General features: G+C 35.6%; 2 protein-coding genes across 6 annotated transcripts; one reads left to right on the forward strand and one right to left on the reverse strand.

Annotated features, from left to right (window-relative positions):
* The first annotated feature begins 35,480 nt into the window (after positions 1–35,480).
* Positions 35,481–62,856, forward strand: LOC146741307 (tolloid-like protein 2). The gene is made up of 9 exons (XM_085499895.1): positions 35,481–35,493; positions 39,956–40,097; positions 40,644–40,915; positions 44,118–44,498; positions 45,743–45,856; positions 46,366–46,527; positions 50,834–50,989; positions 59,014–59,109; positions 62,735–62,856. The coding sequence occupies exons 1-9, from the start codon at positions 35,481–35,483 to the stop codon at positions 62,854–62,856; spliced, it is 1,458 nt and encodes a 485-aa protein (XP_085356021.1).
* Positions 62,857–63,267: 411 nt separating this feature from the next.
* Positions 63,268–114,748, reverse strand: LOC100377114 (WD repeat-containing protein 97-like). Of its 5 annotated transcripts, XM_085499932.1 has the most exons (31): positions 114,565–114,748; positions 111,750–112,074; positions 110,534–110,806; positions 110,134–110,354; positions 109,299–109,517; positions 102,869–102,997; positions 101,894–101,939; positions 100,764–100,899; positions 99,281–99,382; positions 98,579–98,802; positions 98,271–98,343; positions 94,987–95,169; positions 94,050–94,188; positions 93,043–93,149; positions 81,233–81,383; positions 80,775–80,850; positions 80,324–80,476; positions 80,077–80,134; positions 78,547–78,815; positions 76,626–76,679; positions 74,854–74,883; positions 73,352–73,420; positions 71,163–71,597; positions 70,720–71,039; positions 69,794–69,965; positions 69,144–69,266; positions 68,401–68,500; positions 67,780–67,972; positions 66,557–66,586; positions 65,402–65,425; positions 64,213–65,097 (listed from the first exon to the last, which is right to left on the reverse strand). In XM_085499932.1, exons 2-31 carry the CDS (start codon positions 111,987–111,989, stop codon positions 64,983–64,985), a joined length of 4,464 nt encoding a protein of 1,487 aa, XP_085356058.1. In that variant the 5' UTR covers positions 111,990–112,074; positions 114,565–114,748; the 3' UTR covers positions 64,213–64,982. The 5 variants fall into 5 exon arrangements, with proteins under 5 accessions (XP_085356055.1, XP_085356056.1, XP_085356057.1 ...); XM_085499929.1 differs by lacking the exons at positions 64,213–65,097; positions 65,402–65,425; positions 66,557–66,586 and adding exons at positions 63,268–63,818; positions 64,103–64,182; XM_085499930.1 differs by lacking the exons at positions 64,213–65,097; positions 65,402–65,425; positions 66,557–66,586; positions 73,352–73,420 and adding exons at positions 63,268–63,818; positions 64,103–64,182.
* Between the last annotated feature and the right edge of the window lie 29,431 nt (positions 114,749–144,179).

Raw genomic sequence — 144,179 nt, forward strand, 5'->3', positions numbered from 1 at the left:
CAATTTAACTTCACACCAACTTGTGACTACTTCAATTTAACTTCACACCAACTTGTGACTACTTCAATTTAACTTCACACCAACTTGTGACTACTTCAATTTAACTTCACACCAACGTTGTGACTACTTCAATTTAACTTCACACAACGTTGTGACTACTTCAATTTAACTTCACACCAAGTTGTGACTACTTCAATTTAACTTCACACCAAGTTGTGACTACTTCAATTTAACTTCACACCAACGTTGTGACTACTTCAATTTAACTTTACACCAACGTTGTGACTACTTCAATTTAACTTCACACCAACGTTGTGACTACTTCAATTTAACTTCACACCAACTTGTGACTACTTCAATTTAACTTCACACCAACTTGTGACTACTTCAATTTAACTTCACACCAACTTGTGACTACTTCAATTTAACTTCACACCAACTTGTGACTACTTCAATTTAACTTCACACCAACGTTGTGACTACTTCAATTTAACTTCACACAACGTTGTGACTACTTCAATTTAACTTCACACCAAGTTGTGACTACTTCAATTTAACTTCACACCAAGTTGTGACTACTTCAATTTAACTTCACACCAACGTTGTGACTACTTCAATTTAACTTTACACCAACGTTGTGACTACTTCAATTTAACTTCACACAACGTTGTGACTACTTCAATTTAACTTCACACCAACGTTGTGACTACTTCAATTTAACTTCACACAACGTTGTGACTACTTCAATTTAACTTCACACAACGTTGTGACTACTTCAATTTAACTTCACACCAACTTGTGACTACTTCAATTTAACTTCACACCAACGTTGTGACTACTTCAATTTAACTTCACACAACGTTGTGACTACTTCAATTTAACTTCACACCAAGTTGTGACTACTTCAATTTAACTTCACACCAAGTTGTGACTACTTCAATTTAACTTCACACAACGTTGTGACTACTTCAAATTAACTTCACTCCAACGTTGTGACTACTTCAATTTAACTTCACACAACGTTGTGACTACTTCAATTTAACTTCACACAACGTTGTGACTACTTCAATTTAACTTCACACCAACGTTGTGACTACTTCAATTTAACTTCACACCAACTTGTGACTACTTCAATTTAACTTCACACCAACTTGTGACTACTTCAATTTAACTTCACACCAATGTTGTGACTACTTCAATTTAACTTCACACCAATGTTGTGACTACTTCAATTTAACTTCACACCAATGTTGTGACTACTTCAATTTAACTTCACACCAACTTGTGACTACTTCAATTTAACTTCACACCAACGTTGTGACTACTTCAATTTAACTTCACACCAACTTGTGACTACTTCAATTTAACTTCACACCAACGTTGTGACTACTTCAATTTAACTTCACACCAACTTGTGACTACTTCAATTTAACTTCACACCAACTTGTGACTACTTCAATTTAACTTCACACCAACTTGTGACTACTTCAATTTAACTTCACACCAACTTGTGACTACTTCAATTTAACTTCACACCAACGTTGTGACTACTTCAATTTAACTTCACACAACGTTGTGACTACTTCAATTTAACTTCACACCAAGTTGTGACTACTTCAATTTAACTTCACACCAAGTTGTGACTACTTCAATTTAACTTCACACAACGTTGTGACTACTTCAAATTAACTTCACTCCAACGTTGTGACTACTTCATTTTAACTTCACACAACGTTGTGACTACTTCAATTTAACTTCACACAACGTTGTGACTACTTCAATTTAACTTCACACCAACGTTGTGACTACTTCAATTTAACTTCACACCAACTTGTGACTACTTCAATTTAACTTCACACAACGTTGTGACTACTTCAATTTAACTTCACACCAACTTGTGACTACTTCAATTTAACTTCACACCAACGTTGTGACTACTTCAATTTAACTTCACACAACGTTGTGACTACTTCAATTTAACTTCACACCAAGTTGTGACTACTTCAATTTAACTTCACACCAAGTTGTGACTACTTCAATTTAACTTCACACCAAGTTGTGACTACTTCAATTTAACTTCACACAACGTTGTGACTACTTCAAATTAACTTCACTCCAACGTTGTGACTACTTCAAATTAACTTCACTCCAACGTTGTGACTACTTCAATTTAACTTCACACAACGTTGTGACTACTTCAATTTAACTTCACACAACGTTGTGACTACTTCAATTTAACTTCACACCAACGTTGTGACTACTTCAATTTAACTTCACACCAACTTGTGACTACTTCAATTTAACTTCACACCAATGTTGTGACTACTTCAATTTAACTTCACACCAATGTTGTGACTACTTCAATTTAACTTCACACCAATGTTGTGACTACTTCAATTTAACTTCACACCAACTTGTGACTACTTCAATTTAACTTCACACCAACGTTGTGACTACTTCAATTTAACTTCACACCAACTTGTGACTACTTCAATTTAACTTCACACCAATGTTGTGACTACTTCAATTTAACTTCACACCAACGTTGTGACTACTTCAATTTAACTTCACACCAACTTGTGACTACTTCAATTTAACTTCACACCAACTTGTGACTACTTCAATTTAACTTCACACCAACTTGTGACTACTTCAATTTAACTTCACACCAACTTGTGACTACTTCAATTTAACTTCACACCAACGTTGTGACTACTTCAATTTAACTTCACACAACGTTGTGACTACTTCAATTTAACTTCACACCAAGTTGTGACTACTTCAATTTAACTTCACACCAAGTTGTGACTACTTCAATTTAACTTCACACAACGTTGTGACTACTTCAAATTAACTTCACTCCAACGTTGTGACTACTTCATTTTAACTTCACACAACGTTGTGACTACTTCAATTTAACTTCACACAACGTTGTGACTACTTCAATTTAACTTCACACCAACGTTGTGACTACTTCAATTTAACTTCACACCAACTTGTGACTACTTCAATTTAACTTCACACCAACTTGTGACTACTTCAATTTAACTTCACACCAATGTTGTGACTACTTCAATTTAACTTCACACCAATGTTGTGACTACTTCAATTTAACTTCACACCAATGTTGTAACTACTTCAATTTGACTTCACACCAACTTGTGACTACTTCAATTTAACTTCACACCAACGTTGTGACTACTTCAATTTAACTTCACACAACGTTGTGACTACTTCAATTTAACTTCACACCAAGTTGTGACTACTTCAATTTAACTTCACACCAAGTTGTGACTACTTCAATTTAACTTCACACAACGTTGTGACTACTTCAATTTAACTTCACACCAACGTTGTGACTACTTCAATTTAACTTCACACCAACTTGTGACTACTTCAATTTAACTTCACACCAACTTGTGACTAATTCAATTTAACTTCACACCAATGTTGTGACTACTTCAATTTAACTTCACACCAATGTTGTGACTACTTCAATTTAACTTCACACCAATGTTGTGACTACTTCAATTTAACTTCACACCAACTTGTGACTACTTCAATTTAATTTCACACCAACGTTGTGACTACTTCAATTTAACTTCACACCAACTTGTGACTACTTCAATTTAACTTCACACCAACTTGTGACTACTTCAATTTAACTTCACACCAACGTTGTGACTACTTCAATTTAACTTCACACCAACTTGTGACTACTTCAATTTAACTTCACACCAACTTGTGACTACTTCAATTTAACTTCACACCAGCTTGTGACTACTTCAATTTAACTTCACACCAACTTGTGACTACTTCAATTTAACTTCACACCAACGTTGTGACTACTTCAATTTAACTTCACACAACGTTGTGACTACTTCAATTTAACTTCACACCAAGTTGTGACTACTTCAATTTAACTTCACACCAAGTTGTGACTACTTCAATTTAACTTCACACAACGTTGTGACTACTTCAAATTAACTTCACTCCAACGTTGTGACTACTTCATTTTAACTTCACACAACGTTGTGACTACTTCAATTTAACTTCACACAACGTTGTGACTACTTCAATTTAACTTCACACCAACGTTGTGACTACTTCAATTTAACTTCACACCAACTTGTGACTACTTCAATTTAACTTCACACCAACTTGTGACTACTTCAATTTAACTTCACACCAATGTTGTGACTACTTAAATTTAACTTCACACCAATGTTGTGACTACTTCAATTTAACTTCACACCAATGTTGTGACTACTTCAATTTGACTTCACACCAACTTGTGACTACTTCAATTTAACTTCACACCAACGTTGTGACTACTTCAATTTAACTTCACACAACGTTGTGACTACTTCAATTTAACTTCACACCAAGTTGTGACTACTTCAATTTAACTTCACACCAAGTTGTGACTACTTCAATTTAACTTCACACAACGTTGTGACTACTTCAATTTAACTTCACACCAACGATGTGACTACTTCAATTTAACTTCACACAACGTTGTGACTACTTCAATTTAACTTCACACAACGTTGTGACTACTTCAATTTAACTTCACACCAACTTGTGACTACTTCAATTTAACTTCACACCAACGTTGTGACTACTTCAATTTAACTTCACACCAACTTGTGACTACTTCAATTTAACTTCACACCAACTTGTAACTACTTCAATTTAACTTCACACAACGTTTTGACTACTTCAATTTAACTTCACACCAACTTGTGACTACTTCAATTTAACTTCACACCAACTTGTGACTACTTCAATTTAACTTCACACCAAGTTGTGACTACTTCAATTTAACTTCACACAACGTTGTGACTACTTCAATTTAACTTCACACCAACGTTGTGACTACTTCAATTTAACTTCACACAACGTTGTGACTACTTCAATTTAACTTCACACAACGTTGTGACTACTTCAATTTAACTTCACACCAACGTTGTGACTACTTCAATTTAACTTCACACCAACTTGTGACTACTTCAATTTAACTTCACACCAACTTGTGACTACTTCAATTTAACTTCACACCAACTTGTGACTACTTCAATTTAACTTCACACCAACTTGTGACTACTTCAATTTAACTTCACACCAACGTTGTGACTACTTCATTTTAACTTCACACCAACTTGTGACTACTTCAATTTAACTTCACACCAACTTGTGACTACTTCAATTTAACTTCACACCAACTTGTGACTACTTCAATTTAACGTCAAACAACGTTGTGACTACTTCAATTTAACTTCACACCAACGATGTGACTACTTCAATTTAACTTCACACAACGTTGTGACTACTTCAATTTAACTTCACACAACTTTGTGACTACTTCAATTTAACTTCACACCAACGTTGTGACTACTTCAATTTAACTTCACACCAACTTGTGACTACTTCAATTTAACTTCACACCAACGTTGTGACTACTTCAATTTAACTTCACACCAACTTGTGACTACTTCAATTTAACTTCACACCAACGTTGTGACTACTTCAATTTAACTTCACACCAACGTTGTGACTACTTCAATTTAACTTCACAGCAACGTTGTGACTACTTCAATTTAACTTCACAACAACGTTGTGACTACTTCAATTTAACTTCACACAACGTTGTGACTACTTCAATTTAACTTCACACAATGTTGTGACTACTTCAATTTAACTTCACACCAACGTTGTGACTACTTCAATTTAACTTCACACAACGTTATGACTACTTCAATTTAACTTCACACCAACGTTGTGACTACTTCAATTTAACTTCACACAACGTTATGACTACTTCAATTTAACTTCACACCAACTTGTGACTACTTCAATTTAACTTCACACCAACGTTGTGACTACTTCAATTTAACTTCACACCAACTTGTGACTACTTCAATTTAACTTCACACCAACGTTGTGACTACTTCAATTTAACTTCACACCAACGTTGTGACTACTTCAATTTAACTTCACACCAACGTTGTGACTACTTCAATTTAACTTCACACCAACGTTGTGACTACTTCAATTTAACTTCACACTTTAACTTCACACCAACGTTGTGACTACTTCCATTTAACTTCACACCAACTTGTGACTACTTCAATTTAACTTCACACCAACGTGGTGACTACTTCAATTTAACTTCACACCAACGTTGTGACTACTTCAATTTAACTTCACACCAACGTTGTGACTACTTCAAGTTAACTTCACACAACGTTGTGACTACTTCAATTTAACTTCACACCAACGTTGTGACTACTTCAATTTAACTTCACACCAACGTTGTGACTACTTCAATTTAACTTCACACAACGTTGTGACTACTTCAATTTAACTTGTGACTACTTCAATTTAACTTCACACCAACGTTGTGACTACTTCAATTTAACTTCACACAACGTTGTGACTACTTCAATTTAACTTCACACCAACGTTGTGACTACTTCAATTTAACTTCACACCAACGTTGTGACTACTTCAATTTAACTTCACACCAATGTTGTGACTACTTCAATTTAACTTCACACAAAGTTGTGACTACTTCAATTTAACTTCACACCAACGTTGTGACTACTTCAATTTAACTTCACACAACGTTGTGACTACTTCAATTTAACTTCACACCAATGTTGTGACTACTTCAATTTAACTTCACACAACGTTGTGACTACTTCAATTTAACTTCACACCAACGTTGTGACTACGTCCATTTAACTTCACACAACGTTGTTACTACTTCAATTTAACTTTACACCAACTTGTGACTACTTCAATTTAACTTCACACCAACGTTGTGACTACTTCAATTTAACTTCACACAACGTTGTGACTATTTCAATTTAACTTCACACCAATGTTGTGACTACTTCAATTTAACTTCACACAACGTTGTGACTACTTCAATTTAACTTCACACTAACTTGTGACTACTTCAATTTAACTTCACACCAACGTTGTGACTACTTCAATTTAACTTCACACCAACTTGTGACTACTTCAATTTAACTTCACACCAACTTGTGACAACAAAACCTACGTTGTGATGACCCTCACTATTAAAACGAATTTAAGTCAAGTTTGTGAAGCTTAGGTTTAGTAAAGGGGGAAGGTATGGTTCAATTTATATTATTTGTGTGTGTTCATATTGTACTGATTACATACATTATAGCATATGTTCCAAGTAATAATCCCACAAGGGAATCAATCAGGCATATTCCATTATTTTGAGGAAAAAGACAATATTGATTACCATCTTTATGATTCTAATGACATTGTTATCTGAAAACGTCATCATACTTTGGGGCTAATGACATCCTTGCTGAATCTATTCTCATTCCATACATAGATATATGTATAGTCAAAAACTTTATGTGAATTCCCATCTGATAAGAACCGCAAAGTTGTGAGTGTTTTCTAATAGCCCATTTGTCTCCAACTTAAATACTTTATATTTGTGTGTTTAATGTTTACATTAAACAAGGACTTGTTAGCTTTCTTGCCCGCAAATAAAATAAGCAGGATAAAGGAGAAGATATCAAAGAAATCAATCACTAAACGGCAGTTGCTTTCCTTGCTTGGTCATCTAAATTTTGCGGCAAGAGTTGTGTTACCAGGCAAGTCCTTCATTGCCCACTTACTTAGACTGGCTTCATCAGTGTCCAAATTAACTCATCATGTCTCCTTGAACCAGGCTTGCTGTTTAGAATTATCGATGTGGAAGTTATTTATGGATTCATGGAATGGGATTCATCTGTTTATGAATTCGGGAGTGATCAGTGCATCTGACTTGCACATTTATACAGATGCATCATCTACCAAAGATTTCGGAGGCTTCTTTCAAGGTAGTTGGTTTTGTGACAAATGGCCTGAGGAATTAATTTTTGACCAACGTGATGAACTATCTATGGCTCTGCTGGAGTTGTATCCAATTGTGATAGCGGCAATGCTATGGGGACAGCATTGGTCAAAGCAGAGGATTTGTTTCAACTGTGACAATCAGGCAACAGTAAACATAATTAGGAAAGGCAGGGCAGCTTCACACTGCCATGCAATTAACACTCTTATGTGACGATTAACATTGACTGCCATGCAACATAACTTCATTATACTGGCTCAATTCCTCCCAGGGAAACAAAATTCAATTGCTGATGCCTTATCCCGTTTCCAATTACAGAAATTCCGAGAGCTGGCACCAGATGCACACGAGAACAAATCACCTTGTCCACCGTACTGCGAAGTAACTCAGATTTAGCGCGAGATACAAATCACCTGTGGACTGCTACTATATCACAAAAAACAAGGCAGTTATATGACTCTGGTTTAGCTGTTTTTCTTCGCTTTGCTAATATGCACAATGTTCAGTGTTCAAAATTTGAACTTGCCGTCAATTTCTGACGACTTAATTTTGCTTTTTATAACTCACTGTCATAAACATTTACATCTCAGCGAATCAACCATTAGACTTTACCTTGCTGGAGTACGTTTTAGATATATAGAGGCTGGGGTTTCCAATCCCTGGCAGTGTCATGCAGGAGAACCAATGGTACGTGTTAATTTATTGTTAAGAGCTATTAAACGAAGTCAAAGCCACGGCTCTAGGTTACGGCTCCAATTTACATCAGAGGTTATATTTCGTATGTTTTCCACTTTGAAAGCTGGAGTGTTTACCCATTTTACAGACATCCTTATGCAATCATTGATTCTAATTGCTTTTTTCGGTTTCCTTCGTTGTGGTGAATTTACCATTAATTCTACCTTTAACCCGGAAATTCATTTAAGCATCAAGGATGTCACTTTTGATGGTAACACGAAAGCTTTCCTTCGCTTTAATAAAATCTTCCAAGATAGATCCCTTTCGGAAGGGAGTTATCGTTAAATATTTCAAGAACAGTCGCATGTGCCCAGTTGACACTTTGCATTACTATCTGTCTTTGTGGGTAGCCATGAAACCTACACCTTCACTTTCTGACCCCCTTTTTGTCTTCGAAACAAATTTACCTCTTACTCGTGTAGTTTTGCTACAATACCTGCATAGACTATTGTGTTCCCTCAGCTTGGACTCGTCTAAGTATTCAGGTCATTCGTTTCGGATTGGGGCAGCTACTTCGGCGGCAAGAGCCGGCATACATGACCACATGATAAAAACTTTTGGCCGGTGGTCCTCTGATACTTATAACCGTTATATTCATTCATCTGATGGCACTCTTAGCGCAGCACATGCAATATTGGGTGGTAGCTACTAACTCTTTTCGTATCTGGATCAATTATTTCAGTTTGATTCATAAGGCTTAGGCTTGGTATAGTTAGGGTTTTTTAAAATTATTATCTTGGGGGCCATTTCTGCAATCGCATTGCATCATTTTGGGGGTTTTCGCACATTTCCATGTCCTCATTCGCCCCCAAGATGTAATTTCAGTTGTAATTTTATTTTCAGTAACAAGCATATTTGTAGATCACAGCTTCTGCTGTTTCTACCATATCAGGCCAGCCCCAGCTGCCTCAATGCTAACCTGTCATGTAGTTGCAGCTTCCGCTGCCTCTACCGGTAATTGAAGCTTTCGCTGCCTTTACCAGTAACACATAACATTACGCAGTTTCAGCTTCTGCTGTCTCTGCAAATAACACAACCAGTAGGTACAACTTCCGCGGTATCCTACCCCTCAATTCGTACTAATGACTAACCTATTAACCTGCAGCTACTGCTGCACTAACCAGTTTATCTTTTATTATTGTTTGTATTTTTATAGTCTTTATTACAGAGTTTTACTTTACAGTGTTTCGTTACATTTGTATTTTCATTTACTCAGCCAGCAACAATTTGGTGTTGCCCAGTTTTATCATTTACAAGGTCTGTTACTTTTCCTACCAGTAGCTAGTGAAAGCTACTACTTTCACGTTTGGGAGCCCGCTGGGAAATTTGATCTCAGCTGTGTATTCTGACTGATCCCAGCAGCGGGCTCCCCTGTTGTTTGCCAAATAAAGTACCTTTACCAATTTTATATGTTGTGTCATAAATCTTTCAAAGTCATTTGTTTGAACTTTGATATTAGAGTAATAACTTTTACCATAATACCTTAAGTGGCCTGGCAGTTCTTAATGATTCTGTCAAGAGCTTATATTCTTAGATTAGTAATTTCCTGTTGTTGGGATAGAATTTATTTTAATTGACAATCACCCTCCCCCTCTCCTTAAATGGATACTTCCAACGTTTCACTTTACAGCGAGCACAAGATGTACGATACACATAACTCCCGCACCCGGTAGGTAATTACCGAGGGACTTTGCAAGTGTCTGGGGATGTTGCAAAGTCCCTCGGTAATTGACTACTGCATGCAGGAGTTAAGTGTATGTAAATATCTTGCGCTCGCTGTAAGTTTAACAAGACCCAATGTAACTAGTTTTGTAAATTATTAATAATTAAAAATCATCTAAACTACTATACTAAACAACAAAGCAACTAACTGGTTTGCAGTTCATTCTGGTGTAAGACAAGGCTGCATAATCTCACCTGTCTTATTTTTGATAGTCATTGACTGGGTGATGAATAAGACCACCAGCAATTGTAGGAGAGGGTTCACCTGGTCTATGTTCTCAGTCTTAGAAGATCTGGACTTCGCAGATGACATGGCGCTCTTGTCATCTAAGCAAGATCAAATGCAGGAGAAGACCAGACGACTCAGCTACTATGTCAAACAAATTGGGCTCCAAATTAACACAAGGAAGACCCAGGAAATGAGGCTCAACACCACATGCAACAGTAGATTGATGGAGCAGAAATTGAGCAGGTGGACCAATTTATCTACTTAGGTGCAGTCGTGAGCAATGAGGATCCCACACAAAAAGACATTAAAAGCAGACTAGCCAAAGCAAGATCTGCATTTCAAAGGTTGTGGCCCATATGGAAATCTAGCCAGTATAACATCAGCACTAAAGTCAAAATTTATAACAGCAAATTATGTAAAATCCATTTTACTGTAGGGGAGCGAAAGCTGGAGGGTCACCAAGGTTGACATGAAAAAGCTATCAAGTTTCCACCATAACTGCCTCAGGCGCATCTGCAAAGTTTTCTGGCCCTGCCGAATATCCACCTCGGTTCTACTCAAAAGAACTGGAGCCACCTGCATCATTGCACAAATAAGGCTTAGAAGACTCAGATGGCTTGGGCATGTTCTCAGAATGCCCGGTTCATACAACACCAAGATAGCTCTCCGCTGGACACCACAAGGAAAACAACCAAGGGGCAGGCCGAAGAACACCTGGCGGATTACCAATGAGCAAGAACTCGGGGGGGAAATGGGTTTAACATGGGGAGAGGCAGAAACCAAGGCTAAAAACCGTGTTGAGTTGAGGGATCTTGTGCTAACCTTATGTTCCGATGGGAGCAACAAGAATTAAGAAGAAACTACTATATTTGATACAGATAATTTTTTTAGTCCCCGTTCGGACAAAGACAATACATAATGTCTTACATATGCGCGTCAAGTTACTTTATCATCGGAGGAAAATGGCTGACTGGCGACCATTTTGGATGTAAAATTTGCTATTTCTGATACCTAAACGTGTTCGCAGCAGTTTCGCGGAGATGACTGGGCCGATTTAGATCAAAGTTGGTATGATGATCATACATATTGGGTTTGTAGGTGCATGTAATTTTTTTTTGTGATTCGAACAAATATGGCCGACTGGCGGCCATTTTGTTTTTCATGGTATCCATGCTACTTTCTCTTGAATGCAATGACCGTTTCTCTTTAAATTTTGTACAAAGATAGTATACGAAGGGATATATTTGTACCAACATTATTTTTGTGATTTGATTCAATATGGATGACCGACGCCCAAATTTCCTGTAAAAAAAGTTGGTATGATGATCATACATATTGGGTTATAGTTGCATGTCATATTTTTTCTGTGATTCAAAATAATATAGCTGACTGGTGGCCATTTTGTTTTTTATGATACCCATGTCTACTTTCCCATGAATGCAATGAACATTTCTGTTTAAATTTTGTACAAAGACAGTATACCAATAGATACATTAACATTATTTTTGTAATATGATTCAATATGACTGTCTAATGTCCAATCTATTACCGTACTTCCCAGGGTGGGCTTATACTCGAGGACCACCTCAGAAAAAATTATTTTTTGGTGCGTTTAAAACTGTAACCATCTTCCCAGCCTCGAAACATTATCAAAATTACATTTTTCATTCACAGTGCCGGTCTCTGAGGAATATTGCGTCATTTTGAGAAAACAAAAATTTGAAACGAGTCTTCATTGAGTCAACGACGCTTTTTACAACGAAGAAACAAATATGAACAAAAAACAAAAATTTTATTACAATACGGTTCACATACCGTCTGAATTTACGGTGCAAAAATGGGTAGGGTCTGTGGGAAAACGGTCGAAGGCAAGATAGTACGCAAACTCTTGATACAAAGCTATTTCCGCCATGGTTTCATCATAATTTGACCTGAACAACTTCCTTTGACCTAACAGGTCACGTCTTTTGTTGACCAATGAAAATGCTCTGTCATACAGTCGAAGTTTTCCGATTATTGACGAAGTATTTTTATCAACGCAATGTAGAAGTGTATTACTGCGATGTTAAAATGCTATCAGTTAACACTGATTTCGACAAAAAACAGTGACCTTTTTTCCTAAAAGCTGTTGATTCGCAATTTTCGAAAGGTAAACTAAGGGAAGCATTTAAACCATTCGTGGCTGTCAACAAGTCATGTCGAAGAATAGTTTGCTCGTTCACACCCCATTCACGATAGTCTCAATGGACAAGATTATTCGAAAAAGTAAAACGAAGATAGTGACCAGGTTTCATGACTTGACGATCACATTTTTGCCATTTGTAAAACTACTACTCAAAAGAAATATAGATTATTTCAGTATTGCAACATCGGGGTTCATCCCGAGTAAATAACAGAATAGAAAACGTGCGAACTATGTACGTTCGCCCGCCGTGCACTCTGAAATTAATACGAGTTTTCTCATAAAAGCTGGAACCAAACTACCGTACCAATCATGATTTTTATGCAATGAAATACACTTTTTACATGCATATTTAGCTCCGCTGTCGACTTTGTCAAGCGGAGCTTATCATATGAGTGATTGTCCGTCGTCGTCGTCCGTCGTCGTCCGTGTCAATGTTTTACTTTTTCGACTTCTTCTTGAAAACTACAAGCCTGAATGCTTTGATACTTGGTGTATATGTACCTTGGGTAGACCTCTCTCAGATTTGTTCATTTCATGATGATAACTTCAATTCTCTAATTTTGGTGAATATTTTTGTCATTTTTAGTAAAAAGTGATATTTTCGACTTCTTGTTGAAAACCGCAAGTGCAATTGCTTTGATATTACATATATAGGTACTACATGTGGACCTCTCTTAGATTTGTTCATTTTGTAATGATATCTTTAATTCTCTAATTTTGGTGAATATTTTTGTCATTTTTGGTAAAAAGTGATATTTTCGACTTCTTGTTGAAAACCGCAAGTGCAATTGCTTTGATATTACATATATAGGTACTACATGTCGACCTCTCTCAGATTTGTTCATTTTGTAATGATATCTTCAATTCTCTAATTTTGGTGAATATTTTTGTAATTTTTGGTAAAAAGTGATATTTTCGACTTCTTGTTGAAAACCGCAAGTCCAATTGCTTTGATATTACATATATAGGTACTACATGTGGACCTCTCTCAGATTTGTTCATTTTGTAATGATATCTTTAATTCTCTAATTTTGATGAATATTTTTGTAATTTTTGGTAAAAAGTGATATTTTCGACTTCTTGTTGAAAACAGCAAGTCCAATTGCTTTGATATTACATATATAGGTACTACATGTGGACCTCTCTCAGATTTGTTCATTTTGTAATGATATCTTTAATTCTCTAATTTCGGTGAATATTTATGTAATTTTTGGTAAAAAGTGATATTTTCGACTTCTTGTTGAAAACCGCAAGTCCAATTGCTTTGATATTACATATATAGGTACTACATGTGGACCTCTCTCAGATTTTTTCATTTCATAATGATATCTTTAATTCTCTAATTTTGATGAATATTTTTGTAATTTTTGGTAAAAAGTGATATTTTCGACTTCTTGTTGAAAACCGCAAGTCCAATTGCTTTGATATATTATACATATAGGTACTACATGTGGACCTCTCTCAGGTTTGTTCATTTTCTAATGATATCTTCTGTTCTTTAATTGCCATGTGCATTGCTAACAGCGGAGCTATCTCAGCCGACAGACTTCTTGTTTAATAAATGTCGTCGATGCCCGGTAAAACACCCTGGGTCTATACTCGAGGATGCTCTCAAATCGTTTAATGTCCAAATACAGAGGGGTGGGCTTATACTCGGGGAGGGGCTTATACTCGGGAAAGTACGGTAATGGTTCCAATCTAATCTCAATGATTCCATCAGCATCAAATTGATATGTCAGATCACAAAATTTTGGACGGGGAATGTGTCATTAACAATGACGTGTTTAATCACGATTTGTACAATTCATTTATGAGCAATTATGTTGTGTTCTGTTGTTTTGATAAAAAATTGTACAAATGATGATAAAACTGTACATTGCAGTCAAGAACACTTGATGCTTTGGACTACGTGTCTAGTAATTACTCTGCTTCTAGTAAAACTCTCATTCATCTTTCCGAATGTGACAATTGTTTTATTTCAGGTTGAATGCCTTGTAACTATCCGGCACGTATAATATTTGTACTTTTTCCTCAAATTTTGCTAATTTTGAATTGTTTCATTCAGTACTTGAATAACTACATTTCAGTTTAAGCTCTTGTCTTCTATTTATTGGCCCTAAACATGAATAATGGCCTTAGGGCTATTGCGTACCTATAAGAAGTCACGACTGCATTTGATTCTTGTGCAATTAGGATAAACTCTTGCGGCAATAGTTTTCTTGACGCGATTTTTCTTGAATATTCATGCATTAATGCACAAATGTACGTTTTATCTCCATGGGATACATTTCATGCCTGAATGCACCTGCAAAGCTGTTTATATAATCCCTTACACACCTACTCTTGTTATTCCAGGCTATCAGATTCACTAAATATCTATGCATTATTATTGTGCAATATACATTCATTTTTTTCCCGCTGCGGAAATGCGTAATTGTAGACAAACTCACTGAACAACAAACCTATAGTCATGTATATATCCTAGAAATCCCAAAATGCTTTTGGCATATTTCTTTACATTTGACAACTACTTCCTTCCTGACATTATATAATATTTGACAGTCTTTGACACCTGATGTTGGTAAAGTCGCATACTCCGTCAAAAGAAAAATCTTAGTAGTGTTGAATATTATTTAAAGATATATTAGTAGTGTTGAATATTATTTAAAAGATATATTAGTAGTGTTGAATATTATTTAAAGATATATTAGTAGTGTTGAATATTATTTAAAAGATATATTAGTAGTGTTGAATATTATTTAAAGATATATTAGTAGTGTTGAATATTATTTAAAGATATATTAGTAGTGTTGAATATTATTTAAAGATATATTAGTAGTGTTGAATATTATTTAAAAGATATATTAGTAGTGTTGAATATTATTTAAAGATATATTAGTAGTGTTGAATATTATTTAAAAGATATATTAGTAGTGTTGAATATTATTTAAAGATATATTAGTAGTGTTGAATATTATTTAAAGATATATTAGTAGTGTTGAAGATTATTTAAAAGATATATTAGTAGTGTTGAATATTATTTAAAGATATATTAGTAGTGTTGAATATTATTTAAAGATATATTAGTAGTGTTGAATATTATTTAAAGATATATTAGTAGTGTTGAATATTATTTAAAGATATATTAGTAGTGTTGAATATTATTTAAAGATATATTAGTAGTGTTGAATATTATTTAAAGATATATTAGTAGTGTTGAATATTATTTAAAAGATATATTAGTAGTGTTGAATATTATTTAAAAGATATATTAGTAGTGTTGAATATTATTTAAAGATATATTAGTAGTGTTGAATATTATTTAAAGATATATTAGTAGTGTTGAATATTTAAAAGATATATTAGTAGTGTTGAATATTATTTAAAGATATATTAGTAGTGTTGAATATTATTTAAAGATATATTAGTAGTGTTGAATATTATTTAAAGATATATTAGTAGTGTTGAATATTATTTAAAGATATATTAGTAGTGTTGAATATTATTTAAAAGATATATTAGTAGTGTTGAATATTATTTAAAAGATATATTAGTAGTGTTGAATATTATTTAAAGATATATTAGTAGTGTTGAATATTATTTAAAGATATATTAGTAGTGTTGAATATTATTTAAAGATATATTAGTAGTGTTGAATATTATTTAAAAGATATATTAGTAGTGTTGAATATTATTTTAAAGATATATTAGTAGTGTTGAATATTATTTAAAGATATATTAGTAGTGTTGAATATTATTTAAAGATATATTAGTAGTGTTGAATATTATTTAAAAGATATATTAGTAGTGTTGAATATTATTTAAAAGATATATTAGTAGTGTTGAATATTATTTAAAGATATATTAGTAGTGTTGAATATTATTTAAAGATATATTAGTAGTGTTGAATATTATTTAAAAGATATATTAGTAGTGTTGAATATTATTTAAAGATATATTAGTAGTGTTGAATATTATTTAAAGATATATTAGTAGTGTTGAATATTATTTAAAGATATATTAGTAGTGTTGAATATTATTTAAAGATATATTAGTAGCGTTGAATATTATTTAAAAGATATATTAGTAGTGTTGAATATTATTTAAAAGATATATTAGTAGTGTTGAATATTATTTAAAGATATATTAGTAGTGTTGAATATTATTTAAAGATATATTAGTAGTGTTGAATATTATTTAAAGATATATTAGTAGTGTTGAATATTATTTAAAGATATATTAGTAGTGTTGAATAATATTTAAAGATATATTAGTAGTGTTGAATATTATTTAAAAGATATATTAGTAGTGTTGAATAATATTTAAAGATATATTAGTAGTGCTGAATATTATTTAAAGATATATTAGTAGTGTTGAATATTATATAAAAGATATATTAGTAGTGTTGAATATTATTTAAAGATATATTAGTAGTGTTGAATATTATTTAAAGATATATTAGTAGTGTTGAATATTATTTAAAGATATATTAGTAGTGTTGAATATTATTTAAAGATATATTAGTAGTGTTGAATATTATTTAAAAGATATATTAGTAGTGTTGAATATTATTTAAAGATATATTAGTAGTGTTGAATATTATTTAAAGATATATTAGTAGTGTTGAATATTATTTAAAGATATATTAGTAGTGTTGAATAATATTTAAAGATATATTAGTAGTGTTGAATATTATTTAAAGATATATTAGTAGTGTTGAATATTATTTAAAGATATATTAGTAGTGTTGAATATTATTTAAAGATATATTAGTAGTGTTGAATATTATTTAAAGATATATTAGTAGTGTTGAATATTATTTAAAGATATATTAGTAGTGTTGAATATTATTTAAAGATATATTAGTAGTGTTGAATATTATTTAAAGATATATTAGTAGTGTTGAATATTATTTAAAGATCAATATTTTTTTGATTTTTTTTGCCCACTCACAATTTTTGCCAAAATTGGTCATAAATCGCATGACAATGTTCATTAGTTTATTATGTACAATCATGAAGCTAATGTCCCATGGTACAATGAAATAGCATTATTTTGTGTGTTACAGTTAAGTTTTTTGAGAAACTTGTCCTAATATTTTTTGAAAAACGCTATTTTTAGAACACAATGTTGAAGAAAAATTGCATTTTTTGACACTTTTTAAAACCCAGATTTTTAAAATAATTCAGAACAACAAAAAGTACTCCATTAACAATATATGATTTTTTTCAGCCTATGACACCAGGCTAGATTTTGAGATATTGCATAATATCTCTGCCATAGGAACCTATGGTAAAAGCATTATGATTGTGCCAAAATTGCGACTTTCCACTAAAATAAAACCATCAATATCTCGAAAATGAATAAATTCTTGGTTTTTTAATTTATGAGTAGGCTTCTACCTTAATAGCTAGGAGATTAAAGAGAACAACTGTGAATATCCATTTCTGATTTTGATTGAGACGTAATCATAAAATAATATTAGATTTTGTCTTTTAATATTTGATCATGTTATGTAGATGTTTTTATGTTAAGAATGCTGTATATGTTTTTTGTTTTTTTTTGTTGATTTCACATCCAGTGTAAAATAAGCTTTCCATCAATATATAGCTTTGTATGTTTCAGTAAATATTTTATATGAAAACACCAGTTTAGAAAATCAATACCAAAAACCTATACAACATCCTCAATTCTGTTTCCGTTTTACTGATGTTTTCTCATTTTCTTTTTCTCGTTTTAAAAACCTAATCAAAAAACAATCTATGGTGTCGTTATTGTTGTGAAATTTATTAAAAATATGTTTTAATAGGAACAATACACAAAAAGTAAATTTTGCTGTGGAATGATAAGTAAAAATTCCAAGACCTTGTCAAGCCAACTTTTTTTCCTGTTATTATTAATCTTTTTATCAGACATGGTACATTTCACTGATTTTAGTATAATGTAGGTCAAATAAAGATGATGGTATATGGCATTTCCCATATTACTCAAAAAAGTGAAATATTGGATGTCACTTTGATGAATCTAATGAATATTCCATTTATTATAATGCAATATACCGGAATGTGTACCTCAATTAATTTCTTTTTTTTAAATGTTTTTGTGCTTGGTGACAGTTCTGGACATTGAATGTCACTCTTGTTTCTAATGATTTTTTTTTTTTTTTTTTTTATGTGCAAGTTGAAATTTTTTATATCACAAATTTGATCGTTCAGCAAAATTAAACATTATTAAGTGTGAAAATACCACAAAAAAAAAATAATCCCACATGATGTTTTGGTACCACTACAAGGCTATGACCTTTGTTTGTCCTGTTTTTACGTTCGATTTCACACATAACTCTGGATCTCACAGTGAACAGAAAATGGTCTATTAATTGGGGTTTGCTTATTCTTTAGACATTAATTGCACTGTATACAACAAAACAAACTATAATTCTAAAAAACTGCCTTTGTAATGCAAATACATCAGCAGTAGTAACTCTGCAGCAGTTGTTGCTCAAGTTAAATTCTGAAATCAATAACGCATATGGAGTGTATGTAGTAATGGATTTCAAGAAGATATACCTAAAGCAGCAACTAAGCTCTAGTGGCAATAGAACAATTAAAATGAAATGTATCTCCATTGAATTGAAGACAGGGATAGAATCACTAATGAAGATGAAATGTCTGGTGAAACAAATGGTGAGTTCTACTTTTTACTGTTTTCACTTAATGAAATTTTACTTATGAATTTTTAAACAAGAAATTAGAAAAAAAGTTACAGAAACTTTTTAAATCTGGAAAAAAATCATCTCCATATGTTTACAGAACCAGACATTGCATTCTGGGAACATTCTTAAGTCACCCAATCAGAAAGCTTGTTATTGCTAGAAACAATTAAAAGTTTGTCACTTTGCACATACAGTTTTAAAACAAGAGTCTTGATTTGTTGTTGATGTATTGTGAATTAGATTTGATTGGGATCTGAATCTAGGAATTCATCTGATATAGTTAGGTTGTTGAGTCAGTATCCAGCATCAATTATGCAAATCACCTTCTTATTATGTTGGCTGTAAGTCCCATGCAATGTATACTGTACAATTTGTAAAATACATTGTTTGTCCGGTAAATGTAGTTTGAAATAGGACTTTTTAGCTGCATGTGTCTGGACTGATTTGAAATAGGACTTTTTAGCTGCACGTGTCTTGACTGATTTGAAATAGGACTTTTTTAGCTGCATGTGTCTGGACTGATTTGAAATAGGACATTTTTAGCTGCACGTGTCTGGACTGATTTGAAATAGGACTTTTTAGCTGCATGTGTCCGGACTGATTTGAAATAAGACTTTTAGCTGCCAGTGTCTGGACTGATTTGAAATAGGACTTTTTTAGCTGCATGTGTCTGGACTGATTTGAAATAGGACTTTTTAGCTGCACGTGTCTGGACTGATTTGAAATAGGACTTTTTAGCTGCACGTGTCTGGACTGATTTGAAATAGAAATTTTTAGCTGCATGTGTCTGGACTGATTTGAAATAGGACTTTTTAGCTGCCAGTGTCTGGACTGATTTGAAATAGGACTTTTTAGCTGCCAGTGTCTGGACTGATTTGAAATAGGACTTTTTAGCTGCACGTGTCTGGACTGATTTGAAATAGGACTTTTTAGCTCAATGTGTCTGGACTGATTTGAAATAGGACTTTTAGCTGCCAGTGTCTGGACTGATTTGAAATAGGACTTTTTAGCTGCCAGTGTCTGGACTGATTTGAAATAGGACTTTTTAGCTGCATGTGTCTGGACTGATTTGAAATAGGACTTTTTACCTGCATGTGTCTGGACTGATTTGAAATAGGACTTTTTTAGCTGCATGTGTCTGGACTGATTTGAAATACCGGGGTAGGACTTTTTAGCTGTATGTGTCTAGACTGATTTTGTTCAAAGTTGATGCAAGACATACCAGTATACATATACGTATATTTTTTCCTTGTTTCATTGACCTATGACCGGGTATGTCCACACACAAAAAAAAACCCACCACAGATGTATATAAAATTAGACGTAATGACGTAAATTTTGTAATGAATTTTAATTTCTGTGTTCCAATTACTTGTAATATTTAAAATATTTATAGAAAAGGGGGGCAGTTTTGTGATCAAATCTGTGTTTCACAGGTTAAAAAAATAGAAAAACGAAAGGTTGTGCCTGTATAGCTATGACGTCATAAACCTACAATTGTCGGCAGATTTGTCTTCATCATTACAACAAGTCTTGAGTAGTACATAGCCTGTGGTGATCAGTCAATCATGTTTTCTTGATTTGATGTATGGTTAATCATTACATATTAACCTTCATGTCGTCATTGTGAACTCAAAACCTGCTGCATTCATTGCAGTCATAACGCTGGTTTATAGGAGGAAACTCTCGCTAGTTTCATCATTGAGTTGGTAGTTGTTTTAAATTTGCATTGATCATCAAATCAAATCATACATAGCAGTTTATAATTTGCATATAAAACCACCATTATATACAATTATATATTTAACCTATTAGTTCAAGTTCACCTGAATTTGTTAGCAGATATACTGATTGTCTTAAAAAATGAATCTACCTTGAGGTTCAAGATAAAAGAAGAATATTCAACGGAAATTGATCATCATAGAGGCAATGGACACAATTTGTAAATTATAATATATATGTTGGATAAGTATTAACGTCACAGACACATAGGTTTACAATAGTGATTGCAATATGTGAATATGTGAAAAAATTGGTTAAAAAAACAAAACAAAAAACTTAGAATAAATGTTGGTTTACAGGAATGAGCAAACGTGGTATAAAGATAATAAAATTGGATGATATTTTATCAAGTATTAGTAACTGCAGTTTATTTTTCATTTCTCTGTTCAGTACTTGCCCTTTCCAGTGAACAATATAACATCTGGTAATATTTCACTATTATATTTGACATCGCTGAGTTGTTCAACTAATTATACCTACAACAAATGAATATGAAGTGTATACAGAAAAACAGCTGTCGCTACCCACCCTAAGGAGATCATGTTTTCAGCATCAACTGTATTTTACTTCAAGCTAAATTCTAGAAAATCTATTGTACTAGAGACATATTTTATGATGTATTTTGGTGTATTTTAAGTTTTGCCTTAGTTCCCCCTTTCTTTTGATGTATTATCTGACAATTTGTTTTGACATCTTACATGGAATAAATGTTTTTGTATATGGTAATTAAGAAATATGTGTTCCTATAATTATTTATTTATTAACTATCCAATCAGTCAATAAGTTAATAACATTATTCCCAATTGATCAATTAATCAATCGAAGTTAATTCCTATTTAACATAGCTGTTCTCTTCCTAGACATTCTTTATATTAAGGCCAAGTGCTGTAACATAAAACTTCATTCCAGCTTTCATCTGATTTTAATAAACATGCAGTCTGGAATTTGCATGATTATATACAAATTTTATATCCATTTTCACTGTTTTCTATACATTGTATCCTGACACCACAGTATACATTTGAATAAACTGAAGAAGTCTGCTTAAGTCATTATGTCATTATTAAGACATAAATTTGGTGTATGGTTCTCAAGTTGACAGAAAAATTCTCTTCTTTCTTATACCACGTTTGCGCATCTCCAAAAACATCCCAAAATTGTGTCAGGAATGAGAATTTACAGAAATTCAAAACTTTGCAAAAATGAGTAACGTAAGCAACTTTAAACATGATTTATGACACTCAGATCTGCAAAAACAGTTCTTATATGCAGGAAAAAAAAGATACACATTTAAACCAAGAAAAAATATATAGAAAAATGAAAAACTTCCTACCTACTCTATTTTTGAAAACCATTTTTTTCGCATAAACTATAAATATTGTATACTGGATCATTATGTTTTGACCATAGACACATCTGTCATTTACATATAGATATTGGCTTCTAATATAGCAAATATTGGCATTTTTTTTAATCATCGATAAGTGCATTTTGTATTGTCAAACACACGGACAAATGTGTTGAACCTGGAAATTCACATGATTGTCAATCGTAAATGAAATCAGGGTACTTTAGGAACTGCATCTGACAGTATTAATGACGACTTTTAAAGATAATTTTAGGTCAAGGAAACTTTAGTCTTTGCTTTGTATATCAAGAAATTAATGTAAACTCGTACTTTGAAACTGTGGGAGAATTGAAAAAAATATTGGGTGGTATAATCAAGTTGAAATACTGTGATTTGATTCAGCCAGTCACATTCTACCTGTATATCTTTCCTTGATGACAATTTGAAGCTGAATGCACTGTTTATTACGACAGCAATTATATCAATGTTACATGGAGCTCCTTGATGTTATCCAGCTGTAGTTCAGACCTTCTGGTTATACAGGTAATTATAGTGATTCCCAGGGCTAACATAAGTTGGGCCACTCAGGACTTTACTTGATGCTGTTGACCCTAGTAAGGCAGGTCATTGATAACAATATACAATGTACTAGATAAAACCCCTAGCATGGGTTCTATGCGGGAACTAAATTTATATATAATTTTCAGCTATCATATCATTTTTCTTAAAATAACAGACCCTGCATCAATCACATGTGCACCACAGCAGTATATATTCAAGCACTCTGCAGTATTCAGTGGTTTTAATTCGTTTTGTTATGTTCAAACAGGTGAGGTTTTTATCACAATGCTGGCTGGTACTTACTATCTCTGTTGATCACACTCTAGGGAAATTCTAACTTTTGTAAGTTTAATAAGAAACCCCTCCCTCTGATAGACACACTGTAATCACTTTCATCATCTCTGAAGGTATGTGGTAAATAAAATCTCTAGTCTTTCAACGTATTTCCTAATTCTCTGTAGAATTTGCACATTTCCAAGTGCTATATACTGGTAGTAGTACTATTTATGGCTTATACCCTTGAATGCAATGTAGCTGTACTATTTCACCTATCAATTCACCTATCAATTGATCAATGTTTGTTTTCATCAGTAATGGCAGTTTCTGGAATTTAGATTATACAATTCCTTTTTCATTTAATTCCCGACATAATGTCTGCTCGACATTTTAATTAAGATCTGTTATTAATCACATACACAACATGTGTAATAAAATTTTAAATTATTTAAATATTAACAATCATATTAAGAGTTAACGCTGCATAAATAATATTCGGTCTATGCACATATTTTTGTTCATTCCATAGCTATGTTATTTAAGCCATTCAACACTATGTTTCTTTCTGCCATCGTTATGATGCAACATTTTGTATTGTAATTTGATTTTGTTAATTTTGGAATAAATGGGAAATAATATCCTGTTAGCTTCTTGTCTTGATACCAATTATATATGGTTATATTTTGTCACAATAATGATCTAAATTGTTCTGCTACTAAATGTCCATTAGACAGAATTTAGGGAAAATCCATGTCTGTTGCATTTAATAAGTATGTTTGCAATATTTCAACCCACCACCCCTATCAGAGATAATGGTTTGACCTTCCATTTACTACTATTCATTGATCCTACAAGGTAGCCCATAAGATGCGTGAAGTGCGTTAAAGTTTCTTGCTGATTGTAATGATGGTAAACGCTGCATGGATTGTTTATCTATACATTGGATGCATTTACCGATTCCTTGATTTAAACTTTTCTCACCTGTGGACGTGCCCAATTTGTCACTGTGCAAGTGCAGTCAATGACTGAATCACTTATTCAGCAGTTACCATGACAACCAAGTTTCCCAACGACCTTTTACCATATTGACGAGACAGACCCATGCTACAACAGCCTCAGCGTAGACGAATGCTTTAACGCACTCTTCTCAACCATGCCGAGAACGCTCGTTACTCCCTTTATTTTTGGTGAGTATATTTTTTTTTTATTTCATAGTTTTGAATCTCAGTTACTGAATTTCACTTGAAGCATATTTATGACATTCAGTCACTGAGGAGAGAGCATTTATAGAAGTATCATGTATAGTTATTAGAGTCATATATGATACCCGACTGTTTCCTAGACTATTCGATACTTTTTTTAGATTTTTTTCTCATGTTAATATGAAAGAATAATACATAATGAAAATTTGAAATACTTGTCATAATCTATCGAGTTCATGTTAGTCTTGTCTGGTAAGAACAAGAGCATTTTCCAACTGTCTCTCGTGAAAACAAATGCCTTTATTGAGGTAAAAAGTACCAAAATAATCAGTTACTATAATCTCTATGACATGTATTTAGAATTCTGAAATAAACACACACAAATAAAAACAGACAGAAGTGTGAATACAATTGCAATTAATCTACAACAAAACATTACCTGTGCTGTGTACAAACATACTGTTTACGTTGAAATCAACAAAACGTATAATACTTTATTAAATGATGTATTGTAGACATCGGACATGATATTTTTACTGCTTTAATAATATTATGGAATTAACGAAATATTGTTTTTATATTGGTTTATGCATATTTCAATTTTAACACAGTCACAAAGTTGCATGGATTGCCAACGAGCAACAGTTTTTTTGTTTTTCCCTTGTGGCTTAAACATAGAAGCTACTGTAAAATACATTATTTTCGCTTGGAATTTATTTTTGATATTTTCGCTGAAGGAATGATTCAGGGAAATTAAAATCCAGCGAATATATCTTTTTACCTATATTTTACATTCAATTTGTCAAAAATCAGTGAAAATAAATTCCATACAAAACACCCAAAAAGTCATTCCAGCTAAAATAAAGTATTTTACAGTACCACGAATATTATTTGTTGCTTGAGTTTTTTGACATGCTACTATAATATACCTGCATGGGACTGAACATTGGCATGGAGATTTATATGTCATATCCATTTTATCTATAAAATTGCTGTTGCATGAATTCTTAATACATAAACAAATCTGATGGGCTTCCCTCGTCAATAATGCAGCCACTTTAAAGATTTGTCTCCCGTTACTTCACGTTTTATAATCCTTGTATGAATATTTATTGCCACATTCTATAATTTTTAAAAATGAAATAAAAAAATGTAAATTTAACGTAAATGGTTAAAGATTATAGATGGTATATCATTTGTATGATTGAAACACCTCTTAAAGTTTTCTCATATGATTGCTATAAATATTTTTTTATGAGAAAGCTATTACTTGATTGCATACTGGTAGTTCATTGTTTTGTTGTTGAAAATTAGAATGCAGCTGTCTTGAACAATGTGGGTCCCATGCCACATACACAACGCTTGTAAATTACATTTTTTAACATAAAATTTGCATTCATGTGCACTACTTGATGATCGACTGGTGTATTTTAAAATGCACCAGTCCTTTTGCTGTGGCTTAACAAATGTGGGTCCCATGCTACTAATAAATTGACTGTTTACATGAAATTCAAACACAGCTGAAGAAGTCTGCTTAAGTCATTATGTCATTATTAAGACATAAATTTGGTGTAACTGCAGTGTTTTAATATAATCTATTTCCTGAGTTTTAAGATTTAGCGCATTGTAGTTCCATCCCATTGTGTAGAGAACTGAAATTCTACAATACGTGGCTTTGATGATTAAATCTAATGCATTCTATGTCGTAATGTGTCTATAAATACTCTTTTACGTGGGATTCACCCCAGGTATTGTTGTAACAATGATAATACTGCCTTGGGTTTCTTATTAAATGGTAGTTCATGCGAGGACAGATTATTTTTATGATTACGAGTTACACAAACTCTTATTGAACTCCGACTATGTCCATCTCATACTTTTAGAAATCCACCCTTCATTCCTTCCTTCATTCATTCATTCATTCATTCATTCATTCATAAATCATTTAGTTATTTATGCTTTTGTTTTTCATTCATTCATTCATTCATTCATTCATTCATTCATTCATTCATTCAATTCATTCATTCATTCATTCATTCATTCATTCATTCATTCATCCAGTATATGGCTGTAACATATCCACTGCCAGCCTTCACATATATCACAGTATATAATACCCAAGTCACGTACGACACTCTGATCTGTTGGGATTATCTCGCTTGCAATGTGCCTGTCAATACAATTACTGATAAATGAAATCTCTGTCTACACAATACAGGCAAACTGCTCGATATACAATTTTTTTTTTCCCAAGTAAAACATTGTGTAGGCCGACAAAGGTAATGATTCCAGCATTATGTGTGTAGCCTGAGACATTGAATCAATAAAAATAAAAATAAATCATCTAGTGTTTTGTATATATGGTTTAATAATGTTGATACTATATGTAATGTATTTTGTTGAAAAGAAATATGAATAAATATCGCTGTTACCGAATAACTTTAATATATCATTTGATGGTTACAATGTTAGCACTTTGGCATATCCTTGTTGATCTTCTACAAATTATGAGTACCTAAGTGCATTGATTTTCAGTCGGCCTTTGAACAGTCATTCCATTTGGGACTGAATAAAACAATTCATAGGTGGGCATTCAACCTATTAAATGGGTCAAACAATTGATCCAGATTTTTTTTCCAAAAGTGTTATATAATTATTAATCAAGTTTTCTTGGAGAAAAAATATCTGAAAAATGTTAAATTTGTTGGTGGAACAATTTCCATGTTTAAGTATTGTTTCAGAAAAAAATAAATACTACCGGTAATCACCCTAAGGCCAAGAAAACATTTTAAAACATTTTTTTTACATTTTGGAGAATTTTTGTTGATTCAAATCAACTTTTAATGCATGTATTCAAAATCATTATTTAATAACTATTAGGTAACAATTGAACTTATATCTTGTTGTCGTGGCAATTGAACTTATATCTTGTTGTCATGGTATTAAATAATCTTAATGCAAAAACAAAATTAAAACCGAGTCACCCTAGCATTTTAAAATTACCCATCTTATAGCTACCACTGCATATGATTTTGAATAAAATTTTGAGACATGATGAGATCTTTTAAAGGATGTGTTTGATCCTTTTTTGTTTGTGAAAAATATTTCGGAGAATATTTATTTTTATCTGGGCTTAAAATAAAATAAATTAAAATTAAAATAAATCTGATGAGATTGTTTTTGAGTCCCGTGTGCGAAGCACAAAAGGGAGTCTTTGCAGTTACCCTGTCTGTATGTCTGTATGTAATAATAATAATAATAATAATAACTTTATTGCATCCTTAGAATTACAAATGTTCTATTGGTTTACAGCAATAAATATATATATGTATGTATGTATGTATGTCACTTTTTTTGTTCCACCGTTATCTCAAGAACCACTAATCAAATTTTAGTGAAACTTGGTACATAGATGCTCTGGGATAATGCGCAGAGTTGATTAGGTTTTGGTAAAAATCTATGAATATTAATTAACTAATTTGCATGATAATTAGCTGATTTTTAGCTGTTCCAAGACTGTTCCACTAATATCTGAAGAACCACTCATTGGATTTTGATGAAACTTGGCACATGGATGCTCTGAACTAGTGTGCAGATTTGATTAGTTTTGTGTAAAAATCTATGAATATTAATTACCTAATTTGAATGATAATTAACTGATTTAAAGCTGTTCCCAGACTGTTCCACTCATATTTGAAGAACCACTCATTGGATTTTGATGAAACTTGGCACATGGATGCTCTGAACTAATGCGCAGATTTAATTAGTTTGGGTAAAAATCTGTTAATATTATTAATTACCTAATTTACATAATGATTAATAAATTTTCGGCTTTTCCACTGATATCTCAAGTACTAATCATAACATTTCAATAAAACTTGGTACATAGATGTCATATGACACTGCACAGACCTGATAGTTTTTAGGGTAATATCAGTACATATTAATTACCTAATTTGCATAATTAATTAATTTTCAGCTTTTGATATTTCGAGTACCGGTAGTAATGATCACGTTTCAATGAAACTTGGTACATAGTTACTTGAGGACTGTGCAGAGACCTAATTAGTTTTGGGGTAAATATTTGTGCATATTAATCACCTAATTTGCATTGTTAGTTAATTTGTTGCTGTTCTATGGCTGTTGCACTGATGTCTAAAAACTACTCATTGGATTTCAATGAAACTTTTAAAGAGTACCCATCACATTTCAATGAACCTAGGACTATACACCATATTAGTTTTTGGTAAATATTTATGCTTATTAATCACTTAATTAACATAATTAATTAATACTATATCTCAAGTATTGATCATCACATTTGAATAAAACTAGGTACATAAATGCTCTAGGACAATAAACAGCCTGATTAATTTGGGGTTAAAATCTGTTCATATTAATTCTCTAATTAGCATAATAATTAATATTTTTTTGGTTCTAATCACATTTCAATGAAACTTGGTACATTATGCAGACCTTATTAGTTTTACACTTAAATCTGTTAATAATAGTTACCTTATTTGCATAATTAGTTTTCTGCGTTTCCATTTTGAATTAATTTTTAATGTGTCTCCAATACTCTCAGCACACGGGAGTTCTTTCTAAGCTTTCTTTGATTGTATTTGCAATGACTTTTCAAATTTTCCATTTCGTGTGGCTTTTATACACCATTGCTATGCTCTGTACATTTTTAGTCCCCGTTCGGACGAAGTCCGAAAACGGGGACTTATAATTCGGTCTCCGTCCGTTCGTGTGTCCGTGCGTCCGTCCGGAGTCATATCTCAGAGTCCCTTGGACCGATTCCGTTCATTCTTTGCATGTGCCTAGTACTTTATGTGGGACATATGCACATGCAGTGGTTTAGCGATTCGATTCAAAATGGCCGACTGGCAGCCATCTTGTTTTTTGAAAATGTTGTATTTTGGACATGCTTTGTCAGTATTCATTCAAACTTGGTACATAGATTATACATGTTAGGATACATGTCCATGATGATTTATTTCACAATTGGATCAAAGATGGCCGACTGGCAGCCATCTTGTTTTTTGAAAATGTCGTATTTTGGACATGCTTTGTCAGTTTTCATTCAAATTTAGTACATAGATCATACATGTTAGGATACATGTCCCCGACCATCCGTGAGTTCCTGAGTCTGTCCGTCCAACCGTCCGTGTGTCCGTCTGTCCGTGCGTCAGTCTATCCAACGTCATATTTCAGAATCCTGTGGACCGATTCCGTTCATTCTTTGCATGTGCCAAGTACCTTATGTGGGACATATGCACATGCAGTGGTTTAGCGATTCGATTCAAAATGGCCGACTGGCAGCCATCTTGTTTTTTGAAAATGTTGTATTTTGGACATGCTTTGTCAGTTGTCATTCAAACTTGGTACATAGATTATACATGTTAGGATACATGTCCATGATGGATCAAAGATGGTCGACTGGCAGGCATCTTGTTTTTGTATTTTTATGCGGTATCTTGGACGTGCTCTGTCAGTTTTCATTCATTCATTCAAATTTGGCACATACATGTACTTTATACATGTTAGGATGCATATCCATGACAATTTGTTTCAAAATCTGGTCAAGGATGGCCGATTGACAGCCATCTGACTTTTTGGCCTTACTACTATATTTCCACAATTTATGTACCATTTTCATTCATATTTGGCACATACATCATACATATCAGTGTGTTTCATAATCAGATCAAAGATGGCTGAATAACGGCTGTTTTTATTTTGGCCATATTACTATGACACGAAACACGTGTTTTGATGTAAATAAACAATCTGTTGTATACGCCACTTGGAACTCAAGTTTCAAGGACACGCTCGCGACAACCCCTCCGCTTTAATATGACGAGCACAAAGAGAACTTAACGGGGACTGTGTCATTTTCAATGACTTGTTGTTAATGTGAAATAAGGATCGTTATGTTGAAACTTTTTTTTGTTTAACACATATAATTTACATGATATATACCGGTAGATATAGGCAGAATATCAAGTTTATTCACATCAAGATAGTTGTCTTCCACTAAAATGCAGTGTAACAGAAGTAGACCTAACTCATGTCTTAAACTCATTGATCGTAACAGGTGGTTTATTGGTACAAATTACTGTCTGGTTAAATCATCTCATGAATGGTTTTCTTTGATTGGAGTATCAGTTCGGGGTTTGCTTATATTAGCCAATCATAGAAAGTCTTGTATGCCTTTAAAATCACTGATTCCCAAAATATTGTATATCTGGCAAAATGAGCACCCATTTTGAAAGGTAACTTTTTTTCATGCATACAAAAACATAATTTGTAATAAACATTTGAATTTGAATTCCTGAGAAACATTTGAAACAATTTAATTTCTGTAAATTTTTATTGTAACCAGCAAAATTAACATGTTGAATGATTCAATTCTACAATGTATAATGTACCATATGTGAGTTATATCTTCTGTACACAGCTGTGTGATCAGAGCCAAGTGAAAACAAAAAGACAGCTGGGAATATTTTCTTCAATTCATATGTCCTGACTTTATGAAGAATTATGACAGTATTTGAATACGTGATATCACACACAGACTATGTCAAAGGTCAAATATTAGTCAGTATCCTAAAAAATATAATGTTCATTGGAATCAAATGTCACTGTTTTGGTTCATTCAGCGGTTTAGCACATTCAACACCAGTCAACCATTCACAAATTAAAACTCTTATAATTTTGTTTTCATATTTTTCAATATTTTAATCAAGACCTATAGTTGATAGGAACTTGTGTCTATTTGGCCTAAAATTAATTTAGAAAAATCACAAATAATACATAAAAATAGACAAAATGTTGCACCAAATATTTGGCAGTAAAAATGATGGTGTTCAAATGGTTAATTTCATGAATATGTTTGTAAATATAATCCAGTTGAATATATCGGCACATAAATGATGTATTGGTAAAATAAACTGAACTTCAACTGCTTGTATTTAACTGTCACTGTCACATTGTTTCCCACCAAAATGGAAACCCATTTTTTTACAATTTCTGTATTCAATTTCAATTTTGAACAAAAATTTATTTATCACACATTTCGTTTGAAAAAGTTAAATTTTTACACAACATTTACAGTACAGAACAATTTTGTTGAAGGTGAGTGGTGGGTGACTATCGAGAATATCAGTGGAAGGGTTTACAAATCTGAAGACCAAGGATCATGTTGATGGTAGTAGAAAAGGAAGAAAATATTTAATTTCTGGCTATAATTTTGTTCATTTCTCTCTCCCACATATTCAATAATTTTACAATTCTATCATTATTGCCAGAATATGGTGAAATAAACTCCAGTTTTGATTGATTTTGATTGATTGATTTATTTCACCAGAAAATTATGTATACAATAATTGAGATATATAAAGGGGGAAATTAATATACAGGTAATATGTACACAATTTGAATAATTCTGGTGTGGACCATGAAAATAGTTCAGCAGAACTAGTCTAGTTCATGGCCCTGTCACTTAAAATAAATAACTAGTATGTAAAGAAAGTGGTATGGTAACATAAATGAATAAGTACTTAATCAGAAAAATACATGAGTAAATTAAATATCTAAGTTAAAACAAAATAGCAGTAAGCGGTATGCATCATTTGGACGACAGTGATTTGTCAATTCTTGCATTATAACTGATTTCATTAGGAAAACTGTGGATACTGAACATACGAATTATAAAAACACTGTGGCATCAAATAAAAGTGCAATATCTAATATGTGCTTGATATCTTGAACTACGCTTGGATTATCAAATTACTACTTGACGGCTGCACTTCTACTAGCAAGCTACTTTTGCAGTCTCAGATACTTCATGGAGTTTGAATGTTGAAAACTTGATGATCTACTCTTAGAATGCTAGAATGAGTTGCCATGACAACTAATTGGTTACAAGTACTATTTCGTTGTCAGGTATTATGTTGTCATTTTATAATTTTCTCATTGCCTTGACCGCAGTTGAAGAACAGATGAAGTTCCCAAACTGTGTGCATGCATGTGTGCTTTTGTTCAAGGCTATTTCTTTGACAAATATTGACCACTACATTTCAAACTTTAAGACAAAATAAATAATGTTATACATGTAGATGATAATAAAATTCAATAAAATATAGACGATTATCATTTAGGGTGTAATTGAACTATAATCTTGAATGTTTTTTTTGGGATGACTTGGCAGATTTTAATGAAACTTTGCGATTTATTAAACTTGACATAATCTAACAATGTGTCAGGAACTGCATTTTGAAAAAAAATGAAACATTGGGGGGCTATGGACCTATTCGTAAAAATAAGGCAAACAGCATATGCAACATATTATAGAACGATAGAATGTGTTCTCACATGAAAACTCTTGCAGGTCCATTTAAAACCCACCTGTATTCAGAGTAATTGAGTTTCATTTTTTAACACTCCACTGCAAAAAATTCAAATGTGTTCTGGACCACTTGATAGTTCTCTATCAATCGATCGCCACTTATATAATTTATGATGTTATTTTCAGTACAAGTGTGGTTACTGATAGCAAAGTATGTGATAAAATCAACATTGTTTTCACTACAATCTGGCAGTTTCATGCATTTCAACATCTGTTTCAAATGATGACATTCGGATCCCATTCTATATAAGATTATTGCATTAATTGCAAACAAACCGGCCATGTTAGCAGTCACATGGGACTCATGACATGCACGATGCTGCATGATAATGTTTTAACCTTTTCATCACCAGTTCCCTTTTTTCATCACAAACTAGTCTGTACATTGGTTCAGAAGATTGGGACAAAAATAGCCAAATTCTTTGAGTAAAAACTGAAAATTGATTCAAATTTTGTCTGTTTGTCTGTTGGCTCCAAAATTATGGTTCATTTCCAGAAATACATGTACCAGTATTATGGAAGATAAGAAAACAGTGCAAACAAATTTTAGCGAGAAAGTCTGGTGATGAAAATGTTAATAATATTGTTGTTTTTTTATACAAATTGTTTCATATTATAAATATAACTTGTAGTTCAGCTGTCATGTTTTATTTGGTTTCCTTTTTATCAAGATACAATATTGTTCGCTGTACAAATTTATACTTGCCAACACCTTGCATCATTTCTGGACTTTTTCAGTATATTATCAAAACGAGTGAGGTGACACCATAGTTCATAACATATAAAACACATGCAGTGTTAACCAAAGTAGACCCATGTGATATATCACTTGGTCTGGGACAGTAGGAAGACATTAAACACATAACAAATGAACCTGTTGTCAAAATAATAAGTTTTATCCCCTTGAGTGTTGACTCGGTTTCTGTACGCTTACTGAAAAGCGTAAACGTGAGTTTTTAGCTCTGCTGTCGACTTTGTTGAGCGGAGCTTATCATATGAGTGATTGTCCGTCGTCCATGTCAATGTTTTACTTTTTCGACTTCTTCTTGAAAACTATAAGCCTGAATGCTTTGATACTTGGTGTATATGTACCTTGGGTAGACGTCTCTTAGATTTGTTCATTTCATGATGATATCTTCAATTCTCTAATTTTGGTGAGTATTTTTGTCATTTTTGGTAAAAAGTGATGTTTTCGACTTCTTGTTAAAAACCGCAAGTCCAATTGCTCTGATATTACATATATAGGTACTAAATGTGGACCTCTTTTAGATTTGTTCATTTTGTAACGATATCTTTAATTCTCTAATTTTGGTGAAAATTTTTGTCATTTTTGGTAAAAAGTGATATTTTCAACTTCTTGTTAAAAACCGCAAGTCAGATTGCTTTTATATTACATATATAGGTACTACATGTGGACCTCTTTCAGATTTGTTAATTTCGTGGTGATATCTTCAATTATTTAATTTTGATGATTATTTTTGGTGAAAAGTGATATTTTCGAATTCTTGTTGAAAACAGCAAGTCTACATATTGTTCATTTTCTAATGATATCTTCTGTTCTTTAATTGAAATGTGCATTGCTAACAGCGGAGCTATCTCAGCCGAGAGGAGGCTGCTTGTTTAGTGATAAAATAGAACTGAATACTGACACTGGGTATTCACAATATACACTGCCACATGGAGACAATAAATCAGTTCTCAGTATTTGTTCTCATCATGAATTACGACATAGTAGAGTTGCATTATTGTGTTATATCTCTATCCTGGTCTCTTTTGATAACCTTTCGACCTCATTTTTGTTAGCTTTCATTATTTTTTTTTGAATTTTTTTTACAAAATTTGATCACATTCTGTAGACAATGGGGATTATGTCCATTTGGTCAAAAATTAACAAAGAAATTCTAGGAAAATACATAAAAATTTGCAAAAAATAAATAAATAAAAAAAATGGGGACCAAGTGATTTAATTTGATGTGAAGTCTCATACTAAAATTAGTTGAGAATTACTCCTGATCAGGAAGGGCTGTAGCTTGTCTGATCTAAGACAATATTTTCTAGTGTCTTTAGTCTGATACATGTTTATTGGTGTTTTACACATCTCCCTATAAGGTGACACGCACGTAGCAGGTCTTTTTGACATCATCAATTTTTATACTAGACAGTTTCCAATTTCAATTTAAATATACCTTTAGGTGGTATACATGTAATACCAATTTTCTCTATAAGAAGTGCATTTATTGTACCATGAGTGATTAAAATAAAACTTAATATTTTGACCTTAAAATCACCTTGGTAGTTTAGTGCATCCACTAGAGGCATGCAACATTTTGAAATATTGATATTGTTTACGGTGTACAAATTTCTTTATTTCTCTGCTTTTTTTTAGTAATTTCCACTGTTGCAGTGTTCAGTTTGAGTACAGATCCAATGACGCTATATGGTAAGCATCTTTTATTTTTTTTTTTTTCAAATCCTGTTATCTCAAAAATTGTGTAAATATTTCCACAATATATCAGTTATTTATGTTATTTCATGAGTACTTCATTGTCCATCATTGTGGATCCATTTGTATGGTAACTTGGTAGGTCGTTCTAATCAAAGATTCAACTTACGCATGCCCTTCAAGTCCTTGTAAGTCTGCGTTTATTACAGGCTGCAACAAAATCACAAAATATAATTACGCAACACACTAAGAAAATAATCAAAACTTTCAAACAAAAATATATTAATTCATACACGATGCCTTCTTAGTTAGAAATGAAAAACATGATAGAATAGAATAGAATAGAATAATGCTTCATTAATACCATAAAGAAAGAGTTAACATTTCTTTTTAGGTTTTCAGATTAATAAAGTAAATAATAAAAGTACATGAAATGTAAAAATTGATTTAAAAAAAGAACTCAAATATGATGAATGACAAAAATACTACAGACTAATATTAATAATAATATAAGAAATATTAAAAACTGTGATATGTAAGTATCACTGTATGTAGCACAGAATATGTATAAAATATAAAAGAACATATCAAAATAAAAGAATTAGTCTTGTTTATATTTAACTAAATATTTGCAAAGAGTGATAAGATGGTTTGTATTTGGTGACTGTAGTACAAGTTTAAATTGTTCTTTTTTGTTTAAGTTTTGGTAATCACTGTTAATTTCTTTAAGAATATTATACCGGTATATGTGTTCTGTGTACAGTTTACATTCTAGTAAATGATGTAATTTATTCTCTATTTCTTTACAGTGGGTGCATAATCTGTCTTTTACCAGTGTTTTTGGTTTTGTGTACCTTCCTGTTTCTATAGCTAGTTTGTGACTACTTGTTCTAAATTGTGCTAGTATTGTGATGTAATGTCTGTTATATATGTGTTTTATGTAATGTTCCATGTCTAGTGTAGTTTTGTAGGATAGGATAGGATATTTTATTTGGAACGTACACCAAAACAATGCTTGAGTAAAGTCCAACGTAAGAAACATACAGTATCACAACTAATCTAAAATAATTTTAAAATCTGAAAAACAAAATTAGCTAAAATACTACAAATATATTTGTCTACACTAGAGAAAACATTAATAAACAATTCTCCATTTGGTAATGTTTGATAGTCAGATGAGTATTTGAACAATGTATAGAGGAATGTTTTTCTGTGTTCTGAAAAACTGTCACAATGAAAAAAGTAATGTTTTTCATCACCCACATCCTTAGAGTCACATTTGTTACATACCCTGTCAATTTTATTTATTCCCCTGTGAAGACCTATTTCAATTGGCAAGAAGTAGGCTGAAATACGAAATTTGGTTAATGCTAGTCTGTGTTTTTTGTTTTTTATATCATCCAAGTATTTTTCAAATTTATAATTATTTTTGAATGTTTTATAAGTACTTAGTTTATTATGACCAGTTTTGTTCAACTGACTTTCCACATTTGTTGAGTAAATTTGGTTTAACCTTTCTTTAAACAGATTGCAAAAATTTGTCTGATTAGTATCCGTGTTTGTCATATTTGTAATTTGTAGAAGTTTTTGGACAAATTTATACCAGGGATCATATTTAAACCCACTACTTTCTTTAAAAGCAGCTTCGATAATTATGTTGTTTGTTTTCTTACATGACAACCTTTGATAAAATTTTATGACAGTAGTACAAACATCAATCACAAGTGGGAAACGACCTAGTTCACCTCTACAAGCAATATTCGATGCCTTCCTATGTACTCCCAAAACTCTCTTACAAAACTTTATATGAAGTTTTTCTGGTAATATTTTGTCAGAGAATAGCTTTGATACAAAAACAGTATTATCAATCTCTGATTTGCTATTGCCAGTTCCACTAAATAGATTAGTCAGAAAACTACCCCAAACTTCTGACCCATAAAGAATAACTGGTTTAATAACAGAATCAAACAGTTTACAGGCTAGACTCACTGAATTACATTCATTTGAATCCCAAAGCATTTTATACATTTTAAATGATGCTTTGTGAGCTTTTTCATACAACCTTGCTGTGGCTGCACTAAATTTCCCATTTGATTGGGAAGTGATGCCAAGGTAGTTATAAAAATTCACACATTCGAGTTGTGTTCTATTAATGTAGAATTGAAATTTGTCTTCAAGGTTTTTACCAGTGCTGTTGAAAACTATAATTTTAGATTTGTTTATGTTAACCTTTAATTTCCATTTCTGGCAGTAATTTTGAATGGCATCAATGCCCTTCTGTAGACCATCATGACTAGTAGATATTAACAGAAGATCATCTGCATATAAAATACAGTTAAATTTCACACCATTCAGATCCACTGGGTCAAAAATGGTAACAACATCACAAATACCATTGACATAAATATTAAACAACTGGGCACTTAAGTTGCAGCCTTGCTTCACACCTCTATTAGAATCAAAGTATGGTGTAATTCCCCTATTCATTTTTATGCTATAGTGTGTATTTTTATAGATTGACTTAATTGAATTATAGAAGTTCCCCCCAATGCCTAAATGCAGAAGTTTATGTAGTAAGCCCTCACGCCAAATAGAGTCAAAGGCTTTGGAGAAGTCAATAAAGCATGAAAATAAATAGTTTTCTGTTTTTTTTACGTTTGTTGTTTACATATTTTGTAATCAAGGATCTCAAAATATAAATGTTATTCGTTGTCCTATGATTTTTCTTAAAGCCAAACTGGTTATCTCTGTTTTGATTGTTTTCATGCAGATAGCTAGTTAACCTGCTGTTTAATATCATGGTATAAAGTTTGGATAAACAGCTGGAGATGGCAATGCCTCTATAATTATTGCAATCCGCTGGGTCTCCTGATTTAAAAATAGGGATAATTAAACTGCAGTTCCATAATGCAGGAAATTTGCCTGACTTTAAAACTAAACAAAATAATTTGGCAATTGAATTAATGAGATATGGTGCACCATGTTTTAACATTTCATTTGAAATCATGTCATTACCTGAGGTTTTATATGTAATCTTATACACAAAATGATTTTTAATTTTATTGCCATATACTGATAGAAAAATGTGTATTTCTAAAGATGCGGTAAATTTATTATTATTATTATTGCTATTTGGAGATTTTAGTGGTGGTTTTGTGGCCTGGTGAGGTGCTTACAGTGGCTAGTGACACTTTGCTGTGACCTTGAGTTTGATTATGTTATACATAGTGTGCCTGTAATTTAAATTGTATACACATCCCTAATTAAAAAACAATCATGCTGAACTTTTAGCATCATGCAGTGCCTGACAAGATTGTCAATTACAGCAATTATAGTGTTCCAAACATGATCTAATTTTAAGCATAATTCATTGGAAAAGGCCTGTTATAATGACAGTGAATATAAAACCAATTACAAAATTGTTTCTATTTTTTTTCAAAAAAACTCATTTTGAAAAGGGGGGAATACATGTATTTTATGTGATTATATACTTGACATTGTGAGTGGTTCAATGACACCAGTAATGAGTACTGAATTATAGGGGTATTAGGTGGGTGATTGAGCGGAAATAATCAGTGTGCTTTTGTTCTATACCTATTCAAGATATGTATCAGACCTATTTAGGAAATATGTAAGAGACGTTTAAAAGACGTACATGTATACGAGCAATTTAAGTACTTAATTAAAGTATAATTATACTAATCAAAGCTAAGAGCTTTATTTAAGAGATTTATAATACAAATTGTATAAGATGTATAAGATAAATCATACTATAAAGAAACTATTTAAGTAATAAAGAAATTCATGGTTCAGAATTCTCAACAAAAACAACTAATATGATAATAAAAAAAATTAAAAAATTGTGATGAATTTCTTTTTTCATTTAATAGTATTTAAAAATATCCCTATTTAGTGCTTTTATTTTGACTTTTTATGAAAATTAGATTTTTTGTTTGTTTGAAAATAAAAAAAATGTTGTAATGCAAACCATTTTAATGTATGCATGTGATGACCAGAAGCATGATTATTTTGAGGGGGAGGCTTACAATAATATTCACCAGTGGGAATGTTGATTATTTTGAGGGGGAGGCTTACAATAATATTCACCAGTGGGAATGTTAAAGCTTTGGCTGAGATTCATTGAGGTACAGCTTCAGGGGAGGGGGGGGGGACTAATTTATTAAAATGTGTCTTTGTCGATCTTTGTTGATATTATCAGAACTATACAGTCATTTCCTCACAAAAAATATTTAAATAATGAATGCATATTGTAGATATGGTGGGGTTTAATTAGTTTAACATGAACTTGACAAGATTAGTTGATTAATTAATGTATACTATTTGAACTTGACTAATTGAGTAATATTGTTGTACAAGTTTTCATGGACTTCGATATATGCACTTCAGGTTAACTCAAGTAATATCTCATCAATTCTTAATTCTCTTCTTCTCCCGCTAGATTGCGGCCAGACGCAGTTTCTTAATGCTTCCTTGACCAATCACCTCCCAGGTGACATCAAGTCTCCAGAATTGTCGTATCTCAGTTCGTCGGTGATACGCTGTAATTACACGGTATTAGTTCCAGCAGAGCGATACATCAGGTATGCGCGGAAGATTACGCTGTCATTTGTCACGTCACCATGCAGATTTTAAAATGTCCCTGTTGGTTTCTCGTTTACAACCACCACTCATTGAGAATGACAAGAGTGTAAACTAATCACACTGCCAGTCCAATATATATAATTGGGTCAATCCTCAGAAAAAAGGGGTTTAATCATTGTGTTAATTACACACTGAATTACAATGCTTCTAAGTGGTAAACATTGGAACACTTTGAAATAACTATACATGTCAATTTCAAGATTTGACTCTACCAGTGCATTAATAAGCTAATCACTATGTTTTAATTTCACGAATTCATCATAAAACAATGAGTTTTATTGTTATTTTACATGTTCATTTAATTTAGTGGATTTTACTTTCCATCAGCGAAAATAGTAAAAACCCCCAAAACCCAGGGAATAATTAATGTGTTTACAGTAGTAAAATTACAGGGTATCAAGATAGAGTAATTTCAATACCTGGATGGTCAATTAACTCCTAATCAAATCAAATCTAGTTAAAATCTCATTGTTTTTTTCCCCCAGATTACACTTTCTTAAGATGAATCTACCTAAAAGTACAAACTGTGAAGAGTCATTCTTTGCAATTCACACCGTGGATTCGTTTGATTTTGGGGGCAAGTTACCACAGCCTATGTGTGGCAGTATTCATACGAACCCAATCACCGTGCCATTCCATAGACTGCAAATAGAGTTCAAGTTCACCAATGTCTATGATTTTGGAAGCTCGTCTGGTGAAGAAGATGTGTTCAACAATAGTATCGGATTTCACATTCGATATGAAGCAGTTGATGCAGGTGATCAATACTTCTAATAATTTAAATAATTTGATGCAAATGACCTAAACTTTCTTGTGTCGCACACATTCTAGATCATTTCATATTACAGTAAGGGCACACAATACAATGTTATTCAATCCCAATTAGTCTCTAACACTAACAAAAACAATTTTTTTTCTGTATATTTTTGGCACCAATCAAACCATTTAACTACTCAATGATAAATAGCGCCCTTATGTGGCATCCAGGGGCGGATCTAGGATTCTGTAATAGGGGGGGAGGGTGATAAGTTGGCCGAAAGCGCAAAGCCCTGTTGGTTGTTAAAAATAGGGGAGGCGCGGCCCCCTCGGCCTCCCTCTAAATCCGCTCATGGCATCTATCAAACATTAATTCACTCAATGATAAACAGCGCCCTCATGTAGCATCTATCAAACCATTTAATTAACTCAATGATAAACAGCACCCTCGTGTAGCATCTATCAAACCATTTAATTAACTCAATGATAAACAGTGCCCTCATGTTGCATCTATCAAACCATTAATTCACTCAATGATAAACAGCACCCTCAACTGGCATCTATCAAACCATTATTTCACTCAATGATAAACAGCGCCCTCATGTAGCATCTATCAAACCATTTAATTAACTCAATGATAAACAGCACCCTCGTGTAGCATCTATCAAACCATTTAATTAACTCAGTGATAAACAGCGCCCTCATATAGCATCTATCAAACCATTAATTCACTCAATGATAAACAGCACCCTCATGTAGCATCTATCATTAATTCACTCAATGATAAACAGCGCCCTCATGTAGCATCTATCAAACCATTTAATTAACTCCATGATAAACAGCACCCTCATGTGGCATCTATCAAACCATTTAATTAACTCAATGATAAACAGCGCCCTCATGTAGCATCTGTCAAACCATTTAATTAACTCAATGATAAACAGCGCCCTCATGTAGCATCTATCAAACCATTTAATTCACTCAATTATAAACAGCACTCATGTAGCATCTATCAAACCATTTAATTAACTCAATGATAAACAGCACCCTCGTGTAGCATCTATCAAACCATTTAATTAACTCAATGATAAACAGTGCCCTCATGTTGCATCTATCAAACCATTAATTCACTCAATGATAAACAGCACCCTCAACTGGCATCTATCAAACCATTATTTCACTCAATGATAAACAGCGCCCTCATGTAGCATCTATCAAACCATTTAATTAACTCAATGATAAACAGCACCCTCGTGTAGCATCTATCAAACCATTTAATTAACTCAGTGATAAACAGCGCCCTCATATAGCATCTATCAAACCATTAATTCACTCAATGATAAACAGCACCCTCATGTAGCATCTCTCGAACCATTAATTCACTCAATTATAAACAGCGCCCTCATGTAGCATCTATCAAACATTTAATTAACTCAATGATAAACAGCGCCCTCATGTAGCATCTCAAACCATTAATTCACTCGGTGATAAACAGCGCCCTCATGTAGCGTCTGTCAAACCATTTAATTCACTCAATGATAAACAGTGCCCTCATGTAGCATCTATCAAACCATTTAATTCACTCAATGATAAACAGCGCCCTCATGTAGCATCTATCAAACCATTAATTCACTCAGTGATAAACAGCGCCCTCATGTAGCGTATATCACCATTTAATTCACTCAGTGATAAACAGCGCCCTCATGTAGCGTCTATCAAACCATTTAATTCACTCAATGATAAACAGCGCCCTCATGTAGCATCTATCAAACCATTTAATTAACTCAATGATAAACAGCACCCTCATGTAGCATCTATCAAACCATTAATTCACTCAATGTAAACAGCGCCCTCATGTAGCATCTATCAAACCATTCAATTAACTCAATGATAAACAGCGCCCTCATGTAGCATCTATCAAACCATTTAATTCACTCAATGATAAACAGCGCCCTCATGTAACATTTATCAAACCGTTAATTCACTCAATGATAATTAGCGCCCTCATGTAGCATCTGTCAAACAATTCACTCAATGATAAACAGCGCTCTCATGTAGCATCTATCAAACCATTAATTACCTCAATGATAAATAGCGCCCTCATGTAGCATCTATCAAACCATTAATTCACTCAATGACAAACGGCGCCCTCATGTGGCATCTATCAAACCATTAATTACCTCAATGATAAATAGCGCCCTCATGTAGCATCTATCAAACCATTAATTCACTCAATGACAAACGGCGCCCTCATGTGGCATCTATTAAACCATTAATTCACTCAATTGTAAACAGCGCCTTCATGTGGCATCTATTAAACCATTACTTTGGCTGGTTCCCGACGTCCTTTGCAAATGGCAAGTAGAACGCAGGTAACTAGTAATCGCCATATTGTTCGACTGGCCAGGATTCCGGCCCAAAGTCATGTGACTAAGTGACGTAATTTGAAAACATTTTAATATTCGTTTTCCGTAAACAAGTCCTCATTACGCCATGCCTATACATTCTGCCTGCTTAGACTTCATATTTGAGATGTTTCTGGCATTTCTTGCTGTTTCTGTGTAAATTTATAACAAAAGAAACAGTCCAACTTTCGAAAGAAAAAGGAAACGGCTGTGAGCGTAAGCATTGACGTCAGGTAACAAGGGAAATAGAACAAGCAATGAGAAAGTGATGGACCAATCAGAATGCCGGAACCTTTACCAGTTACCAGCCTCTTCTGGCTTGGTGTGTCATGACACTTGAGGCGGGAACCAGCCAAACCATTAATTCACTCAATTATAAACAGCGCCCTCATGTGGCATCTATCAAGCTATTAATTAAAACAATGCCCTCATGTGGCATTTCTTACAAAATTACAAACTTTAGCCCTTTGAGAACCATAATTTTTTCCAGGAAATTTTCGTGCAACATTTTTTATGTATTTCTCTATATTTTATTTTAATAATTTGGCTTTAAATGAATTTAATAATTTCTTATTGTCTACATGGGTTTAAAATTTGTGAATGATGTCAAAAGTGGATTTCACATTCAAAGCGTTAAAAACTTTATTTAATGTGTTTTTTTGACTAATTCATCACTCAGGTTTAAAAATTCGGTTGATTACTATCTCTTGGATTTGTTGACAAATGAAAACAATATTCCAAAGCATTTCTATTATATTCTCACAATTTTTACCATTTTACATAATTTTCCATTAACAGTCAAAACAGAACAATGCAGGTATTATATCTTTGGTGATATTGGAATGTCTGGACTAATCCAATCTCCTAACTATCCAAATCCTTATCCGGAGCATTCCAACTGCATCTGGACAATATCTGCTCCGATGGGAGAACGGATCCGTTTATCGTTTAATCCTGTCTTCCGTCTTGAAGATTCTAAGTTCTGTGATGCCGACTATCTTCATATCGGGAACGATCCACGGAAACTTGATCTTGATTCACCAACGTCTTATAAATATTGTGGGGGAGATGTCCCGTTTCAGTTGGTATCCCGGGACAACAACATGTGGGTGATCTTCAAAAGTGATTTCTCCAAGTCTTATGAAGGCTTCCAAATTACGTACACAATTATGTCACCAGGTTAGTAATCAGTGACCTGAAACTGACGACATTTTATACATGCATATACTGCATGTGTCTTATCATACAGTATTCACCATTAATTCCTGGGTTCAGAGGAAATAATCTTTGGTGAAATTTAATCTGAAGTGAATCAATTTTCTTTCAGACAGTGTAAATTTATATTCAGATTAGTACCAGTATTTGTCATTCTGAATTCTAAGATCAGTGTTCCTTGCTTTACCAGGCATGGCTGAGAAAAACATTCTTTTTGTGTTGGTTGGACCTTTTTCAGATTTGTTTATTTCATTGCAGATATCTACAATTCTCTAATTTTTATGAATATTTTTGGTAAAAATGACTTTTTTACTTCTACCGCAAGTCTGATTACTTTAATATATAGATACCTAAGGTTAACCTCTATCGGATTTGTTTTATAATTTCCTAACGATATCTTCAAATCTCTTTGGTAGAAAGCAAAATTTTCAAAAGTCCAATAGCATTTAATAGTACTTAATATATACCTCTCTTGGATTAGTTAATTCTCAATCCAGCTTTGATGAATATTTGTTTTGTTTTTATAAAAAGTGATATTTTTAACTTTTTCTTGAAAGCCGCAAGTCTGATTTGTCAAGATTTGTTAATTTAATATCTTCAAATGTCTAATTTTGCTGAATAATGAATTATTTTTGAAAATGTCAAGTCAGATTGCTTTGATATTCAATGTACCTCAGTAAGACCTTTGTCAGATTTGTTCATTTCAAGATGATACATGTACATTCAATTCTCTAATTTTAGTCAATATTTCTGTCAATTTTGGTAAAAATGCTATTTTCGACTTTTTATTGACAACAGCTTAACAGTTAATTTTAGGTCTCTAATTTTAATGAACATTTTTTTTTTTCATTTTTGGTAAAACAAATTCTGTCTTTTTGAAAACCACCAGTCCCGTTGTTTTGCTATTTGATATGTAGGTAGGTGCCTTAGATTTATTTGATTTCTTACTCTATCAGAGTAATTCATTTAGTGTTGATAACTAAAATTTTAGTGAATATTGATATTCTTATTATTTTTAAAATAGCTAGACTGATTGATTCCATATTCCTTTCTCATTATGCATCTAAAACAGCAGAGCTATATCAGCTGACAGACTTCTTGTTTTTGTAGCTTTAATCTCTTAATTTACATCAAAAATTTACTTCTAAAAATGATTGAATTGTAATTTTAACAGTCACATGCTTTTATTATTGTTTCCTTATTTTCAGATAATTGTAAAAACAATGTTTCTTATTTTGAGTGTTCACCAGTTGAGTGTGTTCATGTAGATTTACTGTGTAATGGCGTTAAAGACTGTAGTAATGGTAGAGATGAATACTGTAGTAAGTATGCAGTCTATATCAATCTTAAAGCGGGGTGTCGTCAATTTATATATCATGTGACAAGACATATTCCCTCTGTTTTTCGCATTTAGCACAACAAATATGTGGATTTAAAAAAAAATAGCCAGCAACGTTGCTGAGTACTTTGCTGACTGTCTCAATATCTTTTCACAATTGAAACAAGTTCGGTCAAACCATTATCTCAACAGAAGATGTTAATCTAATAATGAAGGCCTTGACACATTGAATATAAATAAAAGATGCTATACCTTTCAATTTCCCAGTCCTATAGCGTGCTGTCTGACAATGCACAAATTATCAAAAAAAAATTAAACAAAATGTACTGACAAATGCAGTTTCGTATGTCGTCAATTCACAGTCAAGTAACCTTTGATGTACAAATTTCAATAAGGATATGGCATGGAAAGCCTGTCACCCAATTAACTAGATCGTTTATGATATATACGGTATTTGAATCATATGTCTTATTTCAATTGCCTTCATTTCAGATGGTACTGGCAGCAGTATTGCTAACAATGTATGTTTACAGTGCCATGATGGTACATGCATAGCGCCAATATTACCTCTGTATGATTCAAATTACGGAATGGACTATTGGTGGTTTTGTGATGGTTATAAACATTGTAAAGATGGAACAGATGAAAGTATAGGTAACTTAATGAGAATAAATTTATTTATATGTGAGTGCAGCTTTCAAACCATGTGTCATTTCACATGACATACCACTACATGCATGATACTATAGTCGCAAAGCTCTGCATCTGTTGATGCATGTGCATGCCTAGTTTCCTATATGCTTACTATAGCTGCATGTCTGTTTGTTGTTGAGAGCTGGCTGTTCACATGTTTAAAACAAAATGAATGTAACTGTTAAGTTTAAGTTATTAGCCATCTTCTTGGAGGTTAGGTGTGATGCCTGGTAAGCTCAGTGAATGGCTGCCAAATCGTGTAGCTATGTGATTTGGTATTGTATGCATGCAGTGTTAGGTTAATATTATAAGAATGCGTACTGCTAAGTATGCACAAAGGCAGTACTCCGATCGTATCAACAGATGTGTATCGAAGGTTGATGTATTACCATATTGTCTGAATAAACACTTTCCTGTATTTTTTTACATCTTTTCCTGATTGTAATAATAATTTAATGAGAAATAAACAACAACAAAAACTGTTTTGCCCTGTGCGAACATTTGTGTTTTTTGAGACAGGATTCTATTTCCATCAAGCACTACAACACTTCTGCATCTGATGTAAACAAAAACAAATTGTTTGTAAGTGACATAAACATGACGCACATTGTCCTTATTAGGATGACATTCAAACGCTATCGTAATACTGAACACATCTGTGCTGCATTTTACAAACAAATTTATTCTATTTGTACTTTTCAACATTTCTACTGCCTTCTGTATGATACCATTGGTGAAAATATGTTTGATTTATGACGACAATGAACTTGAAAGATCTTGGAATCTCATATCTTCAGCACATACATGTTTCATCGTACATACCGAATGCACATACCTCTACACATGCTGCCTTGCATGATGGGTGTTTCCCTTAAAGGCTAAGCCGACTGCCGAAACAGTGGATTGGTGTCAGGAAGGGCATCCGGCCAATTATCTCATGCTCCAAAAAACCTTAAATGGCAGTAACCAAGCATGGGCACCAGCCAGCCCAAAGGCTGGGGTGGGCGGCACCGGCCTACCAGAAAAAGGATGGTGCAAACAATCATCCTGGGCCGCGCAGGCGTCGCTTGCATCATGACGGTGTGAAACCCGATAGGCAGTTCGAGGTGAGGGTAGGGAGTTGGAATGTGGGAAGTATGAGAGGGAAAGGAGTGGAGATGTGTGAGGAACTGAGAAATAGGAGGGTGGATGTGTGTTGTGTCCAGGAGGTGAGGTGGAGAGGGGAGGGGCTAGAATGATGGGAGTTGAGGGAAGGAGGTATAAGTTGTGGTGGAAAGGAAATAATGATGGTTTAGGGGGTGTAGGAGTCTTGGTAAAGGAAGAATTGTGTGAGAAGGTGGTGGAGGTGAGAAGGAGAAATGATAGGGTGATGACAATTGTGATGGCTTTTGAGGAGGAGGTGATGAGGTTGATATGCGTCTATGCCCCGCAAAGTGGTAGGACGCATGAAGAGAAGGAGCAGTTTTATGATGAGTCGTCAGGGGAATGGGGTTTACAAAGTGGGGGTGAATTGGTCCTTTGTATGGGTGACTTCAATGGGCATGTGGGAAAAAGGATTGATGGATTTGAAGGTGTGCACAGAGGGAACGGTTTTGGGGAGAGAAACTTGGAAGGAAGGATGTTGTTGGAGTTTTGTGATGAAAAGGAGTTGTGTGTAGCAAATACATGGTTTAAGAAGGAGGACAAAAGGAAGGTGACATTCAGCTCTGGAGGAAATGAGACAGAGATTGATTTTGTGCTAGTGGACAAGACGAAGAGAAAATTTCTGAAGGATATAAAGGTGTTTCCAGGGGAATTACAACACAGGTTGGTGGCTGTGGATGTGGACAAGAGGAAGGTGAAAAAAATAGTAAGGAAAGTAGCACTGGTGAGGAGGAATGTGTGGAAATTGAAAGAAGAAGATACCAGAAAGATTTTTGAAGCGAGAGTTGGGGAGCTTGTGGAGACTGATGCATCAGATTTGTGGGGGTGCTTTAAAGAAGGGGTGTTGCAGGCATGTGATGAAGTTTGTGGGAAGAAGAAAGGTAGGAGGGGCAGAGGAGACACAGGGTGGTGGAATGAAGAGGTGAAGGAAGCAATAGCAAGAAAGAAAGATGCATACAAGAAAATGCGAAAAAGTGGTACTGAAGAGAATAAGGGTAGGTATAAGAGATTGAAGAAACAAGCAAAGAAAGTGGTGGCAAAGGCCATGAGGGAGGAAAATGAGAAGGTGCTGAGTGAGCTTAAGGGGAATCCAAACAAGGTATATAAGATAGTGAAGGCAATGAAAGGGGATGGAAGAGATGTTGCAGGAGGAAGATGTATGAGAGGAAGCGATGGCAAGTTGAATTTCAGTGAGAGAGATAGAAGTAAAGTCTGGAAAGAACATATGGAAAAAATCATGAATGAGGAGAATGAGTGGGATCAGGATGTGGAGGCTGATCTGGTGGAAGGGTCAGTTGAAAGAGTGAGTCGAGAAGAAGTAGTGAAGGCAATCAGAGACATGAAAACTGGAAAGGCTGCTGGACCCTCGGAAGTGAGCACGGAGATGATTTGTGCAAGTGGAGACATAGGGATTGGTGTGATAATGGAGTTATGCCAGAGAGTGTTAGATGGAAGAGGAATGCCTGAGGAGTGGGAGGTGAGTGTGGTAGTACCAATTTTTAAAGGAAAAGGGGATGCAAAGAGTTGTAGTGCGTATAGGGGTGTGAAACTATTAGAGCATGCAATGAAAATTGTGGAGAGGGTGATAGTGAATAGAATCCGGAAATTAGTGGAAGTGGATGAGATGCAGTTTGGTTTTATGCCAGGGAAAGGAACAATTGATGCAGTATTTATTCTCAGGAGGATGCAAGAGGAATATCGTGCAAAAGGGAAGAAACTGTATATGTGTTTTGTGGATTTGGAGAAGGCCTTTGATAGAGTCCCGAGGAAGGTGATGGAGTGGGCAATGCGGAAGAGAGGTATACCAGAGGCAATGGTAAGAGCAGTGATGAGTTTGTATGAAGGAGCAAAGACAAGAGTTAGAGTAGGATCGGAGTTGTCAGAGGAGTTTGAGGTAAAGGTGGGTGTGCATCAAGGCTCTATACTATCACCATTGATATTTGCAGTTGTCATTGATGTAGTTAGAGAGTGCAAGAGGAGGGCTGATGAGAGAGATGTTGTATGCTGATGACTTGGTCTTGATGGATGACACAATGGAGGGATTGAGGGAGAAGTTTGTGAAATGGAAAAAAGCATTTGAGAGTAAGGGTTTGAAGGTAAATCTGGGAAAGACAAAAGTGATGGTGAGTGGGACAAAGGAGAAAGCTTTGGTGAGTAAGGTTGACCCATGTGGCATGTGTGGAAAGAGGGTAAAGGTAAATTCAGTGCGGTGTGTGAAATATGGGAAGTGGATACATGGGAGATGTGCAAAGATAAAGAGGGTGACCCAAAGATTGGCAAGGGATTTTGCGTGTGGAAGATGTAAGAATGGAGCTGGAAGGGTGGTGGAACAGGAAGAAAAGTTGTGTTATGAGGTTGAGACAGTGAAGGAGTTTACATACCTGGGGGACAAGGTAAGTGTGGGTGGTGGGTGTGAGGCGGCTGTGACAGCTAGAGCAAGGTTTGCTTGGGTGAAGTTTAGGGAATGTGGAGAGTTACTATATGGGAAGAGATTTCCCTTGGAGATGAAAGGAATAGTTTATAAGAGTTGTGTGAGATCAGCATTGCTGTATGGGAGCGAGACATGGTGTTTGAGTGAAAATGAGTTGGGTATTTTAAGGAGGACAGAGAGAGCGATGGTGAGGGTGATGTGTGGGGTGAAGTTGATGGACAGAAAGAAAACTGAGGACTTGATGCAGATGTTGGGTTTGAAGGAAGCGGTAGATCGGTTGGCGAAGGCAAATGGGGTACGTTGGTATGGGCATGTGCTGAGGAGGGAGGATGGGCATGTATTAAGAAGGGCCCTTGATTTAGAGGTGAGCGGTCCAAGGAAAAGGGGAAGGCCAAAGAAGACGTGGAAGATGCAAGTAGAGGAGGAGAGTGGGAAGGTTGGGATGAGGATGAGGGATGCTTTAAATCGTGCAAAGTGGAGGGAGGGGGTAAGAGTGATTGCCACTAGTTTAAGGTGAATCCGGCCACCCTCGTCTTCGGGGACCAAACCGGATTTAAAACTCTGGACTACTACTACTATACCGGTAGATGCCAAAGTTGCCAACCTTAAATTATAAATTCAATATTAACAATGTTCCAAAATATGGCAATGAATATCCAATAATTGTTCAATAATCTTTTTGTTTTCTTTTAGATGTTTGTTTCAGTCTTGGCAGTCGTTACAGTGCTATGTTTTTCTGTAAAGGAAATGCATATGACTTTATGATACTGCATAAACAGACATGTGATGGCATTGTGGACTGTCCTGGTGGAGAGGATGAAGACCCAAAAATGTGTCACACAGTGAGTTGTAAGTAAACATAAGTCTACATTAACCATATTTGGTCATATCATGCACTTATTTAAATGATGCACTAAACACCTTTAGTATAGAATATATTTCAATGCGAGTTTGGAGTACTTAAAAATGGATGTGAGTTTAAAACCTAGTGAATATTTCTGTCGCAGAGTTTCCATTCAACAGTTCAAAACAAACCATATCTTACGTTTGATGAACAAATCTGCATTCAAAAGAAAATGGATCATTTTAGGCCTGCCTAAATAATGATGTTTTGATTGTGCAAAAACAAACTGAATTTTATTGTATGTTGTTTATTCAACAAACAAAAAATTTGGGCTGGCCTTATATAGGAAAATTAAACTTGAAACAGGCTATAGTCAGATATCTTTCAAAATTAATGACTCAATAACAATAAAATAATGTAGTCAATAATATATAATCATGTTGAATAATTTTTAGCTCCGCTGTCGACTTTGCCGAGCGGAGCTTATCATATGAGTGATTGTCCGTCGTCGTCGTCCGTGTCAATGTTTTACTTTTTCGACTTCTTCTTGAAAACTACAAGCCTGAATGCTTTGATACTTGGTGTATATGTACCTTGGGTAGACCTTCAATTCTCTAATTTTGGTGAATATTTTTGTAATTTTTGGTAAAAAGTGATATTTTCAACTTCTTGTTAAAAACCGCAAGTCCAATTGCTTTGATATTACATATATAGGTACTACATTTGGACCTCTCTCAGATTTGTTCATTTTGTAATGATATCTTCAATTCTCTAATTTTGGTGAATATTTTTGTCATTTTTGGTAAAAAGTGATATTTTCGACTTCTTGTTGAAAACCGCAAGTCCAATTGCTTTGATATTACATATATAGATACTACATGTGGACCTCTCTCAGATTTGTTCATTTCATAATGATATCTTCAATTCTCTAATTTTGGTGAATATTTTTGTAATTTTTGGTAAAAAGTGATATTTTCAACTTCTTGTTAAAAACCGCAAGTCCAATTACTTTGATATTACATATATAGGTACTACATTTGGACCTCTCTCAGATTTGTTCATTTTGTAATGATATCTTCAATTCTCTAATTTTGGTGAATATTTTTGTCATTTTTGGTAAAAAGTGATATTTTCGACTTCTTGTTGAAAACCGCAAGTCCAATTGCTTTGATATTACATATATAGATACTACATGTGGACCTCTCTCAGATTTGTTCATTTCATAATGATATCTTCAATTCTCTAATTTTGGTGAATATTTTTGTAATTTTTGGTAAAAAGTGATATTTTCAACTTCTTGTTAAAAACCGCAAGTCCAATTGTTTTGATATTACATATATAGGTACTACATGTGGACCTCTCTCAGATTTGTTCATTTTGTAATGATATCTTTAATTCTCTAATTTTGGTGAATATTTTTGTAATTTTTGGTAAAAAGTCATATTTTCGACTTCTTGTTAAAAACCTCAAGTCCAATTGCTTTGATATTACATATATAGGTACTACATGTGGACCTCTCTCAGATTTGTTCATTTCATGATGATATCTTTAATTCTCTAATTTTGATGAATATTTTTGTAATATTTGGTAAAAAGTGATATTTTCAACTTCTTGTTAAAAACCGCAAGTCCAATTGTTTTGATATTACATATATAGGTACTACATGTGGACCTTTCTCAGATTTGTTCATTTTGTAATGATATCTTTAATTTTCTAATTTTGGTGAATATTTTTGTCATTTTTGGTAAAAAGTCATATTTTCGACTTCTTGTTAAAAACCTCAAGTCCAATTGCTTTGATATTACATATATAGGTACTACATGTGGACCTCTCTCAGATTTCTTCATTTCATGATGATATCTTTAATTCTCTAATTTTGATGAATATTTTTTATAATTTTTGGTAAAAAGTGATATTTTCGACTTCTTATTGAAAACCGCAAGTCCAATTGCTTTGATATATTATACATATAGGTACTACATGTGGACCTCTCTCAGATTTGTTCATTTTATAATGATATCTTCTGTTCTTTAATTGCCATGTGCATTGCTAACAGCGGAGCTATCTCAGCCGACAGGCTGCTTGTTTAATTGAACTTTGAGCTTTAATCAGTCACTTATTAAGTTCCTCTACATACATTACTTGTTACTAGATTCCTAGTGTTTTTTGAGGTGAAAGGTCACTTCATTTAAAGTTTACCATCTTAATGTTTCTGCATATGAACCCTTTAAGGCTGTAGTACATCGTAAATATTGAACATGGATTCGACTATAGTGGTTAATCAGATTGACGACATGTATCTAACGTGTGTTATTTGTCTTGAGCGATACAAAGATGCTAAAATTCTCCCCTGTCATCACTCATTCTGTGTGCAGTGTCTGTCAAACTACTACCATCGTGTACAAAGAAGTCTGCATTGTCCAACTTGTAGAGCTCCATGTGACGTACCCACTGGTGGTGTTTCGTGTCTACCATCGAGTTCCAACATCAATGGCATCGTGGAAACAATAGAACATCACCTTGGTGGTGACAGAGGACTAGCGGTAGCATCAGCAGGTAATGCCGCTACATGTTCCAGTCAATTCTCAACAACCAGGGTAGGAATTAGAACCCCACCTTTACTACGCACGGAAGATTCAAGAAAAGCAGCGAAACTAGAAGCTATTTCCTGGATGACATCCTCCTCAGTCATCCCGTCAGTGAAACAAAAATCCCACACTGAGCAGAAGAACTGTGATATCATTACCACAGGGTTCTCCGGCAAACAATGTCCTTGGTGCAATTTCATTAGTAGGAAAGATGCTATAATCTGTGAGGCATGTCTCATCACAATCCCGTGATTGGGTTTACCACAATATACAACAATCCACCACATCTGAATTTCAGGTGTTGTCTCAGATTGTTACAATATTCCAGAACTTTTTAGCATCATTATTTGAGTGTAAGGTAATGTGCAAGGAATGTTCATTTTGTGAAACATAATCTTTGGTTCTGTGCAACAATCATAACACTATTAGCTCTTGTTTGCTAAATGTATTTAAAGTTTGTTTAGTTGTTATAGTGAGTATTGACTTCTTCATAATGTAGTTTTTTATATGATGTATTTGTTTACTTTTTCGTATTAAAATTTTACACTTTATATTGTGTGGATAATTTTTCAATGACTCAAAAATTATATATATTGAAAAAAAAGCTTGATTTTTTTTAAACTAAATTTTTTTGTTAAAGAAAAAAAATCCAATAAAATATTATTTGTTCTTAATAACACAATTTTTTGTGCACTTTTCAGTTAACAATAATAATACAATGAACTAAAATAAAACTGGACTTGAAACCTGGACACTTCAGGACATTCAGTTGAATAAAAGTGTATTAATATATTGGCATATTTTGGATATTTTGTTTTAAGTAATCCCTGAAATTTCTCCATAACAACACTTAAATATTCTAAATTAATTATTTTGTGGTTCAATACAAACTGTTGTTTGCTCTACATGTATATGAACTACTAGGCGTGTTTGGTTTGCATTATAAATATGCTGATTGTGAGACATATCATAGTATAAAGATGAGAATTCAAAATATAATTACGATGGCAGTAACTAGTCATGTATGGAACTAAGTGAGCTTGATTATTTTTGTCCTTTTTGGTAAAAAGAGATATTTTCCACTTGTTGAAAAACGCAAATTTGATATTATACATAAAGGCACTACAGGTGGACCAATCTCAGATTTGTTTATTCTGTGATGATATCTTCAATTCTGTAATTGAAATGTACATTAATTGCTAACAGCGGAGCTATTTCAGCCGAGAGACTGCTTACATATTTATAGGGACTATAGCTACATTGTATACAAAATCTACCAGTACTAACAACTAGGCAAGCTAGTGAATTTATAATTGTTAAAAGTATGTCATAATTTTGACTTTTGGGGAATGATAAATTGCTGTTATGACCATAAACAATCTTTATTTATATTGGGTTTAAATAAACCGCATACAGCGTGTGGTGAGACCATCACTGGTAGCACTGTGACTGTTGGGTCAGACTCGTGATCAGTAGACTGTAGTTCAAATCCTGGTTACAGTTGTACACCAAAAGTTTCAAAACAAAAACCACTGGCTCAGAATCATTCACTAACGGATGCCGCTTTGGGGGACCTTAGATAAATTCCACAGGTGCTTGTGTAAAACAGGGCCTAGTTAGCACATTGAATTGCCATAATGCCAGTATAGGCACATGATAAAAAATAATCACTGCCATTTAATGTAGAAACTCACACATAATAAAGCTAATAAAATTTGTGTTTGAAGTTTAATTCCAACATAATTTTCATGTTTAGCCTGAAATAGTACATCCTTGAATGCAATAAAATCATGTATAGAACACACTCCGATTATGAAACGAGCAGCAGAAATACCAAAAAAGATTATTATATCTCCACGTTTTGAATAAACTCCAGACACTTCTTGCGCAATATGTGTTAGGATCGGTGCCGACCTGTATCTTTAATGCAGTGTAGCTTTAAATTATTGGAAGATGTATAGGTTATGGGGTTATTCAGAGTGTGAACAGAGAATTCAAAAACTAAATACAGACATTGATCTCTGATAGTGTTGAGAGGTTAAACTATTTAAGAAGTGGATTGATACAGCTTAGATATACAGCTTAGTAGGGTGTTGTCTGTGCACACTCCATGAAATCCTAACCATCCTATAGAGAACACATAGGAGTGCTTTTAGTACTATTGTGACGAAGCCCATTGTAGAAAATACACAATAGGAGGTACTCTCTTAAATCCTACTTTTAACATTTTACGCTGTGCATCATGACTACGCCTGCAAGGGGAGCTCAATTAATACAAAACGTTTATCAACTATAGATCATTCCATTTTTCACAGGGGAGGAGCGTGTATTGGCACTTGCATTTTAGTTGGTGGCCGAGCTTGCAATTATTCACTTAATTAAAAAAAAATTATAAATAATTAAAATTATAATGAAAAAATGTGACTTCATTTTTGATATAATAACGCTTGGTTAAAGTGACCCATCACTAGCAGTGATCCTATGTACCCTATCCCAGGAATGGATTAACCTATTCTGACCTTAAATACAATAGATGTATTGTGTAACTTGTGTCAAATACTAGGCTCTGTAAGGTGTGTTCTAAAAACTTGACGGTCACTCAATTTGGTAGGAATTTACAACACGCTACTAAATTAAATTAACTGTATTTCATATGCAAAGTAGGACAGTTAATTCCTTTGCTGGGAACAAAATTGGTTCCTTTTTTTCTGCGGATTTTTTTTTTCAGACATATTTGTGATAAGACCATCAGTGGACCGACCTGGGGTCCTTTGTTCAGGGTAACGGTTAAATTGTTGCCTAGCATGTATAATCCTGTATTATGCAAAACACAAAGTTTTTGATTTATTACTTCATTAGTCATGACACTGGATGGACCTGTAAACACATGATTTAAGACCATGGCAGCAACGAGTCAAGAGATTAATGAGAATTGCCTGACGTGTGTCATCTGTCTAGACCGCTATATCAAGGCTAAAATTCTGCCGTGTCAACATTCTTTCTGCAAGCAGTGTTTGTGTGATCTACTGGATTCCCAGGATTGGCGTTTACAGTGTCCAAGTTGTCAGCAAATGTACGACATCCCTTCTGGAAGTATCGACGAACTCCCTTCAAGTACGTTTGTTAACCGTCTTGTGGACCTAATAGATGAACAGGAAAAACAAGTTTCTGGGGAAATTTGTCGAGTATGTTTCAAAAATTGTGTAATGAACAGGTGCATTGACTGTACAATAGATCTGTGTGCGTTATGCGCGGCATCGCACAAAATGAAACCTGACATGTTTGATCACCAAGTGCTCTCAACTGAGGAATTTATAGACTGTTTGACAAGAGACCCTTCCATTGCACAACCGATAGGACGGTGTCCGTCTCACAATCAGCGAACTGACATCTATTGTAGATCATGTGCTATTTCGTCCTGTTCGAAATGTGCAATTCTGATTCATCGCGATCATGATCTGAGTGACATACAGGATGCTGCGAATGACTTCCGTATCAAGACAAGAATAAGTTTACATGATGTCAAAGCTAAGGAACTTGACATGCAGAACAGGAAGCGATCTGCCATTGAGCACTCTCGGTCCTTATTAGAGGAATACACAAGGCAACAGGTGTCTGTGAAAACACACTTCCAGAGAACTATGGATGCCTTTTATCAAGAACTTAAAGATAAAGAAGAGCTGGTCTTAAGCAGGTTAAAATCTGAGTACCTACAGCTTGATGAAAAAATGAAATCTGAGATTGGTAAACTTAATACTACAGAAGACCAGTTATCGAAGACTGTTATCTGTGTTGATAAGATATTACAATATAGTAACGATTCTCAGTTGATGACAAATAGCGATGAAATGACTCATAGAATTGGAATGGTTAAATTAATGTTTAACAACGACATGACAGTTGATAATAGTGATGCCAAACTACCACAGTTTATTCCCGGTGAATTAACTCTGCAAGGTAGCTTTGGAACCTTGAATAGTGATGTCGATATAGGCGGGAACACCGATCGTTTGAGAGACTCACTGGATTAGTCCTTTTATTCCTCAATCTCACTGTCTGCTTTTTTTTTACGTAAAATTGTTATGTTTATGTGTGAATAAATTATTTAAAATATTTTGCATGTTACTTAGATATGCTTTTAGAAACAAAGTTGAACTAATTCAATGATTTAATTTTTCTTACTATCTCAAAACTTTTCATATTATGGGGGAACAAAAAGTATGTACACTCAGAGTTAAATTATTTTTTTCTAAAGACCACAGCTTCAAATATTATACAACACAAATAATAAAATATTGTAAATAGTAAAAGTCACACATAAATATAACAAATATTACATTTCCCCTATACAACAGAATTTAGGAAAACAAAACTAGATGCTTTTAAATGTACTTGTTCTTGTGAATAGAAGCGATTTTTCTTTTACATGTAATTCTATGAATATTTTGTGAACACCACTTTGTTTTATTCACTTTCAGTTCTATCATTTATTCAACTATTACTAATGTGTAAAACAAAGCCACAATGTTTTATTTATTCTGATTTTCAAAACAAAATTTGAAATGTTTTCTTAGTCACAAGTCTTATTTATATATAAACAAACAAACAAACAAACAAACAAATAATTACAGAGATGATGCAAAGCTTTGAGTGAGAGACAATAAAGCGAGACCAAGGACCAGTATGTATTGTTTTCAGTATTTGACTTGAAATAAAAGTAAAATCATTTAAAGTGTGTTTTGTATTATTTTTTGAGTGTCAATAATAAACAGTTTTGTTGGTGATGATTCAAATCATTTCTTTAGAGCCAAATTAAATATTTGTCATCTGGAAACTGGTACTACCTATACTACCTATAAACCAATAATTGGAAGTGAAGGTATTTGATTGTAGAATTATAGGTTACACACCACATTTATAATTTGTATCAAGACATAATAGTTTTGCAAAGAATGGGATGCTTGTGATAATGTAACTACCAGTAAATCTGTGAGTGGAATTGTAGTGAAAATAAGTCGGGTTAGGAAATGGTTGACTGACATATTTAAAGGGAGTACTCTGCTAGGTCAACTTTTTGAATATTGTCAGTATCAGTGTAGTTGTATTGACTCATTTTGTGGACTGTGATGATAGTTTTAGAAAACCAGATAAACCAATCATTGGTTCTCGGTGTGAAATGACCCTGAATCTAAATGTGGCAATTTTCTGTACGATAGAATAATTGTTTTACCAAAAATTTGGCGGTTAACTACTAAAAAAAAAAAAGACTACCATAATGGTAGAATTTAATAACCTTTCATAGTAAGTAACAGTTTCAAATTTGAGTCCCTCTCGCCCTACTCCTGTAGTGGTATATTCCTGATGGGTGTAGACGAGTTACCATACAGTAGCAATGTAAGCAATGATTAATAATACCAGAAATATTCTGTTTCATTTCACAGTTGAGGAAAAATGGAGACCAAACACAGCAGCAATCATACTGCCCTTGTTATTAGCTTTAGTTGTATTATCTGTGTTTATTCTTATATACACAATAGGTATGTATACTGTACACAGTTTTAGGTCTTTATATGCACCTTGATGTTAGCTTTGGTTGTTGTGTTTATCCTTTTTATACAAAATAATGTATTAATTATTAGTCCCCGTTCGGACGTAGTCCGAAAACGAGGACTTATGGTTTGCCCTGTGTGCGTCCGTGCGTCCGTGATCACCTGTATCTCGAACATGCATGGACCGATTAAGTTCAAACTTCACTCATACATCACACATTATATGGGACATATGCACATGTATTTTTTTCATGATCCGATTAACGATAGCCGAATAGCGGCCATTTTAAGGCCGAAAATGCATCCGGACCCGGATCTCAGTTATGCATCAACGGATTTTGTTCAAATTTGGTACATACATTAAACATAATAGGACCTTGATGCACGTCATTTTTTTTTTGGATCGGGTTTGAAATGGCCGACTGGTGGCCATTTTGTTTTAAAGAATTCAGTTCTGGATCCGTATCTGAGACATGCCTGGATTAATCGAGTTCAAACTTCACACACACAAGGTACATCATGTCACAAATATGTATGTGCATTTGTTTCATGATCCGCTTAACAATAGCTGAATGATGGCCATTTTAAGGTCAAAAATGCATCAAAATCACGTATTTTCATAATTCCGGAACCGGATCTCAGTCATGCATGGATGGATTTTGTTCAGATTTAGTGCATATATTAAACATAATATAAGCTTGATGCACACCAATTTTTCTCCGGATCAAGTTCAAAATGGCCGACTGGTGGCCATTTTGTTTTAAAGAATTTAGTTTTCGATCCATATCTCGGACATGCCTGGACAGATCAAGTTCAAACTTCACATACACATCATACATTATATCATACATATGCCTGTGCATTTGGGCCAGCCGATCAAGACCACACTTCACACACATCATACAATGTGTTGTACATATGCAGGTGCATTTTGGATCAGACCACTGAAAGTGGTCTGAGATTTCGGTCATGATCTGCTTTGAATGTATATGTCACTCAAATATGAACGGAACGGGGACGTGTCATTGACAATGACTTGTTTATACTTTTTAATTTCGCCATTGCTGGATATGTAAAATTCGCTAAATTATATCCATGTGAACATGTAAAGTAACATTTGAACTCATTGTTTTCCTGCCAAGTCCAGTGAAATTGCTCATAACATCAAAATAGTGAAATTAAACACCAGTGAAAATAACAATGACATATTTAAAGTTTGATTTTAGCTTTTGAAAGGATTGGGAAGGACTTCCTCTAGTGGCAGGATATTGTTTAAATATGACAGTTCTTTAAGGTAGCCTAGTCATAATTTTGACAAAATTGGTCATAAATTGCATGACAATGTTCATTATTTTATTATGTTCACAATCATGAAGCTAATGACCCATGGTACAATTAAATAGCATTATTATACATCTGTCATCGTAACGCCTTAAGTTACAGCCTGTCGTAATTTTACGGGGTATTTTCATCATACCATATTAGGAAATGCGAATTCCAAATATGGAATGATTACGTGCGTAAGTCTCCTCTAATTAAAAAAACAAAAACATTGCTGCCACCAGGGTTTGACCGGACTCCATACAAAGAAGTTCGCTGATTCTGTTCTAAACTTTTTAGATTTCGACATTCCCATGATGTATCCTTGGTAGGAAAAGATGTATAATAATAAGGTTATTACGAAGATACCTCAAAAGATGCACTCAGACAGTACGCTGTTGCATCGACTTCCGCTGTGCGTCGGTCTATACTGCCGCTGTACTGTCGTCGTGCAATAACCTTATATTATTTTGTGTGTTACAGTTAAGCTTTTTGAGAAATGTGTCCTAATATTTTTTACAAATTCAAAATTTGACAATTCCATAGAACACAATGTTAAAGAAAAATTGCATTTTTTGACACTTTTTGAAACCCAGATTTTTTAAATAATTCAGAACAACAAAAAGTAATCCATCATTAACAATATATGATTTTTTCAGCCTATGTCACCAGACTAGATTTTGAGATATTGCATATCTCTGCCATAGAAACCTGTGGTAAAAATGTTATAATAGTGTCAAAATAGCGTCTTTCCACTAAAATAAAACCATTGATTTATCAGGAAAAAAGGCTGGTGACCCCCAACTTTTTTTTAGGTCAATATCCTTATATTACCTTTGAGTACATTTTATTTCAAAATGAATAAATTCTGGGTTTTTGACTCCAGTGTGCGAAGCACAAAAGGGAGTCTTTGCAGCTACCCTGTCTGTATGTCACTTTTTTTGTTCCACAGTTATCTCAAGAACCACTAATCAAATTTTGATGAAACTTTGGTACATAGATGCTCTGGGATAATGCGCAGAGTTGATTAGGTTTTGGTAAAAATCCATGAATATTAATTACCTAATTTGCATAATAATTAGCTGATTTTTAGTTGTTCCATGACTGTTCCACTGATATCTGAAGAACCACTCATTGGATTTTGATGAAACTTGACACATGGATGCTCTGAACTAATGCGCAGATTTGATTAGTTTTGGGTAAAAAGCCATGAATATTAATTAACTAATTTGCATGATAATTAACTGATTTAAGCTGTTCCATGACTGTTCCACTGATATTTGAAGAACCACTCATTGGATTTTGATGAAACTTGGCACATGGATGCTCTGAACTAATGCGCAGATTTGATTAGTTTTGGGTAAAAATCAGTTTATATTAATTACCTAATTTGCATAATGATTAACCAATTTTCGGCTTTTCCACTGATATCTCAAGTACTAATCATAACATTTCAATAAAACTTGGTACATAGATGTCATATGACACTTCACAGACCTGATAGTTTTTTGAATAATATCAGTACATATTAATTACCTAATTTGCATAATGATTAACCAATTTTCGGCTTGTCCACTGATATCTCAAGTACTAATCATAACATTTCAATAAAACTTGGTACATAGATGTCATATGACACTTCACAGACCTGATAGTTTTTTGAATAATATCAGTACATATTAATTACCTAATTTGCATAATTAATTAATTTTTTGCTGTTCCATGCCTGTTGCACTGATGTCTAAAGAACCACTCATTGAATTTTAATGACACTTTTAAAGAGTACTCATCATTACATTTCAATAAACCCAAGACAATACACCATATTATGCTTCTTAATCACCTAATTAACATAATTAATTAATACTGGTATCTCAAGTACTGATCATCACATTTGAATAAATGCTTTAGGACAATAGACAGCCTGATTAATTTTTGGTTAAAATCTGTTCATATTAATTCTCTAATTAGCATAATAATTAATAATTTTTTGGTTCTAATCACATTTCAATGAAACTTGGTACATAGATATTACATCACGCAGTCTTATTACTTTTACATTGTGCAGACCTTATTAATTTTACACTTAAATCTGTTCATATTAGTTACCTTATTTGCATAAGCTTTTCCATCAATATCTCAAGTTCAAGTAATTTTTAATTAATTTTTAATGTGTCTCCAATACTCTCAGCACACGGGAGTTCTTTCTAAGCTTCTTTGATTAAATTTATGAGTAGGCTTCTACCTTAATCAGTTTAACAAATTCTGATTTTTTTTGTATATTCCTCTACAGCTCGTAGGAGACAAAGAAATGAAGAAATTCTGAGAAATTTCCGGCGACAGAAAAGATTCAGCTGTAGTACTACTGCGTCATCAAAATGTGAGCGGTTTAGAACAACTCAAAGCAAAGTGTGAATAAATCTTGAGTATTAGCAAGTGCAAACCAAGAATGGTCTGAACTTACAGATCAATTAATAATAATTTATATTGGCACATGCATGTTATTGTTTACCCATGAGCCTTTACATTTTTAACATGTGTTGTTATCATCACTTTGGACTCAACTTTCACTTTAATTACTGTAGTCAAGGCCATGTATTACAACTGACTTGTGGTTTCTTGTCTGTTAGCACATGTACTATATGTAAATTATTGGTTTTCTATGGTATATGTGCTTTTAATAATACAAATGCAGTATTTGTTTCTGAGCCTGTCAAAAAAACAAACCTGCACAATTATTTTTAAAAAGATCTGCGAGGTCAGATTAAATATAGCGGCAAACATAAATTGTGTACAAGCTGTTGCAGGATAAATAAGACTACAACATTTTCTTTTTAGCAATAATTTATTTATACATGTAATGAAAAAAAATAATAGTAGATGACAACACTGCATTATTAAATAAACAAAACTCACCACCAAGTACGGTGGGTGGACACTATTTTTAATGACATTTCAAAAGACACACAGGTCTAAAAAATAGGACGGACCAAACTTGTATGTCACGATAAATGAGAATAAAATCTACAATTTCTTGTATATTCATTTTCAGATAATTCTGTCTTTATTATTCACAACCATTCTTGTTATGTACAATATTTTGTACCACAAAATCTATCACGTATAGTAAACAAGGATTTTTCTTCCAATTCACCTCATCTCAGCTTGTCTGACGTATGAATGTCCAGGCACAAAGTACTTCTGAGAGGATTTGAGTGTCAATAAAATCGGTTGATGCAGCTCTTCGTAGTAATCAGCTGCACTTGGAAATGGATTCATGACCACAGTTTTCATGGGTAAATCAATCTTGGGTGTAAAGCCGTACATTCCGTCATATTCTATCCTTTTACCTGGGTACAACGATGGTAGTTTGAATTCTACAATGAAATTATACATACAATATGAATGTATGTGGTGCTGTGACCATTAAGGTGAATTAATATGGTACAACATACAGATAAAAATAGTTATTTTGACCACATAAGAGGTGAAGCAAACAATCTAGATTTTCTTGCAGCTTTTTGCAAGCCAAAACTATCAAATTTAAAAAACATTTCTGGCTGAAAAATGTTAAGGTTTATTGTATTGCTATGCCAAACAGTGGATCACTTCATTAGTCCCCCCAGAGTCTGAATCAAGTATGTATGGTTTATAATCTTACCGATAGCAGCGAGTGATGTTTCCCTATGAGGGCGACATTTACTCGTGTGGGTTTCCCCCAAACGCACCAGACTGGGTTTACTGCGAAATAAGAAAAAAAAAGTGTTTTAGTGGACAAGATATATTGATGATACAATGTTCCCTCTGAAACAAATAGGGCTTTCACTCTTGGCTGAAAGTGGAATATAATTATTTGAGAATTTAATACAAAAACAATTATAAGTTGTCAGACAGAGATAAGACCTTGACCATGCATGCAGAAATTCAAAAGAAATATACACTACTTCGGGGTATCAAATCACCATAAAATCCTATTGCAAAAAAGATTGATGCAAGTTTAGCAATGAACCAGATATAGGTTAAAAATATCTATCACTTGTGCAATTGATCAGTGGTAGTGGCCAATCAGCAACAGTTATTTTAATCACATGGTGCTTTACAAAATAAGATGCCAGTCAGCTCAAGAATGCCATGCTGTTGAGAGAAGTTCATGACATCTCGATAAGTTACCTTTCAACGTCACCTCTATTACGATTGTATGCAAATAAGAAAGAAATCATTTAACATTACTGTTATGCATAGAATAATGGCATATTTGATACAATCTTAGCACAAACATTTCTGAAAATCAAATTTTGAAACATCCAAAAACAAAACAATGCTACGATTGCTTCACAGTTATGTTATCAGAATTTTAAGAGGTGCAACATGGCTTCTTTTGTTTTATGTTTGTACCGAGAATATATGTATTAATATTATTCAAATATTTTCCATCCGTGCAGTATAGGAAGGTGGATACAAATGTGCAATAATAATGCATGCTGGGTACGCAGGGGTCACATCAGGTCAAACACTAGGAATGTTTTTTTACATCAACCCACTCAGTGCACATTGCCATAAAAATGGTACCTGGCAGCAGGTATTATTGTAGCTATCTTTGCTCTTTTTTCTTGATTTTCACTCTTCCTTCGCTGTTGTAATTCCTTCTCCCTCACTCTTTAAATTTTCATAAAATAAATGTACAATATTATCAACACTATATAATGTGTGTATATATAACTATAAAAAAAAAAAAAGATGCAAGGGCAAGTTCTCTGATGTATAACAGTGCCCTCATTGTTGAAAACTTTGGTAATTTTGTTTTTATCAAACTGAACATCTGATCATGCGTACTCTTAAGAAACATATAATTAATTTCAAGTCTAATATAAAATATATTCCACCATGTGACATCAGCATGTCAAAATGATTTTATTTTGTTAGTGAGCTGTTATTAAAAAGTATAAAACAACTAAAATACCTTCTGATCTCCTCGAAAAGTTCCCTTTGCACATAATAAGATAAATGAAATGTCTACATTAGTTGCGAGTTCAGGGCATTCTCAATTTGTCAATTGTTTTGATATTATTTATAAGATTCCAAGACTAACACAACGTTCTATTTACGGAACCTAACCAGGTTGTTGAAATATTTAACCAAGCATTTATATTTAACTAAAACTTTATTCAAAACTTTAACATTCTCTTGATGGGACATAAGACAAGACACAATTTGAAGTTTGTAGTCTACACAAAATACTCTCGAGGCAAATATAATATGGTAAATATAACCACTGTCAATCATCAAATATCAAGTGATGCTGGGGGGGGGGGGGTTCTTGGTATGCAACACTGAAGGTAGCCGGGTATCATTAAAATAAATGATCAGATGTTACTGACATTTTACACAACATGGTTTTAAACTGTTGCTTACAAAACCCAGATAAAAATACATCGTCATTGACTTTTCACACAAACACAGGTCAAACATCCATAAAAATTGTAATGTTGAGCCTTTTACCATTGGTCATGTCTCACAATATGTAGTTACATAATGAGTACTTTATTATAGCTGGAATTAATTTTCGCTGAAAAGACATTTTGGGTGTTTTGTATGGAATTTATTTTCACTGATTTTTGACGAGTTGAATGTAAAATATAGGAAAAATGGTATATTCGCTGGATTTTATTTTTACTGAATCATTTCTTCATTCCAAGCGAAAATAAAGTATTTTACAGTACAGTTGTATTATTGTTTAGAACTCTTCGAGAATTCTGATATTTACTATTCATTTAAAATGGGTTTCTTTTCACCAAAAATGTTTATTCATCATTATTTTCATTGCTATCAAATATCCAGGTTAGCACTTCAAAGATATAGTATGTTGACAGGCCATGTACTCTTTCATGTCATAAAGATGTCTTTATCAAGTTTAAAATTACTTCAAATAATTATAACCAATGTTATTACTCCATCTATAAACCCCTAATACCTTACAATAATATGAAGAAAAAAACACACTGCAATTAAAAAAATAAAAAAATTCATATAAACTATATAAGAGTTCAAGATTGAGTTACTTTTGCACTTAAAATGAAAATCAAACAATTTATATGCACACATATTTAGTATGTACCTGGATGACTGGAATCTGTTGATAATCTCTCTTTGTGGAAAGCAAGACATGATTAGATTATGAATGTGAGGAAACACTTAGAAGGAGATGTAGTTGATTGCACAGTTAATATGTAATTGAAAGATACATAGAACTCAGGCTATCATTATTTCAATAACTCAAGCATATTGTGGTACTACCATGGTGCATCACACTTGCATGAACAATACAGCAATTAGATCCCTACTTACATGTATCAAATTCTGACTTACATCCTGAGAGCTCGACCCGAGCTCGTCCCCAAAACAGCGTTATAATTAACGATAGCTGCCTCGTAGGAGTAACTATAAGTTAATTATGACTGTTGAAGATCTATTACTGAAATGCATCATGGGATTACCACCATATGAGTTTTAGCTAGAAGCTTTATTAAACCAAATGTAATATAGCGCCACCACTAGCCAAACTTCTTAAAATCTTTTGTTTTTTTATGGAATCCTTTTGTTTTTATAAGCATCAGAAATAGATGATAGCGGACAACCAACACCTATTAAATGAATGCACAGTATAAGAACATACCACATGAATAATCAAAGGTGCACAGATAGATGCAATTATAAAATAAAAACACCGTCAAATCACAGCAAAGCAATCATTGTGGTTTTCTAACATGCTCTTTAATGAATACCTGTCTTCAAAGACGGAATCTGAGCAGACAAGTTGATTCATATCATCCCTTGAATAAAACGGTTGCAATGAGTGGGTGACAAGAAATGAGAAAGAAAGCAGTTAAATTTGGTATTCTTATAGCATCCATTTATTTTGATTTCATTATTTTGAATAGCATTTGCAAAATAGCATTTTGTTCACTGTTGTTTATGTGTGCTTCGATTTAAGGAGTGACCTATAACAGCAGAGGTATCAAAGACTTATGTATATCAATAATAACACAAAAATAGTAGCTGTAAAAATAAATGGTAGCCCATTGGCCATATTGGATCAGATCACAAAATGTCAAGTAAAAAACATTTAACAAAATGTCAAGATCTATCCAGGCAAACCATGAACAGTGTCACGACTGAAAATAAAAAAAAACAAGGTCATGCCACAATAACATTACAGAGAAAATTCTGCAAATGATCTATTAAATATCCATAAAGCTGATAGATTAAGAATATGAATATTCATTAATGCAAATTTGTGCTTAGGAATTAATTTCAAAAGAAGTGATTATTTAAACTTACTGTTTGATCTTTGGCAAGACTAGGACGGTGTTTCTCCTCTCAAGTTCTTCTTTTTCTGATTTGCTGACAGACACTGTACCAGATCTCATCTTTTCCAGTTGTTTTTCTAATTGCATTTCAGCAAAGTAGTTGATAGCTTCAATAGGTTTTGCGTTATCAATAGTTGACTGATCTGGTGGTGCCTCAAATGTTACTGTAATTACAAGAATGAAATCAATAAAATAAAGATGTTTTTTTTTTCTCCATCTTCAATAGTCTACAGTGATTTGGTAATTTTATTCTCACCCAAATAAAATAGAAATGTTTTCCTGCAGACTTCTGTAATATTTTTTGAAGTGCCATTATATCATTAAGTGTTATGTTATTTACAGCTGAAAATCAGATTTTTTGCATGATTTTTTGTTATAAATGAAATAAAAAAAGTTTTATTTTAAGTTAATGTTTTTTGTGACACACAGTTCTGTAAGCATGAAAAAGTCCAGCAATTGAAATTATTGAATTCTTTGAGAAATTCCACATTAGGAGTTACTATGACAACCTGAGACTGCACCCCAAATGAGCACAGTACATTTTGATGAAAGTACTTGGAGGTGAGAGAAAAAAATTACAAAGATTACATACCTGTTAAAGGTTTAGTTTGTGATGGAGGTCTGGGTGATATCTTGTCAGTATCGCCACCATCGATAGACCCTTTGTCACTGTTATCACTGTCTTCACCATCCTAAGAAACAAATCAATTGATAAGTTTTTCAAATAACATGGCCATCTCCTCCGCAAACCAATCAGGGAGAATCTTGATAACCCTTTGAGTGGCAAATTTTGGTCCCGCTTAAATTTGGGTAAATTTGTTCATAGTTTCTGTAATTAAACCTTAATTCTGAGCCAAACAAACAAAATGTAACATTGCTTTTAGTTTTTGATTAAAACGAGCAGCCTCTCGGCTGAGATACATGTAGCTCCTCTGTTAGCAATGCACATTTCACTTAAATATATCGTCACAAAACTCAACAAGTCTGAGAGAGGTCCACCTGTAGTACCTTTATGCATAATATCATAGCAATCAGGCTTGTAGTTTTCAAGAAGTCGTCAAAAAGTAAAGAGTTTGACAAAGACAGTGATGGACAAAGTTGACAGTGGAGCTACAAAATTTGACATTTTTGCAACATTTCAACTATTTTAAAGAAGGTAAATTTGGCACTCAAAGGGTTAATTTGATAGCGTCATTCATTAATTAGTTTTTATTGACTGATTTATGCCGACAGATAGACAGACATAGTGTACCGTACATATTCCTTTGCATAAAGTATCACAAATACATTTTATAATGGCAATAAAAACGATATAATTATTAAAATCTGACTTACCTTTTTGAGTATACCTCTAGAATTTGATGGTGATGCCTGTTTAACTCTACTGGATGGTGCTTTAGATATCTTTGCAGACACTTTGCCTTTTTTTAGTAACTCTATAGTTCTACTAATATGACTCTATAGTAAACATGACAATTATAGTATTCATAATGGGCCGAGAGAGAAACTCGACAACACAGTTTTGTTTTGTTTCAGAAACATGTTAATTTGTTACGTTCACAATTATTTAATTACATGTGTGTTATATAATCCTTAAGCTATGCATTTAAAAAAAAATCCAAAAAAGGCAAAATGGAAATATAAAATAATATTTCCCAAACAAATTGGATTTTTTTTCATAGTGTCCAAAAAAATTTTCCTATTTGGCAAATCATTTGAAAAAAAAATGTGTTGCCCTAGTTTAAATTGAGTAAAATACAAAGTATGTTAATAGTATACACAAAAATAACATGTTTCCAAATAGGTTTGTGCTAAACAAATTTTCTGATACAAAACCAGTGCATGTTCTAAATATTGTACAATGTATGTGTCATGTTAGCTCTGTGGATGGTAATACACATATTGTGTCCATATGATATGTGACAAATAGTATAATTAGTTTTCAAAACAAAATCAATCAAAATAATGATGAATTTGATAAGTACCTTGAACATTTCCATCCATTTGTCTATCCAATTACTCGCCATGACTTTCAGTTCTTCTTTGCGATTAGTGGCATCGTCAAGACTCCACAGTTCCCATGAGTCCAACTCTTTGTAGAAAAAATTGTGAGGATCCTGAAGTCCAAAATGAAGAAACATATTGCGCACATAATTTCTGTTAAGATATAAACAGAAGAAATTAAAGAGAGGGTTGTGATGTGTTTGCGGCTGTAAGAGAATTATTAGTATATACATTTTATTTGACATCAGTGATTCTTTGCAAAAGGCCTGGATTGGGAAAGGTATATTCTAAATATACTATTTTTAATACCCTATATCCAAAATACGTTTTTTCTGATCATTATTTTTAACTGATTATAGAAAGCCTAGAATGTTAAAGGCCAAGGGGTCATTACAAATGTGTGCATTTGAATTAGACCCACATCCCATATCAAAGACGATCTCATGAGTAAAAATAGAAGCTATAACATTCTGATTACACATCAGAAAGAGTTATATTTGTAATTTGGGTTTCTTTTTCACTTCTTAGTTGAAAATTTTAATAAATGATTTTCAGTATTTCTATGAAATCTTATGTGTGAAAGTGTTGGACTGAACAACTGTAGCTAAAATCAAATAATTTAATTTTTAACTTCAATATCTTTTTCTATAGTTCAATTTAAAATACTGATTTCTCAGAGAAGAAATGTTAGGATACCCTTATTTCATTGAAATTGACCATTATCAAATATGTATAGCAAATTCTAATTGGGAAAATACCCATAAAAAACTGTGCTTGTCGAATCCCATGTGATGTTTTGACACCACTAACAAGGTAAACAGAAACTGACAGATTATTTTTAAAATGTTTAGGAGCAGTTTGCTTCTGTAGAAAAAGTTAACTTCCTAAGATATAGATTTAGACTGACCTGATTTCTTCATCTCCATCTAAGTATTGTGCCATCATTTCAATCACGGTGTCATCATTCTCTGCAGCCAGAGATCCCAATAGTCTTAAAGAATGCAGAATAAATGCTTTTTGGTCACTTTCACCAGCATTCGGCGGGTTACTAGTATTCAATAATCCAAGTATTGTGTCTGCAATATGTTTAGAATTAGACAGACCATCTTGGTTGTGAAGGGTCATTAACGCATCGGCTATTTGCGTCTTCGTTTCATAGTCTGCGATCTTCTCTAGTTTCAACAGATTGGCAGAGAAAGCCGTTGCCGTCCAGGGTTTTGGGAAGGTCTGTAAGGAAAATTAAAATTAACATTAGGCTGTAAAAATGTTATATGCATGCTGAATGAGAGAGTAATTTTTATTCTGGGACACAAAAAAAAACTATTTAAAAAAAAACTAAGTGGGACTTACGTTAGAGTCGGCATTTGGGAAGAACTTTTCAAACCATTCAGCACCTTTGAATTGAGAGATGAACCCTGGCAAAGGAGTCGGCAGACGTGGTGGGGATGGTGTGGGTTGAGGTGGAGGTGATGGGGATGGAGGGGGTGGTTTAGGCCTCGAGACAAACTTAGTGATGGTTTTTTTTATTTTAACCACTTTCGGTTTGGGTACTGCTTTGGGTTGTTCTTTCACTTCCTCCTTGGCAATCTCGGGAGAAGGTGTCGGGGGAGGTGTGGGCTCATCGTCAAAGTCATCAAATGATACCTCCTTTGGAGTGGGAGTACGCGTTATATCAATAGCTAGTTTAGAGAAGAGCCCAGATTTTGGCGTTGATTTGATGGATGCAGATTCCAGATCTGATTTTTCTTTCTCTTCTCTCTCCACCATGTCCTCTATCTTTTTAGCCTGTGGATGCAAACATACCTGTATTAATTCTGATCTTGAAATCACCATCACTGTGCATTTCCAAGAGCCGGTTCAGTTTAGTTTCAGGTTTCAGAGTTTTATTGATGACGGAAGACGATACAAGTATAATTTAGCTGGTATCATGGTCTGATCAGTCCCATAATTTAATTGCAACACTTTATTTGTGAGCTTTACTGAAATTTATCAAGGTATATGCAAAACGAAATGCAACTGCTACAGTACCGTCACCAAACAAACTCTAAAACTAAAGCAGGGACAATTCACAGCAGTGATGGATTAAGATTTACACTGTAAGAAAATAAAATATGAAAACATATGGTGCACCAATACACTGCAATTATAAATACAGATCAAAGACACACATAGTATTATAAAACACCAAACGACAAACAACAAAACAAAAATAAACACTAGTGCAATATACACAACAACGTGAATATAGGTAATGTACAATGTTGTTCTTTCAATGCAATGTTGGGTACAATGCATTCACCTCTTCCAGCCAGTAGATTTCATCCAGTAGAAGATAAATACAATCTGACATGAAAGTAGGAGTACTCATATAAAACTGGGAAAACTAAAACTATGAGAGTTTACAGAGGAGTCAAACCTAAGGGTACATAGACATAAAAGTAAGATTTCTATAAAACTGGGAAAACTAAAACAGGACTACGATAGTTTACAGAGAAGTAAAATCTCCAATACACGATGACCGGGAAAAAAGATGCTTTTAAAACAAACCGATGATGCTTTTTTTTTCATTTCCACTCAAATGAGACTGTGGCAATTTTTTTTTTATACTTTGTAAAGCTGGTTTTAACCATGACCAGAAATTAAATGAGACAAATATTTTTGAATCCACTATGACAAGCCACTATGTCACCAATATAAAGTTTTGAAGAAAAAACAAAACAATTCCTGGTCCCAACTATAAACAACACTAGGATAGATCTATATTAGTGGGTGGTGAGGGGAAAAAATACTCGCAATCTGAGTTTTTTTTTAGTTTAGAATGTGCAAAGTAAAGCTATGTATAAAAGCATCAGTGCAGTGATGAATAATGCTGGTGTTCAGTAAATATGATCGGTAAAGGCGAGGATAGAAAGTGAATATCAAAGAGCTATATTTCAGTGTAGATTATTTAACTTACTACACCAACAAGGCCACTACACTACTTTGTGAGTTATGGAGAAGCGAATAAAATGTTGATTCAAAATCACTGGTACATGTGATCTGACATGAGTGATGCCAACTTCTATTAATAAGTGAAATTTTACACTGTATTAATTGAGTTATGGTGTGAAAGTTCGCTGTGAATAACAGGGCTATATATCTGCCAACAATCTATGCAGGTAGCCAATGATTATTTGACTAAATGAGCATATTCAATTATATTGGTCCAAACATTAGCACTTTTACCTATTTGAATTTCATTTGAAGTCTTGTAAGCATTTCAAATTTCATTCCTCAAAACGCACATTGAGTAGTAAGATTAGTAAGTAACCAAACATTTACAGTGACTTAAGAGAATATTAAATGTATTTTACATGTGTTGTACAAGACGCAACGTGACGCGACGACAACCACCCTTTAAAGTATGTACACTGAAGTATAGCTGCATGTTACTTAGGTCAGGTGTAAAATATTGTGAGCATAAAGTTTTGGTGCAAGTATATAGCATTTGCATCTTTCATGAAAAAGGGATAGGGTAAAAAAAAAGATAGATTTCATACTTTAGGTGAAGTATTCTTGGGTGACGTTGCCTCTGTTCTATGTGATGAAGATGAAATCACCTCAAGCTCCTTTATAAAGTCACAGCCAGAAGAAAGTGAGAATAAATTGATAATAATAATAGTATGATAATACAGAAACTTTCATGAGAATAAAGATGCATTGATAGATATGAAAGATTAACAAATGTTTCCATTGTGTGTGTATATGAAAGATTAACAAATGTTTCCATTGTGTGTGTATATGAAAGATTAACAAATGTTTCCATTGTGTGTGTATATGAAAGATTAACAAATGTTTCCATTGTGTGTGTATATGAAAGATTAACAAATGTTTCCATTGTGTGTGTATATGAAAGATTAACAAATGTTTCCATTGTGTGTGTATATGAAAGATTAACAAATGTTTCCATTGTGTGTGTATATGAAAGATTAACAAATGTTTCCATTGTGTGTGTATATGAAAGATTAACAAATGTTTCCATTGTGTGTGTATATGAAAGATTAACAAATGTTTCCATTGTGTGTGTATATGAAAGATTAACAAATGTTTCCATTGTGTGTGTATATGAAAGATTAACAAATGTTTCCATTGTGTGTGTATATGAAAGATTAACAAATGTTTCCATTGTGTGTGTACATGAAACCCTCACTTCATACATGACTTTTTATAACATCATTACACTCTTTTATTAAAAATATAAAGTTCATAAAAATAAAATAAAACTATGATCACTTCACCTTCAAATATAACACAAATGAAGTTATATAAACTCAACTGTATTTTAGCATAAGTATGACAAAGATTTGGTTTCAGGGTAGAGGTGATATCCTTTTGTAATATGGATTAATACAACAATTCTTTGATAGCATAACAATGACCACAACAGAATATTAATTATTTGATATTATAAACAAAGATTTACATTGTAAAAAAAAGTTTTAATATGAATTTTTAAAAATAATTTTTCAAACACTTGAAATATATTCCAGTTAGATACTCCACTAAATTATTAACCCTTTGTGTGTTTTCAAGACATCTTTTGTCACCTTTCATGCAAAATAAGCCTGCATAATTATGTCCATTTGGTCCAACATAAATGAAAATTTTTCTAATTGTAGAAAAAATTATCAAAATTTGCAAAATGTTGCACCAAATCAAGGTGTGCCAAAAGATTAACTAAATTATTTTAAATGTGAAGATGTTTAAGCGGATTTAATTATTTTAAATGTGAAGATGTTTAAGATGAAGATAATTGATGATGATTCAAACAAATTTTCAACATTTCTTGTAACTTGGCATATAAATTGTGTACATTGTAGGTATGCTGGCTCAAATTCATTACTAATTGTATTTCATATTTAAACGAAAAAGTATAGATATCACCATGGCAACAATTGTCAACAGATTATAGCCATTATAAATGACAATATTTCAAACTGTTCATCTAAATAGTGTACAAGTTTAAATATATAATAAGAATTGAAAAGATAAATAAAAGTACCTCGTCATCATCACTCCAGATAAAAACACGCTGCAGTGTTCCCAAAAGATGAAAATAGAAATACCAGATGAATTAACAAGATAGGTCTTCCTGACGTACAAACCGATCTAGTCACTATCATGCATTACACTATGTAATATTGTGTTGTATGATAATGATACTCTTCATTAATCAATTAATTAATCTAAATTGGCAGCTAGAAACCTTTTTGTTTGCAAGCCTTATTTGCATAATACAGTGTTCTCTCAATAAATTTGCATACTAATTTGCATAAAACTTTGCATAATTATTGAAAACCAAAATTGCAATGATTACCATACTCATTATTAAAAGCCTCACATCACATGCACACGAAAAAAGGAAATAACCACTGTGGCAGTCAAGATAATGAATGTGATGGTGTCAGACCGGCACAGAGGTAAAACAAAGCACAGTGACGATACCACCACAATTTTGGTATCCAGGGAGAACACTGAAACAATATCAGTTTAACATAATATACTTTGTTACATTGATGTACATTTTGTCTTGACAAAATAAGATTTGTTACAGTAAGTATCGAAATGGAAGGCAAGAAAAATGTTTCAAATAGAGATATTTATTGACTTGCCAATCAGATTTCTGATACGGGACTTGTATTATTCTACTTATATCATTTTGATGTTAGTTCCAAAATACACAAGACATTGTAATCTTAATGCAAACAAGGGTTGCAGTGTATCCATCTAACCAATGCACTCTGCGACACCACATTTGTAAACTAGCTTTACAATTTTACCATGCGACATTTTAATGACAATAATTAATTTCTTTGCATGCGTTAACAATGATATATTTGGTTGACATTTTTAAAATCATGGCTTACAAACACAATAATAGTGACCATGCATTATTTGCAACGTATGTATACATCGATTAGCCACATATCAACATTCAATTGTTAGCTTTTTGTGACAGAATTGCCCAATACAAAGGACTCTTGCTATAAAGACGAGCTCTCTATGAAGTATGAAACATTGTTCAAAAGAAGGCCTCTAGTTATCATTGTCAAAAAATGAAAATGTGGGTAGGTTGAGTGATGGGATCATGCATGTTTTTATGTATAAGATTTGATATGGGCAATATAACAAAATTGGTTATTTTGGAGGAATATAATCAGTCTCACACCCATTATTCAGGCAAAGTCAGCAATGTTAGAAATAGAAACTCTGTATATTTACTACTTTAGTGAAGTTGCTAATCATGAACAGTGTTAGGGAATATTTAGTTTATATTCTTTATTTTTTACCAGAACCTTGTGTACTACACATAGAAATAGAGATGCAGGAACTTCAAAGAAGAGTGAGAGTAATAGGAGTATTGGGAAATATGTGTCTGCATGCGTTTGAATATTAGGTATTCTGGTCGTGACAATCAAGCAAATTATATACAGCATTACAATCTTATGATAAGTATGTCATAACTTATAGATGAACACTAATTAATAATTAAAACTTAAATATTTCACAATCAGAGTCACAGCAAACAAAAACACAGAAAGCAGATATAACATTAAATAAATATACTTGTCTTGTTTTGTTTTGTTTTTAATAACTCAAGCACACATGCATTAGTATAGGTCAGTGTCACAAACCACTGCACAACAATTATATAAAGCAACGTTAACATCACGGTAACACCACCACATTAAAGTGAATACACAACACAACAAACAGGTTGGAGCAATGTGAGGTGAACATGCAAGAGGTGGTGTTGGGGGCAGGATTTTTCACCTCCGAGTCATAGTCATCCTCCTCCGCTGCCAATGCCGCCGCCAGCTCCTCTGCCTGTGTCATGTAACGTATGGAATGATCAGAGAAAACAAACAAAGACACCAATATTAGTATGTGTCAAATATTCCCTGGACAGATTAGATTAATAGAAATCACACAATGAATTATTAGTTTCCTGTGGAGATAAGTAAGTTGTTAAATCCAAGGGTTACGATTGAAGTGACAAATTTGTTTCTATTTAATAGTGATGTGTTCAACCAAAGAGCCGACTTATTTGTGAAGGTTGCTATCAGTCCAACCGTAGTGATGGTGCAACAATAAGAATATTTTCCGTTCACTACGAGATCCCCCATTATATGTGAAATCGAACATAAAAACAGGACAAACAAAGGTCATAGCGTAGTAGTGGCATCAAAACTTAGCATAAATATCTGTTTTTATCGAATCATAAAAACAGATATTTTCTGGAGTTATTTTCATGCTTTATGTGCTATACACATTTATTAATGGGCAATTTTTGATGAAGTAAGGGTATCTCAATGCCATGTTCTCTGAAAAGATTGAGATTTCAACATTGAACAATTAAAAAAAAAATCAAGTTCAAAATCCAAACATTTGATTTTTGCAGCAGAAGTTGGGTCTGCACCATTCACGCCTAACGCAAGATCTCATAGAAGTACTAAAAAGTGTCTATAAGGAGATGTGAATTTGAGATGAACATTGTGGATTGGTTAATGGCAAGCTAAACGTGACCAAAGGATATAAAAAAACTTCTGATCTAGTTCATATATTTTTTTTTTTCTTTATTTTTTTTATATACTGACCGGAAAATGAACAAAGTTTTAAAACTGGTCAATACTGATGCCAATTCTAATCAGACTCTGAAGAATACGAATTAGGTTATGTAGTAAAACAGCATAAAGCACCATCACCATAGCTAATCAGCATAGTGAAAGGTGTGAGCATTTGGTCACACATATGTTAGGAACGGCACCCTGTGATGTGAATCAGCACAGTGAAAGGTGTGAGCATTTGGTCACACATATGTTAGGAACGGCACCCTGTGATGTGAATTTATTTAGACATTAGTGGTTAGTAGGACTCTTTCCCCTTGGAGGGAAATAATGCTTTCTGGTAGCTGGTTTACAAAGACCTTTTATTTTACTAACCCCCTTCAATTTAGTTTCAGTTTGATTTCTACTACATTGATGTCTTCTTTGTGTTCTTCTGGACTGTTTGCAGGATACGCAGGATAAAAAATAAAATAAAACACAAGACAAGACAAGACACGACACGACACAAAACACAATGTTGTCATTAATTGAGGTAGGTGTAGGAGTTTTGTGGTAGTGTGAGACAGAATCATATAATATGTGTGATGCCAGCAAATATGTATTTTATAATGTATTTTCATGGGCAGACCTGTTTTGTTGAAGAAATTATATTGCAGTATTAGAATTGTAAATACAGGAATTGTCAGAACCATCAGCAAGATTATAATATTTCAAACATTTTATTCTAATCTATGTACAGTTTCTGACTACACAATCTTCAGAGCTGCTGTAAAAACACACTGATTGTGATAGATATGTTTTGTCAAAAGAGATGCAAGGCATAATATTGAAAAGGGCAATCACAACATTGCCAGGGCAGCAGCACATCTGGGACTGGGACTGTTTTGTTGCTGTCCAAGATTTGTCATGTGACAATGCCTAAAGTTGATACATGTTTAACATTGCAAACAATTCAGAGTCAAGTATCTCTCACAATCAGTAAATTAACAGTATTAAAAACACTTAGCACTCGAGCATGATCCAGAATACACTTCTAAATAAATAGATAATAATGTATAATATTTACACGAGGTGCAAGTGGTAATTACATTGGTATAATTATAGCACTGAAAATCTAGAAGACTCACCCTTTTTCTGGCATTGATTTCAGCAACCTGATCTTCACTCAGTGCCGGGGGTCTCCACGTATCTGCTTTCATTTTACTGGTTTGGTCGAGAGGCCAGAGAAGTCGGATAAGTACGGAATTGGGAATGAATCCTGATGGGTTGACAGGAAGTGGACGTTTCCTGGTAACCTTTGCTCCGTCCTCATCCTCCACCTCTTCCTCTTCTAGTTTAGTGTTTTTCGGGTTGGGAAAGAAGCCCATTGGAGAAAATTCTCTGAAAGATGGCTCTCCTGCAAATGAATCATTTTCACAAAACTGTTTAATTTAATTTCAAGTTTTGAATCTTCATATAAAAAAAGTTTTAACTGAAAATGTCATTTTTTTGGGTACTTATATGACAATTGAATGGTCAGTATTTATCTGTTTCATTTTGAACAAATGCATGTTTCAGTTCTACACTTTGGAACTAAATCTCTTGGACTGCAAGATAACTAAACATGTATAAGATTATAATGTTGGCAAAATATGAAGCAAAATGGCTGCTAGTTGGCCATCTTGGATGGGGTCATGACATAAAGCAATTTTCATATATGTCAAACAATAAATTGCATCTGTACCAAGTTTGAAAACAATTTTAAAGTTAGTTTTTGCGGTATCGAAATAGAAACAAAAATAATCAGAATAAAGTATTCAAGATTTCAAACAAATCCTGAAAAATGATGGATTTACCTTTGAGTGAGTCAACAGGCATTATTAATATTCAAAGTTTGAACAGAATTAGTCTACACAACCTAGAAATACTATTATTTTGGATTAAATATGAGCACCAGTTGGTCATTTCAAACCTGTACATGTATACCATAAAGTATCAACTATGTACCAAGCTTGTGAAAAAAAGGTCTGTATACTGGAGAGAATATGTGCCAAACAAACAAACAAACAAATGCACAGAATTCAATCCAAAGCTAATAATATGGTAAGTTTGTGCAAGTAAAGTATATATTCGCCAAAAGCTTGATTATACAAGTGTTGTTTGTTAGGACACAAATTTGAAACAATCCATCTACTATGGGTGTGCCATAACCATTTTGTTCCATGTATGCTTTATTAAACAGACAGAAGCTATAAAGGCTTTAAACTTTTTACCACCAGACAAGAGCCCAAACTTTTCTTATATTCTTCAAAATTTCGAGAAATGAACCCTAATTTTGAAGCTAACAGATAAAATTTGAGTCAATTTTCAGTTTTGATTAAAAAAAACAGGACTATTTTGTGAAATGTTGATGAAAATAAGGAACTGGTAGTGAAAAGGTTAACCTTTTTAACACCCAAGTCAATTTTGTCACCTTGTACAAAATAAAAGTCAAAACAGTTTTTTCAACAATTTTGAACACGACACCTGTAGAAGGCAATGGAATACAATGTTTAACTGATCTAAGATTAACACAAAAAAGCCAAATGTTTCACTAACAACCAAATGATGGCGTTGAAAAGTTAAAACTGAGATGCTCAAGCTGGATGTTCAGAAATCAACGTAATATTAATCCATACCTGGTTCATCCGAGACATCCATAAATGCATTGGGATTAAAATAATCATCTTTTGGAATCTGAAAATAAAAACACCATCATTAGGTCATGTGATATGCAAATTACTGAATCAGATGTTATATATCCAATAGAAAAGTAGCCGAGCATGATGGGTACATGCAGTCAATAAACTGACTAGAAGATTATCAAATTATGACAAATTATAAAAAAAAAAAATTGCAAGAATAACGAGACTAAAAAATACTTACAAATATTTGCTTAGGTTTGGGAAACAATTCAAGGTATTTTTTGAAAGCTTCTTCCTTGACTTTTGGTGGTGGTTTGGGTTTCTTTTTCAGTGGGAACAGTCCGTCTCTTATCTGTTTCAATTCGTCATCTCGATTGGCAAGCAGTGCAAACTCCTGTCAAGATAATGGTGTCAATGATGAATCAATATTCAATATTCAATATTGGACATTGTTTTGTTTTTTATGCTGTTTTATTCACTCACATGTTAAAAACTATTGAGTATGAAAAATACTTGGGAGATACGGATATGAATTGAAGGAGTTGATAGGCAGAATAGTCATAGTACACAGTAATTTATTTTTCATTCCGTTGAAATACAACATGAAATCATCAGTATCACCATCAGATGCACATTCTATATAAATTAGGTAACTATATTTACACAACAAAAATTATTGTATTAGCAATTACTTTTTCTTTGACTTTCTTTTCTCTGGTCAGTTCTTCATTCTCTTCGTCAGTCAGCACATCAACAAAATGATCAAACCTGAGAAGGAAAAATGGATAATTAAGTGAATGAACAAGAAACACGAGTAAAAGAAAAAGCTGTTGATATCTTTCATCCTTATGATAAGCACCTGGATTCATTCAAACAGGCTTTATTTCTTTTTGTACATTTCTCATTGTACCAGGAACACTCAGTTATTTCCAGTGACAGACACCCCCCCCCCCCCCATTTTTTAAAATTCAGCATGACCTCATTATAATTTGGGTACATGAGAAAATGACATGTACCGATAATCTTCAATTTGGTCCCAACCTCTGAGAATATTTTGTATTTATTCTTGGATACAAGTCACCCAAGCCATGCCATGTCATTGAATAAATACAATGGATTTCTACGGACAACATTCCATAATAATACATACTTGTAAAGAGACGAATGAGCATTTTTCAATCTTTTGACATCCTCTCTGTTCATGTCATGTAAGAGATCCCCGTCATAGGGTAAAGGATCTTCGCTTTCAACTTCAGGAAAACGCATAGATACCATTTTCAACATGTAGGACCTGGGCATGTCTAGAGAATATACAAAAACAAAAGTGATGTCGTAATTAGTAAAATAGTAAATAGTGTTATTCCTTACACATTCATTTGCTAGACTGTGAACCACTGTTCAAGACGGTGGTCACACAATTTCAGCCAAACTCTGAACAGTTCCATAAGCACTACTTCAATACTGCATATGACTTAAAAATGTTCTAGATAGCAATCTAGGTTGGTTAACACTTATGTTCAAGCACCCAGTCACTTTAATAATAAGTTTGATAAGATGTGTTCAGGGTATAAATCAGAATTAGGCAGAGGGTTCTCCGAACCCGCCTATTCACATAGTTCATACCCACAATAGACTCCGGTCAGTCAAAATGACTATTTTGAACTGTAGGCATTAATCAGCGATTCTGCCAATGACGGAGAGATAGAATCTAGGTCAGGGAAAGCCCCATGACCCCAAGATTCTTTTCCCTTACATCACGAACCACGTGACCGAGGCCATATGGCGCGCCATTACGGCTGGCTATTCACTCTGGTTCCTTTCTCTCCGCATCAAGGACTTAGACCAATGCTACGGAAAGAATGGGGTGGTTGGGGGGGACCCGGAGTCTATGGTGGGTATGAACTATGTGAATAGGCAGGTTCGGAGAACCCTCTGCCTAAATTCACTACGTTCAATTACCCACCATAGACTCCGGTCAGTTAAAATGACTATTTTGAACTGTAAGCAGAGTCAGACGCCGATAGTTGGCGGGTTTTCCGAGCAAACAGAAAATGATGAAAGTCCGGGATGATACACTCTACAGCAATCACTCATCACCTCATCAGACCCAAAAGAGGGTGGTGTCTTACCTTGCTTGTGCTGTCCCCGGAGCAAGAAGCAAAAAATGCTGCTACGGAGACAGGGTTCAGTGTGCCCGAGAAGGCTAGACCCAAAACCTAAATTAGGGGGTAGTATGCTTTCGAAGTAAAGACCGAAACAGTTCTGCATGAGGGCAAAGGTCGAAAAACAAGACCTGGAAGCTTCCAGGGGGTGCTGATGGTAGAGAAATCCGTCCACAAAAATGCTGAGACTGACTTATCGCCTATGCGCAGGGATACTTGTGGTCGTTCGAGCTGGGTCAGCAACCAAAGTGTGACCCGCTACGATGGGACCCAGCCTAAAAGAGGCCCTCCTCAATGGATTAGGTGTCTCTTAGGTAGTAGTTGATAAAGACGTTTGCGTTCTCCAAAAGCCTGCCCTCAGAAAATGTTCGAGGGGGGCGCCTGACGCTAGCACTAGTGAGTTAGCAATCGCATGGACCTCATGCGCTCGTACTTGGTGTCTCTGCAAGCTCTGTGTCGAGGAAGTTAAAGTATTATAAACCTATAATACAGTCGCAGTAATCCACCTGGTGATGGAAGTCGGGAAGGCCGGCCTATCCTGCCTGCCTGGGCAGTAACACAAAGACATGTGCTTGGCACCCCGTCCTGAATCCCTTGTACGGTTTTGGTAGCAACTCCGTGCTCGAACCTGGCAGAGAAGCAATTCCTCCTGATCCTCTGGGTCGTCGAAATTTGACAGCCAGGGGATGACGATCAAGTGAGGATTGTGTCCTGGGATTTGGTTCTTGGCGAGAAACCGGATTCGTGTCTTTAGCACAACTTGATTGTCCATAACGGCGGTACATCGTACGAGAAGAACAATGCCCCCAGCTCTGGCCGGCGCCTACCTGAGGAGAGGGCCAGTAGGAAGACTATTTTCCTCGTCAAAATTTTTAGTGGTGCTGATCGGAGAGGCACAACCGACAAATCCCAGATGGACGGTTCCCTTGTACGGGGTCTCGGCCTCTGATATGGAAAGCAGTAAATAGTCTCCTAATAATAGGACAATTGGTTAGTCGTGTTCCCAAAGCATTCTCAATGGTGGGGGACAAGGCCGACCTGTAGCCAACGATCGCTGCGTAGGACAAACCCACTTCGTCAAACAGGTGGACAAAGGAGTCTGCTACCTGGCCAATAGAGGGATGGTATGGATCAATCTCCCTTCTGCTACACCAAACAGTGTATGCTCGCAACCTAGAAATGTAGGCAGCGTTGGTGGAATTCTTGTTCGCCCTGGCCAGGACGTTGGCAGCCCACTCAGATAAACCTTTCAAATGTGCTTGTCTACTGAGAGCCTCTATGCGTGTAAGTGATACCCACTGGGCTCGTTGGTAGTGCGCCGTCTGGTTGGGACACAGGTCCGGTAGGTCTGGAAGCACTACTGGTGTTTCGACTAGCATTTCCAACAGAAGTGGAAACTAGGCCTTGGTTGGCCAATTGGGTGCGACCAATGACAATATGCAGGTGTGCACCTGTCAAAGTTTTCTCCGGTGCCCGGTGAACTAGCAGGAAGTGAGGAAAGGCGTACACAACTATGTGGGTCCACGGGGTCAGCAAAGCCTGGCCCAGGCTCCTGGAGTCGGCAAGAGTGTTATGTACGTTGGGAGCTTGGCTTTCCGGGGTGTGGCAAACAGGTCTATCTTTGTCTGTGGTCTCGAACTGCGGGTAGAAAGTGTGGTAGTGCTAAGTGCACTGCTTTCAGTTCGAGCCGGTCGATATGGTGGTCCCGAAACTAATGCGGGGACCATATCCTTGGGCTTGTTCATCCAATAGATGCGATCCTCAACCTTGGAGGGGGCATCTGTTACCAGAGTCATAGCTGCAGCGAGTGGGTCCAAGGGGACCCCTGTCCGAGGTTGGCCAGTGACGACCACCAGGGCAGGGCTTCCTTCGCTTGGTCTGAGATCAATACCCGCCTATCTAGTTCCCGTAGAAGAGCTCGGTGTTGTAGCAACAAGCCTTGTACCGGGCGGCTGTGTAATGCGGCCTGGGGAATCACCCTTCCGATGATCCGCATTAGTTCTCGGAGAGACACTGAGGGAACGCTGACGCTTAGCGCCAAGCAACACGCTTGAAATAGCTATACCAAGCTTCTGTGTTCCATGCCCAGGAACACCAACTGTTGCGTTGGGTAGGGATGGGACTTGTCTGATTTACTAAAGAGCCCAACTGGTGAAGTAAATCCTGTGTTAGCCTTACTTGCTCGGCTAATAACCCCTTGTTAGAGTTATGTAATAACCAGTCATCTAGGTACAGATTGATGTGTACCGAGGTTTGGTGAAGCAGCAGGAGCACGTACTGATTCAGTTTGCCTGGGTCCAGAACTGGACGCCCGCCACCTGTAGATTTGGTACTACGAACACATTTGAGTAGAAGCCTGGACTTAATGCCGGCTGATCTACCTTGTGTATGGCGCTCTTTTCCAGCAAACTGTCTACTTCCTGCCTGATTGCTTCCGCCTTGCGGGAGTCCCCTGGCAGTGCCCCCAATAGGGGAGACACTGATGGGGGAGATGGAGATTTCAGCGGTATCCTGTAACTGAATGTCACCACCTGGAAAGTTCAGGGATCGGTCACCTGCTGCCTCCAAATCGGACTACACCGGCGAAATCTGTGTACGACAGGGATATGTGGCCGTGGGTACGACAGTTGCAAGGTGTGGGTGCTCTCTTCTCCCATGAGGTGAGTTTCCCCAAGGCCTGCGATAGTCACTAAGTTGTGACCTGGCCACTCGCCGAACACATGTCCCCCCGGTCGCAGAGGTAAGCGTCAAACATGCTTCCCCCGCTGCCGGGGTGGACGACCGGCCGAGGAGGGTGAGGAGCCACCACCTGGTCCCTTCTTCCCTGGGGGCGCACCACTACCCTTCCCTCCCGTGGAAGGGTATGAGCGCTTGCCTCCTGGCTGACTCTGGCTAGCGGACGTCGCCTTAGGGCGTTGTGTTTTTTGTGCTTGGGGTGCCCTCCGTTTACCCTTGGCAGTGGCCAACTGGCTAGCGGATTCGATATGAACCATCTGGTTCATTACACTCCGAAGCTCCGAGACTGCACCCACCATCTCCCCAACAAAGAGGGTGGAAGATGTTCAGTCTGTGTCACTGAGGTGGGGAGGTACCCCCTGAATCAGTTTGCCGGCGAAAACACATGCATCTAAGACTGCGTCTCGTTGCACAGTAGTAGCCCCGGCCAGGTGACACTAGGGGATGTTGCACGTAGATGTGCGGTGGCCCACCAGTAAATGTGTCGCCTTTTGGTCTTGGCATTTTGGTCTCATCCCACACTTTGGGGTCTGATCCCGCAACCACACTGACCAGTTAGCGTTTGGTCCAGCGGAAAGTATTGCATAAGTTTTACCCCACCCGGTGGCCTTAAGCCTCCTCCGCGGCTGACCAACGTCCGCCCATCAACACTGTTTGCACGCCCTGCGCCCCACCCAGCACTCGGCCGGACAGGGGGAGACGTGCTGACGGGGTTGCTTTGGATCCCGACGCCCGTGATCCCATAAGCATTGAAGCAACAGTAAGTAGTTGCCTTAGGATCAAGAATGGGGGTATATACATCGTATCACTAGGATTCATGATACTCCGCATCACCCCAACGGCGTGGCTCACCGAGTCGTTCCGGATGGAAGACTCTGAGGGACCGCCCGAGGTACCGGCTGTATCCGACGCGAGCGAACTGTCTCCTTTCAACTTAAATATGTGAGAGAGATCGTGTTTGACTGTGCGTCTCATGACAGGGTCGGTTCCCTCTGGGGACGCCCGTGGGTCGGTAAAAAGGGAGTCAAAACCCACAGCGGAGACCGGACTCAAGCGAAAATCCTTGTACCGTTACCGTGCGATGAACCCTGGCTGGCTGAAAGTAGGGGGGAGGCGCAACGTGTGCCCTGACCCGAAAGCCCTGCCCTGAAATTGGAGGCTTGGCTGCCAGCATCCCTGTTGGTGTTCAGTGCCCGAGGTACCAGAGGAGACCCGGTGCAACTAGCCTGAGCCTCGGCCTCACCCAAATCAGCGGAAGAGTCGCGGCTGGGAATGGGGGGTTCCCCGGAAGAGACATGTTTTGAATGCGAGAGATGCTTTGTGTTTCTTCCTGCTTGCTGACCGAGGGGCCGCAGTGGAGACAGCTCGCTCCGACTGCATCTGATCTACCCGGCCTGCCAGGGACGCAATTTGCCCCGACAGTCCTTCGACCAAAGCCCTCATCTCGGAGGCAAACCCGGCGCTGCGCGAGGACGGATTCACAAAGGGACCTGCAATGGGCCCCATAGGAGGAAAGACCTCCAGGGGCACAGCCTCACTGTAGCCGGTAAAATCAAGTAAACCACTGCCTGGAAACACAAACTGTGAGGATGCCCTCCGATCAGTGGGGGGGGGGACCCGAAAAATATTGGTACCTCCACCATCGGGCCTCCTACTCGACGTCCCAGTACATGAAGTACCGGTAGCCGAGCGTGAGGACTTTCCACTCATGCCAAACACGCAACTCACTTTAACCGATTTTTACTGGACAGGCGACCTTGCTGTGAAAATACAAGCGACGCGGTCAGTCTCAGCGATTTTGCATGGCTCTGAAAAAACATTCCAGGCCTCAGAACTCCAGTGAAAAACCCACGCCTTCAAGGCAAAAACCCGGAACCCTGCACGCTGCCACGGCAAAAATAGCATTTCGGATGCGGGTTCTATGCTGGTAAATTCTGATTATAACCACTGCACAGTCGCCTCGAAAAACAAGGAAACAAAACCAGCGGCGATCCTCTGGTGCTGTCATTACATCTATCCATTTCTAAATACATTGATAAAGCATAAAATGAACACGACATGCATGAGGGAAGCGAAAAAAAGGTGACGCAACGAAACCAACAAGTGATTAAGTTACGTCGCCGGGTTTTGTTACTTTGTTGTGAAAAATGCTACACACAAAGGGGAAATCGACACGAGGGTAAAAATGACAAGGAAAACTTATCCTACCAGCTACAATGTCGGTTACCGCGCCGCGGAAACAACCCAAGCCAGAAACGTTGATGCGGAGATAAAGAAAGAGTGAATAGCCATATGGCCAAATAGCTCAGTTGTTACCAATAACTTATTTTACTTTTTGTAGTATGTTTTCAGGTAAAAGAAGTACGAACAAGTCATTGAAAATGACACAGTCCCTGTTAAATTTGTGAAAGTTCTCTTTGTGCTTGTCATATTAAAGCGGAGGGGTTGTCACAAGCGTGTCCTTGAAACTTGAGTCCCAAGTGGCATATACAACAGATTGTTTATATATAGCAAATTCGAACATGTGTTGCGTGACGACCCCACATAGCAAAGAAAAACATAGATCACAAGTGAAAGCATGTCCAAGTTATCACATTTTAAACAAACAAGATGGCCACCAGTCAGCCATATTTGATCAAATTGCAAATTGAATTGACTGTACATGTATCTATTTAAGACATACTAAATATCAATGAATATGATACATGGGTGACAGATATATAGTAATATGACCCAAAATTAAAACAGCCATTATTCGGGCATCTTTGAAACATCTATGAAACAAAGTGACATGTATGATGTATGTGCCAAATACGAATGAAAATGGTACATAAATAATGGAAATATAGTAGTAAGGCCAAAAATTCAGATGGCTGCCAATCAGCCATCCTTGATCAGATTTTGAAACAAATTGACATGGACATGTATCCTAACATGTATAATCTATGTACCAAGTTTGAATGAAAATTGACAAAGCATGTCCAAAATACAACATTTTCAAAAAACAAGATGGCTGCCAGTCGGCCATTTTGAATCGAATCGCTAAACCACTGCATGTGCATATGTCCCACATAAAGTACTAGGCACATGCAAAGAATGAACAGAATCGGTCCAAAGGATTCTGAAATATGACTCCGGACAGATGGACGCATGGACGGACGCACAGACAGATGGACGGACAGACGAATGGACGGATGCACGGATGGTCGGAGGACATGTATCCTAACATGTATAATCTATGTACCAAATTTGAATGAAAACTGACAAAGCATGTCCAAAATACGGCATTTTTAAAAAACAAGATGGCTGCCAGTCGGCCATTTTGAATCGAATCGCTAAACCACCGCATGTGCATATGTCCCACATAAAGTACTAGGCACATGCAAAGAATGAACGGAATCGGTCCAAAGGATTCTGAAATATGACTCCGGACGGACGCATGGACGGACAGAGACTGAATTATAAGTCCCCGTTTTCGGACTTCTTCCGAACGGGGACTAAAAAATGACTGTGCATAATGATGATTGTAAAATTGAAGGCTGCCTATGGCAATAATGATTGAAGTATATATTACGGTGGCCCATATATACAATTAGTCCGCTACATGAAAATCCGTCGGCTATTTGAAAATCGTTCTGCTACTTGAAAAAAAGTCGGTCGGCTACTTGAAAATTGCTCCGTTACATGAAAATCGGTCGGCTACATGAAAATCGGTCGGCTACATGAAAATCGGTCGGCTACATCGAAAATCGGCCGACTATATGAAAATCGGTCGGCTATATGAAAATCGGTCGGCTACATGAAAATCGGCCGGCTATATGAAAATCGGTCGGTTACATGAAAATCGGTCGTCTACATGAAAATCAGTCGGCTATATGAAAATCGGTCGGCTACATGAAAATCGGTCGGCTACATGAAAATCGGTCAGCTACATGAAAATCGGTCGGTTACTTGAAAATCACGGTAACACAAATTATTATTTTTTTAAAGAAAACAAGCGGGAAACTATATGCACCCCAATGAGCTAAAGATGATGCATTTGTGTCTCGTATTGTTTAATTATTTTTAAATCTATATAACGGCATAGTGTAAAACTCGTTTGTATATTTACTAAAATCTTGCTACACGTGACGTACAATGAAGAGTTTAAATTTAAATCGAAAGCAATGAATTGACATAAACACGTCGCTCTTTAAACGAACTTTGCGAAGAAATACTACGCGTGATAATTTACGCATGTTTTGCAATAACTTGCATATTAGTGTATATTATTGTTGTTTAAGAGTTAAAATGGTATAGAAATCCATTTATGTATTATTATCACCACCGGAGGAGGGATACACGTGTTCACGTGGTTTTGAATCGTCAACTGGTTTGTTTCTACTATTATAATACGATGTCATTCAACTTCATCTATCTAGTACTCAAATACCAAGTTGATCTACGCATATATCCGTTTTGGCAATTGAGATTCTGTCATCGTTTTTAATATCCGAAGTACATGATTAGTTTTCGTCCATTCTTGAGTATTACAAATCATTATTATAGTTCATATAGAAATATTTTGTTTATACCACATAGTGTTTATTGGAAAATATTGCGTCATGTAACTACGACTCGTCTCAATTGGGCATGTTGTACCGGAGCACCAAGTTACTGACGTTATAGGACATATTTTTATAGCTCCAATAATAAGGCTGTTTTAAACAAATCTATACCTCGTCATAGATCATTTGAAGGTGATCAAATTATGATTGAGTATACCTCATTATAGACCAAACATCAGCCATGATATGTGCATGGGCTTTATGAGCGAGATTTTTTCTTGTCGTTTTTCGCTTTCTTTTAAATTTTAGAGATCATGTGTGCACAATATATTCACAACATGATGGTAGACCAAATTGTTGAAAATGTCCTCATAGCATGTAGGTAAGCTTTGTGTGTTGCGCCAAAATTGCACACATTTCAATTATTTCAGATAACATATTGTTTGTTTGTGCAATTAGTTTGGTTGACCGTTCTATCACCTCAGCTTTGACAATCACACCGATTTTTTAAATAAGTCATAAACATTAGTGTGCCCGATTTACAACCCGTAGTTGCGAATCATGTGATATGACGGTCGGCAAGGGGTATTTTCGTAAGCTGTAATCAATTGTTTTTATTTTTCGTAATAATGTAATTTAAAAAATAAAAAAACGTAATTTCGTAGACATGAGCAAGGTGTAAAACGTATTCAGCTATCCTATTCTTTCGTAATTCATACACAAATCTTATTTTGTGTAAGTGTATGAACCATTTTCCACATTAAATGTTGTAATTCGTACGAAATTACAAACTTGTAATTCCTCATTTGAAGCCCGGTGTCATGCGAAGAATTTTCCGTGCGCTAAAACTTCCGGGTGAGGTCGTCGCACAAGCGCAATGCAGTTCTTGAATTTTCTTCGCGGTGTAGTGGATTCTCGTAAATAATGTGCAGTGTTCAATGAAAATAAACGTTCTGCTGTTGATGCATCGACGGCAGATGGCTAAATTGTAACGTATATCTCGAATGTAGGTAGTTTCGGCCACACACGTGTTTTATATCTTGTTGATTGAATCTCAGACTAGTATTACTAGTCTGAGATTGAATCTATGCAGTTTTATATATTTAGTAATCCAAAATCTAAATAAATGTATATAACAGCAAAGACTGTGTTTGAAACTATTTTCGTAAAACTATCAGTAAATACAAATAGTACATTTATAAACAAAATACAACAACCTAGCGAGCACCTTTGCTTGTGTAAACACCAGATGTGTTATTTACTTAAGGATTATAAATGATTAATATTATTTTGCCTGGCGTTGTACATAATACGTGTCGCATTGTTTTTGTAATTCAACTATTCTATTGTTTTACTAAAATAAAATGTGAAAAAAGTTTTTTCTTCTAGCTCCCGTTTATTGATGATTCCACATACATGCCAGTGTCAAGCATGCTCACGTATAATTTTATTTTTCCAAACATGGAAAAATAATTGCTAAGAATTGAGAATAGTTGATATCGTCACAAAAAGAACATATCTAATAGAGATTAACACAAGATACCTACAAACCATGTATCAAATGAATTGAGCTGGTAGTTTTCAAGAAGTCGTCGGAAATAGCAGTTTTGACATAAATTACCCAAAATATAAAAAAAAATACAATATTGACACAAAATCTGAGAGAGACCCATTCAAGGTAGTAGTATATTATTATTAGTATTCAGTAAAAATTATTAGTATTCAAGTCGCAAATACAAAACTTGTTATAATTTATAGTTATTTCGTCAATAACATAATGAAATTAAACAATTGTTAAGTTTAAAAGCTAATCCTTACAACAGACAATGATGATCATTGTTTCGCCTCGTATATTATATTTCTGATGTTTTGTCTGGCATCAGATTTTTATTTGTCACTATAATATTATTTTAATAACTTGTCAAAAGATCCATTTCTTACCTCTATATCTGAACAGATTATATCATGATTATTATTGTATACGACTATAGAATTTGAACAACTCACTGTAGTTTGTTTAGTGAATTATTATTATTATTATTATTATTAGATGCATATTTAATTTGTATGCTCATTTGCTAAAACAATGAGCGAGTTAGCGTGACGTTCGACGGAAGTTAACACGATGTTCTAAATATTCTGACTTTTACAATGACATGTACGCAATGTTATCTACACTTTATTTAATGCGGTGTGCAAGTGTCCTCGTCAAGCATTGTTCTTAGTAGAACACCGGAAAATATATCAAACCGGAACTAATATTGCACGTTAACGTTCGACATTAATTCCTGGCCTGATTCACAGCAGAACGCATTCACCGGAGGTTATTCTATGTGTGATATTCTTTGGCTCTTAAATCAAATTTATGAAAATAACTGTAAAATGTAATTATGAATTTGTTTTATCTTCGTAAAGTGTAAAAACCCATTTTCACTATACATGGAATTTTCATTTTATTTCTTGTAAAAACGTAAAATGCCTTTTTAATTTTTTGTAACCTGTATCAGCTATCCCCCTCGCCCACCCTCTGATATATGTTGACAGCAAGACGCTCGTTTTATAGGTGAATAAAAGCTAAACTTAGTAGTAGTAAAGCCATGAAACTGATTTGTAGTGATGTAAACGTGATACACGGTACAGTAGATTTTAGTAACGAGTTGTAACAATTTGTGGTTGTATAGGGTTAGAATGGCGCACTGACGTGTAACCTGTTTACATTCAAAGCCTAGAGTCAGCATGCTAATACAATCAACACATGCAAATATGATGTTTCAAGTATACAGGTTGGTTGACTTCATTTTATTTAACAAACAGATGAATACGTTGTTTACCCGACTTCGTAAGCATACACAAGCAATGGTATACATTGCATGTTGTACTTCCGGGTCATATCTGCAGGTCGAAGGTTACCTCGCCACATACACGCGATGTTCTAGATAGAGGATATATATATATATATATATATAGCGACGCGATTTTCAAGTAGCCGACCGAATTTTTCAAGTAGTGGAGCGATTTTCATGTAGCGGAGCAGTTTTCAAGTAGCCGAGCAATTTTCAAGTAGCCGACCGATTTTCATGTAGCGGAGCAATTTTCAAATAGCCGACTGACTTTCATGTAGCGGACCAATTGTATATATGGGCCACCGTAATATATATATGCTCAAAGAACTATGGAAAGAGGTTCAGAGAATGGATTTGGTGTGGGTTTCTTTCAATTTTTGGAAGATTTACTATTATTTTATTATATAAAAATGGTAAGCATTCACTAAGATATTGTGAGTTGCTTTCAACCATCTCTTGGCCTCCTTGTAAAAAATACTAGCTACTTAAGGGGCTACCAAGATTAAATAAAATTAACTGAACTGAAGTAATCATTTGAAATTTATAATAATACATTTATAAATATTTTATATAAAAAACATTCATGCCTTCATGAAATTCACTGTAATGTAAAACAGACCTAGTTTTTGTGTGAACATTAATTGAAATGATAATAACTGCTGCAGTACTTACATTTCTGATGTTCTATCTTATGTAAATGTTTACCAATACCAACCAACAAATCACCTTTCTGGCTACAGAAGCACACACTTAATGGGGTCGCATTCAGTTTAATGATCCTGAAATTAGAGAGATAATAATATTTATCACCATATGCAAAAACGCAATACAAAAATGTTTACAAAAGATATATTATTTGTACTGCGTAGATATTACAAGGAGACTGCAAAACAGTCAAGAGTATAAACCGATGTGCAGCAAACATCAATCTGGTAACAAAATATCAATAATAACATTAATTGTAAACCATATTTTTTTTCGCTGATATCAATTTTTAATGTTTCAAGTGCATTTTTTTTGAAGGTCACTGTGACTTTGTGTCAAAGATTTCAAATGAAATTAAAGTTACATTTCCACTTTGCAAGCAAATCATCTTCCTGACCAATATATACACCATAAATTGTGGTGTGGATGGGTAATAGGAAATTACCTGCAGTGCTAGAATTGTAAATATTAGACACTGAGTTAGGAGGCCTTGTTTGCCCTTAAATCCAGTTAACTTAATACATTGTACATGTAGGTATTTTTTGTAGGAATACATGTAAGAACCTTCAGTTTAATCAAAATGAAATGTATGAAAAGGTCATGGAAGACATCTACTTTTTAATATGGCTGGTTTTTTAGCAATTTTTCTAGCTTACGTATGTCAATAACACTAACTCATGACATCACTTGTATCAACCAGCTCTACAAGTGATAACATATGATAACCTCATAATACCTCACATAAATGCAAATAGTTACTAGTGAGTGCAATGCTTGTCAAAGTTTAGATTTAATTAAGCTCATCCTTGATATGCAGTTTTTAGATGAATGTAGCACATCGCTGAGAGCGTGAATGAAGTCAGCTGAGAGCGTGAATGAAGTCAGCTGAGAGTGTGAATGAAGTCTTCACAATTTACTGGGGATTGATCTAAGATTAAGTATTATATATAAACTGAGTTATCTATTATATCTACCTTATGAGTCTGTTAGCTTCATTCCATATTCTGACAGTGCCATCACTGCTGGCTGATGCTGTAATTCGCATACGTGCACAGCAACTCATTGCATTCACATCATCTATATGGTCCTCATCCGGACTGTGATCAAAACGACCTGTAAATGTAACAATAATTGATGATTTTATGGCTTTTGTGAAGACAAAATTTTGCAAAAGACACTGACACTCTATGTTGTAGGACCCCAGAGAAATTTTCACTGCTACAAAATTTCAAGTCAAGTGGTTTACAGTAACCACACAGTCCTAATGTTAGGCTTTTCCACTATAGGCTCATTAACAATGATATCTGAATCTGTTAAGTATTTTATGAAACAACTTCCATCATCTGTCTTGACCAGAAACAATTTCAATTTTTAATGTTCTGTGACAAACAAAACGTTGATTTTTCTATAAGGTCACATGAAAATATCTCCACTAAAATTGTTATTAAATTCTGCAGCACTGATCCACCAGACATGTGTTTACATTTTTGTCAACCAGCATGTTAATGTCTGGTAACAAATGTCACTCACTGATCAGTACTAGTTTGCAATCTGCTGTGACAACATTGTCTGTACAAATAAACAATACTGTTATTTTATCTTCAGATGTGAATGGAAAGTTTTTCCCAACCCATCATTGCGCAAGCACACAAAATGAGAACAAGTGTGATGACATATACATTGTAGCTTTGTAGATCTGCCATTATTGTCATTGGTGTTTAATTTCATTATTTCGATGCTTCAAGCAATTCTGGGTTTTAAGTTCGCAGACTTGGCAGAGAAACAATTCTATTTTACATGTTCACAGGAATTTAATTCAGTGAATTTTACTTATCAGTGAAAAATTTTGAAATTAAAAACGAGCGAATAATTAATGTGTTCACAGTACACTACTAGATTATGTATACTTACTCTTGGACAGTATATCATACTTGACAATGCTATAAGTGGCAGAGGATGCTTCTTGAAATGCAACCATTAGGTTACCTCTCATAACAGACATGTGTAGTGGAGTATTGGCACAGTAGAAAGACATCAAGGGGGCCAGAGACTCTTGAGAAAATGGAAACACTCGCCATACTTTGATCACGTTATCTAGGAGATGAAATATACTGTATATTAGAAGAAGTATTCAGAATTTTACTTTTCAATTGGTTTGCCAAAAGAAACGTCTACTGGAAGGAACTTGAATTTAGAACTAATATGGGGTATAATAGTTTTTACAGAAGCTACTCAAACTGTCATTTCAGCAGCATGAGAACTTGATTTAAGTTTTGCTCCAACTGAGAATGTTAATGAACACATGGCAAGTTTTATGAAAGGGAATTCCTGCTATATGATGGAATAATGTCATTTCATTGGAAAATCATTTAAATTGAATTCTTTGAAAATTTATAGGATTTATAACAATAATAAGATGTATAATAATGTATTTAAAAGGATGATGATCTCTAATTGTGCCTCAAATATTACTACAGACCGTTCTTTATTCTAATAATATCAATATAGAGTGTAGAAAATGAAATTTTGTTCTATTAGTAGTTCATGCGCTTGCATAAATGTCTAAATAGGTCATATTTTAATGATTCAGCAAACAATGAATGCTATTTTGGGTTTATGTGCACTTCTAACGCATACACCATGACTTTTTCATGTACCCATATACATGTATAAATAGAAATATGATAAAACTTGGATTAAATTTTTAATTCAGTGCAAATCTCTTCAAACAGAATGACGCATGTTAGAACTTTCTACTAAGACAGGGATCACACACATAGATGTATAGCAATGGAAATATGACATCATACTGGGTAATCGTGCAGGAAGGAATACCACACACTATTACCTAATGGATGGTACATTGCACGGAATCATTACATACATGTACCATGGAGTATAGATACTTACTGGTTGATGATTCATTGTCTGAATTGAGAAGGGAATGTACATGAACAATAATAAAGAGGAGAGAGAGAGAGAGAGATGATCAATACTTAGTACAACACAGCACACAACTGAATGAAAGCTAACTCTGGGAAAATACATGTGGGGTCAAGCCTCAGGGTATTTATTTAGGAAATTCAGTGCAAAATCCACCCAGGAAAAATTAAGACAGATTTAAAAAAAAATATCAAAAACAGTTTCCATAATATGCTTTGTTAACACTAGCACCTGAAGAAATAGATGCATGCATAATTTTTTTTAGAAAATCAATGAATACATACGACTGAGCTGCGTATACATGCAGTGTTTAGTTTGTCACACAGAATAAAGTAAACTTGTTGTGTGACTTCATCTCTAGTCACCGTACTTACTGTATGATTTGTCATTATCTATAGAAGCATGTAGAGTATGTAATAAGACATGTAAACTATTATGAATGTCTATCATATGTAACAGTAAAACTTAATTGTGGAGTTTATTAATTAACCGATTGTGTCTAACTGCTCAACTGATCTACATAAGGTATTTAGTGAACAGCGGACACAAGCTCTAATTACAAAATCAACCTGCATAATTTTTTATTTTTATCAAGACCTGATACCAATATACAAAATTATATTCATTTGGTAAAAAACTAAACTCATATAAAAAAAAAAAAAGATGAAAAATTTCACACCAAAATATAGGTAGGAAATATATATATATGTGTGAGGGAGTGATTTGATGTTTGACTGATCAACTCAATCTTATATACCGGGGTAGTGTTGTCTGATTTGTCTCCACATTTAAAATAGTTTATTTTGTTTATAGCTTTTTATTATTACATTTATAACATCAATTGCTATAAATGCCAATAAAAGCACTTGTTACACACCACCACACATAAATGCATTTGAACATGCACAACTGATGAACAGGAAATATCACACAATTCATTCATTTATTCAAGAGCTTTCAAACATGACAAAACAGCACAATTTAACAATAGTCACACATCTAAATTCACATATACATGTACCACATTTGCTCTATTACCAGTAGTAGTGCATGCATTTTTATGTGATTAATAGAGGTATGTCTATGGTCATACGGTAATAAATGATATCTGTCACCGCAACGCCATAATTTTGCGCCAGAGTTTTGCGGTATTTTAGGGGTATTTTCATCCTACCATATTAGAAAATGCGAATTCCAAATATGGAATGATTACGCACGTAAGCGTTCTCTAATATTAAAAACAAACATGAGGCTGCCACCAGAGTTTGAACGGATTCAACACAAAGAAGTTCCAGTCGCTGATTCTGTTTTAAACATTTTGGATTTTGGCATTCCCATGGTGTATCCTTGGAAGGAAAAGATGTATAATAACAAGCCATGCATGGCACAGTCCCCGTTAGTTATCGAATTTAAGATATATAGTTTTGTTTATAGCAATATAGCTGGAACATAAACATGTCAGGAATATGATTATGATTGTTTAACATTAAAATGATTGACATTTGTATCTGATCATCAAACGATGATTGAGAGATATTGCTCTGGAACAGCAATAATTAAAACAAAATCAGCCATTTTGTATACATGTATAATGAATATTTAAAATTTTAACATAATCAGTTTAAGCAAGTCAGAGATATGGCACTAGAACCACATTCATTAAAACAAAATGGCTGCCAGTCGGCCATTTTGAATCTTACATGTATCTGAAAAACAAAATGATGTACATCAAGGTCCTATAATGTCCAACGTATATACCAATTTCAAACAAAATCCATCTGTAAACAGCCGAAAAATGCTTGATTTTGATAATTTTTAGCACAAAAATGGCTGCCATTTGGCCATCTTGAATCAGATCAAGAAACAAATTGACGTGCATATGTATAATATCATGTATGATGTATGTGTGAAGTTTGATTGTGATTGGTCCAGGCATTTCTAAGATACAGGTCCGGACGCACGAACAGGCGCACAGAGGTCAAAACACAAGTCCCGGTTTTTTGGACTCCGTCCGAACGGGGACTTAACAAGGTTATTACAAGAATACCTCAAAGTAAGCACTCTGACAATACGCCGCACACCGACCTCCACTGCGTGTCAATCAATACTCCTGCTGTACTGTCTTTGTGCATACTTTTGGTAATAATCTTATAATATAATGATCCAGTGTACAAAATGCAATTTTTGGTGCACTTCTAACAGAGCATAAATACAATATTGGGGCATATGTAATAATCATAGTGTTCACTTACCTAATCCAGCTGATATCAACTGATCGTCTTTGGAATTAGCAATTAGACCAATAACACCTTTATAACCATGGGCCTGCATTGAACAATAAATATGGTATGATATTACTGATAGTTAATAACTGCTACATAAGTTACAATAATTAACTTTGGAATAAAAATCTTGAGGAAGGTAATAATAAAAAAAAAATTCTGGGTTCTGTAGAATTGGTTTGGCAGCCATATGGTTTACAGTACTACCCGTAGTATAAGTTTTTTTTAAGTTGAATGTGAAAATTGAAAATTCATCATTATATATCACCCAATCTCACCTCTATTTTATACGCAACTTTCATAGTTTTCCAATGTAGTACCGCTATATATCCATCTTTTCGCCCACCAATCACCAGCGTCCGGTCCGATCCTCTTAGTTGCGGTTTACCGGATGAACTAATGGCCGCTTTACTGCTCCTCATCAATCCTTTCCACACATCCTCAGACATAGTGCTTTCTACTATGTATTCATACAGACACAGACAGTTCATATGTTTCTTTTCTATTACGAAGAGAGAAAAAGTTTTTTTTTTCAGTCAACAATGGGACGATATACTGTTAAGTGCTCTAATTTCGCTAGAGACAAATTTGTCAATCAGTTAAAATGTTATCTCCAGTATATTTTGTAGCAATGAGTGTCTTTACGAATAACGAAAATCATGAAAATTAAATGCTTTCCAATACATTTGTTTGCACATTCACAGTGACAGGTTGGTAAGAAGCTGTAGAACAGCATTATTCATGGCTACTGGTATAATACACATTGTATGTACTCTGGTTATAATGACAAGCTGCATCTGTTTCATGCATTTGTTGTCAAACGCACACAAATCTGGAAGGCAAAATGTGAACACCCCAATACCCAGACCAGAAATATCGTTAAAGAATTTCAATTTTTGTTATATAAAAATACTAGAATTGCATTCAGCAGTAATCTGAATCACCACAAAGTGCTGGCCCATTCATTGTATGATTCTTACCATCTTTCTCACTGCCTTTCCATGTGTGTTGGATGGTACAAGGATTAGTTTTAGCACTAGCCCTCACCATATCACCATTCTTCAGGGCAGCAAACACCGTATCTGGATTCAAATGAAAGTGAATAGTTATTGGCTACATGCACATATTCGAAAAAATATCAATACTGATTTTACGAGAATAGCGCAACATATGCACAAAGGCAGTACAGTGTGTTAATCAACCACCATGTAGTCAAGGTCAATGCGTTCCTGTACTGCCAGAATATTATTATACATCTTTTCCTGCTTATACGGTAAAATCTTTATTAGAAGTCGCATCCCATTCATACTCATTCTTTTTGAACAAATGACAACCAAAAAATGACAATTTCTTATATGTGTGGATGTTCTAATAGAAACTGCATCCCAAACTGAGGCTTCTAATACAGATTTTGCAGTAGTAATATTTTAATGAAAGATAACAGCTTGAAATGACAATGAATGTTTCGCACTGTGTGAACATTTGCATTTAGTGACTGGATTCTATTTTTGTCACATGCTAGCACCTGATGTAAACAAAGAAAGGAGTTTGAATTCAAATTTTTAACGTGTCAACATTGGTGGTGTAGTTTGCTACAAGTAAGGGAAAATTTGAAAGTTTGAATGATGCACATATTTTGGAATGAATATAGTTACAGCTTTTTATGAAATTGTAAATTCTATTTTTTCGATGCTAGATGTATACATGTAGTTATACATGTAATCTCTGGTAATAGCCGTGAATGACCTCAGTATCATATGCGCAATTTTACAGCAAGTAAATTTATAAACCATCCACACTGAATCAAAATACATGTAGATATTAAAACTAGAGAATGTAAAATATTTGGTAATTTCTCATAGTAATACGTAAATTAGAATATTAATTTTTTAAAATGTTCACAATAGAAAATGGAATAGCCCAAGACACATTCATAGCACGTTCGCTCACTTCAATTTTAAGAATCTGTTTTTGTTGATCGTTGTTTCTGTTGTCAATATCCACAATGCTCACATGCATTATTACAAAGTGATTTGGTGTATCACTTGGTGTATCACTCTGTGCCAATAAATAACATCAGATAAAACGATATTGCCTGGTTTGGATTGAATAATGCGGATTATTACCGCAGCTTAAACAATAGGACCACACAGATATTACAGGAGGAATACGTCATTTCAAATTCAATAATGTTAAGTTAAAATCCATGTCATGTATAACATATGGATAGAAGTGGGTTAGGTTCGCAATGTGTCAACATGATGATGACACACTTGATAAACTCACAAGGGAAGAAACAAATCTTCCATTACAGCAGATCAAAACTCAATTGTATCTACTGATTTAGAATGCTATGGATGAAATACAAAGAAACTTCATTACACAATAAAAATTAATACAATAACGACTGTAAATTCTACAGTCACACTGTGTGTTGTTCTTATATCTTGTAATCATTCCTACCTTCTGCCTGTGCGTATATGGCATCTTTGATTCCAATTCTTGGGTTGATAATCAATGAGGTGATAACATTACCGTTGGCAGGTGATATGATTCGTGCTGTAGCATCTCGACTAATTAACAAAGCACGTGGTGGGAACTAAAAATAAAATAAAGTATGATTTAATGCATTATAGGAGTGAAGTATTGGATGACAGGACACACTGTACTAGTACTAGTAGCCACTGTTAACAAATAGTTGTAAAATGATTTACTTGGGGCTTTTTGTTCCCTAATGTTTTTTCACTGAATCATGATCAAGTTCAGTACTGGCTGCAAAATTAGAATAACTGAGATGTTTCTCAAACTCGAACCTACACATGTATATTATAATTTCTAAATTATGTGTGAAGTGTTTTATACCCGGTATATATAAACAGACTTTGCTGCGTTGACTGTTGTGTTCTTTCCATATATGTAAATAGCCAGCAGGCTAGTAGGGTGGGGAAAAGGTACATGAGATATAATTGCAGGTGTATGAAGCCAAAACACGAATCTGGTAACTAGACAGTCGGGGTGATCATTATCAATGTATAGAAAGATGGATAACAGATATAATACTTTTTGGTTTGTGTCTATTGTTTTCATTCAGCGTTCACTAGGAAAGTACTCTTCTTTTTGTTCTAAACAGGACCCATTTACTAGTTTCTTTGTTCTCAACAACACCCGTTTAAGTAGGACTGTTTTTCAGAATGATCTTGTTCTCACATGATCCAAGTGGAGAGTACAACTTTTCCATCACTATTAAAAAATTGATTGATCGACGATCTGGGTGGATGCATGGTCATTCTACTGAATAAGCCGGTGGTTTTGTGGTTGAATGCAACACTATGATTTGTACATGAATCAGGTGCAATTTCTACAGGACATTGGCACATTGTCCTATACAAAAGAAGTAGCGTAACACAAGTACACAGTGATAAGACGCAACCTGCGATGTGGTCACTTAATACTTCGTTAAAGTATGGCAACTCAGACGATATAAATGGCAGTTTACCGTTTAATCCTTGTAGCTGTCTTTTAACTATTAATAAAAAATAATCATTACGTTTGTTGATATAAAATAAAAAATAATGTGAAAATAGACATCATACCTCATACTCTGGTCTTTCAGTTAGTTTAATTCTATCCACCTTATGTCTATAAAAAATGAAAACAAGATAATCTCACAAAAAAAAACACATCATGGTCAATATTTGTCCACTGTCTCAGTAAATTGTCTTACTGTCTACAAAAGTAGATAATGTTGTGTGCGATGAGTTATAAGCTAAAGATTATTGCTATCACAATATTTTTCATCTTCATACCACAACCATAGCAGTTTATATGGTTGTTGTTGCCATGGCAATTGTTATTATTGGATTACAAATATCAGAGATACATTTCAAGTATCAAAGCAATCAGACTGTTAGTTTTCAGGAAGCAGTAAATATGATAAAATGATAACAATATATTTGCTAAAAACGAAAAATTTATATAAAAATACCAGTATCATCACAAAATACTACCGGTAAGTATCAAAGAACATAGCAAGTATAAAAGCGTGTAAATGTCTAGAAAACGTTGATAATATAATTTTTTACCAAAAATGACAAAATTTGACAAACGCAAAATTAAAGTATTTTAAGGGGATACTTCCACGCTTAATAATGTGCTCTATGTATTTGATGATGGTCAATTTAGACGAAGTAATGGTATTGAAATGCAATATTTGCCTGTCAAAAATTGGCTTTCCGACTTTGAGATATGAAAAAAGAAATTTCAGTTCAAAATCAAATTGTTCAATTTTTGTTGCAGATGTTCAATCCGCGTCTTTCACGCAATACACGAGATCTCACAGTTGAACGGAAAGTCACCTATTGATGTTACTGCTTATAGAACCTGAGAAAACTGTCACTGTTACAAAATATCAGCAATTTCTGAAAGTTGCGAAAATCCATGGAAATCTCTCATTGAGCTAAAGTAGTCAAATAAGTACTGAATCATGAGAAGGAGATGTACATTCATTGATTGACAAATGAAGTTTATAATCTATTAAGTTACAATTCAGATGTATGTATACTACCTACCCTACAGCAGTATGCATTGTGTGTATATCTCGTATTCTCCACAGATCTACAGCGAATGTAGAGAAACTATGTACATTATCTGCTTGTAAGACAGTACCTAAGCCATCTATCGGCTCATCTGCTTCTATCCTAAAATAATACAAAGAATACTTGTTATAGACTAACAGTAGTAATACTCATCGGTCAAGATAAAAAATGTACATGTAGTGTCAACTGTGTATACCAGTATCATGTATTTAATAGTGTACTGTAAAATATTTTATTTTCAATCGGAAATTATATATATAATATAAAATTACGTACAAAACACCCAAAGCCTTTTCAGTGAAAATTAATTCCGGCTAAAATAAAGTATTTTATCTTTTTCACCACCAGTTCTCTCTTTTCATCACAAATTCACAAAATAGTCCTGTTCATAGTCTGCATTTTCCTTCAGAAGATTGGGGCAACTATAGCCAAAATTTTTGAGTACAAACTAAAAAGGAAGTAATAGAGGACTATTTTCACCTCTTCTGGGATTGTGTTTTTATTTCAAAATTCTGGTCATGCGCATTACAGTGGTATCATACTATAACAAATTCCAACGTATCATTGAATGCAATGAAATGTATCCTTGGTGATGTCGAAAACCATGCCAATATATTAGTTAATGCATTTCTCCTGATGGGTCGATACTACATCTATCGTTGTAAAATATTGGGAAATAGTATCAACATGAATTGTTTCAGTGAAAACAAAAAAAAATTGAGCAGTGGGTGCCCTGAAGACTCACAGAGACTTTCAAAAATGATTGTAATCTCTAGCAGCGCCAACAAATTGTGACAAAAATTAAGTGGTTTGCATTATGTTTATCATCAGCACAAAATTTACATGTAAAACAAGTCATGCATGGCACAGTCCCTGTTAGTTATCGAATTTAAGATATATAGTTTTTGCTTATAGTAATATAGCGGGAATATAACCATGTCAGGAATATGATTATGATGATTGTTTATAATTACAAGCCATGCATGGCACAGTCCCCGTTAGTTATCGAATTTAAGATATATAGTTTTTGCTTATAGTAATATAGCGGGAATATAACCGTGTCAGGAATATGATTATGATGATTGTTTATAATTACAAGCCATGCATGGCACAGTCCCCGTTAGTTATCGAATTTAAGATATATAGTTTTTGCTTATAGTAATTTAGCGGGAATATAATCATGTCAGGAATATGATTATGATGATTGTTTATAATTACAAGCCATGCATGGCACAGTCCCCGTTAGTTATCGAATTTAAGATATATAGTTTTTGCTTATATTAATATAGCGGGAATATAACCATGTCAGGAATATGATTATGATGATTGTTTATAATTACAAGTCATGCATGGCACAGTCCCTGTTAGTTATCGAATTTAAGATATATAGTTTTTGCTTATAGTAATATAGCGGGAATATAACCATGTCAGGAATATGATTATGATGATTGTTTATAATTACAAGCCATGCATGGCACAGTTCCCGTTAGTTATCAAATTTAAGATATATAGTTTTTGCTTATATTAATATAGCGGGAATATAACCGTGTCAGGAATATGATTATGATGATTGTTAACATTAAAGTGATTGACATTTGTATCTGATCGTCAAACAAGTACTTGTCCATATTGAGAGATAATGCTCTGAAACAGCATTAATTAAAACAAAATCAGCCATTTTGAATACATGTATATTATATCTATAACATGCTGTATAACAAATATATAAAATTTGAACATAATCAGTCAAAGCATGTCAGAGATATGGCTCTAGAAGCCCAATCATTAAAACAAAATGGCTGTCAGTCAGCCATTTTGAATCCAATCTGAAAAATAAAATAACATGCATCAGGAACCCGTAATGTCTTATGTATGTACCAAGTTTGAAGGAAATCCATCCATAAATGCTTGATATTTGATGATTTTTTTAGCAGAAGAATGACCACCATTTGGCCATTTTGAATAGAATTATCAAACCAATATATCTGTTTATCTATGACATAATGAATAATGAATATTAAAAATCTGAACATAATCAGTCAAAGCAAGTCAAAGATATGGCACGAGAATCACATTCATTAAAACAAAATAGCCACCAGTCGGCCATTTTGAATCTTATCTGAAAAATCCATCTGTAAACAGCCGAGAAATGCTTGATTTAGGCAGAGGGTTCTCCAAACCCGCCTATTCACATAGTTCATACCCACCATAGACTCCGGTCAGTCAAAATGACTATTTTGAACTGCAGGCATTAATCAGCAATTCTGCCAAGGGCGGAGAAATAGAATCTAGGTCAGGGGAAGCCCCATGACCCCAAGATTCTTTTCCCTTACGTCACGTACCACGTGACCGAGGCCATATGGCGCGCCATTACGGCTGGCTAATCCCACTGGTTCCTTTTTCTCCGCCTCAAGGACTTAGACCAACGCTACGGAAAGAGTGGGGTGGTTGGGGGGACCCAGAGTCTATGGTGGGTATGAACTATGTGAATAGGCGGGTTCGGAGAACCCTCTGCCTAAATTCACTACGTTCAATTACCCACCTGGACTCCGGTTAGTCAAAATGACTATTTTGAACTGTAGGCAGAGTCAGACGCCGATAGGTGGCGAGTTTTCTGAGCAAACAGAAAAATGATGAAAGTCTTTTCCCAGTCCGGGATGAAACACTCTACAGTAATCACTCAACACCTTAGTTAAGACCCAAAAAGAGTGGTGTCTTACCTTGCCTGTGCTGTCCCCGGAGCAAAATGCTGCTACGGTGACAGGGTTCGGTGTGCCCGAGATAGCTAGACCCCAACCCAATTCTAGGGGTAGTAAGCTTTCGAAGTAAAGACCGAAACAGTTCTGCATGAGGACATAGGCCGAAAAGCGGGCCCTGGGAGCTTCCAGGGAGTGCTGATGGTAGAGAAATTTGTCTGCAAAAAATGCAGTGACTGACTTATTGCCTATGCGCAAGGGACCCTTGTGGTCGTTCGGGCTGGGTCAGCAAACCAAGACTGACTCGCTACGACGGTACCCAACCTAAAGAGACCCTCCTCAATGGATTAGGTGTCTCTTAGGTGGTAGTTGATAAAGACTTTCTGCGTTCTCCAGAAGCCTGCCCTCTGTGTGTGCTCGAGGGGGGGGGCACCTGACGCTAGCACTAGTGAGTTGGCAATCGCACAGACCTCATGCGCTCATACTTGGTGTCTCTGCAATCTCTGTGTCGAGGAAGTTAAAGTATTATAGACCTCTAATACAGTCGCACCTGGTTATGGAAGTTGGGAAGGCCGGCCTATCCTGCATGCCTGGGCCGCAACACAAAGACATATGCCTGGCACCCCGTTCTGAATCCTTAGTACGGTTTGGTAGCAACTCCGTGCTCGAACCGGGCAGAGAAGCTATTCCTCCTGACCCTCCGGGCTGTCAAAATTAGACGACTGCCCGAGGAGGGTGAGGAGCCACCACCTGGCTCTTTCCTCCCTGGGGGCGCGCTTGCGCTTGCCTCCTGGCTGACTCTGGCTAGCGGATGATGCCCTAGGGCGTGTTTTCTGTATTTTCTGTGCCTGGGGTGCCCTCCGCTTTCGGATTCGATCTGAACCCTCTGGTTCATTACACTTGAAGCTCCGAGGCTGTACCCACCATTCAAAACGTAGGTATGACGTGCCCCCTGACTCAGCTTGCCGGCGAAAACACACACGTCTAAGGCCGCGTCTCGTTGCACAGTAGTGGCCCTGGCCAAGAGAGCCAGGTGACACTAGGCGATGTCGCACGTAGATGTGCGGTGGCCCACCAGTAAAAGTGTCGCCTGGTCTAGGAGGCTGGTGCATTCCACCTCTGAGATCTCAGAGTCCCGGGCGTGCACAATAATGCGCTCAAGCAACTCTGCCCTCAGGGCGTGATAGATCGTTTCAGATTGAGCTGGCGAGAACGCCCATGGAACACGGCTGTCTCCTTTACCCGGTCTGCCCAACGGAAAATTTGTGGTACCGGGGTCTGGGGAAGAAGCCTTGGGATCCGGTTGGGGGTATTTTGGTCTCATCCCACACTTTGAGGACTGATCCCGAAACCACACCGACCGGGTAGCGTTTGGTCCAGCGGAAAGTGTTGCATACAATTTTACCCCACCCAGGGGCCTTAAGCGTTACCTCCTCTGCGGCTGACCAATGTCCGCCATCAACACCGTTTGCATGCCCTGTGTCCCACTCCGCACTCGGACGGACATGGAGAGACGTGCCGACGGGGTTGCTTTGTGATCCCATAAGCGTTAAAGCAACTGTAAGTGGTCGCCTTAGGATCAGGGGTGGGGGTATTTACATTGTATCACTAAGATCGATGAAACTGCGTATCACCCCCAAAAGTGTGGCTCACTGAGTCGTTACGGATTGAAGACTCTGAGGGACCGCCTGAGGTACCGGCTGTATCCGACGCGAGCGTACTGTGTCTCCTTTTCACTTTAAATATGTGAGAGAGAGCGTGTTCGACTGTGCATCTCATGACAGGGTCGGGTCCTCTGGGGACACCCGTGGGTCAGTGAGAAGGGAGTCAAAACCCACAGCAGAGACCAGACTCAAGGGTAAATTCGTCATCGTTGTACTATTACCGCGCAACGAACCCTGGCTGGCTGAGAAAGTAGGGGGGGTCAACATGTGCCCTGCCCTGAAACCCTGCCCCGAGATCGGAGGCTTGGCTGCCAGCACCCCATTGGCATTCAGTGCCCGAGGCTCCAGAGGAGACCCAGTGCAATTAGCCTGAGCCTCGGCCTAACCCAAATTAGTGGGAGAGCCGCGGCTGGGAACGTGTTTTAATGCAAACAATGCTTTTGTGTTTCTTCCTGCTTGCCCACCGGGGGGCCCGCAGTGGAGACAGCTCGCTCCGACTGCATCTGATCTACCCGGCCTGCCAGGGACGCAATTTAGCCCTCAACTCGAAGGCAAACCCGGCGCCGTGCGAGAAAGGATTCACATTGGGACCCGCGACGGGCCCCATAGGAGGAAAAAACCTCCAAGGGCACAGCCTCGCTGTAGCCGGTAAAATTGGGTAAACCACCGCTTGAAAACACAGACTGTGAGGATGTCCTCCGACCAGCGGGGAGAGACCGAAAAATTATCGGTACCTCCACTGTCAGGCCTCTTACTCGACGTCCGTGTACGCGAAGCACTGGTAGCCGAGTGTGAGGACTTTCCACTCATGCCAAACACGCAACTCACTTTAAATGATTTTTACTGGATGCGCGACCTTGGTGTGAAAATACGAGCGACACGGTCAGTCTCAGCGATTTGATGGCTCTGAAAAAAAAATATCTCAGGCCTCAGAACTCCAGTGAAAAATGCACGCCTTCAAGGCAAAGACCCCAAACCTTGCACGCAGCCACGGCAAAAAAAGCATATCGGATGCAGGTTCTATGCTGGTAAATTCTGAATATAACCACTGCACAGTCGACTCAAAAACGAGGAGACCAAAAAATGGCAGCAAGTCATGGAGTTGTCATTACATCTATTCATTTCTAAATACGTAGATCAAGTATCTAATGAAGGCGACATGCATGAGGGAAGCGAATTACAGTAGTAAAAGGTGACGTAACGCAATCAACAAGTGATTAAGCTACGACACCCGGGTTTTATTTCTTTGTTGTGAAAAATACTACACACAAAGGGGAAAACGACACAAGGGTAAAAATGACAAGAAAATCTTATTCTACCAGCTACAATGTCGCATGCCGCCCAGCAGCAACAACCCAAGCTAGAAACCCGGACAGGAAAAATGAAAGCGATCCAGGCAGAGCTCGCTAGATTTCATCTCCATTCGAGACGGAGAGAAAATCAAAGTGATTAGCCGGCCAGCCGTGGTTCATGACGTAAAGGAAAAGAATCTTGGGGTCATGGGGCTTCCCCTGACCTAGATTCTATCTCTCCGTCATTGGCAGAATCGCTGATTAATGCCTACAGTTCAAAATAGTCATTTTGACTGACAGGAGACTATGGTGGATAAATTTTTAGCACAAAAATGGCCGCCATTCAGCCATCTTGAATCAGATAGTGAAACAAATTGATGTGTATATGTATAATACATCTATCATGTATGATGTATGTGTGAAGTTTGATTATGATTGGTCAAGCCATTTTTAAGATACAGGTTCGGACACACGGACAGACAGAAGAACGGACACACAAGGGTCAAAACATAAGTCCCTGTTTTCGTACTGCGTTCGAACGGGGACTAAAAAAAGTAAAGAGACACAACAGAGACATTCAATGGCCGGTGCCTGGCACAAAAATATGAACTTTTTCTTCTTCTTACTTTAATAATTACATGTAACTTTCGCCGATTTGTACTTTGAATGTCACCTCAGCACTGGTTAACCTTAATCTCCCCCCACATATTTAAATACCTAGTATATAAATGATTATTCAATGCATACTTACAAGTCCACTTCATCACATGTTTCCAGACTCCATACCCTAACAGTGCAATCATGTGATGCCGACATGATGTATGGACCATATGGATACACAGACAGACTGGAAATGGCACCACTGTGTCCGACAAACACCAGTTTCAGATGCCATGATTCATCCCACATCTTGATAGACCCGTCACGTGCTGCAGTGATCAGATTCTTCAATGGATTGAAGAATAATAAGCTATAGAAGGGGAAAAAGAAGAAATACCTGGTTATATGACACATATGTGTTTTACTTTATACATATCAGGTTTCTCATCTTTACCGATGCCACACCAAAATATCCCTTTACAATATCTAAACAACTGATCAATATACTATGACTACAAACCCTGAGTTATCAAGCCTGTGACCTTCACCCAATGCTTTGTTATATGAGATTGAGCATACTATAAAGTCAGTACATCAGTACAATATCCAGTTAGAGGTATTTTTTTTTAAATTCAGTATGTAGGAATAGCCTCTATTTTTTGTTGTTCTTAATTTTATGGAATTTAAACTACTTAATTACTTAATTAATTTTACGAATATTGCTGATAGCAAAATTACTGTAAAATCTCATTTCAGGTTCTTTTCTATGATCAGTATGATCAGCAACCAATCAAAACGTATGTTATATGACACATTCTAGGAAAGTCCACACCAATTAACAGATCCTATCCTATCGGAGGAAAAATGGCTGGTGAACCAGAGCCTCTACCTACATCAAATATTAATCAGATCAGGTCATGTGGGTATTGGACAAAGTCAAATTTTAAGTTGTTTCTAAAAATTAGAAAAAATAACCTTGGTCTCACCTTGTGATGCTTCTGACATGCAAATCTTTCTTGTATGAAATAAGTTTTCCTTGATGGAGGTTAAACACTGCCACTGAGGTATCACACACAGCAAATGCTCTCTGTGATCTACTGGCAGTTTCCTCCAGACATAACAATGTGAATATATCCTGTGGTGTTAGTCCTGCTTTGGCCATCTTTCTCGGTATCACATGCTTTGCAGCGTATCGAAAGCTCCAGGACTGGAACAAAAAAACACATATCAAAATCAAATTTGGTCAAGATTTTATACAAATCCAAGCTCAAATAATCAAAATAAAAAAAAATTGTATTATGATAATTTTCCACTAAGAAATTGTTAACAAGAACAACAATAGATGTACACAATGTAACCGATACATTGACTTAATTTTCTACTTACCGTGACATTACCTTCACCAGTAGTGACAATTTCATTGCAAAGCTCATTGTAAACAACAGCGTATATCTTGTGTGGTACTTTGCCAATAGAAATAAGTTCAAAATCTTCTGAAAGTAATAGAAGTTCCTCTCCGCCCCAACACCAACCAATAAATTCATTGACCTCCTGGGCGTAGACCAGTCTGTCAAACTCCTGCTCAGGTTGGATGAAATCTTTTTTTCGTCCATCTATATGAAATACATTAATACCACTTTTGGTAATGGTAAGATATTCCTATGGGAACAAAAAAATCTGTAATTATAATGATTATACAATCAAACAAGTAGGTTATTAGATAAGATAAGATAAGATAAGATAAGATAGTTCTTTATTACAACTTATACATGTAGAATGAATTACATATCTATTTTGGTTTACATAATGTAATAAAGGTGTTAAAATAAACATATCAACTTAGATATCTAAAATCTACTAGGTACAATACAGTTACATGTAATAATGTAAAGAAATATTAATGATCCATTTTCTCTAATGGTATTTGCTGTTTTTATAAATTTGATAAGCTCTTTTAGTAAATATTTGTTGTTTGTATTCAATATATGAATGAATTTTTCTTTGTTTGTACAGTGTTGAAAATTGTTGATTTTCTTCAAAAAATGTGATATTATATCAACTGAGCCAGGAATTGAGACAATGACAGAAGGACAAATTCGATCACAAGTGACTGGAAAACAGTGAGTTATAGAAGTTACAAGGCCAAGAAGATAGAATATTTCTGGTCAATTTGCTTCCCAAAATTTATGCAGGTGTATTTTTTTTATTTTTTTATTTTAAAATTGTCATGAAAATGGTTTTAATTTTTTATAAAATTGATTTTTTTTTTCTCAAAATTATGACAGAAACAGAAACTTGTTGGAGCCTAATCATGAGTACATGTACATTTACAAAATGTATACCCGATATATAGGAAAGTGGAGCACTCTGTCAACAGAACACTGGCTCCAGGAATAATTCTGACATACATTATGTACAACATATTCATCAATTCTATCTCATCAAGTTATTACCTGGTGACATTCTAACATACTCACTATATTTGAATTATCTAGTGACATATTCTAAATTTGTACAAATGAAAAAGCCCACTACATTTTTATGGGGCAATATGATTTAATATGACTGTAACAATACATGTATGTACAAAAAGATATCTTACTTTCTCTTCTTTCTGAAATAATACTTCAGTGATCTCCTCGGTGTGATTGACTTTCCTCATGTGGTATACTCCATGACCAATGACAACACTTTTCAGGTCAGCTTTGTAGACATTCTTCACTGTGGGCCTCACACACTGTCGAAGTTTTCTCCAGAAATACTGAGCTTTGGTCTCATCACTTCTCTGGCCAGGCCTCCTTTTATTAGGATCCAAAATATGACGAACCTCTTCCAAACTCATGACTGAGAATTGCAGTGATACACTTTGCCAAAAAAGTGACAGTTATCCCCCCTATGCCATGGTTAATTCAGAATATGATGCAGCCCTGAAATGAATTAGCAAACAGATGCAAATGAGTGCTTACATCATGTATGTATATTACTGTCAAAAGGAAAATATTCACAGCATTCAAGTTTAGAAGATTTGATGTTGCAGAGATACCAACTAGGTTTATAATTCAGGTTTGTTATGGAAACAATACATTCTATTGTTAAGTTTAAATATTCACTGGGTTTAAACTGAATAGAATATACTTTTAATTCTTGGCTAGTAAACGTGAGTTCTTCTGAATGCCTCTAATAGTTTGAAGCTTGAAGCTAAAATATCAAAAATCTGTCACAACAATACAAATAGACATACATGTATTTGCTAAATTAGCTACACCTTGAAATAGGGGGAAAGTCTAGGTACCGTATTTAAAATAGCCTAGGTAAACAGAATTATTTGGCCATGGTCCAGCAGTTGGAGACAAGAGAGTGAAATAAGTATTCTTCTGACAGTTAATTCATTAGTCAATACAAACCCTGAACCCCCCCCCCCCCCAGCTCAGGATAGATCAAAATGAAAAAAACAATGAGGTTGCAAAAAAGGTCATGCCCCATCCCTACCCCAACCTAGCCCTGAGTACAGTCCTGTAGGTAGGCCTCCTTCCGCTGATCATTCGGCCCCCAAATGATCAGCGGAAGGAGGCCAACCTACAGGACTGTACTCAGGGCTAATTCCAACCCATCATATGTCTTTTATAGGCAAATCATTGCCGTTTCGGTTGTTTTACTGACCAGGTTATATAAGAGGTCGCCGACAACAATAATCATAAGAAAATCTTCTTGTATTATAAATACAGGACGACATTTAAAGCTGTATACAAAACAAATAAACAACAACAACTAGTTGTCCAATTTGGTTACAGGTCAACTCGCACCAAAATTAACTTGCATCATACCATCTCGCACCAGACCAACTCATACCAATGCTAACTCGCACCAATGCCAACTCGCACCAATGCCAACTCGCATCAAACCAACTCGCACCACGTCAAACCCCAAACGTTCTGAACACACTATTATTACCAGCCACTATACCATTTCCATTCGATTCGATCCATGTAATTTCTATCATATATTATTTACCCATTAGTAATTTCAAGAACTCCGATGTTATGTAATTTCTATCGTTATTATTTACCCGTTAAGATACATAAATTGAAAAAAAAACATGTTACTAGTTTTTGAATGTACTACAGTAGTATTCCCCCTTCCGTTTTCTGTCGTCGACCCCCGCCACGCACGCACCCTGTCAGCGCCCCGATGGCGGACTTCTTGTAGGGTTTTTAGTCAGTTTCACGTTTTATCGTGATTAATTCAATATAAATGCAATTCTTTAATCGCCAGTCCGTTTTCTTTGAGTTTAAAAATGACCTAAAGTAGGGTCGGCATAGTTAGTCAGTCGCCGGTACATTCGCCTACTACTCATAGGCGGATGTACCGGCGACTGACTTACCATGGACGTACTAGAGATGGACGCTGCACGGTAATTCACACCTGATAAGACGCATTGTCTCTCTATTGTACTCATCTTAAATTTATGAATAGGCAGACGTACTTTCATCTTGGCTGAGTTGCCGCCCGATATTAGTTTTTATTTTTCATGACAAGATTCGAATCTTAAATTTCATATTATATTGGGTCAAAAAAAAATACAGACCTTGCCCATGAGCTGGTGCAATGTTAAGTTGTAAATCAAGGGTTTAACGCAATTCCGTATGTTCTAAGCAAGTTTACGAGCATGTTTGTACAGAAACCAAACTTTCTGTTGCCTGTTCATTGCCATTTTGTTTTCTCTTGACGATCGTAAACAGATCGTCGGGGGCGTTCGGGACAAAGCGAAGATGAACCGAGCTATAATCGGGCGTGTTCGTCATCGTTCCCTGTGGACAGGAAATTATGCAGACACGATCTGGATTAACAGTAATCTGGTGGCGGCAACGCACATACATCAAAGCGAGTAAACACCGTGCAGCGTCCATCTCTAGGATAGGATAGGATAGGATAGGATATTTTATTTGGAACGTACACAAAAACAATGCTTGAGTAAAGTCCAACGTAAGAAACATACAGTATCACAACTAATCTAAAATAATTTTAAAATCTGAAAAACAAAATTAGCTAAAATACTACAAATATATTTGTCTACACTAGAGAAAACATTAATAAACAATTCTCCATTTGGTAATGTTTACTTAAAATACGATATCCCTGATATTACTCTCTAGTACGTCCATCGACTAACTATGCCTACTTTAGGTCATTTTTTATTATCCAAGAAACGTCCCTAGCCCGGGACATGGCGAAACACACAAATGCTTAGAAATATGATCTTGGGCGAGTTGGTTTGATGCGAGTTGGCATTGGTGAGAGTTAGCATTGGTGCGAGTTGGTCTGGTGCGAGTTGGTTTTGGTGTGAGTTGGATCGAAATCGTCCAATTTCGCTCAGCAATATTTACCAAGATTTTAAAAATAATGTTAAATTAAATTACCTTTACTATGTTATCTGGACTCACAGAAATGAGCACAACAACCCTTATGACGCTGAAAAGAAAGTGCATGTATTTCACATTGAGATAAATACACTAACCAACTCGTATTTTAAGGTAACCCTGATGAAAAACAACAATTAAGAAATAATAACGATGGCGTTCGCCATGTTGTTTATCACCATGGAAGCCTAGGGGATTCTGGGAATGATATTACTCCCTAGGTGGCCTGGCCAATGATGATCATTTCTTGTTTTTTGGTTTTGGACGTAAAAAAAAGATCGTTCGGGTGTATTATATCATTCAAACAAACGTACAACAAAATACAAATTCAGTAAATTTAGTTTAATGTATATCTACTATTGAAATTGTCGAACATCTGTTGAATTCCCGTTGAAGGACTGTGACCCCAGATGACCCTTTTCGCGAGTTAATTTACAGTAAGCTAGTGGATCAAATCAGAGTGCCTGCCTGCTCCACTTTCTAATTGAGTGTAATAAGCACCTCCTTGTCGCCTTCAAAGTTCATCGTGCAATGTGACAGACACGAGAGAAAATATTGTATTCCATCCGTAAAACTTTTTTTTAATTTCATATATGGGCTCAAGTTCACGGTAAGTCTAAATTTTCTCTGTAGCCTTCTGGCCGCCATACAAAATAGTTTTAGCGGAAGACCGCGGCACCATAACTATTAATTGATTGTAAACACTTCCCTCCAGTGTATATACGTCTTTTGAAATTTTTTATATTAATTTGTTATTGATAAATTTAATTTATTACTCTACAAACACCCTTGTAAAGACAACGCATAAATAATTTACACAGACAAACTTCAAAATAAAGTGTTAAAAGAAAAATACTGTCATTAGTGTCAACATTTTTTTATAGTGGATGATGTAGTGGAGAATACTGGTTACATCATGAAACCACTGTGCATGAAACTGTAAGCGATCTTCTCATTGGCTGAGTGGGAAACTAACTTCATTGTGCAAATGATAGTCAGTGAAACTTTCCCCTGTTCAGTGCTAATCAACGTTTTATCAAAAAAAAGCCTAAAACATGAAACTGGTCTTGATGATTTTGTTTAATGTTTTTTCTCAGAAATTGCAGAGTGCCTATTTAATAGATCAGTGGTGAAAAAAAACAAAAATTTTGGCTTTCAGTTTTGTAAAATCCGAAAATATTGAAAAACCCTGTTACAGAACGTCTTCTTACTTTTGTTTACAGTAGAGTAATACACAGTCAATGTAGCATCAATAAATATTACTCAAATTTAGCTGTGGTTCTTCCTACTTGCGCCCATTTCCATCATTCTGTTGGCGCATGAAAATCATGAAAAAAGTGATGAAAACAATTAGTTTAAATTTTCATGTAATGAATAATAATAATAACTTTATTACACTACTAAAAACCTTCAGAGGGTTTTTGTATGGTAAGGAACATAAATACAAAGAAATACAAAAAACATACAATACAAAAGAGATAAAAATAAAATGTTTGTAAAATATAAGAAAAAAAAAATTAATTACTTTCTGTGGTTTTAAAAATTGTGCTCTTTAAATATTTTGCTAAGGCTATATTATTCTCCATAATCTTTTTAAATATGAAATTCACATCCATTGTGTAAATATTTATTGCACACTCATCAAACAGCTTTTTTCTTTTTATAGCCAGTACAAAATATCCGGAAATGTTTTTCATCTCCTAATGCTTCAGTGTTACATTTTTTACAGTGTCTATTTTCTAATTCTATTTTGGGCTTTGTTCTTCTACCTAATTCTATTTCTAAGTTGTGGTCACTCAGACGGAATTTTGAAAGCATTTTCCTGAGGCTGAATTTTGAGATGTTTTGCAAATAATTTTCCATACTATAACTTACTTTGAATAATTTGTATGTTCTCAGTTTTGTTCCCCTAGTTTCATTGGTTTCACTGAAATTTAGTTCTTCCTTCCATCTTTGAATATAATTCTCAGATAGTTTGAGTTTTACTTTTTTAAGTATTTGATTCCAATTTATCATATTGTGATCGTTTTTTATTTTCATTAGATCATGTCCCAATGTAGCATTAATATTCCTTACCCAGTTTGAATTAATTTTTATCATTTTATCCAGGGCTAATTTTAAAATGTGATTATCTGGCAGACTATGTAGTCTATGCCAGTATTTAATTTGAGCAAAATTAATTTTTAATTTTATTGGTAACCTACCAAGTTCTGCTTCAAACCACTAATTGGCGTCATTCTACTCACTCCTAGGATAAACCTAGAAATTGCTGCAAATTTGCTCTAAACTGTTACTCTCAGTTGTGATTTCATTGGCCCAGATTTCAGCACCATACATGAGTATAGGTGAAATTAACTGGTCAAAAATTTTCAAACTAAGTGCTGGTGAGATTATTTTGTGGGTTTTTTTTAACATAAATAAGTTTGTTTTAAATTTTCCATTTGGAGTAAATATTGCTCCTCAATAGCAAAACTCGCTAACGGGTGTTATGTCTTGGTTACTCATTTTGGTTGGCACTGTCCATATATTCAAGTTTGGACACCAACATGTTTTTATATTCTCTTTTTTTATATTTTATAAGTTTTGTATAATGCTTTTTAAGAGTATAATATTGGTGTTTGATATACGGGTTGGTTGTTTTGTTAGCAACTTAGAGGTACTAATTAATATTTTGTTGAATTGATCTGTTGGTTCATTGACATCACTGTCTTTGAAATCATTGGCCAGGTAGTTTTTGAACATTGTTTCAAAATTTGAATTTTGTAACATGACTTTGTATTTTTGCTTTGCGTCAACGTCCCAAATGAATTCTTAACAGTGCAGTTTCAATTTATCCACAAGCTTTGTATTCTTGGTGTGATTGTAATTTACAGTCAGTGAGACACAAATAGGGCAATGATCTGACAAGTAATTAATATCATTACTGGATTATGATTATGTAAAATAATGCATGGTACCCGTATCAAACGCAACACGTTCAAAGACTATTGTTTATGCATATTCACTTGGTTTTAATTTAGCTATCAGTAAAATATTGGTAAAACTATCTATAAAAAGGTGTTTTCCACTGTACTGAGATTGCCTTAACTTTCATCTTGTCAAATCAATGTAAAAGTAAATATAACACATTTATTTTGCAAGTTTTTTTTTTTTTTAATAGCGTCCTCTGTAGGTAACTATGAATTTTACACAGATTTTTGAGGTAGAGGCATCCATCCTATTCCAATGTGTTACATAATAATTGAAATTCAACACAAGTCATCTGGTGTTTTAATAGCCACATCATTCATGTTTGTTGGAAGGAGGCTTATGGAGGTAGATTGTTTCACTTTCAGTGAATGAGGTGAAAAATGTTATTTTAATGCAGCTTCTTTGCCCCATCTCTTAATTATCTTTTGAATGTCTTAATTTTTTCTGCCGAAATAATTGGTGCAATATATAACATAGTTTTATTTTATGAAAGCTGAGAAAATTGATGATGTCGCTCAATAGGTTAATGAAAAAGTTCATTCAATAGTACATGTATACTATAACAATATATATTCAACTATTTACTAATAAGCTGTAGTAAGATTAACTCGTAAATCGTAGCTAAAACCGAATCACTTGTGTGTCAACTGTGTTACAAATCATTTTATTACAGTACTATCTATCTGATATGAATGTTTATCTACAGTACCTTATCTACTGCTACTAAAAAACTTGTTTAATAACAGTGCCTTATCTGATTGTATATGTTATAATGTGAGCTCCCCACAGTATCATATCAGATTTGGTGTTTGTATGCAATCTATAGAATCTTTGAGTGTACCAATAATAATATGGAGCTGTGAGTCGTGAAATTGTCATAAATGAATTAATATAATCTGGGTATTTAAAATAACAGGAAATTAAGGTTTCAATAGTGTGTTTGTATATGGGATTGCAAGACAGAGTTGAAGACAGAATTTTATGTATAAAATTGTATTGTTCTTGTGCCTCAACAGTCTGGGAAAGTTGACTGGGTTATTGGAAGATTGATAGGGACAAATCTCGTTTGTACCTACTGTAAATACTAGCCAAGATCCTGGTGACAAGTATGTGGATTCTCAAACCAAATTTTCCTTCTTTTTATATTCTGTACTTTTTTGGCCAGAATAACAACCAATGCAGTCTCATAGAAAATTATAGGCCCTGTAGCCTAGTGGTAACTTCACCAACTCTGACTGGAAGTTCAAATAGAGTACAATCCTTCTGGGGTGGAACATGTGTCATGTGTGTAATTTTGCAATCACCTGCTGGCTTCCAAGCTTGTTTGGACCATCATGGATGACTAAAATTAGTATCATGTGTTCATTCAGTCTATAGATTCAGTAGGGTTAATTGAAGTTCCTCACAAACACTATACTTACCATGCTATGTACCCACATGTGTTAATTTTATGCCATACAAGTAACTCTGTCTGAGTTGTTAGGTATTCAATACTGTCACTATGGGAGATGTCCACAAGCAGTGTTGAAATGTTGGGCAATAAAATACATTGCATTTTGGTATTCATTTGCAATACCCGGGTAACCCCATGTGGATCTTGCTATTTATACTCTGACCACAAGTTGTTTTATGCATCTCTTGAGGTACATGGATATTTTGCTGATGTTGTGATCACCCCATGCAGTATGTATTACCGGTATTATGTGTTCAGTTCGCATGCCTTATAGAAATGTTCAGTTTTAAATGGTTATTTCGCCGATTGCTCGCGAACTACGGTAAACAAGTATTTACCGACGACATGCCGCACGGTTCGGTAATCAGCAAGTATTTAACATTGATTTATTAACATATATAACATCCCCCCGGAGGGGATGAAAGGGGTTACAAAACACATGCACGTTGGTGTTGGCTGCCTTATCATGGTGTAACATCAAAGAGCTGGTAACATTAACGCCATCTTGAAGTTGTAAGGCTTCGTCCGCAACTATGCTCATTAGCATAGGTGGCAGGCTTAAAGCGAGTAGAGCGCGAAGTACGTTTCACACGATGTTACGTTCTTTTTGTCATTAGCAAGTATAATTTGTTATGACTATATTCATCACTTTGAACTCTCAAATAAAGCGTGTAGCGGGTCAAACTGTTTCTAGGCAATCAATATCGTTTTATTAAGAATATTAAGAGAGAAAAAACGTAAAGCTGTGTGAATGGATTGATACTGCTGAAGATAGAAAACTAAAACGGCAGTGTCAACGGAAAATTAGATGGGTGCACGCTCTCTGCATAAACAAAAACGATGGCTTTGTTTATTTGGCCGATGTAGACGAGCAACAGATTTCCTGTACTCACTTCCTCGTCTGATCACCGGCCCTCAACGGTCTCGTGTATCGGTGTCGTCATCGGTTAAGTAGTTGAAACTCTTTCGCGTTGATGCGAATATTTTAGCCTAATGGTCCCTTTCGAACCACTCGCGAGGATGGTCATAATATGACCTAGACGTGCTTGCAATCTGTTGCGATTCCGATGAAAAATTCTTGAAAAATCAATATAAATTGCGTAAATGAGGAGTGAACGCGAAGGTCCTGTAATTTTTCAGCGGAATCACAACAGGCTGCAGGCAAGTCTAAATTAGTAAATTTGCCTCGTCTAGCTGTCATTGGCGTCTTTGCTTTCTTTCTTTTCATCATCATTGCGTTAGTAAGATGGTGTTATTAAAACAGAATATAGACTTAGAAAATAAAACGATTTCTCAGACGAAGTCTTGACTGATAATAATGATGACAATGGACGTTAGATTAATATGCATTGTTTGCGACAGGAAGCTTGTCACCCGTTCTATCACAATCGTCAACAACAGAGTATTACCGGTAGTATACATATACATGTTATAAACATTATGCAAATATTAACGAAACAGTAGTAGTGTTAGCGTTTGAGCACTGGTCTTTCCGAAATATCGAAAAGCTTGGATGATGAATCAAGGTACAAAGTATCTGTTTTATCAATTATTGAAAAAATCAAGAAAAAAAGAAAATTTCCCTTCCCGGTACATTAAGCTCAATATGGACCACCAAAATTTTCAGTAATACTGACTTTTTATTATTATGATACAAAAATAATTACATTCATATCACAAACCAATGCCGTTTTTGTTTACTTTTTACAACTGTTACATTTCTGGTGGTTAAAATACCAGCTGATCGATCGTAAACCACAAGTTTGGAGTCCGTTTATGATCTAAACGAAGGCAGACGATTGCAAGCAACTGCTGTCATGGCAAAACGGTGCACATCGTGAATGATTTTTTTCACTGCATGCAAATTATTTTCCTTGATGCACTCAACAAAGTCAAAGCAGACGTACAACATTCGTTGCAGAACGCTTGAAAAGTACTTCACGTTCCACTCGCTTTGAAGCTGCCGCCTATGCTAATGAGCATAGTTGCGGACGAAGCCTTACAACTCCAAGATGGCGATAACATCAAAACCAACGTGCACGTTACACTATTTAACTTTTCTAGCCAGCGGTGTGATGTGTCTAATCACCGTAAACCATGTGTCATTTGTTTGGTCCCACAATTTGTCTTCCATGTGCTTGCCGATCACCGAACAGTGCGGCATGTCGCCGGTACATAGTGTTTACGCACTTTTTTTACCGTACCATTTTTACCATTTAAAACTTAATTTTTTATAAGGCATGCGGTGAAAATCGACCATTGGGATTCGCGCTGTTCGACCAACCAACCAACCAATAGGAATCGTGCTCTTCGCAGAGTGACACTGCGATCCTGTCGCAGAGTGCAATAATCGACATTCGGTGAGTCGCACAATCGCTCCGCAGAGTTAGTTTTTAGACCCCGTTACATACATGCAGATGTATAATAATTGACTGGGTTATTGGAAGATTGATAGGGACAAATCTCGTTTGTACCTACTGTAAATACTAGCCAAGATCCTGGTGACAAGTATGTGGATTCTCAAACCAAATTTTCCTTCTTTTTATATTCTGTACTTTTTTGGCCAGAATAACAACCAATGCAGTCTCATAGAAAATTATAGGCCCTGTAGCCTAGTGGTAACTTCACCAACTCTGACTGGAAGTTCAAATAGAGTACAATCCTTCTGGGGTGGAACATGTGTCATGTGTGTAATTTTGCAATCACCTGCTGGCTTCCAAGCTTGTTTGGACCATCATGGATGACTAAAATTAGTATCATGTGTTCATTCAGTCTATAGATTCAGTAGGGTTAATTGAAGTTCCTCACAAACACTATACTTACCATGCTATGTACCCACATGTGTTAATTTTATGCCATACAAGTAACTCTGTCTGAGTTGTTAGGTATTCAATACTGTCACTATGGGAGATGTCCACAAGCAGTGTTGAAATGTTGGGCAATAAAATACATTGCATTTTGGTATTCATTTGCAATACCCGGGTAACCCCATGTGGATCTTGCTATTTATACTCTGACCACAAGTTGTTTTATGCATCTCTTGAGGTACATGGATATTTTGCTGATGTTGTGATCACCCCATGCAGTATGTATTACCGGTATTATGTGTTCAGTTCGCATGCCTTATAGAAATGTTCAGTTTTAAATGGTTATTTCGCCGATTGCTCGCGAACTACGGTAAACAAGTATTTACCGACGACATGCCGCACGGTTCGGTAATCAGCAAGTATTTAACATTGATTTATTAACATATATAACATCCCCCCGGAGGGGATGAAAGGGGTTACAAAACACATGCACGTTGGTGTTGGCTGCCTTATCATGGTGTAACATCAAAGAGCTGGTAACATTAACGCCATCTTGAAGTTGTAAGGCTTCGTCCGCAACTATGCTCATTAGCATAGGTGGCAGGCTTAAAGCGAGTAGAGCGCGAAGTACGTTTCACACGATGTTACGTTCTTTTTGTCATTAGCAAGTATAATTTGTTATGACTATATTCATCACTTTGAACTCTCAAATAAAGCGTGTAGCGGGTCAAACTGTTTCTAGGCAATCAATATCGTTTTATTAAGAATATTAAGAGAGAAAAAACGTAAAGCTGTGTGAATGGATTGATACTGCTGAAGATAGAAAACTAAAACGGCAGTGTCAACGGAAAATTAGATGGGTGCACGCTCTCTGCATAAACAAAAACGATGGCTTTGTTTATTTGGCCGATGTAGACGAGCAACAGATTTCCTGTACTCACTTCCTCGTCTGATCACCGGCCCTCAACGGTCTCGTGTATCGGTGTCGTCATCGGTTAAGTAGTTGAAACTCTTTCGCGTTGATGCGAATATTTTAGCCTAATGGTCCCTTTCGAACCACTCGCGAGGATGGTCATAATATGACCTAGACGTGCTTGCAATCTGTTGCGATTCCGATGAAAAATTCTTGAAAAATCAATATAAATTGCGTAAATGAGGAGTGAACGCGAAGGTCCTGTAATTTTTCAGCGGAATCACAACAGGCTGCAGGCAAGTCTAAATTAGTAAATTTGCCTCGTCTAGCTGTCATTGGCGTCTTTGCTTTCTTTCTTTTCATCATCATTGCGTTAGTAAGATGGTGTTATTAAAACAGAATATAGACTTAGAAAATAAAACGATTTCTCAGACGAAGTCTTGACTGATAATAATGATGACAATGGACGTTAGATTAATATGCATTGTTTGCGACAGGAAGCTTGTCACCCGTTCTATCACAATCGTCAACAACAGAGTATTACCGGTAGTATACATATACATGTTATAAACATTATGCAAATATTAACGAAACAGTAGTAGTGTTAGCGTTTGAGCACTGGTCTTTCCGAAATATCGAAAAGCTTGGATGATGAATCAAGGTACAAAGTATCTGTTTTATCAATTATTGAAAAAATCAAGAAAAAAAGAAAATTTCCCTTCCCGGTACATTAAGCTCAATATGGACCACCAAAATTTTCAGTAATACTGACTTTTTATTATTATGATACAAAAATAATTACATTCATATCACAAACCAATGCCGTTTTTGTTTACTTTTTACAACTGTTACATTTCTGGTGGTTAAAATACCAGCTGATCGATCGTAAACCACAAGTTTGGAGTCCGTTTATGATCTAAACGAAGGCAGACGATTGCAAGCAACTGCTGTCATGGCAAAACGGTGCACATCGTGAATGATTTTTTTCACTGCATGCAAATTATTTTCCTTGATGCACTCAACAAAGTCAAAGCAGACGTACAACATTCGTTGCAGAACGCTTGAAAAGTACTTCACGTTCCACTCGCTTTGAAGCTGCCGCCTATGCTAATGAGCATAGTTGCGGACGAAGCCTTACAACTCCAAGATGGCGATAACATCAAAACCAACGTGCACGTTACACTATTTAACTTTTCTAGCCAGCGGTGTGATGTGTCTAATCACCGTAAACCATGTGTCATTTGTTTGGTCCCACAATTTGTCTTCCATGTGCTTGCCGATCACCGAACAGTGCGGCATGTCGCCGGTACATAGTGTTTACGCACTTTTTTTACCGTACCATTTTTACCATTTAAAACTTAATTTTTTATAAGGCATGCGGTGAAAATCGACCATTGGGATTCGCGCTGTTCGACCAACCAACCAACCAATAGGAATCGTGCTCTTCGCAGAGTGACACTGCGATCCTGTCGCAGAGTGCAATAATCGACATTCGGTGAGTCGCACAATCGCTCCGCAGAGTTAGTTTTTAGACCCCGTTACATACATGCAGATGTATAATAATTGACTGGGTTATTGGAAGATTGATAGGGACAAATCTCGTTTGTACCTACTGTAAATACTAGCCAAGATCCTGGTGACAAGTATGTGGATTCTCAAACCAAATTTTCCTTCTTTTTATATTCTGTACTTTTTTGGCCAGAATAACAACCAATGCAGTCTCATAGAAAATTATAGGCCCTGTAGCCTAGTGGTAACTTCACCAACTCTGACTGGAAGTTCAAATAGAGTACAATCCTTCTGGGGTGGAACATGTGTCATGTGTGTAATTTTGCAATCACCTGCTGGCTTCCAAGCTTGTTTGGACCATCATGGATGACTAAAATTAGTATCATGTGTTCATTCAGTCTATAGATTCAGTAGGGTTAATTGAAGTTCCTCACAAACACTATACTTACCATGCTATGTACCCACATGTGTTAATTTTATGCCATACAAGTAACTCTGTCTGAGTTGTTAGGTATTCAATACTGTCACTATGGGAGATGTCCACAAGCAGTGTTGAAATGTTGGGCAATAAAATACATTGCATTTTGGTATTCATTTGCAATACCCGGGTAACCCCATGTGGATCTTGCTATTTATACTCTGACCACAAGTTGTTTTATGCATCTCTTGAGGTACATGGATATTTTGCTGATGTTGTGATCACCCCATGCAGTATGTATTACCGGTATTATGTGTTCAGTTCGCATGCCTTATAGAAATGTTCAGTTTTAAATGGTTATTTCGCCGATTGCTCGCGAACTACGGTAAACAAGTATTTACCGACGACATGCCGCACGGTTCGGTAATCAGCAAGTATTTAACATTGATTTATTAACATATATAACATCCCCCCGGAGGGGATGAAAGGGGTTACAAAACACATGCACGTTGGTGTTGGCTGCCTTATCATGGTGTAACATCAAAGAGCTGGTAACATTAACGCCATCTTGAAGTTGTAAGGCTTCGTCCGCAACTATGCTCATTAGCATAGGTGGCAGGCTTAAAGCGAGTAGAGCGCGAAGTACGTTTCACACGATGTTACGTTCTTTTTGTCATTAGCAAGTATAATTTGTTATGACTATATTCATCACTTTGAACTCTCAAATAAAGCGTGTAGCGGGTCAAACTGTTTCTAGGCAATCAATATCGTTTTATTAAGAATATTAAGAGAGAAAAAACGTAAAGCTGTGTGAATGGATTGATACTGCTGAAGATAGAAAACTAAAACGGCAGTGTCAACGGAAAATTAGATGGGTGCACGCTCTCTGCATAAACAAAAACGATGGCTTTGTTTATTTGGCCGATGTAGACGAGCAACAGATTTCCTGTACTCACTTCCTCGTCTGATCACCGGCCCTCAACGGTCTCGTGTATCGGTGTCGTCATCGGTTAAGTAGTTGAAACTCTTTCGCGTTGATGCGAATATTTTAGCCTAATGGTCCCTTTCGAACCACTCGCGAGGATGGTCATAATATGACCTAGACGTGCTTGCAATCTGTTGCGATTCCGATGAAAAATTCTTGAAAAATCAATATAAATTGCGTAAATGAGGAGTGAACGCGAAGGTCCTGTAATTTTTCAGCGGAATCACAACAGGCTGCAGGCAAGTCTAAATTAGTAAATTTGCCTCGTCTAGCTGTCATTGGCGTCTTTGCTTTCTTTCTTTTCATCATCATTGCGTTAGTAAGATGGTGTTATTAAAACAGAATATAGACTTAGAAAATAAAACGATTTCTCAGACGAAGTCTTGACTGATAATAATGATGACAATGGACGTTAGATTAATATGCATTGTTTGCGACAGGAAGCTTGTCACCCGTTCTATCACAATCGTCAACAACAGAGTATTACCGGTAGTATACATATACATGTTATAAACATTATGCAAATATTAACGAAACAGTAGTAGTGTTAGCGTTTGAGCACTGGTCTTTCCGAAATATCGAAAAGCTTGGATGATGAATCAAGGTACAAAGTATCTGTTTTATCAATTATTGAAAAAATCAAGAAAAAAAGAAAATTTCCCTTCCCGGTACATTAAGCTCAATATGGACCACCAAAATTTTCAGTAATACTGACTTTTTATTATTATGATACAAAAATAATTACATTCATATCACAAACCAATGCCGTTTTTGTTTACTTTTTACAACTGTTACATTTCTGGTGGTTAAAATACCAGCTGATCGATCGTAAACCACAAGTTTGGAGTCCGTTTATGATCTAAACGAAGGCAGACGATTGCAAGCAACTGCTGTCATGGCAAAACGGTGCACATCGTGAATGATTTTTTTCACTGCATGCAAATTATTTTCCTTGATGCACTCAACAAAGTCAAAGCAGACGTACAACATTCGTTGCAGAACGCTTGAAAAGTACTTCACGTTCCACTCGCTTTGAAGCTGCCGCCTATGCTAATGAGCATAGTTGCGGACGAAGCCTTACAACTCCAAGATGGCGATAACATCAAAACCAACGTGCACGTTACACTATTTAACTTTTCTAGCCAGCGGTGTGATGTGTCTAATCACCGTAAACCATGTGTCATTTGTTTGGTCCCACAATTTGTCTTCCATGTGCTTGCCGATCACCGAACAGTGCGGCATGTCGCCGGTACATAGTGTTTACGCACTTTTTTTACCGTACCATTTTTACCATTTAAAACTTAATTTTTTATAAGGCATGCGGTGAAAATCGACCATTGGGATTCGCGCTGTTCGACCAACCAACCAACCAATAGGAATCGTGCTCTTCGCAGAGTGACACTGCGATCCTGTCGCAGAGTGCAATAATCGACATTCGGTGAGTCGCACAATCGCTCCGCAGAGTTAGTTTTTAGACCCCGTTACATACATGCAGATGTATAATAATTGACTGGGTTATTGGAAGATTGATAGGGACAAATCTCGTTTGTACCTACTGTAAATACTAGCCAAGATCCTGGTGACAAGTATGTGGATTCTCAAACCAAATTTTCCTTCTTTTTATATTCTGTACTTTTTTGGCCAGAATAACAACCAATGCAGTCTCATAGAAAATTATAGGCCCTGTAGCCTAGTGGTAACTTCACCAACTCTGACTGGAAGTTCAAATAGAGTACAATCCTTCTGGGGTGGAACATGTGTCATGTGTGTAATTTTGCAATCACCTGCTGGCTTCCAAGCTTGTTTGGACCATCATGGATGACTAAAATTAGTATCATGTGTTCATTCAGTCTATAGATTCAGTAGGGTTAATTGAAGTTCCTCACAAACACTATACTTACCATGCTATGTACCCACATGTGTTAATTTTATGCCATACAAGTAACTCTGTCTGAGTTGTTAGGTATTCAATACTGTCACTATGGGAGATGTCCACAAGCAGTGTTGAAATGTTGGGCAATAAAATACATTGCATTTTGGTATTCATTTGCAATACCCGGGTAACCCCATGTGGATCTTGCTATTTATACTCTGACCACAAGTTGTTTTATGCATCTCTTGAGGTACATGGATATTTTGCTGATGTTGTGATCACCCCATGCAGTATGTATTACCGGTATTATGTGTTCAGTTCGCATGCCTTATAGAAATGTTCAGTTTTAAATGGTTATTTCGCCGATTGCTCGCGAACTACGGTAAACAAGTATTTACCGACGACATGCCGCACGGTTCGGTAATCAGCAAGTATTTAACATTGATTTATTAACATATATAACATCCCCCCGGAGGGGATGAAAGGGGTTACAAAACACATGCACGTTGGTGTTGGCTGCCTTATCATGGTGTAACATCAAAGAGCTGGTAACATTAACGCCATCTTGAAGTTGTAAGGCTTCGTCCGCAACTATGCTCATTAGCATAGGTGGCAGGCTTAAAGCGAGTAGAGCGCGAAGTACGTTTCACACGATGTTACGTTCTTTTTGTCATTAGCAAGTATAATTTGTTATGACTATATTCATCACTTTGAACTCTCAAATAAAGCGTGTAGCGGGTCAAACTGTTTCTAGGCAATCAATATCGTTTTATTAAGAATATTAAGAGAGAAAAAACGTAAAGCTGTGTGAATGGATTGATACTGCTGAAGATAGAAAACTAAAACGGCAGTGTCAACGGAAAATTAGATGGGTGCACGCTCTCTGCATAAACAAAAACGATGGCTTTGTTTATTTGGCCGATGTAGACGAGCAACAGATTTCCTGTACTCACTTCCTCGTCTGATCACCGGCCCTCAACGGTCTCGTGTATCGGTGTCGTCATCGGTTAAGTAGTTGAAACTCTTTCGCGTTGATGCGAATATTTTAGCCTAATGGTCCCTTTCGAACCACTCGCGAGGATGGTCATAATATGACCTAGACGTGCTTGCAATCTGTTGCGATTCCGATGAAAAATTCTTGAAAAATCAATATAAATTGCGTAAATGAGGAGTGAACGCGAAGGTCCTGTAATTTTTCAGCGGAATCACAACAGGCTGCAGGCAAGTCTAAATTAGTAAATTTGCCTCGTCTAGCTGTCATTGGCGTCTTTGCTTTCTTTCTTTTCATCATCATTGCGTTAGTAAGATGGTGTTATTAAAACAGAATATAGACTTAGAAAATAAAACGATTTCTCAGACGAAGTCTTGACTGATAATAATGATGACAATGGACGTTAGATTAATATGCATTGTTTGCGACAGGAAGCTTGTCACCCGTTCTATCACAATCGTCAACAACAGAGTATTACCGGTAGTATACATATACATGTTATAAACATTATGCAAATATTAACGAAACAGTAGTAGTGTTAGCGTTTGAGCACTGGTCTTTCCGAAATATCGAAAAGCTTGGATGATGAATCAAGGTACAAAGTATCTGTTTTATCAATTATTGAAAAAATCAAGAAAAAAAGAAAATTTCCCTTCCCGGTACATTAAGCTCAATATGGACCACCAAAATTTTCAGTAATACTGACTTTTTATTATTATGATACAAAAATAATTACATTCATATCACAAACCAATGCCGTTTTTGTTTACTTTTTACAACTGTTACATTTCTGGTGGTTAAAATACCAGCTGATCGATCGTAAACCACAAGTTTGGAGTCCGTTTATGATCTAAACGAAGGCAGACGATTGCAAGCAACTGCTGTCATGGCAAAACGGTGCACATCGTGAATGATTTTTTTCACTGCATGCAAATTATTTTCCTTGATGCACTCAACAAAGTCAAAGCAGACGTACAACATTCATTGCAGAACGCTTGAAAAGTACTTCACGTTCCACTCGCTTTGAAGCTGCCGCCTATGCTAATGAGCATAGTTGCGGACGAAGCCTTACAACTCCAAGATGGCGATAACATCAAAACCAACGTGCACGTTACACTATTTAACTTTTCTAGCCAGCGGTGTGATGTGTCTAATCACCGTAAACCATGTGTCATTTGTTTGGTCCCACAATTTGTCTTCCATGTGCTTGCCGATCACCGAACAGTGCGGCATGTCGCCGGTACATAGTGTTTACGCACTTTTTTTACCGTACCATTTTTACCATTTAAAACTTAATTTTTTATAAGGCATGCGGTGAAAATCGACCATTGGGATTCGCGCTGTTCGACCAACCAACCAACCAATAGGAATCGTGCTCTTCGCAGAGTGACACTGCGATCCTGTCGCAGAGTGCAATAATCGACATTCGGTGAGTCGCACAATCGCTCCGCAGAGTTAGTTTTTAGACCCCGTTACATACATGCAGATGTATAATAATTGACTGGGTTATTGGAAGATTGATAGGGACAAATCTCGTTTGTACCTACTGTAAATACTAGCCAAGATCCTGGTGACAAGTATGTGGATTCTCAAACCAAATTTTCCTTCTTTTTATATTCTGTACTTTTTTGGCCAGAATAACAACCAATGCAGTCTCATAGAAAATTATAGGCCCTGTAGCCTAGTGGTAACTTCACCAACTCTGACTGGAAGTTCAAATAGAGTACAATCCTTCTGGGGTGGAACATGTGTCATGTGTGTAATTTTGCAATCACCTGCTGGCTTCCAAGCTTGTTTGGACCATCATGGATGACTAAAATTAGTATCATGTGTTCATTCAGTCTATAGATTCAGTAGGGTTAATTGAAGTTCCTCACAAACACTATACTTACCATGCTATGTACCCACATGTGTTAATTTTATGCCATACAAGTAACTCTGTCTGAGTTGTTAGGTATTCAATACTGTCACTATGGGAGATGTCCACAAGCAGTGTTGAAATGTTGGGCAATAAAATACATTGCATTTTGGTATTCATTTGCAATACCCGGGTAACCCCATGTGGATCTTGCTATTTATACTCTGACCACAAGTTGTTTTATGCATCTCTTGAGGTACATGGATATTTTGCTGATGTTGTGATCACCCCATGCAGTATGTATTACCGGTATTATGTGTTCAGTTCGCATGCCTTATAGAAATGTTCAGTTTTAAATGGTTATTTCGCCGATTGCTCGCGAACTACGGTAAACAAGTATTTACCGACGACATGCCGCACGGTTCGGTAATCAGCAAGTATTTAACATTGATTTATTAACATATATAACATCCCCCCGGAGGGGATGAAAGGGGTTACAAAACACATGCACGTTGGTGTTGGCTGCCTTATCATGGTGTAACATCAAAGAGCTGGTAACATTAACGCCATCTTGAAGTTGTAAGGCTTCGTCCGCAACTATGCTCATTAGCATAGGTGGCAGGCTTAAAGCGAGTAGAGCGCGAAGTACGTTTCACACGATGTTACGTTCTTTTTGTCATTAGCAAGTATAATTTGTTATGACTATATTCATCACTTTGAACTCTCAAATAAAGCGTGTAGCGGGTCAAACTGTTTCTAGGCAATCAATATCGTTTTATTAAGAATATTAAGAGAGAAAAAACGTAAAGCTGTGTGAATGGATTGATACTGCTGAAGATAGAAAACTAAAACGGCAGTGTCAACGGAAAATTAGATGGGTGCACGCTCTCTGCATAAACAAAAACGATGGCTTTGTTTATTTGGCCGATGTAGACGAGCAACAGATTTCCTGTACTCACTTCCTCGTCTGATCACCGGCCCTCAACGGTCTCGTGTATCGGTGTCGTCATCGGTTAAGTAGTTGAAACTCTTTCGCGTTGATGCGAATATTTTAGCCTAATGGTCCCTTTCGAACCACTCGCGAGGATGGTCATAATATGACCTAGACGTGCTTGCAATCTGTTGCGATTCCGATGAAAAATTCTTGAAAAATCAATATAAATTGCGTAAATGAGGAGTGAACGCGAAGGTCCTGTAATTTTTCAGCGGAATCACAACAGGCTGCAGGCAAGTCTAAATTAGTAAATTTGCCTCGTCTAGCTGTCATTGGCGTCTTTGCTTTCTTTCTTTTCATCATCATTGCGTTAGAAAGATGGTGTTATTAAAACAGAATATAGACTTAGAAAATAAAACGATTTCTCAGACGAAGTCTTGACTGATAATAATGATGACAATGGATGTTAGATTAATATGCATTGTTTGCGACAGGAAGCTTGTCACCCGTTCTATCACAATCGTCAACAACAGAGTATTACCGGTAGTATACATATACATGTTATAAACATTATGCAAATATTAACGAAACAGTAGTAGTGTTAGCGTTTGAGCACTGGTCTTTCCGAAATATCGAAAAGCTTGGATGATGAATCAAGGTACAAAGTATCTGTTTTATCAATTATTGAAAAAATCAAGAAAAAAAGAAAATTTCCCTTCCCGGTACATTAAGCTCAATATGGACCACCAAAATTTTCAGTAATACTGACTTTTTATTATTATGATACAAAAATAATTACATTCATATCACAAACCAATGCCGTTTTTGTTTACTTTTTACAACTGTTACATTTCTGGTGGTTAAAATACCAGCTGATCGATCGTAAACCACAAGTTTGGAGTCCGTTTATGATCTAAACGAAGGCAGACGATTGCAAGCAACTGCTGTCATGGCAAAACGGTGCACATCGTGAATGATTTTTTTCACTGCATGCAAATTATTTTCCTTGATGCACTCAACAAAGTCAAAGCAGACGTACAACATTCGTTGCAGAACGCTTGAAAAGTACTTCACGTTCCACTCGCTTTGAAGCTGCCGCCTATGCTAATGAGCATAGTTGCGGACGAAGCCTTACAACTCCAAGATGGCGATAACATCAAAACCAACGTGCACGTTACACTATTTAACTTTTCTAGCCAGCGGTGTGATGTGTCTAATCACCGTAAACCATGTGTCATTTGTTTGGTCCCACAATTTGTCTTCCATGTGCTTGCCGATCACCGAACAGTGCGGCATGTCGCCGGTACATAGTGTTTACGCACTTTTTTTACCGTACCATTTTTACCATTTAAAACTTAATTTTTTATAAGGCATGCGGTGAAAATCGACCATTGGGATTCGCGCTGTTCGACCAACCAACCAACCAATAGGAATCGTGCTCTTCGCAGAGTGACACTGCGATCCTGTCGCAGAGTGCAATAATCGACATTCGGTGAGTCGCACAATCGCTCCGCAGAGTTAGTTTTTAGACCCCGTTACATACATGCAGATGTATAATAATTGACTGGGTTATTGGAAGATTGATAGGGACAAATCTCGTTTGTACCTACTGTAAATACTAGCCAAGATCCTGGTGACAAGTATGTGGATTCTCAAACCAAATTTTCCTTCTTTTTATATTCTGTACTTTTTTGGCCAGAATAACAACCAATGCAGTCTCATAGAAAATTATAGGCCCTGTAGCCTAGTGGTAACTTCACCAACTCTGACTGGAAGTTCAAATAGAGTACAATCCTTCTGGGGTGGAACATGTGTCATGTGTGTAATTTTGCAATCACCTGCTGGCTTCCAAGCTTGTTTGGACCATCATGGATGACTAAAATTAGTATCATGTGTTCATTCAGTCTATAGATTCAGTAGGGTTAATTGAAGTTCCTCACAAACACTATACTTACCATGCTATGTACCCACATGTGTTAATTTTATGCCATACAAGTAACTCTGTCTGAGTTGTTAGGTATTCAATACTGTCACTATGGGAGATGTCCACAAGCAGTGTTGAAATGTTGGGCAATAAAATACATTGCATTTTGGTATTCATTTGCAATACCCGGGTAACCCCATGTGGATCTTGCTATTTATACTCTGACCACAAGTTGTTTTATGCATCTCTTAAGGTACATGGATATTTTGCTGATGTTGTGATCACCCCATGCAGTATGTATTACCGGTATTATGTGTTCAGTTCGCATGCCTTATAGAAATGTTCAGTTTTAAATGGTTATTTCGCCGATTGCTCGCGAACTACGGTAAACAAGTATTTACCGACGACATGCCGCACGGTTCGGTAATCAGCAAGTATTTAACATTGATTTATTAACATATATAACATCCCCCCGGAGGGGATGAAAGGGGTTACAAAACACATGCACGTTGGTGTTGGCTGCCTTATCATGGTGTAACATCAAAGAGCTGGTAACATTAACGCCATCTTGAAGTTGTAAGGCTTCGTCCGCAACTATGCTCATTAGCATAGGTGGCAGGCTTAAAGCGAGTAGAGCGCGAAGTACGTTTCACACGATGTTACGTTCTTTTTGTCATTAGCAAGTATAATTTGTTATGACTATATTCATCACTTTGAACTCTCAAATAAAGCGTGTAGCGGGTCAAACTGTTTCTAGGCAATCAATATCGTTTTATTAAGAATATTAAGAGAGAAAAAACGTAAAGCTGTGTGAATGGATTGATACTGCTGAAGATAGAAAACTAAAACGGCAGTGTCAACGGAAAATTAGATGGGTGCACGCTCTCTGCATAAACAAAAACGATGGCTTTGTTTATTTGGCCGATGTAGACGAGCAACAGATTTCCTGTACTCACTTCCTCGTCTGATCACCGGCCCTCAACGGTCTCGTGTATCGGTGTCGTCATCGGTTAAGTAGTTGAAACTCTTTCGCGTTGATGCGAATATTTTAGCCTAATGGTCCCTTTCGAACCACTCGCGAGGATGGTCATAATATGACCTAGACGTGCTTGCAATCTGTTGCGATTCCGATGAAAAATTCTTGAAAAATCAATATAAATTGCGTAAATGAGGAGTGAACGCGAAGGTCCTGTAATTTTTCAGCGGAATCACAACAGGCTGCAGGCAAGTCTAAATTAGTAAATTTGCCTCGTCTAGCTGTCATTGGCGTCTTTGCTTTCTTTCTTTTCATCATCATTGCGTTAGTAAGATGGTGTTATTAAAACAGAATATAGACTTAGAAAATAAAACGATTTCTCAGACGAAGTCTTGACTGATAATAATGATGACAATGGACGTTAGATTAATATGCATTGTTTGCGACAGGAAGCTTGTCACCCGTTCTATCACAATCGTCAACAACAGAGTATTACCGGTAGTATACATATACATGTTATAAACATTATGCAAATATTAACGAAACAGTAGTAGTGTTAGCGTTTGAGCACTGGTCTTTCCGAAATATCGAAAAGCTTGGATGATGAATCAAGGTACAAAGTATCTGTTTTATCAATTATTGAAAAAATCAAGAAAAAAAGAAAATTTCCCTTCCCGGTACATTAAGCTCAATATGGACCACCAAAATTTTCAGTAATACTGACTTTTTATTATTATGATACAAAAATAATTACATTCATATCACAAACCAATGCCGTTTTTGTTTACTTTTTACAACTGTTACATTTCTGGTGGTTAAAATACCAGCTGATCGATCGTAAACCACAAGTTTGGAGTCCGTTTATGATCTAAACGAAGGCAGACGATTGCAAGCAACTGCTGTCATGGCAAAACGGTGCACATCGTGAATGATTTTTTTCACTGCATGCAAATTATTTTCCTTGATGCACTCAACAAAGTCAAAGCAGACGTACAACATTCGTTGCAGAACGCTTGAAAAGTACTTCACGTTCCACTCGCTTTGAAGCTGCCGCCTATGCTAATGAGCATAGTTGCGGACGAAGCCTTACAACTCCAAGATGGCGATAACATCAAAACCAACGTGCACGTTACACTATTTAACTTTTCTAGCCAGCGGTGTGATGTGTCTAATCACCGTAAACCATGTGTCATTTGTTTGGTCCCACAATTTGTCTTCCATGTGCTTGCCGATCACCGAACAGTGCGGCATGTCGCCGGTACATAGTGTTTACGCACTTTTTTTACCGTACCATTTTTACCATTTAAAACTTAATTTTTTATAAGGCATGCGGTGAAAATCGACCATTGGGATTCGCGCTGTTCGACCAACCAACCAACCAATAGGAATCGTGCTCTTCGCAGAGTGACACTGCGATCCTGTCGCAGAGTGCAATAATCGACATTCGGTGAGTCGCACAATCGCTCCGCAGAGTTAGTTTTTAGACCCCGTTACATACATGCAGATGTATAATAATTGACTGGGTTATTGGAAGATTGATAGGGACAAATCTCGTTTGTACCTACTGTAAATACTAGCCAAGATCCTGGTGACAAGTATGTGGATTCTCAAACCAAATTTTCCTTCTTTTTATATTCTGTACTTTTTTGGCCAGAATAACAACCAATGCAGTCTCATAGAAAATTATAGGCCCTGTAGCCTAGTGGTAACTTCACCAACTCTGACTGGAAGTTCAAATAGAGTACAATCCTTCTGGGGTGGAACATGTGTCATGTGTGTAATTTTGCAATCACCTGCTGGCTTCCAAGCTTGTTTGGACCATCATGGATGACTAAAATTAGTATCATGTGTTCATTCAGTCTATAGATTCAGTAGGGTTAATTGAAGTTCCTCACAAACACTATACTTACCATGCTATGTACCCACATGTGTTAATTTTATGCCATACAAGTAACTCTGTCTGAGTTGTTAGGTATTCAATACTGTCACTATGGGAGATGTCCACAAGCAGTGTTGAAATGTTGGGCAATAAAATACATTGCATTTTGGTATTCATTTGCAATACCCGGGTAACCCCATGTGGATCTTGCTATTTATACTCTGACCACAAGTTGTTTTATGCATCTCTTAAGGTACATGGATATTTTGCTGATGTTGTGATCACCCCATGCAGTATGTATTACCGGTATTATGTGTTCAGTTCGCATGCCTTATAGAAATGTTCAGTTTTAAATGGTTATTTCGCCGATTGCTCGCGAACTACGGTAAACAAGTATTTACCGACGACATGCCGCACGGTTCGGTAATCAGCAAGTATTTAACATTGATTTATTAACATATATAACATCCCCCCGGAGGGGATGAAAGGGGTTACAAAACACATGCACGTTGGTGTTGGCTGCCTTATCATGGTGTAACATCAAAGAGCTGGTAACATTAACGCCATCTTGAAGTTGTAAGGCTTCGTCCGCAACTATGCTCATTAGCATAGGTGGCAGGCTTAAAGCGAGTAGAGCGCGAAGTACGTTTCACACGATGTTACGTTCTTTTTGTCATTAGCAAGTATAATTTGTTATGACTATATTCATCACTTTGAACTCTCAAATAAAGCGTGTAGCGGGTCAAACTGTTTCTAGGCAATCAATATCGTTTTATTAAGAATATTAAGAGAGAAAAAACGTAAAGCTGTGTGAATGGATTGATACTGCTGAAGATAGAAAACTAAAACGGCAGTGTCAACGGAAAATTAGATGGGTGCACGCTCTCTGCATAAACAAAAACGATGGCTTTGTTTATTTGGCCGATGTAGACGAGCAACAGATTTCCTGTACTCACTTCCTCGTCTGATCACCGGCCCTCAACGGTCTCGTGTATCGGTGTCGTCATCGGTTAAGTAGTTGAAACTCTTTCGCGTTGATGCGAATATTTTAGCCTAATGGTCCCTTTCGAACCACTCGCGAGGATGGTCATAATATGACCTAGACGTGCTTGCAATCTGTTGCGATTCCGATGAAAAATTCTTGAAAAATCAATATAAATTGCGTAAATGAGGAGTGAACGCGAAGGTCCTGTAATTTTTCAGCGGAATCACAACAGGCTGCAGGCAAGTCTAAATTAGTAAATTTGCCTCGTCTAGCTGTCATTGGCGTCTTTGCTTTCTTTCTTTTCATCATCATTGCGTTAGTAAGATGGTGTTATTAAAACAGAATATAGACTTAGAAAATAAAACGATTTCTCAGACGAAGTCTTGACTGATAATAATGATGACAATGGACGTTAGATTAATATGCATTGTTTGCGACAGGAAGCTTGTCACCCGTTCTATCACAATCGTCAACAACAGAGTATTACCGGTAGTATACATATACATGTTATAAACATTATGCAAATATTAACGAAACAGTAGTAGTGTTAGCGTTTGAGCACTGGTCTTTCCGAAATATCGAAAAGCTTGGATGATGAATCAAGGTACAAAGTATCTGTTTTATCAATTATTGAAAAAATCAAGAAAAAAAGAAAATTTCCCTTCCCGGTACATTAAGCTCAATATGGACCACCAAAATTTTCAGTAATACTGACTTTTTATTATTATGATACAAAAATAATTACATTCATATCACAAACCAATGCCGTTTTTGTTTACTTTTTACAACTGTTACATTTCTGGTGGTTAAAATACCAGCTGATCGATCGTAAACCACAAGTTTGGAGTCCGTTTATGATCTAAACGAAGGCAGACGATTGCAAGCAACTGCTGTCATGGCAAAACGGTGCACATCGTGAATGATTTTTTTCACTGCATGCAAATTATTTTCCTTGATGCACTCAACAAAGTCAAAGCAGACGTACAACATTCGTTGCAGAACGCTTGAAAAGTACTTCACGTTCCACTCGCTTTGAAGCTGCCGCCTATGCTAATGAGCATAGTTGCGGACGAAGCCTTACAACTCCAAGATGGCGATAACATCAAAACCAACGTGCACGTTACACTATTTAACTTTTCTAGCCAGCGGTGTGATGTGTCTAATCACCGTAAACCATGTGTCATTTGTTTGGTCCCACAATTTGTCTTCCATGTGCTTGCCGATCACCGAACAGTGCGGCATGTCGCCGGTACATAGTGTTTACGCACTTTTTTTACCGTACCATTTTTACCATTTAAAACTTAATTTTTTATAAGGCATGCGGTGAAAATCGACCATTGGGATTCGCGCTGTTCGACCAACCAACCAACCAATAGGAATCGTGCTCTTCGCAGAGTGACACTGCGATCCTGTCGCAGAGTGCAATAATCGACATTCGGTGAGTCGCACAATCGCTCCGCAGAGTTAGTTTTTAGACCCCGTTACATACATGCAGATGTATAATAATGTGTATTTATTAGCTTACAGGGCTGGAATGGCAACTCTGTTATATTTTGTTTTAAAGCTGTGTTTATCTGTACTTATCTGTACTTATCAGTAAAAAAATCATCAAAATCAATCTGTGAATAATTTTTAGGTCTAAGGTAAGTATTTTTGATGTATTTTCATTGGAATTTTGATTAGTTTCAGTTAATATTCTTGTTGAAGTGCTACAGTCATGAAATCAGGCACACATTCAAATTTGGTGTAAACAAACTTGTATTTTGTGTTGTAAATGTCAAATGAGATATCAAACATGTCTGTGCTACTGTGTAAGCTGACATAATACATATCCTGTGTTTTTTTCTTGGTCATGGTTAGCTTGAAGGGCGGTGGTCATCGCGCTGCGTCCTGTTTTCATATAGGACTCATAGCGACGTATACAACGCATATAAAATACATTGTTTACATGAAATTCGAACACATGCGCTGCGCGACGACCACCGCCCTTTAATAAAGTCCTTTGAGAAAAATTATAAATACCACACTAGAGGGCGCATTTTGAACTATGTTTGTGTCCTCCATGTACCCAAGTAAATTTGATAACTGGATAAAACTGATTTTGTATTCAAAGCCTAGCTAACATGACATCCCTATCATAATTGACATCAATACTGACTCTGTATGTGTATAATTAATTTACCGAATATTTAAATAAAATTACCTGCATTTGAATAAACTTGTCATCAACTCTTTATTTTTACATTGAAAAAGCTTCTGTAATCAAAATAGATTATGTGTATTGTGTAGCTTTAACATACCATAGTGAAACTATTAATGCCTTGCCCAATAGAATTGTACTGAACAGAAATTAATTTTAATTTAGAGGGACAGCTGCTGATCAATAGAGAATGTTTGAATGTAATCACAAATATCTGCTGCCATTAATTACAAACTGTTTTGTCCATCTTCTGTTTGTTGTTGAACTGAAGATTGCTATTTAACCCAATGAAACTACATATGCTGCTATTATTACATGCATGCATGCACCTCCTTGTGATTATCATAACTTAACATGTTGCAGGCAAGACGTAGGAATTGTTTTAATAAATAGGCTCGAGAATACATGTGGAACAAATTTTATTTCAATATAAAACAGAAGACAATCTAATGTACACTTAATAACAAGCCAAGACAGCAAATTAGGCCTTCAACAACATGAACAGAAGTGTGTCTATTGATTAGGCAACATTTTCTCTCCATGTATCCCTTTTTTTTTCATGTCAAAAGCATTCACATTATGTAGTCATTGATACAGTTGGTAATATGTATTGTGTTGTTAATTCAATACTATTAACATTTTAATGCAGAAATACTGAACCAAAATTACTTTTATGGTTAGTTTATTAGTAGCACATGTACTTGACCTTTTTCACTACCAGTTCCCTCTTTTCATCATTTCACTGTTTATAGTCTCTGCTTTCCTTCAGTCTTCAGAAGATTGCGACAAAAATAGCCCAATTTTTTGAGAAAAACTGAATGAACCCTAATTTTTGGGGCAACAGACAAAATTTGACTAAATTTTGTCTGTTGCCCCAAAAATTAGGGTTCATTTCCAGAAATATTGAAGAATCTATAAAGAAAAAAGTGCAGAAATATTTGGGGAAGAAAGATTTGTGGTGAAAAGGTTAATATGTAAATTAGAGAGGTGTTTTCTCATTCAATAACAAATGTTGATTCAGAACAGTGGTCTGCTTAGCTGCAAGAATTCATGAAATTTTTATAAGATTTTTAAAATACATGTAAAGAATTGACCCTGGTACTCATCCAAGTTCATGGTCTATCTCATTACAAGAATTGACCCTGGTACTCATCCAAGTTCGTGGTCTATCTCATTACAAGAATTGACCCTGGTAGTACTCATCCAAGTTCATGGTCTATCTCATTACAAGAATTGACCCTGGTACTCATCCAAGTTCATGGTCTATCTCATTACAAGAATTGACCCTGGTAGTACTCATCCAAGTTCATGGTCTATCTCATTACAAGAATTGACCCTGGTACTCATCCAAGTTCATGGTCTATCTCATTACAAGAATTGACCCTGGTACTCATCCAAGTTCATGGTCTATCTCATTACAAGAATTGACCCTGGTACTCATCCAAGTTCATGGTCTATCCCATTACAAGAATTGACCCTGGTAGTACTCATCCAAGTTCATGGTCTATCTCATTACAAGAATTGACCCTGGTACTCATCCAAGTTCATGGTCTATCTCATTACAAGAATTGACCCTGGTACTCATCCAAGTTCATGGTCTATCCCATTACAAGAATTGACCCTGGTAGTACTCATCCAAGTTCATGGTCTATCTCATTACAAGAATTGACCCTGGTAGTACTCATCCAATTTCATGGTCTATCTCATTACAAGATTTTTAATGGAATGTTGACACTGATCCCCAGTATGGTTAACTTGATATCTATACTGAGGCTGGGCCTCAATAAATCACAACAGAGTTTAAGTTACTCATGGTTCCTGTATTGTAGAAGTAGTGTTTAGTGCACCCTGTGTTAAAGCCAATTTTTAAAGAGGGACGTATTTCCCAAACTCATTTTTAGTTTGTATTAGCTCTACATATGCTGAATATCCAGTGTTGATCACTGTGGGAGGTCGCATTCTTTTTGACCAGCGAGATGAAATATAATTCATTTTAGGGTTTGTCCTAAATTTGGTGAGTTCATCACTGTTTTTAAAATGACATCGCTATTCTGCACATGTGTAACTTTAAGGGGAAAAAACAATATAGCACTGCCCACTGTTCTTTGGAGGCATAGTAAGCCTGTGTTGATTAAAACGGTATCAAACATTAAAAAATGGAGGAACAAATTAGTATTAGTTAAAAAAAAGTGATACATGTGCCTAGCAAACATGTGTAGTTGATTTCCTTAGTAATTCATACTTGCATTGTATGTTATGTCAGAGGTAATCTTTGTTGTCACTCACGGTACTAAATTCTGCCCAGTGATAGTTGTGTTTTTGTGGTCTGGATCACGTAATTAGCATGTAATTTTTCTAATTTAAATGGCAGCAAAATGATAATACCGGTAGTCTTTAAAAATGGATTTTTCTTCTTCAGCTATTGCTCCGTTCTGGGATTACATCAGCTAAATTTTGCTTCACAAGGCTCCATAAGAATATGATTCTTTTGTATGAAAAAATAAAATTTGAAACTGCTATTGCCTCTCTAAATCCATGTAATATACTGAACAAAAAGAAATGTTGTACACTGAAATCTTTGCATTTGAGCAATTCATTATGTAATGGTTTTCATTGTCAATTTTATTATTGTCACACAACTTGCAGATCCTGTGTTCGATTGGTAAACTGTGGCTTGAAATTGTTCTCTAAATGTTATAGTTTACAATACATTTTAGAACACATTCAAATTTGCAAATCTTTTTAACTTGTTTTGAGTTTGTTGCCAACTTTCTAGTCATTGTCTTTGTTCAAATATTATTTTTTCTATTATTAAAGTGCATATAAACCAAATCACAATCACATTTGTCACACTGCATCATTAAAACATTACTTATTGTAACCATAGAAACACATTATGCAGTGGTGGGTATTTGCTTTTGGTGCTTGACATCACATATGTGCATGCATATTTAATAATATCTAGCAATTTTGTATTGATATCGTATTTTACATTTTGATAGATGTTGAACTAATGATTTCACACACCCAAATCAAATACAAATCGTGGTGAAGAAATTATTAAAATAAAGCTTTCAGTCCCTTTTTAATGAGGACATTAGTTTGATATTATTCAATATTGATTGAAAAAAAAAATTATTACAGCTGAATATTGTTAGATAGTTATGTTCATTTTCAGCTAGTGAACATGTATTGGATGGATTGCTCATTATAAAAAACAAAATCTTGATTTTATAAAATGACTAGAGGCTTCGCGGTGAGTGGCTTTCATGGTGAGTGGCTTTCGCGATAAGTGGGTTTCGTATCTGATGGGTTTCGCGTGGAGTAGGGCTTTGTTTCAGTAACTGGTCCTTTCATCCTTCTTGGGAATTAAAGTTTTATGTTTCTTTAAAAATTGGTGCTATTCTGGGAATACCATCCTAGCAGGAGTTCCAAAATAAGACCCATGCTCTGATAATGCCTCTAGTTTCAAAGACCAATAAACATTACCATTATGATCTTATTGGTGTTGCAAAGGATAGTTGAATATTGTTTATTGAAATTAATAATTCCCATAACCGTTTTCCAATATAGATAAATTGTAGTAGGTAACAAACTGTATAACTCAGTCTCAACAATGAAATGAAGGAATGTATATATATATTTACATTATTACTAATGCATTGCAATGCAACTAATTCAAATTGAAAGAAATTGCAATATAAAATATTCCATCAGTAATACTTCTCAAAGGCGTATTTCGCAGTCAGTGTTATTTATGAAATATTTGTTTATAGGTTTATAAACTTGCTTGGCAATACCCACCCCAATTGCATATAATGTGTACATACTTTAATAAATAAAAATGAAATATTATTTCATATTTTATTATATAACCTGAACAAAAGTAATCAATATTTTTCCGTGCTAGAATGATGTGTAACTTCATACGGGAATCCTGATAAAGTTCACAACTGGCGATTTAGCAATATATGGATTGTCAACTTCCTGTGAATTTGATTACCGGGGGGGGGGGGGGGGGGGGGGGGGGGGGTACCTAACGTTTTTAGGTTTATGCGCTGCAAATTACAGAACACTTACCTAAGCGGCCCTCCCCCAGCAAATAATTAAGCCAAGGCGGTTTCGATATCAAAATCAAGAAACTCTCCGTTTTTACTCAATGTGGGAAGTTTGAATTACTAAATGAAATATCCAAGAACCAACACATACCAAAAATCTCAAAAGTGAATATTCGCGGTGTATTTTAAGTGTAATTGAACCGGAAGTGGGAATTTGTTAGTACTCCAAACATCCAAACATATTTTAGTATAAGGTAGTAACAACTTGTCAATAATTATGGGATTATTTATGAGCATAAGATTGTTATGTGAAATTCGTTCATTAATGGACTACTGTGCGATGACGCTATTTTCAGGGCCTAACTGATTCAGACTCCTATATTGACTATGTCCAGGGCTGTTTACTAGTAGTAGTACCAACCTCCTTACTTGTCAGTGTCTGACTGTTATATACAGTAAGTAAAGTTACTACCCAGTAAGTAAATAAATTAATGTTTTAATTGGTCGTGAAAGGGCTGACTCAAGGTGTTGACGGGGTGTCAAATCGCGACTTTACATACTCCTTGGCCGGTATGCCTTTGATATAGCTCTATAAAATTCACAACAATGAGTTGAATCCATGTGGGCATGGAAGCTGTGATGTTTTTTAATAAAGAAAACTTACTACGAACACGTGTGTATATGTGCTATTCATTCGTTTTCAACGCATGAACCTCCCCTCACGAACCCTGATATGTCGCGTTTTATGTTTGGATCCAGACACCCGCGATTTAATAAAATTAAGAAATTTCAATATAAAATATTCCATCACTGACAATGATGGGTGTATTTTACGGTTAGTGTTTGTTACGAAAATATTTGTTCACTATTTTATAAAATCAC

This window comes from Saccoglossus kowalevskii, chromosome 6 (genome assembly GCF_978046115.1).
Source record: "Saccoglossus kowalevskii chromosome 6, keSacKowa6.1, whole genome shotgun sequence".
NCBI lineage: Eukaryota > Metazoa > Hemichordata > Enteropneusta > Harrimaniidae > Saccoglossus > Saccoglossus kowalevskii.

Bases quoted from the DNA above. Each gene is read 5' to 3' on its own strand.
- LOC146741307 (XM_085499895.1), top strand. The intron at 46,528-50,833 runs GTAACTTAATGA...GTTTTCTTTTAG, and splicing joins TGGAACAGATGAAAGTATAG to ATGTTTGTTTCAGTCTTGGC. The intron at 50,990-59,013 runs GTAAGTAAACAT...TTCATTTCACAG, and splicing joins AATGTGTCACACAGTGAGTT to TTGAGGAAAAATGGAGACCA.
- LOC100377114 (XM_085499929.1), bottom strand. From the start codon at position 111,989: ATGAGTTTGGAAGAGGTTCGTCATATTTTGGATCCTAATAAAAGGAGG. The intron at 100,900-101,893 runs GTATGATGTCTA...TTTTATTTTTAG, and splicing joins CTGAAAGACCAGAGTATGAG to TTCCCACCACGTGCTTTGTT. The intron at 93,150-94,049 runs GTAGATATAATA...CTCTAATTTCAG, and splicing joins GAAGCTAACAGACTCATAAG to GATCATTAAACTGAATGCGA.